The sequence below is a fragment of the Juglans microcarpa x Juglans regia genome, chromosome 6D, assembly GCF_004785595.1.
Source record: "Juglans microcarpa x Juglans regia isolate MS1-56 chromosome 6D, Jm3101_v1.0, whole genome shotgun sequence".
In the NCBI taxonomy this organism is placed as follows: domain Eukaryota; kingdom Viridiplantae; phylum Streptophyta; class Magnoliopsida; order Fagales; family Juglandaceae; genus Juglans; species Juglans microcarpa x Juglans regia.
Window position 1 is genome coordinate 18,588,252 of NC_054604.1, and position 136,177 is coordinate 18,724,428.

A 136,177-nucleotide genomic window follows, 5' to 3' on the forward strand; every position below is an offset into this window, starting at 1 on the left:
CCTGAGGAAGAAAAGAATAAGTGGTGGACAATGCTTTAATGAGATTGGATAATCATTTTGTGAAGAAAAAATTTGAAAGCTTTCTTGGAGAGCGAGAGGAAGGAGAAGATGTCCAGGTCCATAATAATCCCACCATAATAAAAATCATTTTGGGATAGTTTTGATTTCTTGTAATTTGTCAAAGTGAAAGAACCACGAATGACACAAATTTTTGTTTTGTTATAAAAATTTTATTGTCCATGCCTGTTGATAATCATAATAATCATAATATGGTGGATCATAAGGATGAGAAAACTTTCTTGTTAAATGGAAATTTTTCTCTCATTGTTCCAAAGTGAGAACCTGTTCAATGATAATTTTATAAAAGACAATAATTGGAGATGCAGGTGGAAAATGTTGAGTTTGAAGAAAACAAGAGATCTCGGAGAGAATAATTGAATCAGTGTTTACTAATATAAATTCATAAAAATGTTGAGTTTTCTCAATGTTTTGTGAAACATAATGCCAATCTGGCAAAAGAAATGTATCAAGTAATTTTTGGAGGTCATACAGGTGTTGAATTTCAGACTCGATAGGGAAGTCTGGGTGCCAGTGAGATTTAATGATAATAGAAGATGTAGAAGACTGAGATAGTAATTGAGGATTAACAATTTGAGAAGGAGAAGAGGAAGAAGTGGAAATCGTTTTGGAGTATGTTGGTAGTTTTGGAGAAGCTAATGGTGAGAATGAATTGTAAGATGGTATAATATTTTGTGGTAATGAGCCCAATACCGTATATGGTCTTGGAGTTGCAGAAGGATAAGGTGAATGATAGGGTGGAGATGGTGGTCGTGTATAAGAAGATTTAGACTTTACTTTTAACTTTGAGGATGACATGATTTTTCCTATAAAAATTTTTGGGATAGAAAATCAAGAAGAGAATTAGATTCTCATTTAATATGTCAATATCAAAATAAAAAATACTTAATATAGCTTGTCATCTAGCAAATATTTACTTAACAATCAGGTTTTTCACATCTTTAATTAAAATTTCCTCGGCTGATTTACAATATATTCTAAGTAAAAACTTTTGATTCAACAAGTCATCCTGAAATTTAGAAATACATAATACAATAGCTAAAATTTCATTTTTAATATTACTATAATTCTTTTGGGCAGGATTCCAACATCCTGAATGGAATTGAACAATCTATTCTTGTAACACTCCGCTCATTCTTTCTGACGTAAGAAAATTTTAAGGACGAAATTTGGGGAGAATGTAACACCCCACTCCTTCCATTAGACGTAAGCAAATTCCGAGAACGGAAATTTTGTAACACTCTGCCGTTCTCTCTCTAGCGACTACGAACTTCATTATGCGTGCCGTATCTTGATGGCGTGATCCAAAAGTTATTATGTGACTTCTAAAGTACGCCAGTATTTTAAATGCATTGGAAATATTTATATGGGGTATTTCCAGTGTTATTGAACTAAGCTTGATTTTAAATAAAACAATTATAATATTTTTGAAGAGCGAAATCATTTTAATATCATTTTATTAAAATGATTTCAGTTATTTAAAATATTATGATATTTAAATTATGTTGAAAGCTCTAATTAATTAAATGGTTTTATTCTTTTGAAGATATTAATGATGAAAGAATATTATTTTATAAACTAAAATTTAGTTTAAATAATATTCTACCTGAATTCTTCTTAGTGTTTTTAATTAAGTTAATGTTTACGAATTTTAAATCAGTGTTTTAATTCCGCATCGTAAGATTGTCTTGTAGATCCCAAGATGAAGGGCCTAGATTAAATACCCAAACCCCTCTCTTTCTCCCTCACTTTTCCCTTCCCTCTCTCTCTCTCCTCCCTCTCCTTCACTCGTACGCCTCCCCCTAGTCGAATCCCTCCTCCAAAAGCCCAGCTCCACCGCCGGCCACCACTGGGCACCACCTCACGCCGCACCACCACCGCAGATCCACCACCTCACCGGCGATCTCCAGCCACCGCCAGAACATCCCATGACAGCCCTCTCCCTCTTCTTCGCATGGGGCAACACACAGGTTTATCACCCTTGCGCCACCGTACGCGGCCACCCAGGCCACAGCATGGCCACCAACGGCCTCCCCTCTCACCAGTGAACCCGTCCATGGAATCCAAGCCACGACAATCTCCATTTCTCTCCCTCTTGCCCCTTTCCCAAAATGAGTCTCACGTGGTTCTACCGCCATCGACGGCCCTAGCACCGCCGTGCGTCAGTCCTAGCCCCACCGAGCACCACCATGAGCTTCCCTTCCCTCCCTGTTCCTCCTCCCTTGACCCGAAGCCCATAGTCCTCCCTCACAGGCACGGGCTTTTCCCCCCTCACACACAGGTTTATCAACCTTGCGCCACTGTAATCGGCTACCTGGGCTACCACACCACCACCAAAGCCTCATCTGGCCATCGACGACCTTCCCTAGCCACCCCCATGTCCAGCCAAGCCACCTAGCTCCCCCACTCTCTCACACTCTCCCACGGCTCCTCTCTACCTCATGCTATAGTGGTAATGTGGCATAGCATGTATCAAGGGATTACACATGAAATGTACTCCATGTGATGGAGTGATGTACCATATGGCGTGTACGCCATAGTGGTGATATGACGTATCGTGTGTGAAGGGAGTACACGTGAAGTGTACTCCATTAGGTGAAGCGACACCCCGTGTGGCGTGTGGCAGAAATAAAGATGGTTGTGTGGCTGATGGGTGTAGAGCGTGGTGAGTAGTATCGGGAACTGTGGAACAGTGTCCGAAGTAGCTGTGATATGGCCTGTAGTCTGAGGTGACAAATGTCACCGTAATTGACTTATGGCTGGGAGTATGTGTGAAATGACATAACAAGTGTAAGAGTACGCAGCAGAAGCATGACTGGGGAATGTCACGAAGTGACATGGTTACTGATAGTCGTACTTGTGATGGGTGAGGAGTTAGTGTATGAGTGACGTAGCAGGAACATGACAAGATGTCATGATGTGACAAGAGTACGTGAGGGACCGTACTCATGATGAGTTAAGAGTTGACATAGAAATGACGTAGTAGGATATCAAGTGACGTGATAAGATCACGGTATAGCTTGGGAGTAGTCTCTAGCTATATGACGTGACATAAGATGTAATTGTGAATAGAGCCTTGTTGTGTTAAGTCTTGGGATGAACTGTCAAAAGGGACGGGTAGCATGAAGAGTCATGCTAGCTGCGTTAAGAGAAGGTTGGTATCGGAGTATGGCACTTGTCCCTACCAGCATGTGATCAACGTATTATATGTTGGTCTTAGGGGATAAAGGGGTAAGGTGCATGTGTAATCTGGTGAGACACATGTACCGGATGGATTCACCATATGTAATGGGTAATCTATCCTAAGCACGGTCACACGGAGCTTAAGCCTCAGAATTAGCTTAGAGCCTTGTGGCGTATATGGATGGGAATGATGATTAGTGTGAGCTCATATGCATGAAGGTAGTAACGGGTGTATTGTCTAGGATTGGGATGCGTAACTCTGTCGGTCAGAATCCTGCGTCGAAATGTGGTCAATAGGAAGAGTAAGATGAACGTCTTAGTGTCTTAATTTTAAGGTGAATCATGGGTTCACTTTAGTGGATGGGCATCGAGGTAAGACCTTGAGTTTGCAAGATGTAGAGACCATAAGTGGATCCCAAAAATTTTATCATAGTAAAAGGCACGTAAGAGCACGAGATAGAAGGAGAGTGTTCCAAGTGAATTATAGTTTATGTCTTCTAAATTTAGTTGCTTATGCATTATATAAAGAATGACGTCGAGGTTATGTGTATGCATGTAGGTTGTTATCTGACACGCACATGAATGGACTGCATGATATGAAAGTAGCATGGAGTCCAGATAAGTATTACTTTCATACTCTTCTAGAGTTTTCTAAAATATAAGAAATGAAAACGAAATGTTTTTCCTTTATGATGCCTTACAAAATGACACGAAAAATGTTTTACGAAAGCATGCTAAGTGTTCAAAGGTATACGTATGTAATAGCCCTCCTTGGCAGCCCCTTTTTTATGCAGCCAAAGTATTAATTGTGCGCATGTGAATGGATGACTATACGCAGTATCTATTGTATGTATTTTCCACGAAAAGAAATGTTGAGGCTTATGTATGATGTTTTAACTGATGCTTTGAACGACGCGAAGAAAGTATAGTGTTTTAAAATGTCCCTATGAACTGATGCTTTAAATAATGCCATGAAAGACGAGGTTTGAGCCCATGCTTTTAAATGACGTTTTTCATGAATAAACTGTTAAATGAAAGATAGAACTGAAATGAACTGATTGAAAGGACTTAAAGGACTAAACTGAAAGAAATGACTGAACGTTTAATATATGAAAATACATAACGACTACATGAATGAACGAAAAGGGTGATAAAGGACTAGACAGATTGTAATGCCAGGTAAGTAGTATTGGTAGTGCACCCAGTGCTGCCCCTGACTAAAAAGGGATTCTCAACCTGTAGTCACAGGTAGAGTCTGGGTCCAAAGGAAGACCAATAACCTCCAACACACGGGGCGTAACAGTGTGTACAGGCCAATGAAAGTGATAAGAAAGAATATATGAATGCATCAAATTCTTAAGAAATGAAGGTACAGATGGGGGACATATTTGATGAAAAAAAGCCCATTTTAAAGAAAAATCCCGTCCAGTGATGTTTTCAAACTAATGCACGTATGTATGTACGTATAGTTTGTACGGAATGATGAATGCATGAATGAAAATCTATATTATTATATTTTAATTGTATGAAGTAATGCTTACGAATCATCGACTCATTTTAATTTTTATGTATGCCCCTCCTCTCACAGGAACTGAATGAGCAGTATGCGTCAGGACGGACACAGTCCAAGGGGAAGAGCACGAAAGTCTAGGCATGAGTATTTAAATGTATGAGAGGCATTTTTATTGTTAAAATTGATGTTTTCCGTTGCAAACATATTTTATTCTCAAAGCACATTTTATTTTATAACGTAGAGTCTTGCACCCTGGGTACGGAAGTAAAAAATTTTAAATTGAACAGTAGTTTTCGTCATCTTTTCTAAAATCATTTTATAAAAAGTCTCACCACAAGGACGGGCGTTACAGTTTCATATCAATTGATAATTTTTGTTTCATAATTCCTCCATTACCAAGCTCAAAGACATCTATTTCAACAATTTTAAAAGTACGAGAAGATGAGAGTCTTAAGCATGGTAATTTCTTGATGTGAGCCTTAATTTGTTTTATAATATTTGTATGTTTTTGTATCCATGGAGGTGGATTCTTTTTTAGTCTTTTAAATAATGGCTTCCATAATGGCATGAGAGATTAATAAAAATCAGAAACATAATTGAGACTTCCTAAAAATTTTTGTAGTTGTTGCTTATCTTTTATTTCATCCGAAAATTTATCAACAAATTCTATTACTTTGCTAATTGGTGTAATAGCTCACTGATAGATATTATGTCCAAGAAATCTACTTTTGTTATAAAATAATTTTATTTTTGGTGATGAAACAACTAATCCATTTTGTTTAATAATTTAGATAAAAGTATTTAGATGTTTCTAATGTTGTTCAGTAGAAGAGGAAAATATTAATACGTCATCTATGTAAACCATCGAAAAATGAATGAAATGAGTAATATTTCATTCATTAGGAGCATTTTTTAACCTAAATGGCATAATATTCCATTCATAATATCCAAATTGAACTGTGAATGTTGTTTTATAATGGTCTTTTTTAGCAATTTGGATTTGCCAAAATTCACCCTTCATGTCAAATTTTGACAATACCGTAGCATTATATAACGGGGATAATAAATCTTTTTTATTAGGAATTGGATATCTAATCTATTGTAATACCTTATTTAAAGGTTTATAATTGATGACTAGTCGAGGGACTACTCTTTTAAATTCTGCCTATTTTTTAACGTAAAAGGCAATACAACTCCATTGTGACTTAATTTTCCTAATTAATCTTTTTTCTTAATAGATCATTAATTTTTTTTTACAAAATTCTAATAATTCATTATTCACTTGAATTGGTCTGTTTTTAGTTAGAATATTCTTTTTGGAAATTTTTTTTTCATAAGGTAATTCGACTATATGTTATTTTCTATTCTAAAAAGCATTAGGCAGGTTAGAGCATACTTCATTTTCAATTATAGTTTTAAAATCATCAATTTTTTGAGTTAGTAACGGATCTTTTAATTGTTCTTGAATTCTTTTATATTTTAATTCTTGTTTTAAGAAGCTTATATGTTTTTCCTTTCTTTTAATTTTGCTAAAAAGTTAATTTATCTGGTTAATGAAATTTCTTTTAAGGAGTTAATTTCTTTTGATACAGGAGGGAATAAGAATTTAAATTGAATTTCTTGTCCAAGTATTTTTGTAGAGATTTCTTCTGCAATTACAGAGAAATGGTAAATTAAGGTAAAAAATGGGTTTCCTAATATTACTTTGGTGTTAATATTTTTTACTAAAATAAATGTTGTTTTATAATAAATTACATTATTATAAATATGTGCATTAGATAATTTTTAATTTATGTTTAATTTTGTTCCATTGGTTTGGGATAATGTCTCTTTTATTTTTTTCAAAATATTTAGAACGTATTAGTCCCTCTTTTATACAATTTAAATCTGCTCCTATGTCTAATAGGACAATTGTGGTAAAAGAAAATTATTGATTAACAGAAACTGTTACTTCAGTATATAATTTCTGAAAATTTATTCTATCAAGGATATTAATGAAATTGTCTGTTTCATCTTTTAGAACTATTGTTGAACAGTCTCCTTTTTCTTTACTATGAGAATTATTTATGTTTTTATCTATTTTTATTAAAAAAATTTCTTGAAATAATTGTTCATTTGAAACTTCTAACTTAAGGTTAGATGCTTTTAAATTTTTAACCTCTTGTTTTATTTCATTAATTTCTTTTTGTAGATCTTGTATACTAATTTTTTTTTTTTTTTTAAATCTTCCTACTATCTCTGAAAAATTATAAAGTGCTAGAGAGGTTACTGAAGTGATTTGATTATTACAAGTATCTTTTAGTTTTTTAAAGTAATATTTTCATTCCTAGGGATCACTAATTTTGTCTATTAATTTTAATATAATATCTTCTTATTTTGAAAGTACATTAATGGTTTTATCACAAATATAATTATTTTTATCTAAACGGTTGCAGACCTATATCTCATCCTCTTCAGATTCACTATCAGAAGATTGCTGTGAAAATCTTGATTCTTTTAATTGATAGATTTCTTCTTCTTATGAAAAGCTTTCTTCCTCTTCACTTGAATGTATTATAAAAATGTTTAATAATTTTTCTTATAGTGTTTCAGATATATCTAATTCATTAATCTGGTGTTTGACTTTACAATTTGATTTATAATGTCCAACTTTTCTACATTTATAACAAACAATTTGTTTTTTCTTTTTATTAGTTTTTTTCAGATTTTTCATTGGTTTATTATATATCTGTTTATTTTTGTTCTTTTATAAGGTTGTTTATATCTTCTATTTTTGTTAGAATAATTCTTATAATTTCTTTGTCCATTTTTGTGTTTTCTTGAATGGACTAATAATAGAGTATAACCAAACTGTTCACAAAAGGTACATAATCATTTTTTAGCAAATTTCTTTTATTTATCCATTTGCTTTTTTAATTTTAAATAATTACACATAATTAACCCAATTCTATTAATAGTAGTTATTATATCACCATATGTAAGATTATTAAAATCAATAGTACTATATGATTTTACTAATGATTCTTGTACCTTTTGGGCGAAGTAATATGAAAGTTTGGCTATAAAATTTTCCTTCTAGTATAGTTGTTGGCAATCATTTCTGATCATAATTTTAGTTAGAAATACATCTTTATAGCAATGAAAATCAGATAATTGAGAACATCTTAAATTAATCAACAAATCACTGGTTCTTTCTTTGAATTGAACATGATCACCAATAAAGTGTTTGATTAATACATATATTAAAGTATTTACAGCATCTTCTAACAGTAAACCATTTTCTGTTTTAATCATTTGCATGTTTTCATCATATTTGTATGTAGTTAATATTTGTGTCTTTTGTTCATTTAAAATGTAATGATTCCACCAGCCATTTAATTGGCCAGTAAAACCTGTAACAATAATATGTGCTACTTGGTGATCAGTTTTTCTATTATTTTTATAGAAATTAACTACTATAATCATTTCTTAGAAATGGTTTAATATTTCATATTCAGATAATCCATATATATTTCATTCATTTAATACATCTGGTGCAAAAGCAGATCTTACTATATGTTTTTTTTTTCAAATTGCATATCAAGTGGAGTAGGTCTCGGATATCAATTATGAGTAATAGAAACATGATGTTTAGATTTTAGAATCCTTAACTGAAAATCTATTAACATGATCTCCTCTAATCTTATTTATTTGTAAATCTAATTTTTTAAATTGATTTTCAATATTACTAATTTCATAATCAGATAATATAGGTGAGTCTGTCTTACTTAATATATTAATATGGGGTTGTTTTAAGGTAGATGAGGTATTGCTAATAGTTAATTTTTCTAATTTATTAGAGATTTTTTTCTTATAAATCATTTTTGTTTTTAGAAAAAATAGTTTTTAACTAAGATGAGATTTCATGGGGAACAAATAAAGGGGTTTCTTTTGCTTCTTAGTAGAATTAATAGAAGATATTTGGATTTCAATTCTTTTTAATTGTTTACTCTTAGTTTTTAGATATAAATTGGTGTAACAGTTTTGTTGGATTATATTATCAGCGTTTTTAATTTGTATTGTATTATTATGTTTTTTGATTGGTGAAATCAATATTTGAGTATTTCTTTTATTGAACTTGATGGCTTCAAAAGGGGGTATTCTTCATAAACAATCTAATTATTTTCTTCTTTAATCCATTGATTAATAGTCATGTTGATGGTAGACAATTGATTTGATTTATAGATTTCAAACCACGTAAAGAAATGTATATTAATCTGTATTTTTTCTAGATACTCATAATATTTCTCCTGAATAGAATTTCTTTCTATTTTTGTAAAAGTTGAGAAAAATATTAATCTTTTGTGACTATTTTCTTATTTCATATAATCTTATTTGAGATATTCTTTATTAATTTTAAATTCTTCTTTACTCAAGGTGTATATTTGGGCATCATCTTCAATCACTTGTGAATATGTTAGAGAAGAATGTTCATTTTCAGGATTATGAGAGGTGGATGCCTTATCCGGATGATTAACAGTATATACTGGTGTATCAATAATATTTCCGAGAATAATTTTCCAAATATGTGTGTCTAGACTCTGGGATTTGGTGTTAAAATTTTGAGATCTATTCCGAGAAATTGATATAAGAACAGATTTGGGTGTATGATAACTAGAAGGTACTGGAGAAAAATAATGTGATAAAGATCTTCTAAAAGGTTAAAAAGCTATTTGAATTGTTCCGTCCACTTTTTGATCTATATATTCAAGATCATCTTTAGAATTATTTTCTATCTTAGGTAATGGAGTAATGTTCTCTAATTGTCATTCATTAGAAAGAGTAATTTGATTCCAATTAATCTGTTTAGGAATTTGTACACTAGAGTTTTGTATACTAGATTGTAATAATAATATATATCATTTTGGACTGGTAATAAGAGCAAGTGGTTTTAATGTTGTTTTCATCAATTTATAATAGATCTTATATACTATTGTTAAAGGATGTAATCCTTTCACTATTTTATGACCGTTTGTTTTAATATTTAATGTTAAAGCATATAATATATTAGTATCGAATAATAAAAGAGAATAATTGGAATAAAAATTAAAATAAATTGATTATTGGAACAAGCTTGATTCTGCCATTCCAAGTAATGAGTCATGAAAATTATAGTGTCTTTCATCTCTTAAACAGAGTAATACTGAGATGTTTAATCTATTTCTAGTCAGTGATTTTATAGCTATTTGTACTAGTCAAATATGTATGAAAGAATATTTCTGTTCTTTGTAATGTTTGATAGCTTCTTTTGTTAATAGTTATAACGATTTATAATCATTATTTAAAATAATAGTTTTCTTTACTGTTTTAATACTATAGTTAGTAAGAAATGATAATTTAGAAGAAAAAGTAGAATATTTACATTTTTGATTTTTTGGAACATTAGGAATTATCCAATCTTGTAAATTTCTTTTTATATCTATTACATTGTAATCTTTTTGGTTGATGTATCAAAATAAAATAACAAAATAAAATAGCAATATAGCAATAAAATATCAATATAACAATAATATATATATCATAGTATACTATGTATATATATTATTATATCATATTATTACATAAGTATTAAAAGAACAGCCCAGGAAGCCAAAAACACAACCTAGCGGGCCAAAACCCACCCCAGCGGGCCATAAAGCCCAAAACTGGATTGAAGCCCAGTTGCCCAAGATGCCAAAGACATTGTTTGCCCAGGAAAAATGAAAAGAAAAGAACAAACCCTCTTTTAACTAAAATAGAGTCGTTTCATTCAGGAGCTTAGGTTTTCTCCTAAGTCCTCTCCCATTTCGTCGATCCCATTCTCCTCAGCAACCACAGCCCTCTTAGTCTCAACCCTTCCCTTAGCAACCGCAACCCTCTCTCACGCAGCGGCGCCGACAACCCTCTCCCAGCCTTCTCTCAACCCTCCCCTCACGCAACCATCCTGATTCCCCTCTCTCACGCAACCCTTTACTGTCAACAGTCTATTTTCATCTTTCCCCTTTCAACGATGTAAATTTTTAAATTGTAATAATATTTTTAGTGTTTAGGCTATATTGTATATTTGTATGCAACGTCCAATTTTCCATCGATGAGCCGCATATAGTGAGTCCCGCTCGATGATCAGTACTCCATACATGCAGGATTGTCTCGTTTTCATAACAAATACTGATTACTACAAATAAAAGGAACTTAAAGGTGTTTTCTGGGTTTGAAAATTCCTAATCTTGGACTTAAGGGGCAAAAAGGATCTAAAACAAAAGATGACATGTTTATGGAATGCATTTGGGCATGTATGTCATCCTCAATTTCAATATCTCCATGTCTTTAGAATTTCTTGATAAAATGTCTTTAGAATATTGTTATGCCTTTGTGTTAGTTTGTTAAAACCATCCTAAAATACAATGGTGGCTTGGTACATAGATATTTGTTCTACTTGTAAAGTTTCTTATTGGATGTTCATATAATTTGGACTTGTAATTTGGATTTGTAATTTGAACTTGTCATTTGGACTTATAATTTGGACTTTTGGACTTGTAATTTGTTAGACTTTTAGACTTGTAATTTAGACTTTTGGACTTATTTTATTTCATACCAAAATTTCTTTTTTATTGCAGATATTTTGTTTTCAGTTTTGTAGCAGCTATATATATTTACAATCTTATAGAAGATTTTTGTAAATAGTTATTAGTAATAGATTTTTAATAAAACATATTTTTTAAAGAAGTTTTTTTTTCTCTTTTTATAAAAAGATTTTTTTATGACAAATTTGCATTTTATTAAAATTGAAAAACCAGACCAAACTGGATTGGAACTGTTAAAACCAAAAGCACCTGTTTAGGTGAGTAACCTGTGCGTAATCGATTTTTGAAAATGCAAAACCGGCGCATAATAGTTTGGTCCCAAATTTTATCCAAAACCGGACTGGTTACACCCATAATCATCATAAACAAGTTGAGGAGTCCCCAGGCCATTCTTACGGCATGTTGCCATAAGTTTCGTACGGTTATATTGAATCCCCATGATGATCGAGGTGGACGTCTTCATATTGGTCTCACTTGATAAACGGGTAGAGAGATTCCCCGTATTGATCCTGTGTGTTGTCTTCGAGTCCGTTGACCGAGTAAAGAGATTCCATGGGTTGATCTTGTGTGTTGCATTCAAGCATGTTGACCAGGTTGAGTGATTTTCCATGTTGGATGATTTGAAAGTTGTGAATCAACTTGCACATTGACTGGGTATAGTGATTCTCCACTTGGTACTTATATGATAAGATATGATAGATTTTATGCATTTTGATAATAGGGTGATTCCTCGTCTAGATAATAACTATGCATAGATGAGATTTGCTCATGTATAATAAGTATGCATGCATGAGATTTGGCTCATACCTCGCCATACTTATATTCAAATGGTGGTTCCTCATTATAACTATGAATACATGTGTTTCTGCTTGGAGGATAATTCTTCATCATTCATAAATATATGCGTTCACTGAAACAGTGCATGAATATTCATCATTATTTTCTCTCATTAGTAATATCGTCATAGGTGTTTAACGTACTGGAATTTCTTAAAAGTCTGACTGTGGTAGTAAGCAAATTTTTCTGAGGAAGAATGACTGATCCCACCCAAATTGTATAAACGGAGGTCTGCCTCTATTTTTAGTTATTTGTATTTTATTAAGATGTACTTTTTAGTCCGATGGCAAACCATGCTCGGTTCATTCTATTTGGAGTTAAGCGATTAACAACTTATGGTGTATAATATTATTCGAGAATAAAAATGACATATGTATATTATTATTATTAATAGACGAACTTCTTATAGGTTTAGACCTCTAGTAAAATTTGCAATTAGTCTCTAACTAAGCCTTTACTTATTCCGCTACGACTTATTTACTTACCACATATTCGATCCATGATTACGCACCTAGACCCCATAGTAACAACATGGGTATTGTTGATCGGTTGGCATCCTTGGTATAGGGATCCTTACCGGGCTATTTACAGAAGAACGGGGTGGCACAAAATCCTAATGTTTATCATAACTTTGAGAATACTTCATACATCAATGCATCTATTAATTTATGCTATCAATTCATAAAATATTATATGATTGGGATGGATTGCTCATTTTCTTTTTCCTTTTAAACAACCAATTCATAATAGAAATATAAAAAATACATGGGGGAAGCCCAACAATCACTTCGAATGCTACAAATACAATGAATGAAGAGATAATGACTACAAAATTGGGTCGAAGACTAATAAATTGGTTCCCAACCATCTCCATTATTTTTTTATCAAGTCAAGGGGGAGTTGCTATGAATGGAGGTGACTACTACACATACAACACATGAAGAGCTAATGACTACAAAATCGGGTCTAAGACTAATAAATTGGTTCCTAACCATCTCCATTATTTTTTATCAAGTCAAGGGGGAGTTGCTATGAATGAAGGTTTTACTTAGGAATGTTCATCCGGGTTCCAGCCTAGGAACCCGAGTATACCTAGACCGGAACCTGGGTTTCAAAATCGGGTCAGAACCGAGATGAATCCTGGATTTTAAAAACTCAGATTCCGGGTTCCGAGTTGAACCTGGTTTTTTTTTAATTAAACCTGGATTTTTAAAGACGAAAGGAAAGTGAAAAGAATTGAATCCCAAGATTGAGATTCATTCATTAGCTCCCCACACTTTCTAAACAATACTGTGAATATGATATGGCTTGGCTTCATTCCCGTCAGCATGAACTCGTAAAATAGTGTTGCAATTTCTCTTGCATCCCCTTCCAGAGTGAAGTCGCCAAATACAGTATTCCATGATATGACGTCTTTGTTTTGCATGCCATCGAAAACTTTTAGAGCTGAGTCATTTTTATCATTCTTCTTGAAATACATATCCATGAGAGCATTCGCTGCTGGCGAGCTAAATAACATCTCACTCCTGATGATAAAACCATGAAGCTGTTTACCATATCCATATTTCCCATAATCAAACACCCTTTAAAAGCATTAACCCAAGTTTTAAACATGAAAAAAAAAAAAAACCGGGTTCTGAGTTTAAAACCCTGTACCGGGACAGGGTGTACCCGGGTTTTAGAACTCGGGTTCCAGCCCAGATTTGTTCTTGGCCGGAACCCAGAACCAGAATCTGGTTTCCCAGGTTCTAGATCGAGCCAGGAAAAAACCTAACCTGGATGAACAGTACTAGTTTTACTACAGTCCTACTAGTCGATTGTAGGGCCATAATTAGTTGAAATGAGCTGCACTTTGTTGTTTTGAACTAGCCAATGGACATGTTAACCGTACAAGCGTGAGAATGAAGAACTAAAAAATTAATAGTTTTGAAAAAGGATGGCTCGTTGTACGAGGGCAAGCAACGGTCAAAGAAAAGACCAATTTGGACGTGAGAGCTCTCCAAGACAACACAAAGATGCTTAGAGGCAGCATGTATCTTACATAGAGGCCCACACTCCAAAAGAGTTGTCACGTCTGGAGTGAGCCCACAATTTAAAGATTACGAACTTGCAGACCATATTGTCTTATTGTAAAGGTATGGTTTAGCGCCATGTGGAAGACCCTCATTAGAAGGCAGACTGCGAGACTTGACCGAAGGCAAATTGCAAAAGATGTCACACCTTGCTCCCGTCAGTTTTTGCCACTCCATAAGGCCGCCATAGGGAAAATGGAGGAACGAGGTTAAATGTCTCTTATTTAAGCATGTTTGGAATCATTCGGACATTAGAAGTACGACTGACAGTCCCCCAATTTAAAATGCATTGGATAAAAATCAAAATCTCACTTTTGTGACTGTTAAGTGTTTACTCATGCATCTGGTCAGAGTCTTCAAGAAAGCAAGTGACTTCAAAGGGTGTGATGGAAGGAGCAGCGCTAGTGTTACCATAGTGTTAAAAATATTATTCAGATAGGTTAGCTCCTACGACCATAGTGGGAATGTTAGGTAAAGTTTGTGAGTATGTTGAAAGATTAGGCTTTGCATATTCTGTAAGTCCTCCATTTTTCTACATGAAAATTAATACGTATTCTTCATTATGTTTACGAATTATCTTTATCTTGTGATTTTAGATGATGAGTTTGAATTATTTGAATTGGCGATAATTGTGATTTTTCAATGTGTGGAGTCTTACCATGTGTCGATCCTCATGGACAGGTTAAGGTGTCCTTGCACTATTATTACGATACATTGCCACAAGTTTCATATGGGTAGAGCGATTCCCCATGATGATCAGGGTCAAAGTCTTCATATTGACCTCACTTGATAAACAGGTAGAGAGATTCCTTCAGCTGATCATGTGTGGTGTCTTCAAGTCACTTAACTGGGTAGAGAGATTCCCTGGGTTGATCTTGTGTGTAATCTTCGGGAGTGTTGACTGGATTCAATGATTCCCCATGTCAAATAATTTGAAATTGGTGAATCAGCTTCCACGTTGGTCGGGAGAGTGATTTCCTACTTGGTACTTATATGATGAGATATGATGAATTTTATGTGTTTTGATAATAAGATGGTTTCTCACTGGGATAATAACTATGCATACATGAGATTTGCTCAGATGATGATTCTTCGCCATACTTATATACTTGTATTTTATTCAGAGGGTGATGATTCCTTACCATAACTATGAACTCATGTGTTTCTACCTGGAGGGTGATTCCTCACCATGAATAAATATATGCGTTCACAAATCAATTTACATGGAACAGTGCATGCATATTTATTGTCATTGTCTTTCATTAGTAGGCTTGTCATGGGTGTTTAACCTACTGGGATTTTGTAGAAGTCTCATTGTGGTGGTCCTACCTGCAGTTTCATTTACTGGAGCTACAAATCTTGATGCAAATATAAAGAAGGACCGATCCCACCCGAATCGTACAAACGGAGGCCAGTCTCTGTTATTAGTTATTTGTATTTAGTTAATATGTACTTTTTAGTCAAGCGACAAACCATGTTCGATTTGTTGTACCTGAATGTAAGCGATGAACTGTTTGTGGTATATAATATTATTTGGGAAAAATGACATACGAATATTATTATTATTATTAATGGATGAACCTCTTATAGGTATAGACCTCTAATACAATTAGCAATTAGTCTTTGACTAAACCTTTACTTATTTCACTGTGACTTATTTTACTTACCGTGTATTCGATCCATAATTACGTGCCTAGACCTGGTAGTAACAACTAGGTGTTGCGACCGGTTAGCATCCTTGGCACCACGGACCTTGCCAGGCTATATACCGAGGAACGAAGAGCCACAAAATCCTCATGTCTATCATAACTTTGAGAATTCTTGGTACATTAATGCACCTAATAATTTATGCTATCAATTCATAAATATTATATGATTGAGATGGATTGCTTGTTTTCTTTTCCTTCTAAACAACCAATTCATAACATAAATATAAAAAAAATACATGGGGAGCCCAACAATCACTTGACTATTGTAAATACAATGCATAAAAAGATAATGACTACAAAATGGGATCTAAGATTAATAAATTGGTTTCTAATCATCCCCATTATTTTTTATCAATCCAAGGGGGAGTTGCTACGAATGGAGGTTTTACTACGGTCCAACTAGTAGATTGTAGGGCCATAATTAGAGACCATGATGAGTTGAAATGAGTTGCATTTTGTTGTTTTGAACTAGTCACTAGGTAGGCTCATTTCCTCTTCCTAATGATCTTTTAATTACAGAAAGTGGTAAAATATATAGATGAATAGCTAGTATCGAGCAGTATGAGTTACTAGTGATAAAAAATACTCGCGGTTACACTTTAGTATAGATCTATATAAAAATAGAATAAACAATTCAACTTTTCTAGATCTCAAAATAATAATAATAATAATATTAAAAAATAACATTCTAACAATATTTTATTCAACTTTTAATTTTCATCTCAACTCAATCCGTTATCCAAATCTCCCATAAATCTAGTGGATTTGAAAATTTTTTTGATACTATGCGTATTGTGTCTCTAAAAATGTTAAATTTTCGGATACTATGCATATAGTCTTGTTGTGCTTTTGGGTGGCATCCAGGGATCGATGATCGGAGCGTCGCATGGGACGGCCGACGGTGTGTGTGAGAATACAGGCAATGAAAAGTAGTAGAAATTGTACTTAGAAAAAAAACATGTTCCACTACAACTTACAAATATCGTTCACCTCTCAAAATTCTTCCAGCGCCGGCTCAATGGATTCCGGGCCTAAGGCTTAAATTTTGATTAAAGGTTTTTTGTAATAAAAAAAGTAAAATTAAATAATTTTCTTTTTCTTTTTATTTTACATTACATTTTTATTTAAAAATAAATCCTATCTTTTTGCAAAATAAAATTCATGATTAAGATTTTATACCACATTTTCAACTAATAATTGACTTAATTTTTATTAGAAAATTTTCAATTTAGAGAGGATTTGATCAAATCTAGTTTTACAAGACGTACTTTACACTCTTAGGGCCCGTTTAGGAACATAATTGTTCTCAAGTATTTTCAACTATTCTCAAATTTAATTTTTTCTCTCTCATTTCTCAAAACTTAATAAAATATCTTAACTCAAACTATTTCACTACTATTAACATATATTCTGACATATTTTTAATATCCAAACGAGCCCTAGAAGAAACTATAATCATTATTGTCAATAAAGTTCTATAAACAACCTATACATTTGAAAAGAGGAAGACTCTTGCCTCTTCAAAGGATTATACAAAATTTTTTTATGAACACTCGAAAATCAGATTTTGCTATCTATACTTTTCACTTTATATATTAACTAATAATGACAAAAGAGAAGTGTATTTTTAGAAGAATAGTACCTGAAATAATTATTGTGTGGGATACTTTTAAAATTAATAATGAGATAATATCTAATTAATACTTTTGATGTTCTTTCATTGAGTTAATTAATTTTTTTTAATTATTATTATTATTATTATTATTTTACTTTTTAAAAATTCTATTTAGATTTTGTTTTTAGGCCTTCTTCCACTAGGGGGTCGTAGGCAATTGTCTAAGTTGCTTAATGGAAGAGCCATCCTCAATTCTTCTCCAAATTGACACAGGCTAAGACCGACCCTTGTGGTTAGCTATTGAACTTGGTCAGCTGATCTTTGGGACAAACAAAAATTAATAATCTCAAGGCTCAACCACTCATCGGAAAAAATTAAAAACTCAAGTAAACCATTAAGAACTCGAAATCTAAGAAGGTTTTTCTCTCTTCATAGAGGAGAGTCTCTTAGGCTGGGTATCCTTGTCTAAAGAGGTGATGGTGGCTGAAGAATTAACAAAGCGACGGGAAGGCTTTAGCCTTACAAAGAAGGAGAGTGCAGAATTCAAGGTGGAGTCATCCGCCCTCAACAAGGTTAAGGAAAGAGGAAGGTCATGCTTATTTGCCATGATCATTGCAGACAAATTAGTTAACCGAGAAGCATTCAAGATGACTATGTCAAAGATCTGGAACACATTAGGATGGATAGACTTCTCTGATATGGGGGAGAACAAGTTTTTGATAGAGTTTCAAAAGGAAGAGGATAGACAGAAGATCATTCAAGGGAGGCCTTGGTCCTTCGATAGAAGGTTGGTGTGCCTCTAGGAGTTTGAGGGAGATGTATCTCTGGATGACACTCCTTTTAACAAGGAAGTTTTCTAGCTGCAAGTGCATAACATGCCTCTAGCATGCATGACAAAAGAAATTAGAATGCAGGTTGGGAAATGTGCAGGGAAAGTTTTATATGTCATACCTGATCAATGAGGGATTGGATGGGGGAAGTTCATGAGAATTAAAATAGAAGTGGATATCACCAATGCTTTGGCGAGAGGTACTTTTTTAAATTTTGATGGCAAACAAATTTGGCTGCAGTTTAAGTATGAGAGGCTAGCAACTTTCTGCTCTAAGTGTGGTGTTATTAAACATGTTAAAAAACTTTACCCCATTTTGACTCCTACCAATAGTGTTGAACTAGATGCACATCAGTATGGGCCATGGTTGCGTGCTGCTGCAGTTTCTCATAATAAAAACTGTCAAACGAGGTTTGGTGGTGGAGGAGATAGAGCATAGAAGTTCCCTAAAAATCCATGGTAGAAAGGGCAAGATGCCCCAAAAGGAAGGACCTCTATGCAGGAGCAATTTTAGGAAGTGAATAAGGGGAGTAGTACTCATATGGTAAGTGCTATTAATTTGTCAGAGGAGCATAATGTGGAGGAGGGGGAGGAAATTAAGAGAGGATATGAGACAGGAATGGGAGGTCTAGGAAAGGAAACTATTTCCAAACTTGAGGAGATACCTATCAATAGTTAGGTCAATATTTCCCAATTAGAAGCTGCTATTGAAAAGGAAAGTGTCAAAATTTTGGCACCAGTTTCTACTCGAGATCAACAGAAGACTAAAGATGGTGCCACATCAGTAGTTTCCACGTTGTCATCACACATTAATGATCTGGATCAGCTTTTGACAGATCAAGCCCTCATTTTGGAACTTTCAAAAAAATGAGTTGCTTGGAAAAGAAGTGCTAGAGACAGATTCTTTTATGAGCACATATATGAGAATAAGGATCAAATGGGTAAATGTGATGAAAGAAAAAGGAAATTTGGAGATGCAAAGGATGAGATCTCTGATCTTAATGGTCACAAGAAACAAAAAGGCAGAAGAATTGGAGGCTATGGAAACTAATGTTATTGATCTGGTGGAGGCTGTTAGTTAGCCCCACCAACAATAATGAGTTGCTTAAGTTAGAACTTCCGGGGACTTGAGAACCCCCAGACAGTTAGAGAACTTCACCTTTTGGTAAAGAATAAGGCCCAAAATTTTGTTTTCTTGATGGAGATAAAATGTAGAAGAAACAAGGTTAAGAGAATCAAGAAGTTATTGAAAATGGAAAACAGTTTTATAGTAGATTGTAATGGTTTGAGTGGAGGCTTGGCATTCTTATGGAAGGAAGAAATTGATGCAGTCTTGGAATCCTATACTCAGTATCACATCTCTTTAAAAATTAAGAATTCACTGGATGGGAAGACATGGATTTTAACTGGGTTCTATGGTGATCCAATTACTGCTAAGAGGCAAGGAAGCTGGCAGCTGCTTAGAAGGTTGAAGGCAGCTAATGACTTGTGGTGGCTCTGTGTTGGGGATTTTAATGAAATTGTCTCTACTAATGAGAAATCTGGAGGAATGATGAGACCTTATAGGCAGATGGAAAGTTTCAGAGAGGCTTTGGAGGAATGTGAACTAAGTGACATGGGCTTTGTGGGGAACAAGTATACCTGGTCTAACAATCGATATGGGGCTGAGTTCACTAAAAAGAGGCTAGACAGAGGCTTATGCAATGCAATGTAGGCTGAATGGAATCCTAGAGCAATGGTCCTTTCTTTAACTGCTCTTAATTCTGATCATTGTCCACTACTTATCTCTAAGGATAACCCCTAGCAGGATATCAGTAGTCATACCAAACCTTTCAGGTATGAGGTGAGTCGGGCTCAAAGAGAAGCTTGTAACAAGTTGATTGCTGAAGAATGGTCAAGGCCAAGACTAACTTCTACTAAGCTAAATTATGTTAATGAAGGATTGAAGAGATGTAAGTTTAGGTTGCAACAGTGGAGCTAAAAAGTAATGAGTGGCTCTAAGAAGGAAGTTAAGCACAAATTGGCCCAAATCAATATTCTACAGAAGTGCAATTAGGGACATATGAATGATAGAATAAAAGTTTTGAAGAAAGAAGTTGATAAGCTGTTGAAAGAGAGCCTTAAATGGAAGCAGAGGGCAAAGCAGAAATGGCTTAAAGATGGTGATAGGAATACCAAGTATTTTCACCAATGTGCTTCTCAGAGGAGGAAAGTTAATAGAGTCAGCAAACTTTTTGATGACACTAGCCAAGAAATAACCAATGCAGCTGCAATTTGCCAACAATTTCAAGATTTCTTCCTGAGGAGATGAATCAAGATCTAAAGAGGCCATACACTACTCAGGAGATTGAAGAAGCTTTGTTCCAAATGGATGGCTTGAGCTCACCTGGACCTGATGGCTATCCAGTAGCCTTCTTTCAGCAACACTGGAATATAGTTGGCAGGCAGGTCAGTGAATCAGCCCTATTTGTGCTTAATTCTAAAGGCAGCATGGATGATATTAATAGCACTTTTATTGCCCTCATTCCCAAAAGAAGAATAGTACTAAAGTTGCTGATTTCAGGCCTATATCTCTTTGTAATGTCTTATATAAGCTTATCTCCAAAGTCATAGCTAACAGGTCGAAAAAGATTTTACCTAGCATTATTTCTCAGTACCAATTAGCTTTTATTCCTGGAAGGCTTATCTCGGATAATGTTATTGTTGCTTTTGAGGCTTTGCATACTATGAACTATAAAATGTTAGGTAGAGAAGGATATATGGCTCTAAACTTTGATATGAGTAAGGCTTATGATAGGGTTGGATGGCCCTTTCTCAGATTTGCCCTTTGCAAAAGGGGATTTGACACTTCATGGGTTGAACTGGTGATGAGGTGTGTTGAATCAGTGTCATATTCTATTTTAGCCAATGGAGTCCCTCAAAGTAGTTTTAGGCCTTCAAGAGACATAAGACAAGGTGATTCACTATCACCTTACCTTTCCATATTGTGTGCAGAAATTTTTGAGTTCTATGATCAGTAGGGGGAAGAGGAAGGAATCATCATAGTTGTGCCTTTTGCTAGGGGTAGAATCAGACTCTCTCACGTATTTTTTGTAGATGATAGCTTGTTATTTTGCAAAGCTAATGCAATAGAATGGGGCAATCTTTATAACATCCTGAATATTTATGAGGAAGCCTCGGGTCAAAGATTGAATCTGGACAAAACCTCTATCTAGTTCAGCAAGAATACTGCAAAGGAAACACAAGAATTCATCCTTCACATTGCAAGTGTGAGGTCTACTATGGCTTATGAAAAGTATCCTGGTTTACCAACTATAGTTGGAAAAGCAAGAGAAAAATATTTCAGTGGCATTCTTGATAAAGTCAGAATAAGGATCAGCAATCAAAGGGTGAAATCTTTGTCTCAGGCAGGGAAGGAAATTTTCATCAAGGCTGTTGTGCAATCACTTCCCACATATAGCATGTTTGTGTTTAAGCTTCCTGCTAAGCTCCTTCTAAATATCAATAGTGTTATGCACAACTTCTGGTGGGGACAAAAAGAGGTAGAAAGGAAGATACATTGGGTAGCATGGAGCAAGATGGGAAGATCAAAGGAAGAAGGAGGAATGGGCTTTCGAGACTTGGAGGGTTTTAATCTTGCATTGCTTGCCAAACAAGGATGGAGGTTGATTCAATACCCTTCCTCCTTAGTTTCACAAGTTCAATAGCCAAGCATTTTCAGGCATCTTCTTTCTTGAAAGCTAGGCTAGGACAGAAACCATCATATATATGCAGAAGTATTTTACAAGCAAGACCATTGATTGAGGCTAGTACTTTTTGGAGAATTGGCACTGGTGAAGAGGTGAGAATATGGGGAGATAAATGGCTTCCAAAAGCAATTCCATCAGCAGTTCACAGCCTAGTTACTCAGCTTAATGCTAATGCCAAAGTTCAGGAACTTATAGAGCCAGATGAGAAGAGATGGGACAAGGAGCTTGTTGAACAACTTTTTGACAAAGATGAAGCAGACATCATTACTCAAATACCTATCAGCTCATCTTCTAGCTCTGATAAGATGATATGGAAAGGAACCTCTTCAGGCATATTCATAGTCAGAAGTGCATATTATATGCATCAAGAGATGAGTCAAGCTATCAAAGGACAAGCCTCGAGTAGTCACAACTTCAAGAAGACTTGGAAAATGCTTTGGCATCTACAAGTCACACCAAGTGACAGAGTTTTTATATGGAGGGCATGTTTAAATGCTCAATGTAATCTTTTTAAGAGGAAGATTGTAGATCATCCAAAGTGCACCATCTGTAATCTTGAAGAAGAGACAACAACACATGCTTTATGGGAATGTGAATCAGCAAGGGATGTTTGAAGTCAATGTTCAAAGAGTTTATAGAAAAGCCATTTCTCACAGATAAATATGTTGGAAATTTTTGAGGGTATTGCAGGAACTATGGACACATATTGTCTTTAGGAATTTACCATGGTAGCAAAGCATATTTGGTGGAGGAGGAATGTGTTTATTTTTTAACCAAGTGTTTAGACATCCAACTGCAGTAGTCAGTGCAACCTATCAGAATTTGAAAATGTTGAAAGAACTGGAGGTGCAGAGAAGTGCTTCTTCAATACCTACCAATAGCAGCATTACTGAATGGCAGGCTCCTCCCATGCACTTTCACAAGCTGAATTGGGATGCAGCAGTGACAGAACAAGGGCTAGAGTGGGTATTGGCATAGTGGTCAGAAACTTTGCAGGGCAAATACTTGCTATGATGAGAAGGAACCAATGCATGTTTCCTCTTCCTTCTCTGGCTGAAGCATATGGGGCACTGCAAGCAGTTAGTTTTGCATTGGACTTGGGACTAACCAAGGTTATTGTTGAAGGGGACTCTTTACAAATAGTCCAAGCTTTGAAAACAGAAGAGGATCAACTAATCTGTTTTGGCATGTTTCTCTCTGAAGCAAAGATGAAACTTAGGAGTTTTATTAATTGGAATGTTACACATGTTAAAAGGAGTGGCAATGTGGTAGCTCATGTTTTGGCAAAAGATGCCTTAGTCATTTCTGATGTAATGATTACAATGGAGGAAATTCCTTCATGTATTTCAAATTTGATATAATGGTATAAGCTTTAAAGCTTTCTTTAAAAAAAAAAAAAAAAACATCTAAGAAGGGAATAAGAGTTACAATGTGAGAATGAGACTTCCCTAACAACTACGCAGCAAGAGAGAAATTGAATTCGTAACAGAAATTGAATGAGAGGGTAACAATTATTAATGATAATTGATATATATATATATATATATAGAGAGAGATAGAGAGACCAAAGAAAATGGTAGAGTGAGAGAGAGAATGTGAGAGAGGATGAAAGAATTGACAAGAAATGATTATGAAACCCTAGTTTAGTAAATAAAAGGGAAAACTCTGTAAGCAGTCAATTTTGGGGACCCTTGAAACGGTGTATTACAAAAAAAAAATGAAATGGTACATAATAGAAAATTGAAACAGTGTGTTTCCTTCCCTCCATTCTCCTTCTCCATTGCCCCATCCATTCTCCTTCTCTCCTTCATCTCCTCCATCTCGCCCATTTTTTTTGTTCTGAACCCTAACCCTAACCTTAGCCAGAGTGCACAAATCAGTTTATCCCTTCTCCTTCTCTTCCTTACCCTAAACCACTTCTTTATTTTCCCCTTCTACAAATCCCATATTCACTCTCCCTCTTCTCTGTAATTTGTCATCCACTTCATATCATCAATCGTTTCTTCATTCTCACCACCTCTCTCTCTCTCTCTCTCTCTTTCTGAGATTTCCAATAAACTTAGATTGATTAAGTTTGCATTTTGGATATGTTTTGATTTTGTTGTTTGTATCTGGGAAGTAAAAGTTAAGTTTTTAATTTCTAGTTTTGAGATGAATTTTTGATAAAAATTTGCTTATTTCGGTGCAAGGATAGTAACGTGATTAGTTTATAGCTATGGACTGAAATGTTTTGATATTTTCTCTTGTTGTTTCCAGCATTAGTTTATCTTTGGTTTGAGCTAGTCTTAATCCTGCAACGTGTCCCTTTGTTTACTAGATGATGTTGCAATGTTGTTTACATTATATTAGTTCTTCTTTCTCTGTCATATTTTCTCATGCTACATTCTTTTCTGCTCGCGGCATGTTTTGGTGTTGTTTAATATTTCTTCTTTTGATTTTGAAAAGTTACTTTTGAGAGTTTTATTACATATGCTTGTTAGTTTTGCTTGTTTCCATGTTGCAGTTTTTGGAATGTTCTACATAATAGTATAGAAAAGATGAAATTCTACTTGGGCTATGCCTACTTTTCTCATTAATAAAATTCTTCTGAATGATAAAAGAAAAACAGAAGAAAAGATAAAATATCTATTTTGATGTACTTTCAAATTACTGGCTTAGTATTTTATTCTCTTCTCATATGTCTATGTAATACTCCAAACAACATTAGTCATGAATATAAGGAGTGGGATGTTAAGAATCCTTAATTAGCAACACGCAACAAAGATGTAGAAGGAATACCTTGAAAACTGCATTTATGTTTCCATCATTCTGATTTATCTTTGTTACCACGGGGAGAGCAGACTATTTAGGGAGGGTCATTGAATTAGCCTATTTATATCTTTTTATATTTTAAACAAGATAATATTACTATTACTGGAAAGAGATACGAGAGTGGGATGAGTGATAAATAAATAAATAAGAGAACAAAGTCGGAATTTGTACCAAATAATTAGTATAGTCCAACCTTATGTCACAATGTATTTTCCTTAGTTTAACCTACATTTTCCCCTTCAACTGATGGACATGGATAAGGCCAATAAGGGTGGTGGAAAGTGGTTATTGTGATTTATATCAAGGGTTGGTCTATTACGGAGGGAAAATAGTGGTAAAGGGTGGAAGCTTTCAGCTTTGTGTGAACTCCTAGACATCAGAAGGTTAGGGGAGGTATCGATGGAAGTGTTGTCAAAGTGGAAAGTGAAAGGTTAGGAATTGAGTGCAAGGGAACTCCCAACGTAGCATTTAGAGAAGAACTGAAGCTCACCGTTTCAGAGCCAACAAGCAACGGTATTGTTTGTTTACAATTTAGTTACTACTTTACATGTGTTGCACTATTATTAGATGAGTTGGTTATCCCTGCGTGAATATGTAGACCAAAAAGGCATTGAAAGAATCATCTGAAACATTTTAAGAATTGGCATTGTTTGGAGGTTAAAGGATTCCTTCGAAGAACCCTAATGGAATTCTGATTTCATCCCTACCATTTTATCTAGCAATTACCATTACTTCCGTCCCTTACTATACATTGCAATCACCTTTCACATTTCCTTACAGTTTACACAAACAAAAGAGAACCCTTACAATTGATATCCAGAGCCCATGATTCTAATAGCTGAAAATACAAGGTCCAACAAACAACAACAATAAATGCTTGCTCACCACAATCAAAGTATTCAGGAGTTTCAAGATCAAATGTGCCAGATGAATGATATGACGCGCACCACGATGGCTACCCAAAATCAAATCCAGAATCAACTTGTTACTAGAGATCCCCAGTTGGACGTAGAACAGGAACATCTTGATAATCATAGACCACTACTTAGAGGAATTAAGTTGGATTTTCCTCACTTTGATGGAGAGGACCCGACTGGATGGATCTTCAAGGCTTCGCACTACTTTGACTTTCATCAAACACCTGCTCCTCAAAGGCTCCTCATGGCTTCCTATCACATGAATGGTGAGGCCCTCGTTTGGTATTAGGACGCTACTGATATTGGCTAGTTCACATGCTGGCAGACTTTCACACAAACCCTTCAATTGAGATTTAGCCCCACAGCATATGATGATCCTATGGAGGCCATCACAAGGCTGAAACAGATCACTATAGTAGCAGATTACAAAGACAAGTTTGAAGCTCTATCCAACAGGTTGAAAAGACTTCCAAACTCCCACAAGTTGAGATGTTTCCTCAGTGGCCTCAGTGATGAGATTAGGCTTCCTTTTCGCATGTTCAATCCTGTAAACTTGAATGCAGCATTTGAACTCACAAGGATTCAAGAAGAATACATGATTAGCTCTAGAAGGGCAGCGAGAACATGCGGGGACAAGGGCATTACATCAACATTCAGTGGTGGTCAAGGGGGAACCTCGAGTGAACATATAACAGAGTAAATAAACTAGCAATACCTACCAAAAAAACTTACTCTATGCAAATGGATGAAAAAATAGAAGAAGTGGTTGTGTTACCACTGTCATGAACGTAAATCTCCTAAGATCTATTTCCTCTAGGGTACAAAGGATAAATCTGAAGAGATGGCAGAGGATATTTTTTATGATACAAATGATTTAGAAGACAAGGGATCTAACCATGTGCTAGAGAACAACCCATAAATTTCAATTAATGCCTTAACTGGTAATCCCTGCCTGAATACAATAAGGCCATGGGGAAATATTGGCACTTCTATGGTGGTCATTCTGGTGGATTCAGGAAGTACTCACAACTTCCTAGGTCATTCTATTGTGTCAAAACACAACTTACCTATGGATGGGTCTAGACAACTCAAGGTATTCACAACTTCCTAGATCTTTCTATTGTGTCAAAAAACAACTTACCTATGGATTGGTCTGGACCACTCAAGGTCAGGGTGGCAAACTGGGAGATCTTGCAAAGTAAGGGCAGTTGCAGTAGTGTTGTAACAACCATACAAGGTTCCAATTTCTCACCCTCATTTCATGTGTTATTATTAGCTAGTTGTGATGCAGTATTGGGAGTACAATGACTGAAGGGATTAGGACCCATTACCTAGGACTTTTCAAGTCTAAATATGAAATTTCAGTGGAAGAGTAAAATGGTAGGGTTGAGGGGAATGCGGCAAAGTGAAACTACTTTTGCTAATGAAGGAGATAAGATTTTGTTGAATACATTTCACAAGGGGAAGGGACTCATTTTACAATTAGTAGATACTGAGGTTTATGAGCCTAAATGGTCTTGTTGCCTAGAAATGCTGGAACAATTTCACCTAGTATTTCAGGAGCCTGTGGGGCTGCCTCCTACAATGTCTCATGACCATAAAATAGTGCTGAAGGAAGGCACTAGCCTAATTTCTACCAGACCCTATAGGTACCCTCACTACCAAAAGATAGAAATAGAGAAAATTGTCACTGAATCACTCACATCTAGAGTTATTCGGCCTAGCTCCAGTCCTTTCTCATCCCTCATGTTGTTAGTAAGAAAACATGATGAAAGTTGGTGTCTGTGTGTAGATTACAGGGCTCTCAACCAAGAAACTGTGAAGGACAGATTTTCCATTCCAGTAATAGATGAATTATTGGGTGAGTTATATAGCTCAGTAGTTTTTTCTAAGTTGGACCTACGGTCTGGCTACCATCAAATTAGAGTAGTGCCTAAAGATATTCATAAGACAGCCTTCCGAACCCATGAAAGCCATTACCAGTTTATGGTAATGCTCTTTGGGCTTACCAATGCGCCCTCAACATTCTAAGGGTTGACAGAACCTCAAGCTCTCACCAAGGTTTTATGGACCCTTTAGAGTGATCCAACGACTGGGAAAGGTGGCCTTATAGGCTGGATCTGCCAGCAACCTCAGGGATCCACCCAGTTTTCCACGTCTCTTGCTTGAAACAAAAACTGGGTGACCAGATCAGTCCCTTACCAAAGCTGCCACCAGTGAACGCCAAAGGATAACTCTTGCCAGGGCCATAAGCCATCATTGACCAGTGTCTCAAAACATTAGGCCATCGGGCAACCATCGAAGTACTAATCAAATGGGCCGGCACCACCACCGAGAACAATAGCTGGGAATCTCTTTGGAAGTTACGAGACCTTTACCCTCACCTTGCTGGCAAGGTGCTTTAAGGGAGGGAGATTGTTAGGGCCTCTCACAGGGATGGGGGAAGGATGGAGATGAAGGCAAATCAGAAGGTTAGGGGAGGTATGGGGGAAGTGTTGTCGAAGTGGGAGGTGAAATGTTAGGGATTAAGTGTAAAGGAACTTGCAATGCAGCGTTTGGAGAAGAACTGAAGCTCACCATTTTAGAGCTAGTAAGCAACAACGTCATTTGGGGACCCAAGCTTAAATAAAGTCCCGTCGTTTAGAATCTGTCGTTTTACTACTTTACTTTATTTACGGTTTGTTTACAATTCAGTTACTACTTTACACGTGTTGCATTGTTATTAGATGAGTTGGTTATCCCTACGTGGATATGTAGACCAGAAAGGCACTAGAAGAATCATCTGGAACATTTTAAGAATTGACACTATTTGGAGGTTAAGGGATTCCCTCGAAAAACCCTAATAGGATTCTGATTTCAACTATACCATTTTATCTAGCAATTATCATTACTTCTGTCCCTTACTATACACTGCAATCACCTTTCACATTTCCTTATTTTACACAAATAAGAGAACCCTTACAAGGCTTCCAAAGACAAAGCATGCCTCTTTGCTACAAGTTTTGAATACAGAGACTGTAACACCCAGCTTAATTAACCCTTGATTAACCCTTAAATACTCTAGATTAGGCTTTTAATTATAGATTAATCACTTTCATTAAGGTTGATAGTGAGATTAATATTAATGTTGGTACTTAATGTTAATAAGCAAAGGATTAGGGAGTGTTAAGCCCATTAGTAATTTAGGTGAGACTTTTTAGGACCCAAGTACATTCATTGGCCTAGCTCGAGAAAAGCCTTAAACCAAGCCCTTAGGAAATCAAGGCAAGTCTAGTATAGGAAGGCATAAGGCTTTTGGTGTAGATTGGACCCTTGACCATTTTCAAGCTCATATGGCCCAAAGCCATGTTTGGACTCATTTTGCCATTCAAAGACCAAAGGCCCAAAACACCATACTATTGGTTTCTTAAGCCCAAATCACACTCAAAGTACTCAAATTAAGTTTTGAAAATTGGCTAAGGCCATTAACCATCATACTTAAGGCTAGTGCACTTTAAGTTATGCTTTGAAGCTTAATCATGCTTAATCTTTTCTTAAACTTTTTAATTCAAATTTTCTTGAATTAATACTCCCTTAAACCATGATTATACCATGTTAATACCCTAGCTAAACCATTCCACATGTCATTAAGAAAAATGACATAACAAGCCCAAACCAAGCATCAATCGTTTTGTGCATTGCCCTTTATAATGCTTGGACTGTTTTGACCTTGGGCCCAACATTTTTGTGGTTTGTACTCAAGGGTAATATGGTCCTTAAATACCTCATAAGAACCTCCCTAACTCAGTTTGAGCCTTGGACAAAATTGGTTGCATCAACCAACTCAAAGAACCAAATCGGGTGCACTTTGGTCCAGTTTGTATAAGAACCATTTGGATTGAATTTGAACCAGCCTCCTGCCATGGTTTGCACCACCATCCCATGCCACCTCTTTCTCCACCTAATCACCAAGAAGTCCCATGACCATCATGAAAGATTTTGACTCATTTTTGCTGCTCAAAAACATCCAAAACTGAACTGATTTTCTGCCACCACAAAACCACCTCCATCCACCTATTTTCAAGGGTAGTTTGGGTGATCTTCTGCCATCCAAATGATGCTCCATGACCTGGAGTCATCTATTAAACCTTTGCAGCTACTGTGGAGAGGAAATGATGGTGGTTTAGGGCACTATTTCATTCTGCACAAGTGGCCTAAGCTCATGCAAGCAAATCTGGAAATTTTCTAGATTTGAGCACCTCCCACTTCACCCAATCACCAAGCAACCAAGCCAACGTCCCTCACCCCTTGGCCACCTATAAATACTTCCCTCCCCTTCTTATTCATCCACACCACAGCTCCAAGCATCCTATTGAGCCTTGAGAGCATTTCCCCCTCTTAGAGATCAAAAGAGTGCAAACCAAGTGAGTTTTGGTGAGTTCTTGAGTGTTCTTGTGTAAGGCAGTATAGAGAGCTTGGAAGGCCACAAAATTTGTAATTTTTCTTCCTTTTGATCTTAGCTAGCATTTCAAGGTTTGTTTCAAGTGTTGGTATAAAATTTGGTTGAGTTTTGAGAAGGTTATGATGCTTAATGCAAAACCAGGCCAATTAAAGGAAGGTTGGAATGATTGAATGTTTTTAATCGAAAATTTAGCTATGGCATGTCCTAATCATGATTTGATATGATCTATCATTATCCTAACATGATTATGGAAGGTTAAATTTGTTATTAGAAGCATGTCATGATAAGTTCTAAATCTATCTTGTTTTGATTATCAAGCATGAATCGGTTTTAAGCATATTCATGATTAATGATTTCTTAGTTTTGATTAAGTGTCGGGATGAACTTGATTACTCAAGGATTAGACTTCATAATTTCCCTAAAGACGTTAGTGATCATTAGTGATTAAAGAAAATCTCATATGCATGCATTCATAGGGATCAATAGTTGAAAATATACATAGGCATCAACTAGGATGCATGCCACGGGTTGGGACTAATTGGACAAGTTTCACTTTGAATTTTGAAAATCTAAAGACATAGATGGTTTTATAATGCCAAAAATATGAAGTCTATGAAATTTGGTTAAATTTGGAGTTCATTTGCAATTAGTGAAAATTTAGGGCCTAAATGGCAATTTTTAAAAGTTTAGGGGTATTTTTGTAAATACTCAATTTTTTTGAAGACTTTGATTTTAAACCTATCCATAAGAGTATTAAATATAACTTAGTATACACATGATTTACGCAGCTACGACGCTAATTTCGAATTTTTCCGGAATTTTGTAAGTTAATCTCTAACTTACACATTGATAAATTATTTATGAATTATTGATAAATGTTCATCCATATTTCAATTATTATTTTAAGCATAAAATATCATATTATATGATACACTGACTGTATACTTACTAGATATGTGATATTTTTACCATTTGTAGTATATTGCATGTAAATGTTGTTTTTCATGAAACTTGCTACATATACACATGTCATGAAAAATATTTTCAAAACATTGTATGAAAATCATTTTATCACAATCCGAAAGGCTAGGATGGGAAAATTATCCTAATGGAACTCCTATGTCCATTCTGGAGTGTTTAATAATGGAGTGGTGACCCCTACGTTGACGAAGAATAGTCAACAGGCTTCGAATGGATTCGTTTTAAAGAACGTCGTAGCGAAGTCAACATGTTATGACACCTAACGCAGGTGGGTGTACACGTTATGAATTTTCATGATGATATGTTATATTTACCAATGCATTGAGAATGAGTCGATAGACAACATAGTTTCAACGTAAGTTATACTACTGTCACCTGCAGGTACTCACAGTGCATATGGGGAACTGTGACATTATCACACGATATGTTATTAATTAAGATAATGATGTAAGTCTATGATGATGATGAAGGTTTATGATGAAATTTTTATGAAGAAGTTATGCCTTTTCAAAAATGATAACGAAATTACTTACTGAGTAAAAACCCGTGTCTCCATATTTTTAAAAGATGTTGAGGAATCTAGATGGGAGATATGTATACTGATTTTATGCATTTCATACATTGCATATTTATTATTTTTCATGATTGATTTATTTTTGTCTCAGTTAGTTGTTTAACTTACTGAGATTTCGAATAAATCCCACATTTTTATAGGACCACTATCATTCCACTCGGAATGATAGAAGTTGTGTCGGGAATCGACCAGGTTGAGATTGATGGAGCACTGGATTCACATGATTGAGGAGGAGTCAGATTTGGAGAGGAAGCTGGACTTAATTTTGATGTTCATAGCCTAAGTCATTTATGCTTTAGATCACATGAAGAGAATGATATGATTTTGTATATTAGTCTATGCTACTTCAGTATTTTGAATATGATGATTATCTAATGAAGTTAGGATGTTTTAGTTATTCTGGCATATTTTTCACCTTAACCTTTTATTTCCGCTGCGATTATTGCATACTGCTAGTTGCATACTAGGATGCATTGCATATTAACTGTCATTAACGGGGGTATGTAACCTTGTGTTGCATGTTCAGACACTCTAAGTCTCTGTTCCATCCCAAGCGGGGATTGGGGGCATCATAGAGACTCAAGGGGCAAAGCATCAAATCAAAATTAACTTGTTAACTCTTTCAATAACAAAGTGAATTTTACCCAGTTTGTAACTATTTCAAGAACAAAAAACTTGGAGTTTTCATTTGTATAACCCAAGAAAACCAAACAATCTGGCCAACCAAAAACATCAATGGGGGAAATGTGCTATCCAACTAGAGATGACGCCGACGAGTGGAGAGCTTTTGGCGGATTTGATGACAGAAGAGTGCAGCGGACCTTCACGATCTGAGAGAGAGACATGGGTTGCGGAGGATTTAAGCTAATATGCAAGCGGAGGAACGAGAGAGCGTCACACACAAACGGTGAAAATGGCACCCACAAACGGCAAAATTGTACCCACAAACGGCGAATACTCGCAATGAGAAAATGGGACTTGGGGAGATGAATGGGATTTGGGGAGGAATGGGATTTGAGCAACTTGTAATGAAAATGGGCCACTCTACTTTGGATAAAAATTTTCTTTAACTTTTTAGATTAATGGTAGGGCAAATGGACCTAATAGGCTAATAGCTGAGATAGACAATGAGATTTCTTTTGAGTTTTGATTTGGGCCTAGGCCTCGTAATATAAATAATATTTGATAATATTATTGTATACTGATTCGGTCATTTTAGGTGAATAGAAATTGAACATACTACTAAACCAATTATCTCGATTCTAAACCTTTTTGGTATTGATGATTGATCCATTCTAGTATAAAATTGATGTTTTTTGTACAATCCTAATTGTATTGTTTATTTTAATTATTTTTTTTTAGGACCCAAAAAAAAAAAATGAACTAAAACTGTTAAGGCAAGTTTTGTAGTCGTCGCTGTAACTACTCTCTAACACCTACAAAAGAAGGAAGGAAATGATGGCTGGGGCCGAGTAGCCTCTGATGATGGGCACCAACATAGACCTAGTCTTAAAGATCCTTTGCAAGTTTCAGATGAGCCAATTACAATGTCAAGAGCCAAGAAGATCAAGCAGGCAATGCAAGGGTTGATGCAATCCACTTGGGACGAGTTTAGCAAGAGCCCAACATTCAAAATGGGCTTGAAGGATGAAGATCTAGTTTTGATTCATTTGATAAAACTATGGAAAAGGGCAACAACATGACTTAAAGATTTTGGGTACTTGAAGGCTTTCAACTTGTTTAATTTATTTAAAGGATTTATTTTATTAGTTTAGAATAATTGAGTTTATTATGGGAAGGACTTAAGGTGGGCCTATGCAAGGGCATGTTGGAAAAGTTATTATTTTATTGAACTAGGGTTTCAAGAAGTTACTATAGCGAGTACTGTAGCCGCAATGTAGATGCGGCACTATTCACTCAAGGGGCACTTTTGGAAGATAGAGATTTATTTTGGTTAGAGTTTAATTAGGTTTTGTTTTAAATACTCTTTGTAGTCTCATGTTAAGAAGTTTCATGAAATTTTAATGAATTTATTCATTGTAAGTTGAGTTTATCTCCTCTTGTTCTTGATTGAACTTATCAAAGGCAAATCATAACATTGGTGGCGTTCCTCTTTGTAATCTGGTCTTGAAACAGGTTTTTCAACGAGTCTAAATTTTAATATAATCTAGGTTCTTGAAACGAGTTCTCATCAGATCTAGATTCTCCATCCATTGACTTGATTTTAACTTTATTGGGTGAGTTTTCAAATTGATTATGGGTTTAAGAGATTCCATCCCCACGGGTTCATATCATCTGATGTCAAAATAAGTTATCGTTAGAGTTTAACCTCTAAAAACGGAGAGGATGAATCTTACCCATCAAATACCTGTGTTTCCTTCGTGTCACGAAGCTGCTTCTATTTGTGCCCCGTTTCTCGTAAAACTCATCCATCATGGTTGTCATTCTCCTTGCCAAGACGGCAGGACGTGGCGTTTAATACGGCCACTCACGCCAGGTATCGAGGTTCGACCTTGGGGGAGGTTACTCTCGAACACATTTAATGCGTCTAATTCTTTGGGAGATAGGATCCTAAGTGGTTCTGGATCCATTAATACACCAAGACAGGAATTGGGGGCAGGTCACTAGCTGAGCTTCTTGGCCGCAAGCTTGCTAGGGCCCTTCTCCTTGAGTTTTTCTTGCCCATTCCCCTTACGGCTTGTGGGCTCTACCAAGCAGTGCGGGCCCAGCCCGAACGTGCACAAATCATCATTCCATAAACCTTATTCCAAATATTATTTTTCTACCAGAGGTGTTGGTTTCAGTTAGGAATCATTAGGCTGGTTATTATTAAAAGAATTTAGACTTTGCCTACCCATTCCAAAAATCTTTTAAGAATTAATAAAACGTGCGTGGATAAGAGACAGGGTAAGATGAAGGATTCAACTAAAATAAGCGGCCCAATTCTAATTGCATGTGTGCATGTTTGGAATTGTGGTTGTAATATATAGCTCTAGTTTTGCTGATTTTAGTTGTAGAGTTTAGGTAATAAAATCTATTATTAAGAATTTATTTACTATTTGATAATTATATGTTTAAGGCATTTTTAAACATGTTACACTTGTTTAGAAACAATATATATATATATATATAAGTACTTTTTGAAGTAGAAATGAGATAAAACATCAATTGATTTGTTAAAGATTATGACCAATTCATTGATAGAAGTCAGATCTTTTTTATCAAATAACATTGAAAATAGTCTAATAGGATTTTCAAATAAGTATAATGAAATGATTCTATTCAATGATGTATAAGTGAAATAATAATACAATTATGCTCAATATTCATATGGTAAAAGGCAAATATGTAATTATATGAAAATTATATGAGTATTTTTGTCTATTTACAGTTTTCTTTAAAATTAAAACTAGACTATGCATAATTGGAAAAAGTAGACGAAAATTTTATTTTCCTGAAACTTAATTTTTAATTCCTTTTAAAATTAAAAGATATTTTAATATAGAGGAATGATATGCATCAATATAACGCCCCGACTCCTAGGGTCCGGAGAGTTAACTCATATAACTTGAAAATCAACTCCAACAATACTCATGTATTTCCAAATCCAAGAATATATACTTCCAAAACTTCAAATCAAACGCACATACTTTAAATTAATAAATCATACATACTCACATATCAAATCCTCAATCCAACAATCCAAATAAAATATCAATTTTTCTCCATGTTTCAAATAACAAACCAGAATAAAATAAAATTGACATAAGTCTCCATAAACCGTCTAAATCCGTTGAAATCAACTTAATAAATAAATAACATCCAACAGCAGCACTAATACAGCGAGATACCCAATAACTATTCACAGCTATTCTTGTCCACAAACTCTAATATTGATCCTCAGCTGAACCATCAATGTCATCTGAAAATATTATGAAGATTAAGGGGTGAGTTATCAACAACTCAGCAAGCAGAGAGCATATACTAGCATATAAACATGAGCATTTATAACGTTGATATGTAGAACAAAACATTTTCTTTCAGAATGTAGAAACAACATATTTTACTTTCGAAATTCATAATTCAAAACTTGATACAAAACATCAGAGCTAAATTTCTAGAAAGGTAAACTTATTCTCCAAAAAGAAAATGCATTGGCATATCCAAACTGAAATATTATATTTATATCATCTTATAACATTACATCAGGACTAATATCATGTTTAACCCCCGTGGTAGGGTTATAAACTACCATTATACCCGTGGCTGAGCCATATACCATGTTTCACCCTCGTGGTAGGGTTATAAACCACCATTATATCCGTGGCTAGGCCGTATTCCATGTTTCACCCCCTTGGTAGGTTTATAAACCACCATTATACCATGGCTGGGCCTTTACAGAAACAGAACGAAACATCATCGGAATCAGATCACATTCATATACAGAATCAGAACTTCATGCCAAGGTTTTCAAATGACACATCATATCAAAACAAAGTACTGAATAGTTTTAGATCATTTCACATATTCGAAATAAACAGAATCAAAATAGTTTCATTTATTCATAACAAAAACTTTTAGATTTTCATATTCACTTTTTTTCATAGTTCAGAAACAAAATGTACAAAATTAGCTCATGTCTACACTAGTCATGACAGAAAATATTTTCTCTTATATAGAATTTGTGCATATGCAGAATAAACATCTGAGGTCGTTTTCAGATTTCTTTTCAAAACAAACATACTTATTTTCAAGTCAACCTCATTTTATTTCTTTTATACAAAACTAATATATGAATCCCGTTTACCTGACTTCCGTGTATTATTTACATCTTGAGTCGGAACTTTAGTAGTAACACCACCTAAACAAAACATATACCTAGCATTTAATAAACCAATCCAGTAAGCTACTATTTATTGAGTAATAATTCAAAACAGCCCATTTTTAACTCAATAACTATCATAAATTTAAACCCGAATTGTCTCCTCCTCAAACCATTAGCATTTAAACCCCATCATGGCCACTAAAATCTCCACGCAACAGCCAAATACAACTCATGCAGCTTACCTCTTACCAACATGCCTTTAATCAAAGACAATCAACCACAAAACACCACTCTACCCTTGATCACTGCTATTCCACACCAACACTATATCAATAACACCTATCCACATTTCACAACCAACCATGTAATTTCTAAAAAAAAATACTACATTCACTATACAATCAAGACATAAAAGCTTTCAGATTAGGAATAGAAAATACAGATCATAATATTAAGTATATAAGTAAAACGATATTATCACTATAGATTAACTTACTTAAATTCTCAAGTTTAGTACGATGAAAACGAAAGCGAACGGACGCTGCCTAAAGATTATATCAATGCCCTGCGACACAACAGCAATGTTACTTGTGATTTACACTTGCAATTAACGAACATCACTCTCAAAAGTTTCGGAAGAGCATTACCTAATAGAGTTACCAATGGCTTGGCACAACCTCAAATCAAAGTAACCCATGGAATTCTAAGCCCAAGACTCATTGAAATCTAGTGAAAGAAAAATGATTCTATACAAAGGAAAAAATTGAGTGGTCTGAAAGTGTACACGATGAGTTCAAACAGAGAGAAGATGTGTGTGAAAATTAAATAGAGGGTAAAATAAAAATAATGAGACTGAAATTGGATGGTGGGAGAAGAGATTTTACCACGACTAGCATTTCCGATGCGAGGCTCGACAACAACACTACAAACTTGAGATGCACAAGCCGACTGTACAGAATAATCACCCAACGAACAGTCACGAAGCAGTCGGAGGGGCAAAGAGAAACAGAGAGAGGGAGAGCGAGAGAGAGATGACTCACCGTCGTAGAACCCAGCTAACGGCGACGAGCTTTTGAGGACACACAGAGATTGTAGTGCCAGCCAAGGATGAACAAAAAACTGTGTAAAAGGGAGGGTTTTGAGTAGTTCAAATGTGGTGAGGGAAATTTCCAGGTGAGAAATTGAAAATAACCGTAGAAACGTGAGGAGAAGTTAGAATCAAAAGAGGAAAAAAATCAGGAGAGGGAAAATCAATGGAAAGAAAACTAGGTGTGAGAAAGCGGAGGTTACATAAACAAAGGAAATGAATATGGGGGAAAAGAAAAAAAAATAGATTTACCTGGAACGATGCCGTGTAGAGTCTCCAGAATTGAAAACAAATAAAAACAAAATAACTTCGTGGGCCTAGGCCCTGGGCCGAGTATTATAATCAGCTACTATTCACTCTCACAGTCTACACCTATAATCTTTTTATAAAATGTTTGAGTCTTTTTCATAAGTGGTCAGGTATGAAATAATAAATAGTGATTGATGAGAAAAATATTTATTTAATATAATTTACCTATTAATTATCCCTAACGCAACACCAACACATGCCCCAAGTCCGTCCCACTCCGACCTTTCAAAGCCTGGAGAAATGAACGGCCCGGATTAAAGTCCATCCCACTTCATGTTTATAAAGCCCCGTTAAACAGCGAAAACCTAACACTGCTGAAACCTACACCGTGACTACGCCTCGCGGCTCATCTCGAATCCATGGGTACTCTCTCTCTCTCTCTCTGTGGAATTCAGTTCCTAGAAATTTTAACTCTTTTATCAGAATCTGTTTTTATTTATTTATTTATTTATTTATGTGTTCTTGTTTACCCAGGCGTTTTGTTTTTGTGGTTTTGTCAGTCATTACTGGGAAGCTTTGTGGTTCTTTTCTTCTCTAGAATATTTATTTTGCTTTGGCTCTGTGTTTGGTTTCTTTGAAAATGGAGTAATATAGCTGAGATTGACGTTATGGGTCATGCGGTTTATGTTGTTTCGTTTCTTGGTATATGTTAAAAGTAGTTCGTGTTGAGTGAGGTATCCAATAGCTGTATATTACTGGGCTTGTGAGAGGCTCTTTTTGGACAATTCTCTGGGACAGTTCTCTGGGACAGTTCTTTAAGTGACTGCATAAAGGGCTTTGAAAGCGACATAGTGTGTTTATGTCATGTGATTTGTTTTTCTAGAAAAAAAATGCGTTTCTTCTTTTTTGGTTAACTGATCCTTTTACAAAATAAAAACCAGTTTTTTCAAAAAAACATTGTGGCTTTATTGCTATTCAGAAGCATTATGTGTGGTATGTTATTATCTTGATTTTGTATTCTATTTTTAGGCCTAGTCATGGGGCATTTTCTTATTTTATCTTTCATGGTTTCGGGATAATAGGGGCTTACAAGTATGTGTCGGAGCTATGGAGAAAGAAGCAATCCGATGTGATGAGGTTCCTGCAGAGGGTGAGGTGTTGGGAGTACCGCCAGCACCCTTCCATTGTTCGTGTTACCCACCCGACTCGCCCTGACAAGGCTCGCCGCTTGGGTTACAAGGCAAAGCAGGTAACAGTGGCTTTAGATACCATGGACATTCTATGCCGATGCTTGAAATATTATTTATATAACAGTTTGTAGAGGTATTTTCCGTTGAGTTTGATATGAGGTTTTATCCAATTTGTTATAATTGCCTGGTTCTTTTCCTCCTTAGCACTCCTCTGGACTATGGAGCTCGTAGTGCACCCTTATATAGTTGCATGCATGTGAAACTTATCTGTCTATTTTTTACAGTTTGCAATTTAGACTAGTTTAATGCTAGTTGGGCGACATCTTGATGGGTTTGCATTTCTCTTTTGGAGATAAATTACTTTGACAGATGCTCCCTTAGACCAGCTACATTCAATTTACAGTCTATTATCTGACTATGCAAGATCTCTTTTTTGATCTTGCTTGTGTCTCGATACAATAAATTCCCGGCCTCTGCTTAGGGAGTTGTGAGCTCAAATATGGCTTGCCAGTTACTTTCTTTTGGTAAGTACTTTTGGAATAAGCACTGAAAAATGTGAAAATAAGAACCCCTTTCATTTGTTTCCTGTACATGTAATGTTGGTAAAGCACACTTGAGCTCAAAGTGCCAAGGCGAAAGTGCTAATATGCTCTGTCTCCCATTCTCTTTTAGCTATTATTGTTTATCTCTCAAAAAATAAAACTGAAGTTCTAGAAAATCAAAATTTTGGGCGCAGTAGTAGTTAAATTTTTTTAAAATTCTTTTGTTGGCTTATAAGGAACCCAATCATGAATAGCATACCAATTATACAATAACATAGTTCAGAATTCAGTTTATGGAAAAATAGATTACTATCTCGTTTTTAACCCTGTCATTGTATTGTATTGATATTTTGCTATCCCACATTACTACTCAAAACTCATTAAAATAAATACATTATTTTTCAAAATCTGCAACTTGCTTCAATCAAGCATGTGCTCTGCACCTAAGCTATGTTTAAGTGCATCTGGTGCTTTTACCAACACTATGACGTGCCATGCTTTTGTGTTTCTTTTTTAACCTTGTTGATATTTCTAGACACAAATTCACTGTATGATTTGTTCGCCTTTATCTGAATTGTACCATGTGATCAATCATAATTGTTTTCATTTATAAATCTTTCTCGTTGATGAATTATTTTTTGCAGGGTTATGTGGTCTATCGTGTTCGTGTTAGGCGTGGTGGTCGGAAGAGGCCTGTTCCCAAAGGTATTGTGTATGGAAAGCCCACAAACCAGGGTGTTACTCAACTGAAGTTTCAGCGCAGCAAGAGGTCAGTTGCAGAGGAACGTGCTGGTCGGAAGTTGGGAGGTCTCAGGGTTCTGAACTCGTACTGGCTTAACGAGGTTTGCTGCTCAATCTATTAATTCTCCACATTGATATCTGTTGCTTAGAGTGATGTATGGCTTGTTCTGATATTGCTTGTCTGATACAGGATTCTACTTACAAGTACTATGAGGTGATTCTGGTTGATGTTGCTCATAATGCAGTCCGAAATGACCCAAGAATCAACTGGATCTGCAATCCTGTTCACAAGCACAGGGAGCTTCGTGGTCTTACTTCTGCTGGGAAGAAATACAGGGGATTGCGTGGAAAGGGACACCGCCACCACAAGCAACGTCCTTCTCGCAGGGCAAACTGGAAGAGAAACAACACTCTTTCACTTCGTCGCTATCGTTGATTTTGGCTATGTCACATTATGTTTATCATTTTATGGTCATTCGTACGGAGGGAACATTAGTGGTTATTTGGAATTGAAATTTTGGAGATCCTGATACTTATTATGTTTTACTTTAAAAATTTTCCAAGATGATGTCTTTGAGCCGCTTGGGTTTTGCACTGAGATGTTTGATATATGGTTGCTTGTGCATTGCATGATTCTCAAGCTCTTGGCTTAGTCCTCTGGGTTAGAAATCTGGCGTTCTAACTATGTGCTTACTTTACAACCGTTATTATTACTACAATCTGTTTTTACAATCGTTAAAATATGAAAGTATTTTAATAAAATGATGTTATTTTATGAATTATTTTATAAAAATGTTTCATTTAAAACATGGTTGTGTAAAAGACTGTATAGTGTATTTGTATTATTTTATCATCCAATAAAATATCGAACCAACTTGTGACAAAGCTATCACAGGTTTCTAGTAGAAACTGAAGATTGCTCATCATCTCTGGTTCATATGTGTGGAGCTGATGCTCCTGAATAAAAGGTGGGAACGATACACTACATGCTTAGACAGTGGAAGCCACTGTATTTAGCAATCCTTATTAACCGACAGGCAACAGCTGTTAATTTTATCCATCCTTCCTCTAGGTTCCTTTTTTCATCTACTTTCCTCTTTTTGGTTTAGGGTAGAGAGTGAGGAAGGTACTTTGTAATAGTGCCCCTGTCTGCATCAACTCATTTGGTCTTGTCTGGCTCTTTGTAATGGTGCCCCTTCGTATGCAGCAAACTCATACTGGTCTTCGTCTCTCACTGAACATCTTTTTATTTTTTATTTTTTCCAGTTTTTTTTCCTCTCATTCTTTTTCTTTTCAAGGAGGCAGGGAGGAAGGCTCTTTGAAATGGTGCTCCTCCATGTTTGCAGCAAACTCATATTCGGTCTTTTCCTAACTCTTTGTAATAGGGAGTGATGATGTACACTTAATACCTTTCAGTGTCATTTTTACAAGCATGTTTTAAAATGACTGAGGTTTTCTTTTTCTCAGCAAATGATAAAACTTCATTAATAAAGAGTCCTTAATACATAGAGACCGAAATACAGATCATGCAGAAAACTAAACAGGTGGATTCTTTCTACCATGAAATTCCAGTAGATATTGTGGGATTTTAATCAAGGGGGTGCATCTATACAAATTGTTAGAGGCTTTTCATTGCGCAATGGAATGCGCACATCAATTATGAGAACGATGTAATTTCACTGCCTGCCAGCTCTCAAAGTTTTGAAGTTAGAATCTTGTGTCTCTAGTTGTTCCTTCTGATATTCAATCTGAGAATTGCTGACGTTGCATTAAGGCTGTAATAACTACTTGGGAATCCCCTTCTATGATAATCTTCGTGAGATGTTTTTAAGTGTGCTTTCTGTACACCTATGAATGCTGCCATGGCTTCACCTTGATTGAGAAAGCTTTGGAGGAAGAGGGGGGGGGGGGGGGGGGGGGGGGGGGGGGGGGGGGGGGGGGTGGGTGGGGGCTGCTATTCAAGAAATTTCCATTTCCAGAGGCATTACAATGATCTCTATATTTTTTGAGAACTTTGGGGACAAATTGTTCAATGGCCTTATTAGAGGACTCATGAATAATTTGATTTCTATAAAACCAAAGGTTATCCATAGCTAGCACAACAAACAATTGGAATTTACGAATGTCCTTGGCCCTAATATTCAGGTTGGTTGCAGGATTAAGGATTAACAAAAAAGCTTTGCTACTCATCATCCACACACACCGCACACCACACATATATTTATTTTTTGTTGTTTATTCTTCCTAAACTAATTGAATTATTCTACTTATCATCTATATACTAGACATTTGGTAAGAGAAAAAAATTAAAAAATTATGTGTGGTGTATGGTGTAAGAATGATGAGTATAGTTTTTCTTAACAAAATCCAGCTACTAAGTGAGATGGTGTTTCCTCTTCCATTTGACAAATGGGACAGGGAGCTTGGTCCTCATTTAGGGAGATGCAGATTCTTTGAAGGGATTTTAATCAATTTCAATAGGAAAAGTTTAAGACAATCTTGCATTTTTAGGGACCATAACTTTTTCCAAATTGGAGAGGGATGTGAGGAATTAAGAGCATTAGACTGAGCTGATATTGCTACATATGCATATTTGACATAGAATTTCCAAGAAGAATGATGTAGCCATTTAAGACTGTCTATGATATTGTAGATTTGAAACTGGGCTAGTGGGATTTTTTCAATTTTATTGGTAGTGCGTTGAGAAAATAAAGTTTGAAAGAGGAGAGTGTTTCTTCTAGGTTCCTCTAAAGTTAACTCATAGACTCTAAACTGTGGGTCTTGGATAATGGTGGATGAGGAAGGAATTGGGATAGGAGGGGATATTGTGGGTATCTAAGGATCCATCCAGACTTTTGTACTGGCGCCATTGTTGATTTGCAGGCAAAAGCTAGTAGCTAGGAAATCTCTTTGTTTTAATAACCCTTTCCAAAATCTAGAGTCTGATTGTTTTACAGGAGTGGTTAGCCACGAAGAGTTTTTTAAATATTTATTAGCAAACAAAGATTTCCAAATACTGGTGTCCTCACTGAGGAGATGCCAACCTTGTTTACTCAACAGAGCTCTATTAAAGAGTGAAGTTATCCTAAGCCCAAGTCCTCCCATAGATTTAGGCTTACAGATCAGTACTTAAGAGTGAAGTTGTGGGACTTTTTGGGATCAAACCCCCACCAAAACTTCATGAAAGCTTTATCAATGTTTCTTGATATGTTCTTTGGAATCCATATACTAGAAATTGTGTAAGCAGGGATGGAGCTAGCTACTAACCTAATCAATGTTATTCTGTTTGCTTGGGATAATAGCTTGAGCTTCCACCCCATTAATTTTCCCATTATGTCATTGAAGACACTGTTGTTGGGGCATCAAAACTAAGGGGAAGACCTACTAGGTATTTGATTCTAGTGTTGGAAGCTTTAAAGTTTAAGATCTCTTTAACAGCTCTGATTGTGGAGATAGAAGAATTCTTGCTGAATTGGATGGAGGATTCTCCTGAGTTAATCTTTTGCCTTGACCAGGAGGAGTATAAGCTAAGACACCTAAGGAAGGATTGCGCATTCAGAACAAAAAGGATTAAATCATCTGCAAAAAGAAGGTAAGTGAGATTAGGACCATTTTTGCTGATGTTAATACCGCTAATTTTTTCGAGTCATTCCCCCTAGTAATTAGTCTAGAAAGTACTTCACTACCAATTATGAACAGAAAGATAGATAGAAGATCCCTTCGTCTTAAACCTCTAGAGGGGTTAAAGAACTCACAAGGCTCCCCATTGATTACCACTGAGAATGAAACAGTGATTATACATTCTTTTATCCAATTGAAGGTATTTAAGGGAAGTGAAGTTATTTTGATAAATTATTTTATAAAAATGCCCATACTTTAAAAATAGTTATATAAAGAGTTATAAAAAGTATGGTGTCTCTCTCATTTTCCTTGTAATAACACTCCTCTATCTGCATCAAACTTTTATCTGGTCTTGTCCAATAAGGACATATGATCGTGTCTCTATCATTTCTCTCTTGTTTGTCACTCACTCAACAACTCCTTTCCCTACTCACATCTCTCGGTAGCCCATCACCGCCACACTACCACCATGTACTTTGCTTTTCCTGCTCGACTAAAGGTTCTCATAGAGATCTTTTAGAGTTTTTAATCAAATTCTAAGACCTAGAATGAGAGAGATAGACACGTAAAATAGAGCTTATAATATTTATTAGGTATTTAATACTATCTAATAAATTTACTTTGATAGTTATAAATGTTGTATGGTCTATTATATGTTTATCTTTTTCGTACTCTAGACCATAGTGTTCGATTAAGAACTCTAGGTAATTCAAATTCGAAAATTAGGAGCATTTCATGACCATTGAAATATGTTGGTTTGGAAGTTTAAATGTTAAAACTTTATGATTCAAACATCTAATACTAGTTAATTTGGTGTGATTAAATATGTTCTCTAAATTTCTTATTTCGCAATTGAGTCGAAAACGTTAATTAAGCTGGCCTTCCCAAGCCAGGGGTGTTATGCTACGGGACTATGTCGTTGACCACATGGGTTGGTAAAGAGCCTTGCTATATATAATTATATGGGCGCTGCTAGTCTACCTTCTTACACATCCTGCTCAAAGTTATCGTTAGTGCATTTATTTATTTTTTAAAATATAAAAAAAATACACAAATGCACTAGTAATAACTTTGAACAGTACGTTTAGGAAGACAACATACCATTTTCCTAATTATATATACGGATCAAAACACTGAAATAGAACACAGGTAGGCAAAAGAATCTCGTGTTCTGTCTCCATGTTAAAAATGCGATTTAAGAGGAAATGTTTCAGCTAGGTATGTGTTTGTGTACCTGAAGTAGTGATAAGCTTGTAATCTAACCATCTCTCTCTCTCTCTCTCTCTTTCTCTCTAAAAACCCTCCAAAACCCAGATCTGGTTTTTTAGCCAGAGAGGAGGGGGACGACTCGGCTTCCTCCTCATTCTCTTCTTTCTCCATCTACCCACTTTGTTTATAAAGTTAATTCTCATTTCTTAGTTGTTTTGTTTCCTCCAAGGACAAAAAAGACAGATCTGTAATTTTTCAGCAACATCTGAGAGACACACACGGCACGAGAAGGCTCTTAGGATGCAAATCGTTCGGAGAGAAGTGACGGTTCAATGAAAATCGCGGCGCGTAAGCCTCACGCGCCACCCTCTTCGGGAGCTTTTCTAGCCACACGGGTTGGACCAACAGACTCGTCACTATCAGATCCTTCAAATCTGATTGTTGTAGTTGCAAAGAGGGCACGTGGCCCTCACCCGCCGCCATAGATTTCAAAGTCTACTGGAGTTGATCAAAACTATAATCCGTCTATTTTTACATCTATCTTATTGCTTTCCTTACTTTTTTTTTTTCCAAATTTTGCTAGAATACTCTTATATGTAAGGAGTTTAGTAAAATATTCGAGCCGTTGGCACTCAACGATCACCACCTCCTCTTTGGTCCTTTGGCGGTCTCTCTCTGCCCCAACCCACAAGCCCCACTTTTTTTACTTTTGCCCTTGGCACAAGAATCACATATATTCCTTCGGGAGACTGTGGAGTTTTGCGACAACGTATAACGCGATGAATTTCATATTTTTTTTTACTGGCTTTTTATTATAAGAGTTGTCCTATTTGGCCATAGGATTGAAAAGACAAGGCAGTGGACTTCCCCAACAGTCGGTTTAAGACAAAATGCAATCACTACAATCACCATGACCGTAGGAACTACAATCCTACTCCGGGATTGTATAAAAACCGCCACTTTGTGCAGCTCCCTCCTAGCAGGGAAGGGCATGAAACATTTATTTGTTTCTAGGACCTATTTTTTTTTCCTTTTTATGTAGTACTGCATTTGTTAAGAAAGAGTGTTTGTCGGGGTTTCCCTACCCCTTACTCATGTATTTCTCTGTCCCTTAATTATAATATATTACACAAGGAACGAAGAGTATGGGGGTGTTGGGAAGGTTTCGAGGTGAATGAGTCCTGATGTAATAAACTGTGGATGCGATTTCTCATAGCTGAATGTGTCCAGATATAATAAACCGTGGATGCAATTTCTCTTAACAAATGTTAAAGGAATAAGAGACCCTTTGGATATATAATTAACACCTACCCTTATTTTCCTTGAAATGCAAACCAATACAAAATTTAAAATCCCTACGTAAATGGAAAATACCAATGTGAGATAATGTGTCTACCTACATCGGCATTTTTTTGTCTTCATCAACATTTGCCGTCGCTTATTTAATGAAAGGAGTTATGGAGTCCTGAATTTAACATGTCCAAAAGTATCTATTTTTTTAGTTTTCCCATACAAATAATATCGAAATGGCAAGGGATGCTTATGCTGCTGCTACTTAATGTTTGATAAAGATTTTCATTTCCAAGTTCTTCTAGTTCTGACCACCAAATAATGCTCGACAGATCACCCATAAAATCTAACGATTATATACATTATCTATCGGAGATTTTTGTTTCGTGCATCTATTATTCAAAGTGGAATCTAAAGCATAAACACGAAATCTCAATTTTTTTATTTATTTATTTTTTTAATCAATCATGGTGGCACCATTGCCACTTCAAATTGTGCCAAAATTCAGTCAGGCACGTAAGAGAAGCAAATTAAGAACACAGACTTCCTTGTCGCTTTGTTGCATCCACTAATAGCCACGGGAAAACTTGAATCAGCATGCATGTACGTTTAACTTTCTGTTATTTCATGGAAATCATGACCCTTCTGCAAGATCATGGGGATTCACTTCCCGGTAAAACAGTAGAACTAGTTACATTTATTCTTCAAATCACTCTGGCTTTCAATTATAACCCAGTAAATACCATAACACGGAATTGTGCTTTATAGCAAGCGCTATAGACTTCCATCAGCATACTGCTCTTTAAGATCCTGCAATGCTTGTCGAATTGAGTCCTCGTCTTGGCTGGAGTACTTCAAGCATATCAGCCGTTGAGCAACACGGTAAGCCATCTGGATTGGATGATACTGCATGTAGTTTATTTCCATCCTCTTCACTTCCTAGACATTGGAAGTTGTTTTATATAACAGGTTACTGAAGTTCATGAAGATCATTCTATACTTGCAATCACAAAAGATCATGCGGTAAATCTTATCAAGTGAAAAGAAGATCGGCAGTGAAATGATTTCAATTTCAACATCAAAAGGAAAATGGTTCCTACTTGCCTCATATGGTGTATTTGGTGGAAAGGAACAATAGAGGTTGTGAGGACCATTAAGGGGTGACGAAGGAGATAAAAAATTATTATTATTATTATTTTTTATAGTCTCTTACTGATCTGGACAACTTCCATAGACTTTAATGGGCTTAATTTTAATTTTTCATGTTTTTCTTTTATCTTGTTCTCTTTCTAGACTAGATATATAAAAAATGTACAAATCTGAAAGCCAATATTGATGATAAATAATTACCAAATAAGTATCTAATACACTGCCTTTGTTAATGTTATATATAGCTAAAATTTACCAAATCTCCATTTCTGTTTAAGAAATCTGAGCTGCTTTGCGTAAATAGTAGATTTTTTAAATTTGAACTCATGATTAAGGCTTAAGAAAGTTGAACATTACAGACTACACGTGATAAATTCAGTCAAGGAGCACGTGTACTTTACAAAGATCTTGTGATTTAGATGAAAAAATCAGGATGCTTTTGGCCTCAATGTTCACACTGGCTGGTTTCACAAGTGAGATGAGATAAAAATTTTGTGAATAATAGTAATATAGTTTGTGAATAGTAGTGAAATAGTTTGAATTTAGTATTTTTTGGATTTTGGAAAATGAGAGAGAAAAAGTTAAATAAAAAAATTATAAAGTTAAAATAATTTTAGAATATAGTTTTATAATATTATTTTTGTTTGGGAATTTAAAAAAATTGAATTGTTTTTTATTTTTTATTTAAAAGTTTGGGAAAGTTGTAATAATTAGTTTGAAAATTTTGTATTTGAATTATATTTGGGAATGAGATGTGATGAGATAAGATGAAATAAAAATTTTGAGATGAAATCTATTTACAAACAAGCTCTACGACCCTTATAAGAACTTGAGATTTTGCATAATATCCGTCCGTAGAGCTTTTATAAAGGAAACGCTTCAGCGCAGTTGATTCCTTTCGTTTAGGACCTTCATGGACAAACCAGGACTAGAGATGGATCAATAGACTGCACATTTTCCTAAAAAATGTATGCTGAACCAACAGATGGATTCAGATTAGTAGCTGTTCTTCCTTCTTTCAACCTATTACTTGTCTGCATGTTATCTACCTTGGACTCTTCTAAAAGTTTTCAGGCTTGAGTTTCACTAAATTCTTCATGTTTTTAAAAGCATTAATGTAAAGAAAGAAGTTTGGACTTTAGAAAAAAATATTATCCTTATCGGGATTCGGGTTCACCTTTTCAGCGATCCGGGATGTGATGCTTCTGGCTGTTTCAATAACCGAGCTTGGTAAACCTGCCACTTCTGCCAACAATAGGCCATAGTGTGGTACACGTCTTGGACCGTCCTTGAGTTGATGCTGAGTAAGTAAATAAGATATTTTATTCAGGGAAAAAAAAAGTTAAAACAAGCAAATATTAAAGCAAAAGAAATTTGATACTCAACCTGGAAATCTAGACGGTTGTTTCTAATGTCAACCTGAAAGTGAAGAATTTTCACATTTGGATAGATGGTTGCTAATTCTGATAGATTCTCCATATGAGTAGCAAATATAGTATACCTAAATGCGAGAAAGACAACACTTTAATTCAAATTGTTAATGAGTGCAGGAGGAGAAGATAAATATGCATTATCTTTACAAATGTTAAGGCTGAACACATTCTCGCCAGTATCAATTTTTCCTGCCCTAACAGCTTCTAATGTTCTCTACTATTTAATCTGACTACATTTTTTATACACGCCATGTCCAATAGACTAGCTATGTAATCCTTGATTGCATAAACTACATTTTGGCATTTTTAATAGTGGAAACTAGATACTACTTATTTCTAATTTTCAAAATTCATACAAAAACATGGTAATTGGAGAAGCAGAAAACAGTTTACGCTTTCAGTGGTAATAGATACTCGCAGCAGCTCCATGCAATTGCAAATCCATCAGAGGAAGAAGTAGCCCTCCCAAGCTCATCCATTACAATCAGACTCCTGTCCCCAATAAAAAGATGTTCACAGAAACTATTGCACATTCTAATGGTATAAACATCATATAGGATATAACCTTTCAGAGACATTCTGTGTTACAAAAGCTGTCTCTTTCATCTCTGTCATGAACTGTTAACACTCAAATAGAACAAGACATGATTTTACTCTCTATGATCCTTAGTTAAAAATATTAACTTATATGCCACTAGTTCACAATATATAATAAAATATAGGGCTCTTGACACTGTAAATGAAATCATACTGTACTGGAGTTCGATTCAAGATTATCCACTGCACCCATCCTTGTAAATATACGATCGACCACCCTTAAAGTTGAGAAGTGAGCAGGAACATAACAACCAATCTGAGCAAGAATAACTATAAGACACACTTGTTGAAGATAAGTGCTCTTTCCACTCCTGAAGGAAATAATGCATATTAAACTTGAGATATATATAAGAACACATTATTTGGGGGCGTTGGAACTCAGAAAATGAAATCATAATAATACAATCAAAGATGAAAGGACTACATGCAGAAGAAAAGTTTAAAATGTGCATCTATATGGATTACACTCTGAATAGGTGTTTAAGATATTAGCCTTCTCTGAAACAAGCACATTCACCTCCCTTATTACAAGTGCGGTTATATTAGGTTATCCAAAACATATTTGCAATAAAGTATCTTATGCATTTGACAACGTAGATTTGACAATTCATAACCATCTGTGTCTTCCAAAAGGCAACAAATTGATGCCAACTACCATATAATTGCTACAAAATGCATGCTCTAAGCTTTTTAAACTCAAATGCTCCATAAGCAAATTACAAGGGTACATATCTCAAGACAAAACATATTTTTGGGGATTCTTAGGTAATTTTTTATTTCGTTGCTTGGTTAATCTTGTTTCCCATACCTGAGGTACAGCTATTAGCATGTAGGTAGTTGGTACACATTTAGTTTCATTGGTGTCTGATGTTATAGATTCAGCATGTGTAATTAACCATCCTGGGATTTAAACCTGCATCCACGCTGTTGAAAACTCATGTCCTCTACTGGTAACCAAATAATGAAGTTGGGATTTTTTTACAGTTTTTTATTTCTTTATTTTATTTGAGGGTTTCCCCATTCTTTAAAAAGGACATGTAAAAATATTCTCAAGGAAAAAACGTGATGCATGAAAAATTCTGTATCTGTGCAAGGAACAACTTTAATGAGACCTTTTTCTTACATGTTTGGGCCCATTATAATCACCATATTTGATGCTTCTGAGAGAAAGAGATTGTTGGGCTGAAAATAAATAAACAATGATAGTAAATAATTTCAATAGAAATTGAGATTGGAAAAAGAACAGGACTTCCTACAGATGACAAAGAGTATGATACAAGCAATCAAATCACCAAAGATGGAAAAGAACATACGATGAAGTCATTGTGTATGCTTTCCAGGATAGGATGCCTTCCAGCATCAATTGCCATTGGGCCATTGTCTGGCAGAAGATTGACATGATTAGGCATATTCCTAATTGCTCTTTTAAGAGTCACCAGAGAATATGCCAGATCATACCAAATAACTTACTTGTGAATTCTGGTCTAGTATATCGATCAACAGGCTTAGTGGATATTGTATGAGCAAATGAGTTGACAATCATATCTAACAGGCATAATACCTCTGCAAGTAGAGTGAGCAAAGAGACATCCTCCCGTATGGCATCTAAAAGTGCTGCATGTCATACAATATTACCATAAACTAAACGTGTAGCTACAAAGCATAAAAACACCTGAAACATATAGTAATGTACCAAGGGCATAATGAACTTAAAAAAAAAAAAGGTAAATACATCTAAATATTTTGCATAGTCATTTACCCAAATCTTTAAATCTTTTGGATCCATAAATGCCAACGGTTAAATTTTTATTCTACGTTTTCACAGATCAATGGATCCAAGAATCAGCATTTAATAGTACTAAGCCTTCTTAGGCATCCGCAATGCAAATGCAATATTTTGTATAATAAGTGGAACTTTATTAAGGATCAAAGAACATGTTGCCCGATTACAATGGGCATATACTGAGAAACACATAGCAAGAAGAAGAAAATAGAGTAAGCAATGAAAATCAGAAAAAGAAAAGTAAGCAAACATCAATGATACAAGGTTTTGAAAAGGAAATCCTTGAGTCGCCAACATCTTCTTCTTATTCACGAGAAACACCTAGCAGAAAATGTATGATGCTAATGGCATTGATTTCAAAGCGTTAACACAATTTTTTTGATAGGTAAAAAGATGTTAACACAAAAAATTCATACAATATAACATTATAAATAAGAAAAGTAACAAGTATATGAATTTATGCATCAGACATTTTTTTATAGGTTTTTTTTTTAATTTTTTATAGGTGAATTTATGCATCAGATATGAAAACAGGTAAGAACTATAATCTAATAATTTCCTGCATATGAGAGAATGGTATCCATAAGTTGCCCGGGCTAAGGCTTATGAAAATTTAGCTATGAAAAGCTTTGGAAAACTTATAACACAATCAATCTAGAGATATGCATTAAATCTATCATGGCCTTCAATAATGTTACATTAAAATGAGAAAACCCTAATGCAATTGATGGTTTTAGAGAGCTTATGATTATCTCTAACCTTTAAACACTAACACCTTTCCCCTTCAACCCAAGGCACCTGTACACTGAATGACAAGTTTGCAGCTAAATCTGATTACAGTTCATTCCCATATCTTAAGTCACTCAGCAAATGGTTATTACTTAGTTGTAATATGAAAATTCAGGCTTCATGATTTCAATTTTTAAACACTTTCATATATGATTCACAATAGAAAGAAAATGGAAAAAAGTCAACTCATGAACCTTAAAATACAGAAGATGTACTAAACTGATCAGCATTTTTTTTTATTTTTTATAAAAGTAATAGGAACTTTTGTTGAAGAGTGCAAAGGCTTAGCTCAAGTACACAGTAGGTATATAAGAGAAACACCTAATTTGGGAGGGAAAAGAGATACAAGGAAATCATGAAAACACAAAAAATCTATAGAAGCAGTCAACAAATTTAGGACAACCTTCCAGGCAAACTTCTGTTCGTATATAGCACTCTGCAGCTGCAGACTTATTTCTAACATTCAACTGCAAATTTCATTGAATAGACCAAAGTATGAATATTTATCAAAAGCCATCCAGGTTCATCAATTTATGACCGATTTATAACATAGTGACATAGTAACAATACACTCCCTATCACGCGCAAATAGCATAATACAGTTAATTTACCATGTTGATCACAACGACGATAAGTAGGCCAACAGTGTAATATTCCAGATTAAGAATAGGAAGATAGTGAATGGGGATCTCACATTACTTGGAAAGGAGAAGTTCTTGCCCCTTGTAATGCTTTTAAGCGACTCAAATTGTAACATTGACTAATCCTTTTGGAGTATGGGCTCAAGTATGCCTTGAGCTTTCGTTGGGTCGTTACAAATGGTATCAAAGGCAATACAACCAGAAGTGTGGGACTTGAATTATGTCACCTATAATGGAATAGCTTGACGAGGATGTCGGGGATTTAAGGAGGGAGATTGGAATACAACGGATTGAGTATGGGAAGGTTGTGAACAGGATCCCACATGGCTTGGGAAGGAAAAGTTTTTCCTTTTATAAAGATTCAAATGGCCCCAATTGTAACCTTGACTATTTCTTTTGGAATATGGGCTTGGTGTGGCTTTAGCTTTCCTTGGATTGTTACAAATAATGATGCTCAAATTTCATTATATTCAATACCTATTTTTAATTTATTCTGCATTAGCTAATACTAACCAACCTATCAACAGAAGTATAAAATGGAACATCTTCTAGGTTACTATCAATATAAAAGTGCCCAAGATCAAATATCAATGACATGCTACAATGTGAAAGGGCATGTTTCTGTCATTTGGCTGGTCTGTAATGATCATCCTATCGAGAAGTTATTTTCTTTTCCAATATCTATCCCCAAGAAATTGTTGTGGTTGTATCTCGAATTGTTTTATGAAAGATTGCAACTACCAATTTAAGTTCAAGGTCAAGGTTAGGAACCCATAGCGAATTTGAACATATCATTATCAACTACAAGCTAATATCACCTGACTTTCACTAAAGATTAATACACAACACTAGAATCATATAAAATTTGCCTATGGCATGAGTTGTGAGACCAATCAAATATTACAAAAACTTCACACTCAACAACTGTTGATGAATCATTACATTATTTATATTATTTGCTTGAAGGTCTTCCTGTAATTCAATTTCATGAGACTAGTACAAATAATACATCGGTGGAGTGAGAACCCAAAGCCAGGGTTTCGCTTCCTTGACGGCTATACTATTCTTCTCCTTTATTCTCATTATCATCTTATATCTTGCACTCAGCATCCACTACTGAACTTTGTTTTCTGTCAATATCTTTGACCCTTGTATCATTTCTTTACATCTCAATTATCATCTACATCTATTCCTAAAATTTTTCAAGATGCACTTACTGATCCAAAATGGAGGTAAGCAATACAAAAGGAGATGAAGGCACTCTATAAAAGTAAGTTGACACAAGGCTAGAATGGTGGCCAAGGACTTTACAACAACTTGTGGAATTGACCATAAGGAGGCATTTTCCCCTTTGTAAAACCGAAATCAATTTGAGCTCTATTCTCTTAGAGCAAAGTTGGGTTGGCCACTTCATCAATTTGATGTAAAGAATGCATTTTACATGTAAACGGAACAGAGACTTAGAGAGGAAACTAAACATGGATGTTCTGCCTGTCGAGTTTAACTTGGCAAATGGTAAGGTATGTGGGTTAAAGAAGACATTGTCCAGATGTTTATCTCACACTTTTAGGAGGACTAATCTATTTATCTCACACTTGTCTAGAAACTGCCAATGCACCAAGTATGGTGAGTCTCATTGGGTAAAAGTTAATTGGATTCTTCATTATCTGAAGTCCTCACCTGGTAAAGGATTGTTGTTTTTTAACATAATTACATGTGAGTAGGATTTTATGTAGGTGCTGATTGGGCTGGATCAATTTTAGATAAAAGGTCTACTTTAGGATATTAAACTTTAGTAGGCGGGAAATCTAGTGACCTGGGGAAGTGAAAAACAGAACATTGTAGCTAGATCAAGTGAGAAAACTGAATTTAGAGCTTTGCAAATAGAGTAAGCAAATTATTATAGTTGATAATGTAGTTGAAAGAAATTGGGTGCAACAATAAATACTTTGTGATATTCACTATAATAACAAAGCAGAGATTAATAGTGCTTATTTCAACATGATAGAACCAACCATATTGAGATTACCTGGCATTTTATCAAGGAGAAATTGCATTCTGGCTTAATTTGTACACCTTATGTGAGACAACAGGACAGCTGGGGACGTTCTGACAAAGGGAGTATCAATGGTGACACAACCTTGAGCAAGCTTGGCATGTGAGGTATCTTTGCCATAGCTTGATGGGGAGTGTTAAGAGTTAATACATTATATGTTGTTTTCTTTTATTAGAATGGAGGAATTTTTGTAATTGTATTTCGAAAGACAACAGTGGAGTGAGAACCAGGAGCTTGGGTTTTTCTTTGGATTCCCTTAATAGGGTCATGAAAAGGAAAGTTTCCTCTTCCCATGTCTTGACCTAACTAAAGAAGTTACTGATGATGGTAGATATATTTCTCTTTTATTTTCTTCTCCTAATTTCGATTTTCTACTTTTATCTTCTCTTTCTCCGTTTTACCTTTTCAACTGAAACAGCATTACATATAGAAGTCTAATGAATATTTGGGAGGTGTTATTAAGATTATTTGTAACTCTAATGAATAAGTGGGTGGTGTTATTAAGATCACATCAGATGGCTTGAAAAATAGTAAAATTGTCATGTGAGGCACTGATAGATTATTCCTACAATCTCAGACCACTAAATCAATATAAGGAATAAATTAAAGTTAGAATACAGTAATGCTGAAATGATCATAATACTCACAGAAGCAAGTTCCAGAGTTGAGCAATGTATATTGTTGCCATGTTTCAAGACCTGATTTAAGTCTCACCATTATATAATGTTCAGAAATAAGGAGAATCCTCATAAATAATAAAGTACCTGAGCTAATATCCTATTCCCAACCTGAATGAACTTGTTAGGAAGCTTTCCTTGAACATCCTTCTGTGGAATGCTAAAGTAAAACCCTTGCCTATTGTTAAAGGGAAGTTTCAAATTGGGCAATTTGAAATCTTCACGATACTTGTTTGCAAGATTATGAATAGCTGTCAATTCAATATTAAATAGGTTTTAAGTTGCGTTACACTGCAGTGACACACAAAAGAAGGAAGACAAAGAAACTGAATTCTATATGTCGTACGAAACCTTCACTAGTATCACAAAAGGACCTCCTTGCTAAATCCAAAAGTCCATCAATTCCAGCCTTGACAGCAAAACACTGCTGTGTGCGAGCAACAAATGGAACCCGTGCATGAAGCACATCTTCATCAATAACCTCTCCAATCCTGAAATAATACAGCTAATTGAGAATATTTGAACATGGGTATTTATGGGGTATCATAAACATAATAAAACTGGTGGCATTATTGAAACAAATATCAAGTTTCTTTCACACCCCAGGTCCCCAACTCCATCACCACCACTACTTTCATTATTATGTAAGTTTGGTCCGAGTAATCAAGGCTGAGTCCGCTCACACCTCGTCCTGTAAACTGGCAGTGCTGACTGCTGAGCCAAAGTAAGGCTTTGTCAAAGTTCAGCCCACAATATTAAAACAATAAACTTATTACAGCCTGAGCATAGCCCCTAGCGTTCTGGTTGGCCTATTACTGGAAATGGCAGATAGAAGAGAGGATATTCAATTCTAAAAAACCAAGAAATTTGCTTACGTACAGAGTTGGGTCAAGGGCCATTAAGTTGAAAGTTAAATAAAAGTTAGTACATATACAGATATATATATATATATATATATATATATACACATACATATATCATTGAATATTATTTCCACTTTGTCCAAATGCAATGTTTGATCCACATACACCATTTCTCTCCAAAACAATATCTCCCAAGCAAATACAAGAAAAAATCCAAACTAACATGGTCATATGCTTTTCCATGTCCAATTTAATCAGAATTCCAGATTCATTCGAATTAATTCTGCTGTCCACGTACTCATTAACAACTAAGACCGAGTCAAGAATTTGTCGCCCTCTTATAAAGGCATTTTGAGATTTCGATACAATATTTCCGAACACCACACTCATACAATTAGCTAACACCTTAGAGATTATCTTGTATACCCCATTCAACAAACTAATAGGCTGAAAATCCCGCATCTCCACAGCCCCTACCTTTTTGGGAAGAAGTGCGATAAATGTAGCATTGAAACTTTTCTCAAATTTCATAAATGTATACAACTCAAAAAAATACATTCATAATATCATCCCGCACTATATCCCAACAAGATTGAAAGAAAGCCACTGAGAAACCATATAGACCCGGAGCCTTATCCCTTGCCATTCCTCTAACCACATCAAGAATTTCATCCTCTTCAAAAGCTCTCTAACCAATCTGCACTTGCCTGATCAATGGAGTAAAAAAACAGTCCATCAAGCTTTGGTCTCCAAGAGTATTCTTCACTGAACAACTTCTCATAGAAAGCTCCCCGTGTCCCCAAACTCCTCAACATTCCACTTCTTCAAATCTCTCTTTAATGCCTTAAGTTTACCAGCCAGTACAAAGCTCGGAGTACTAGAAAAAGAGTACGAAGACCGCCACGACCTCACCCTATCCACAAAACCCTCAGCCTCCAACCACATATTTTCAAATTTAAAATACCTTAGCCCTCTAAAAGTGCCCCACTCTCCAGCATAATAGGATAATGGTCAGAACACATTCTCGGTAACCTTTTTTGCCTCAAATCAGGAAAACGAATCTCCAAAGAAGCTGAAACTAGAAATCTGTCCAGCCTAGACCATGCCCTTCCATTGGACCACATAAAGTCCCCACCAACCATCGGTAGATCGATCAAACCAAGCTCAAAAATCAGATCTGAAAAAGCATTCATGGCATGAGAGAAATAATTATCCCCCCCTCCCTCACTAGGGAACCGTGTAATGTTGAAATCCCCTCCAAAACACCAAGGAACATCCCAACAGCAGCAAACACCTATCATTTCATCCCATAAAATACTCCTACTATTATCCACATTAGGACCATAAATCCCCACAAAAACCCATTCAAATCCATTATCCACACTTTTGAATCGGCAAGCAACCATAACCTCTCCCACATAATGATCTACCATCTCCACTAACCTCCTATCCCACATAAGAATAATACCACCCGAAGCCCCATTCGAAACTAATTCAACCCATCCCACACATTGACAGCTCCATGAACTGTTCACAATTGTTTGATTAACCAACTTCAGCTTGGTTTCTTGGAAGCAAATAACATCAGCACTCCACTTTCGAATCATATTCTTTACCCGAAGACATTTTCTATAGTCGTTCAGCCCCCTCACATTCCAAGACATGATTGTTGATTTCATTGATGACTATGAACAACCCTCTCCTTACCTTTATCTCTAACGGCACTTCCTCCCTTTGAGTTATAATTAATGAAGCACGATAACCTCTTTAATTCCCTCTCCTTCTTTAGAGCGGATCTAGCCAATGAAGGTTGACCAGCCTATATAGCTATTAGAAGTGCTCTAAATTGTTCCTCAAATCCGACATGAGATTCCCACACAATCCTTGATTTCATCCACTTTCCTCATCACCCAATCAGATGAAAAATTGGGCCAATCAATTTTAGGAAAGATAAAACACAACGGATCAAGGTCCATTTCTTCATCAGACTCCCTCTGTTCTCCTGACTCACTTGCCTCTGCTTCCTCCTCCCCTCCAAGAACCATCTGCAGCTCAGAGTTAAACCTGTGGGTGCAAGGGACCCCAGAAACAAACTCATCAAAGGACCCAGTGACAACACCACTCAACTCCACATCTTCCTCCACCACTTTCACCACCTCTGAAAGCCTTTCGGTGCCTCCAAAACATAGCTTAGTAGGAGCCATTAATGGCTGAGAAGAGAACCTCCCAACCCTGAGATGAGAATCTCCCATTAGAACCTCGACCTCAAAGGAGGGCAACAAACTCCCCTTTGCCGGAGTTGAACTCACCACCTGAGTACCCTCAGAGGGATCGACTACCACTGCCATCCTTTTCTATGAAGAAATCACAACCTTCTGTGCCGTCGAGGATTTATTATGGGGCTCCTCAGAGTTCCGATTCCCAGATTTGTTTCCCAAATTTGGAGGGCAAAACCCTTACACGAAGACTCACCTTCCACCATCGACCCTGTCTGTGATGTCGAAGTGCCTGTCGGAGCCACTGACCCCTTGGGCTGGGCCTCCTCCCTTCGAGCTTTTGGAGCCCTGTATTTCGTGTAAGGGCTTTGCCCTCTAGAGACCAGGCTTGTTTGCTGGGCTTCGATCCGGCCCATTTGCTGGGTCTCGATCTGGCCCATCTGCTATCTTAACATTAAAACCCTCATGCCCATTCCGCAGTTCCACTATCCTTTTTCCTTCTTCCTTATCCACTAAATTTAGGCCCAAACCCATAAACAAACCCAACTCATCGTCTACCTTCTTCAACAAAGACTCCAACCTCTCCTTCCAACCAAATAACTATGCCTTTATGTGCCACAGAGACCCTTCGACTTCTCCAACTTTCTGCCTGTCCTGCCTTGGATTCGTTAAGGCTGACAAGTAAGAAACTTCACAATGATGATTAACACCTTTCGAAGATGAATTATAAATCACCTTCTTATTTCTGGAATCCCGTTCACCACCACCATTCATAGGAGCAACATTGTTTTCAGAAACTAAAACAGAGTTCCTAAAATCAACCATCTCTCTTAATCTCACAAAACCTGCCCAACCACCCCCTTTCCTTCTGGAATCACTATGATTTCATTCCCTGTACCAGTGCCAAACTCAATCAGCTTCACAAATCTGCCAAACGCATTTTGACACTTTTGGAGCATAAAAACTCTATTACCTTCCCTTTCTGTCTGAAAAGAATCTTTATTGCCCGATAACCTCAGACAATCCTCTACCACCTTTTCCATCCAAATAACCATTCCTCCACTGAGATGAAGGGATTTAGACATCTTTCTGCTCCTCTCAAGAAAAAGTTACCACCTTTCCTACTAAACACAAACCTCTTAGCTTCAATCCAAAACAACGATCCATCTTCAACAAACTAAAGATAAACTAAAAGAAGAAAAAACAGAGGGAACACGAATCCGGGAAGCAAAGAAATATTAAGGACTATCCCCAGCTAGAAGCGCCAGTGAGATCTGCTATTTTGGTGAATGGCAACCTAGTTATGTTTTTTAGTAGTACACATGGTTTGAGACAATGAGATCTGCTATCTCTTTTTCCTTTTGTTCTTGTCATGGATGAGTTGAGTAGAATGTTGTAAGCGGCGGTTGAAGGAAGGTACTCATCGGGTTTTGAGGTGGTAAATGAGGAATGGAATAATAGCAGTAAATTATCTCATCTTCTTTTTGCCGATGACACTTTGATTTTCAGTGAGCCCAACCAAGAACATATTCATACTTTGAGAGCCTTGTTGTTATGTTTTGAACCTGTCTTGGGTCTCAAGATTAACCTAAACAAGTCTGAAATTGTACCAGTGGGTGCAGTAGGCAATATTTCAGATTTGGCTAATATTTTGAAGTGTAAGATTTCTTCAATGCCGCTGAAGTATCTTGGTCTTCCCTTGGGGGCTTCTCACAAATTTGTTTTGATATGGGATGGGGTGATTGAGAAAATCAAGAGAAGGTTGGCTGGATGGAAAAGGTTAAATTTGTCTAAAGGGGGAAGAATTACTTTGATAAAGAGTACGTTGTCTAATCTTCCTACGTATCTTCTTTCACTTTTCCCTTTGCCGGCTGGGGTTGCTAGAAGAATTGAGAAAACTTATCGTCATTTCTTATGGGGAGGAATAGGAGAGGAAAAGAAGTTTCATTTGGTTAGTTGGAACAAGATTTGTCAATTGGTCTTTTGTGGAAGATTGGGGGTGAGAAATTTGAGGTTGTTTAATAAAGCACTCCTTGGAAAATGGCTTTGGAGATGTCATGAAGAGAGAGATGCTTTATGGAAGAATGTTGTTGCTGTTAAATATGGGAGTTGGTGGGGGGATTGGTGTTCTAATGAAGTTAGAGGAGCATATGGGGTGAGTTTGTGGAAGTTTATTAGGAAAGGTTGGGGGAAGTTTTCTAAACACATTAAGTTTAAGGTGGGGGAAGGGAAGAGGATTCTCTTTTAGCATGACATTTGGTGTGGGGAATCAGCTCTTAAATCAGATTTTCTATCTCTTTATAGATTTGCAAGGGAAACAAATGTTGCCGTAGCAGATTACCTTCAATGTACAGATAATAATATTCTATGGAATGTTGACTTTATTAGATATGCAAATGACTGGGAGGTGAATGTTGTTTCAGATTTTTTGGGAAGAATTTATAACTCAAAAGTGATGCAGGGAAGAGAGGATAGGCTACTGTGGGACCATGCTGGAAATTTCAGGTTTTCAGTTAGTTCTTTTTATAAGGTGATTATTTTCATTCTGGTTGTGTATTCATTCCCCTGGAAAAGCATTTGGAGGGTGAAGGTTCCTACAAAGGTGGCATTCTTCAGTTGGGTGGATGCTCTAGGGAAAGTATTGACCATGGATAACCTTAGAAAATGTGGTTTGTGTATAGCTGAATGGTGTGTCATGTGCAAGAAGGACGGTGAATCTGTAAATAATCTTTTCTTACTTTGTGAGGTGGCAAAGTCTTTGTGGAACGAGGTTATTGGTCGGACAGGTTTATATTGGGTGATGTCTAAGGAAGTTGTGGATCTTCTTGCATGTTGGCGTGGTTTTGAGGCAAGTAAATGTGTAGCTGCCAAATGGAGAATGATTCCTTTGTGTTTAATGTGGTGTCTATGGCTAGAAAGGAATGGGAGACGTTTTGAAGACAAAGAGTGTTCTTTTGAAGATCGTTGGAATTTTTTTTTCTACTTTGAGTTTGTGGGCTAAGATCTTTTTAAGGAATGATGATAATGTACTGAATCTGTTTCTGTTTCAGTTTTCCTGCTTTCTAGAGTGTAGTAGGTATTTCCTTTGTAAACATCCTGTGTACTTGGGCTGTGCCTATTCTTGATAATAAAATTTCTTATTAATTATCAAAAAAAAAAATTCATTTTGTCTAAGCTAGATTTGGGCTCAGACAAGCACAGCCTGAGCTTGGCACAAAGTTCATTCTAGAAATCTGGACCACGCTCGGACCAAATGAATCTAGGCCAAGCAAGCATCTTCAAGCTAGCCTGGGTGAGATGACCGTTCCACTTATCCTTCATCATTTTCAACATCCAATTAAACGGTAGTCCAGTTTCAGCAGAAAACATGAAATCAGAAATTATATCAAGAAATTAAGCAAAAGTTCTTGAACAGGTTTGAGCCTTGAGCAAATTCCTCCAACATTTGTATGAAAAAAACGCAACACAAGAGTTTGACAATAATAGAGACACCATCATGTTTCTTCTATGAACTAATAGATGAGTCAATGTTCAGAAAGGGGAAAAAAAGCTTAGTTAGTATCAGTTGTATATCACTGCTAGCTGAAAAGAATGTCGACTGCAAAAGAAATCAGGAGATAGTTACAGCCGAAAGAGACAAAAAGATGCCAGGGAAAGGAAGGCAATATATAACGTTGGAAGGGCAGAATGAAAGAATTTTGTATGGCGTATAGAAGGAACCAAAACCAATGTAGTTTTACTTCTCAATAGAAGTTACATGATGTTTGAGAAATAAGCTTTTCATGCAGAAGCAAAAATGCATCATTCTGAATTTTTTTCTAACATATATGATTGAGAATAATTGCTGGTTGTTCAAATCCCTCAGCCTAAACTTGGAATATTCTGCTCTGCAATTTTTTAACAAATGAAACTGAAACCAAGAAATTCATGGTGTCCTATCCATTTCAAAACAAGAGCAGCAGGAAATCTTCAACATACCTCTTTTTAATTGATGCATATTTTTCATTTTCACATACAGACTTGTAAATGTTTGCAAGAAGAAAACTTTTCGCATCCTTAAGCACCTGATTTATGAAACAAACTGACATTTCAAGACATATTCAAGTCCAGTAAAAATCACATGGCATATTGCAACCAAGCATATTTACCTTTGAGAGTAAAGGTAGCGCATCCAAAGCAGTTTTAAGGAGAATAATGCTTGAAATTAGCATTTGGCTCTTTCTAGCAGAATCAACACCCAAGACCTCATTTGTAATTTTCTTAGGCTTAAAGCAGAAGTGACATAGTACTCTATCTGAATGAAGGGAAGAACATATTTAATAGGAAGAGATGTATTAACTTCCTGATGAATGACTTCACTAAAAAGAGTTATGGAATGCCTTGCTTTATAATTTGCTCACCAGTTTCTTTTGGAAATTTACGCAGAACCTGAGAGAGTCCAAAAAATAGCTGTTCATTGCTCATCAGCTCATCCTAAAATCAAACAATTGATTAGACATATGATGGATCGAAAAAAATAATGTTGTCAACTGCATTTCTAACTCACAAAATTAAATAGATGATCGTGAGATGGTTGCATACCTAACAAAAATAAAATTTAGAAACTTTCAAGACTATAAAAATCTTCAATAGATCATGGATATGTGATTTTTGTACTGGCTAATTTAAAAGCAACTAACGAAATTGAATGAGGGCAATGGAATGACACTGCCAATGTTAGGTAGCTTAAACACAAAATCAAATTAGAGAACGATGTGGATAAAACACAATATTTTACAACAGCTCTCAAAGTGCAAGCCTAAAATAAACCTGTTTATGGTGTATGTGCTTTCATGGGTCTAGATAAGTATACAGCAGCTCCAAACAGAGCTAGATGTCAGTAAGGATTTTACAGCCAGCCCCAAGTGGTTCAAACAACTGCTTTGTCAAGTAAGCTGACTTCATGGAAGATATATATTTCATAAGCCCAACTGAGTGGATGTGTAAAAAAATCCAAAAGAAAGAATACCGAGATGGTTTAAGTAATCAAACATGATCTAAAACATAAATAACAAAGAATAGGTCCTCGTGAAAAGATTGGAGATTATTATCAAAATAAACTTTTATTAACCTAAAAGTGATGAATTTGAACTAGGTGAACTTCAGCCAGCGTATACAAGCCATTTTAAAAACTGCCTGGGACAAATGTGCTGCAAGCTTTGCAATTCTTCTGTTCATATTTTAATATAATGTTAACATCTTGTCCTCATCTCAATGTCTACCTAAAAATATCCAAACGTGGTCTCTGCCAACCCCAACGTTCAGTTAAATTTAGCATGTCTCCTTGCATGCTACAAAGTTGAAGTAGAACTTCATGTTTCAAGCAAGCAATCAGCATTCCATGTAGAAATTGAATCCATAGCCAAGGTCTTACCTTTGAGTTAAAAGATTAAAATCGCAAGCTATATTTAAAACCTCAACAATGCTATTTTGAAATGCACGCTTAAAAGCTACTGAATTCTGAGATGCATCTGCTTTAAAGTCATGCAAAAGCAGTGGATAAATTTCTCAGGCTTGAATGTTCCTATTCAAAACCATTACAAAACAATTTTATATGGCATGTCCACCTAATACCCAAGCTTAGCCTTGAGCCTTGTTACTGTCAAAGCTCTCCACCCGTACATTTCCATGTATTGTACGAAAAATAACAAAAACTAAACCATAATAGGTACAGAACTATAAAACACAGAATTTCTCAAATATTTATATATATATATTTATATACATACATACATACATATATATATATATATATATAACACAGAAAAAGTCTTACCTAATTATTTAGGAACATAATTGACAATAACCTAATTTAAAATTAGATGATAGTTGGAAAGAAGTAGCACTGTTTAATTCGAATACACACACCTTTATCAAAATGTAACAAATACAGAGTACATGGAAATTTGTGATAGATACCAAAGGATGATATATTGGAGATCTTACAAAAAAGAAGAAGAAAAGAGAACCCTAACAGAAAGGATCATAAAAGAATTTTGAGGGTTCATAAGTTTGAGGAGAATTTGATGGACCAAAATTAAAATAGTTTCAACAAAGATATTTGAGAATTCTGCATTTGAAGCTAACCAGACAATCAAGGCGAGCATTGATAGTTTCAATATCTTTTAAAGGCTGCAAAATATTGGCACGAAGAAGTCTAGTCCTGGAGAAGAAAGCCAAACAATATGAAATTACAAACTTACATTGATAACAAAAAAGGACAAAAAAAAAAAAAAAAAAAAACAAGAAGAAGCATAAACCCCCTTTTCCTTGCACAAGTTCCTACTTCACTATATCACACCCCCTGCCGAAAAAAAAATATTCACTCTTCTTTTCTATAATTTAGTCCCTACCCTCCAATTGTTTTTGTTGTCTTTAGCATGTGGAATAGACTTTGCTTTTTGTTGCTTGTGCCCCAAAGGCTCGAGTAAAGTGGCTCAATAATTTCCAAATTTTGGACACTGCCACAAAAATTCAGCTGTAAGATTTCGTGACTATATACTGTAGGATAAATCTGATTCGTATTTACACTAAACAAATGTAACGTTGATGGGAGTTACCACTATCTAAACCTGATTAAATATGTAGGACAGGATATAAGCATCCGACTTCATTAAGAACGAAATTAATGGTACCTGGTAGCGTCAATGTTCATGTGGTCAAATGATCCATTAAAGGTAACCTGGGAAAGAGATAATTGTGTAATAAAAATTAAAGATTAGGATCCTCCATAAAACTAAAAACAGCTCAAACTATAAAAGCAAACGGATGAAAGTTTTGTAGAAGGAAAACAGAATTTATGCATTTGAGCTATATTAGGGGGCCACAATTACATATCAAATGAGTAGAAAGTTCCCGAGGGTAATAACCTTTTAAGGGAGCCATTTCCACGTGCAGGAAAAATTACAAAGAGTACAAGAAGCAGGTAATTATCATCAGTTTTTCTTGGACTCCTTAAACAACCATAGCGTATCAATATGATATATATTAGCAGGTGTCAACATAATGAAAACACAGCAACTGTGACTGTCAATGGATTAATCTTCAACATAGCAAGGGCAAAATAAAACAAGCAATTTTATTGAAGTGACATTATAACTTAAAAGAAAAAACAGCCCCTAGTGCTCTCTTTCAGACTCTCCCAGGCCCCCGGTGCCTAAAGGCAGTCCTCATATTCTGGCATCTAGTCTATATAATTCTTTAGTAGAAGCCAGGGATATGCTGGTGGTAGAGAAAGCAAATATTGCAACTTATAATTATACCAGGAAGATACAGAACATGCATCATTAAAAACATACCGATAATGAGCGGTTTGTAATAATAAGTCCCTTTTCTGCTTCTATCCTGTGGATGAGGTAGTTGAAATATTTTTTTTATAAGTAAAATACATATCAAGGTAGAAAATATCATAACAGTAAAAGTACATGTTACTGTTCAAATATTCAAGCAAACTTCAGATACCTAACAATAGATCACATCGAGAAACTTAGTATATGAAAAGTCGTACCAAACTATGGGATGCACAAGTTAAAAATTGGAACTAGCATATGAAAAGATCAAATTTCAAAAGAAACTAATTGTAAAGAGAGAGTGAATTAATGAAATCAAAGGATGATAACTCTAAAGAGCCCCCATGGAGGAGGAACAGAACATGACTATAAAAGATGTTACCCAATGAGAAACAGAAATAAAACAAACAATATGGAGGCCCAGCTTAATATCTCAAAGTTAAATCTCCTCTCTTGTCTATGCAATTGAACTAAAAATAGATCTTATTTAGACTGCAGTTTACTAATACTCCATATTTAAATAGAAATATTTTTTGTTTCTCCAAGACCCTCCACATCATAGCACTAGCATGTAAATGACTTTACTGGACCATTGAGATAGTCATCAAACCTCTGGTCTCAAGTTACTCAGGGAATTAGCTCTATTCACGATTAAAATATCCTCCTTCATGTTTTAACTTTTGCAAAAATTATACTAGTCTCAAGTCATGAAAGTACCACTTAATAGTAGCGGCAGCAGCAGCCAAACAGAGATAATACTGCTTGTAATAACTATCCAAACCAAGTGCAGAAGGCTCCTTGGCAGCTAGATTTTTAATCAGCACAGCACCCTGGAGCAAAAAACCACAATGGTATTTACCACCAAATAGATGCAAGTATCAGCACCTCAAATTTTAAAAATCGGTGAAGAGCAAGTATCTAGGATAACCTTGGTATCATCAAAGCAACCACGGGCCATTACAACCTAAAAAGGCAGTGCATGGTATTAATTTGTGAACAAATGAAAATCACAAAAAAAAAGCCAGATATGGAGCTCATTGTCCAAGTGAGCGTGCACACACCACACACACACACACACACACAGCTGTCATTGTAAACATTAGGGACAATAACCTTCTTGACTGTAGCATAAAATCTATCCACCAACTCTGAAACTCCAACCATACCATCTGGTGCCAGCTTGTTTGGAGTAACAATGATAACCAATGGATCATAGAAATGCAGCAAAGTTTTTGTATTCTGATAGGAGCTGCTAGTTTCAATATATTGAGAAAGATGCAGTGAAGCCAACCTCAAGTCGAAAGCAGCAACTCCAACCTGTCCGCACAATTGGTGTCAGTTACACATTATGAATATTATTATTCATCAAAACCAACCTTCAGCTGACACAATTATAACATTTGTAGAGTAATGTTAATTTGGGATCAACAATGAACTCAAGCCCACAGAAATAAGTGTTAATGACTCTTTTCATAACCATATTAGTAGCAAAACCATGATTCCATTTCCTTTCGCAATCCATAATATTTGGAGGAGACTTCCTTTAGAAGTATAAACCCAAGGTCCTGCAGCATGTTTCACTGTGGTATACTCAATACAATTAAACACACAATCCACCGCCTTCTCTAGAATACAATTAAACACACAACACACACAATCCAATGTTAGAAGACTTAAATAGCAGGTTAAATTCATAACTGTTAAGGTTTATTAGTTCTTCTTGCTAAGCCAATTGATGCATCGGATAGCCTTTTCCAACAAATCGCAGAACGTGAAGTGAAAAAAAAACATATCCAAGAAATTTAATCAGCTTTCCAACACAACAAGTCATTAAAAGAGAAGAAAGAAAAAATAGCACACTCTTCTTCAAGTTTCAGTCCTCAACTTCAAACAGGGGATTCCATCTGACAACACATTTATGTCCCTAGAGTATTCACAAAAAATATAAGTTGTGAATTTCAGGACTAAAAACATATTTCTCGGAAGCAGTTAGCCAGGGTTGTCATCAACCACACTTCATGACAACCTCTTTAAGATTGAGTTGTGACCTTTCGACCAACAATTAAAAGTACAAGCTCAAATCTAATCCATGGAGCCGCAGGAACTTGAAGTATAAAATGTTGAAAAAAATTTGAACATCGAATTATCCGTAATTTCATAAATGTGTAATTTCAAGCGGCAGTAAAAGTGACTGTTTAGTCCTGAGAAAGATGAAGAAAAGAAATATAAAACATAATTTTTAAATATTATATTAGATAAATTCAAATATGGCGCAGACGTTATTTTTATCAACTAGGACAAAATACTGGTATTGGAATGAATTTTGAGAAAGTGTTTGGACTTTCGGTCGCCAAAAAACATTGCTGCATTTTCTCGGGGAAAAAAGGAACTCAGATAATCAGACAGGCCAATGACTATAGCATACTTCTTTAGCTCTGTTCTCGATCAGACCGACCACAAAGCTCGATCTCTCTCCTCCGTCGTCCTCCATTGCTATACCAAAGCTTCACCGAGGTTTTGTAATTGCGCGCCAGAATTGAGTGAATGTTATCTTAGTAAACTGTTCCCGCGGGGCCGCGAGGCCCGGGCTGCAATTTGTTATTGGCGGCCCAATGACAAATGAGATTAGAGCCGCCCAAAGATAAATATATTTAGTTGGAGATTTACTAAAATATAATTCATAAACTAACGTGACTGGTTAAATTTATAATTTTTATAATCTAATATACTAAAACTGATGTAAAACTTAAGAAAATTAGTAAAAGAATATAAAGATTGCAATGTAAGAGTATCTCTTCATGAGCTTAATATTATTTACTTTGAATTTATTGTGTTATACAAATAATACTCAATACACCATTTTCTAGGGATTAGGGGATGAGGAATTTGAAAGAGCGATACATGAATTAATTAGATACATTATTGAATTTAGGAATTCCAAGAGTTGATACACATTATTCTAAAAGGTGGAATCATGGTCATCCACCCAGTTCATGTATATATTTATAACACCCCTCTTGGATGGCCACACACAAAGAATATATCTTGTTAAAACCTTTTTTAAGAAAAATTTTGATGGGAAAAAATCAATGACAAAGGAAAAATGTACAATATTTGTATATACCTTTGAATGTTGTAAAATTGTCTCATTAAAACCTTGCAAAAGAAAACTCAATAGGACAAAACTTTAGCAAAAGAAAAAGAGTACAATCTGTTTGATCATTTTCTCCCCCTCAAAAGTATGCAGAGCTTCAATCATTTATGATAAAATATCCTTAAGTCGACACATTTCGATTTTGTGGATCTTCTTAAGTGTTGCAGTTGATAATGTTTTAGTAAATAAATCTGTCAAATTATCACTTAATCGTATTTTCTTAACATCAATATTACTGCTCATGTGTATAAAAGAAATTTGGTGAGATATGATTGGTTCTATTACTTTTGATATAGCCTCTCCTGATTTGTGTAATACAAGCATTATTATCTTCATATAATGTTGTTGGACTATATTTGACTGTGGATAAACTATACTTTTCTCGAATGTGTTGAATTACTGATATTAACTAAATGCATTCTCGGCTTACTTCATAAATTGCAATAAACTTTGGGTAGTTGGAAGAAATAACAACTAATGTTTACATGACAGATCTCCATGAAATATATCATCACAAGTGAATAGGTGTCATGTTTGTGGTCTTCCTTTATGCGAATTGAAAATGCAACCTAAGTCTCCATAATCAATTAATTGAGGATTCGATCATTTTGGACTGAACAATCTCATGTCAACTATTTCATGAAAGTAGTATAGAATATGTTTGACCTCATTCCAATACCTTCTAGTTGGTGTAGAACTATATCTTGCTAGTAAGTTAATTGAAAATACAATATCTAATTGTGTGCAATTTGCAAGATACATCAAAACACCAATTGCACTTAGACATGGTACTTCTGGACCAAGAATTTCTTCATCGTATTCTTGAGAGTGAAATAGGTCTTTTTTCACATCAAGTGATTGGACATTTAATGGAGTACTCAAATGAAGAGTTTGTCCATGTAAAGTGTTTCAAGACTTTTTCTGTATATGTTGACTGATGGACAAGAACTCCATTTGAAAAGTGCTCAATTTGTAGACCAAGAATTTTTTTTGTTTTCAAAATCTTTCATTTCAAATTCATTTTTTAATAAATTTGTAGCTTTCATGAGCTATTCTAGAGTTCCAACAAGATTTAAATCATCTATATAAACCGCAACAATAGCAAATCCAGAATTTGACTTTTTTAAGAAAACATATGGGCAAATTGGATTATTTTCAAATCCTTCTTTTATTAAACATTCATTGAGACGATTGTACCACATGCATCTGGATTACTTTAATCCATATAAAGGATCTTTGTAGCTTAATAGAATACTTCATAATTTTGAATTACATGATTCAGGCATTTTATATTTTTCAGGGATTTTCATATAAATATCATATCCAGTGATCCATATAAATATACAGTAACCACATCCACTAAACGCAAATCCTAACTTTCTGTGGCTACGAAGCTAATAAAAAATTTGAATGTAATTGCATCTACAAGTGAATCTGTTTCTTCATAATTAATATCAGGTTTCTGCAAAAAACCTTGTGCAACAAGTCGTGCTTTGAATCTCATGATTTCATCTTTCTCGTTATGTTTATGTACAAATACCCACATATATCCAACAGGCATCACAAATTTAGATGTTTGGATTATAGGTCCAAATACTTCATGCTTTGCTAGTGACATCAATATGCATAAATTGTTTTTTTTTTTTTTTTTCATTTTGGCCAATCATTTCTACGTCGACATTCTTCTATAGTTTTTGGTTTATTTTCTTCACCACTTCTGGTGATATCAAGAGCAACTTTAAATGAAAATATGCTGTCAACAATAATTTTATTTCTATCAATTAATTGACTCGTACTGTATCGAGATCTTGTTATTTTCATGTATCTTTTCTTCTTCAGGAGATAACTCTTTAGGGGATTCTATTCTGTGAGAACTTTGAACAGAAATTTTGGATGGATCTATAGCTCTTGTTGCCTGTTTTGTGGGTACGACCTCTTTAGGAGCATCGATTTATTTTATTTGTGCTTTTCTCTTCCGAAAAGTCTTATCATTTTCACCAATAGGTCTCCATGCTTCAGGTGTGTCTTAGATTCATTAGTTGCTACATTATTTGGTTGCCCTACAGGGACATCGATCTTTGCTGGAGTATTAGCAGTCGGAATGTGAGACTTCACTATTTTCTTATTGTCAGTAGAGGCATCTGGTAATTGATTTGTACAAGGATCAATATGAGATAGCGTCAAAGTGTTCCATATTATTTGCTTTTGTGCTTCTAGCAATTTTTTCCCCTCTAATGGTGGGAGGACTATTTCATCAAAATGATCATCTTCAAAACGAGTTTTAAAAATATCCTCAGTTAAAGGCTTGATATATCTAATGATAAATAGAGAATCAAAACCATCATAAATCCAAGTCTACATTGAAGACCCATCTTATTGTGTTTGGAGGTGCAATTGGAACATACATAACACAACCGAAAGTACGAAGATAAATATTTGGTGGTTGGTCAAATGCAAGTTACAATGGAGAATATTTATTATAAGCAATTGGTATTATTCGAACCAATGATGCATCATGCAAAATTGCATGTCCCCAAGTAGAGAGAGGTAGTTTTGTTTTCAAAAGTAATTGTTTAATAATTAATTGCAAACATTTAATAAATGACTTAATTAAAGCATTCTGAATATGTGTAAGGGCAACAGGATGTTCGACATTAATCTCAACTAACATATAATAATTATAAAAAACCTTAGATGTAAATTCTCCTATATTATCTAATTGAATAGACTAAATTAGATAATCAGGAAATTGGGTTTGCAATCCAATAATTTGTATGCAAAAAATCTAGCAAATGCAACATTTTGAGTAGAGAGCAAACAAACATGTAACCATCTAGTTGATGCATCTATTAAAACCATAAAATATCTAAATGACCCACATGGTGGATGTATAGGTTTACATATATCTTCATGGATTCTTTGTAAAAATGATGGAAATTCAATAATTACCTTGGAAGGGGATGGTCTGACAATTAGCTTTTTCTTGGAACATGCTACACACGAATAATCACTTAGTAAAAGAATCTTATGGTTCTTTAAGGGATGTCCATATGAATTTAAGGGATGTCCATATGAATTCTTAATTATTCGATGCATTATGATTGATCCCGGATGACCAAGATAATCATGTCAAAACATAAAGATCTTTGAATCATAGCACTTCAGGTACTTTACAACATGTGATTAAATTATTTTCAATGTTTTATTACATAACCCTGAAGAGAAAGCTGACAGTTTTTCTAATATGAGCTTCTGGCCCAAATTTATTGTTATAATGTAAAGATTTTTATCATTGCCTTTATTGGTGGTTTCAACATGATAACTATTAAGACAAATATTTTTAAAATTGAGAAAATTTCTTCTAGACTTCAAATAATACAAAACATCATCAATACAAAATTTTGTTTCTTTTGGAAACATGACATCGGTTGCTCTAGAGCATTCAATTAGGTTTGATGACCCACATATTGAATTGACGTTGGCTCTACATAATGTTAAATGTTGAGAATATTTCTTATTCTTAAGAATTGTGTGTTTTACAATTGTCTACCAGACACATTTTCACCAATCATTTTGAAATTTGCCAATACATCAATAGAATTCATGTCTCTTTATAAACAAAAATATGTATAAAACATTATTAATGCCAAAGAAAGCTTAACTGGATGTATTAAAAAATAACAACTTAAACATAATATAATTATAATAAAGAAATAAAATTAATTGTTATGGTCACATGCATCATTAATAAAATATCATTATCATAGTTTAGATTTATAAAGAAACCAGAAATATCGAGATGAGTTAGGACCATCATATTTGGATTATCAAAATTAATTAGATGATCTTCTAGATCATTGTGGTCGAGATAATTCATTTCGACCAATCTTTCTTTTTCTTTAATAGATACTTGATACAAGTCCACAAAATGTTTGCACGTACTACAAATACGTGACCAATACCCTTTCATACCGTACTTGTGATATTTATATTAATATTTCTCTACAAGCTTATTCAGCATGCCTTTGTTTTTCATCTTACTTTATCTCAGTATGATTCCACTTCTTGTGGTGTCTAGTATTTCTTTTTGAAAAACTTTGAGTACGTTTTTCTTGATTTTGATAGTTTTTTTTCCTACCACGTCTACGTCCATGACCACAGCTTCCTTTATTATAACAAAATGAGATTTCATTACTTCAGGAAATGGAGTAGAACCAATTGGACGAGACATGTGATTTTTTATTAACAACTTGTTATTTTGTTTAGCCACTAGTAAACAAGATATTAGTTCAAAATACTTAGTGAACTTTTACACTCAATATTGTTGTTGCAAGAGCACATTCGAGGCATAAATATGTTTTATATTTCATTTCAAACATATCCTAATTTTTTTTTCTCTACACCATTTCAATTATGTAACTTTAGGTACATCCAATCATAGCAAGCTTTTGGGGGGGTCACGGTCTTCTGGTACACGTATCACTCCCTTAAACTATCCCATGGAATCAATGGATCTTATATTGTGAGGTACTCAATTTTCAATAAAATTGTTGCTTTAGAACGATCCTTCAAAGATGCTCCATTTCCTTCCTTAATAGTATTTCCAAAATTCATTCATCAAGATGAATTTCAACATCAATGATCCATGATAATTAATTGTTGCCTGAACATCGATGGCAACAAATTTGAGTTTTGTAAGATTTGAAATGGTTTATAACAAATTTATTAAGTATGAGAAAGAAATATTTAAAATTGAACTCACACATAGAAGACAAGAATATTCATCCCATTGATATGATAACATTATACTCTATATAATAGATCACATAGATCATGTCAAGATTTTATAAAATGATTTATCTTGCAATACGCATATATCAATATTTATGAAAGAGAAACTTATAGTGGTTTGGAAAATGTTACGCAAATATCTTGTCAAAGAGCAAAAGAACACAACGATTCGCTATAGTCTCATGCTGATAACGAGTTCTAAAACTTGAGAGAAATAGTAAGAGAATAAAAAGATTGCAACATAAGAGTAGCTCTTCAAGAGCTTAATATTATTTACTTTGAATTTTTTGTATTATACAAATTATCCTTAAGACACACTCTCATAGGGGTTAGGGATGATGAATATGAAAGGGTGGTACATGAATTAATGAGATACATTCATGAATTTAGGAATCCCAAGAGTTGATACATGAATGTGGTAAAATTATAAAAAGTGGAATCATGGTCATCCACTAAGTTCATGTATCAACTTAGTTTGAATCAATAAATTCATGAATGTGGTAGAATTTATCAACTTACTTTGAACTGATAAATTCATATATCAATTTAGGACCAGAAGCTTTATGCCAAACTTAGTAAGTGCAAGTTCTGGCTTGAAGAAGTGAAGTTTTTAGGTCACATGATCTCTAGTGGAGGAGTAGCACTGGACTCGAGTAAGATTGAAGCCGTAAAGACTGGCAAAGACTGACTAATGTGCATGAGATTCAAAGTTTCTTAGGACTGGCTGGTTACTATAGGTGGTTTGCGGAAGGATTCTCTAGTTTGTCTGGATCACTCACCGCCTTGACTAAGAAGAACAAGAAGTTCGCTTGGAGCAATAAGTGCGAAATAAGTTTTCTTGAGTTGAAGAAAAGACTTATGACTGCTGTGACGCCCACAGATTCCGCTTGGGATCGGACAGACATCTGAAGCGTCGGGACATGCAACACAAGGTTACCTGCCCTCATTCATGACATATAAGATGCAATGTTCCTAACATGCGTCTAGCATTATGCAATATTCGCAGCGGGTAAATTTTTTTTTCTTTTGGCAATACCATGCACCAAACTTATAATATCCCAAATACTTAAAACATACTTCATACATAAAGGCATACTAACAACCGAGATCACAATACTAGTCCAAAATGATTGTGAACAAAAGAGTGCTGGAGATTTAACTCCACAAAATACAAGTAGTAATCTAGGGTAACTACATCTAAGTCACACCGTCGCTTAGTCGACCGTTTCCAGCTGGTCGATCCCTAGTTCTCCTTCAGATCCTATAATAAAATCTACCATTCGGGGGGAATGGTAGTTGGGACTACCACAGTGAGATTTGATTACAAATCTCAGCAAGTTAACAAAAAACCTTCACACAAGTTAATTATGCATGCATGGCAATAAAGGCATAAATGCACAATCAAAGTCAATAGTAAACATAACATATCTTGACATAGCATGGTATGAAATTATAAGCATAGCATGACTTGACATAACATGGCATGAGCTGACATAACTTGAACTGAAACTGAAACTTAGCTTGACGTGACATAAACTTGAAACTTGACATGAACGTAAACTTGAACATAACATAACGTGAAACATGACTTGAACGTGAAATACATGAACTTGGAATCTTATTCAGTAGACTTAGTCATTAAAGTGACTATACGGGTGCTACACAGGTCCCCTTGAGCCGTGTGTCCCTGCCTATTACCGCATCACAATACAGGTGTCTATACCAGCTGTGAGTGCGTTAATACGTACTCCACAGTTGTTGTGGCCCCACGTATCCTACGTGTCACAATTGCTGTGTCTCACGTAGTGTATACTCCACAGTTGTTGTGGCCCCATACTTCATGCTCCACAGTTGTTGTGGCCTCATGAATTGTTTGTGCCACACTTGCTGTGGACACACGTAAAATAAAGTTTGGCTCCATCGGCGTTAGTGTCTGGCGCGCTCCGGTGACCAGCTAATTAGGCCCCATTCGCAACCTGTTGACTGTAATTCGTCAACTCAGGGAATTTCACACCTATTTAGACACTCCAGCGTGAACAAATGAATTTCACTAGGATATTACCTCATCCTAGCACTTAGGGTCGTGATTGACATGAATAACTTAACAAGACTGTTCTCGAGATACACAAACTGTATTCAAGACGGAATGACATGAATATGAAAAGACAGAAGTCCTGACGTAGCATAACGTGACGTGAACAGAAGATGACATACATGACTTACTTTGAAACTTACTTGTAACAGAAAATATTTTATAACATGGCATACATGTAACATATATTATTCCTTAACATGGCATAACATATAACAGACAATATTCCGTAACATGGCATAACATATGACAGTGAATATTACGTGAAATGAAATACATGTAACATATGGCATACTTAACTTAACATGACATACTTGCAATGCATAGCAATGTATAGAAATACGTGACAGAATATCTTATGTAACAGATGAATAATTCGTGATAGAATAAATTCTGTGTAACAGATAAATATGTAATGACTTGGCATGAAACATATGATAACATGTATACATACACTTTAGTTCCCTTACTTATCACTCATACACATTAAACTGATAGTAAGTTAAAAGCTAACTTACCTCGATAGTCGCGTTCTACGAGAATAAGTGTGAAACACGAGTAACTGTAAGAGGGTAAGTTAGAAATTAATTACTAACAATTAGAAATGTGAAAAGAGGCAACTTAGAGTAAAATTACCATTTTACCCTTTACAAGTGGGAAAATGACTATTTTACCCCTAACTTAAGGATTTCATATCCTATCTCCAAAAATTACCAAAATTTACATTCCTCTTGTAAATTTTGTCCTAAACTCAAATATCAACTCAGAAAAATTTAAAACCATTAACAACTATGGAAAACTCACTATTGCCGAAACCTACTTAGGCCATTTCTCTTGATTTTGGTTCAATTCTTTCAAAATTCAAAACTCATAATTAAACCAAAATTTTGTAACCAAGATCTTCCTATCCTAAGTTTAAAAACACACTTAAAATATCCATTAGGAAAAATCTATTCATCAACACCAAACTTTTTGTAAAAAGACCCAAACTTTTTAACAAAAAGTAAGCCCTTTAAATCACAAGTTTTGACCTTAATAAAAACATCTCCAAGAATTCCAAAAAATCAAATCTTACCTCTAACATATTCATAACATCATTCTAAGATCAACCATGCTTTAAATCATCAAACAAAAGTCACCAAAAATCACAAAACAACACTTGGAGTTTTTGGTTTTAAACATAGTCCAAAACAGAAACTTTTCTCTCAACTACATTTGATCAATCTCTTGATCCATGGCTTAAAGACATGTGATCTTCAAAATAAAACATCACATGGTCTAACAATGCGTCCTAAAGAAGATCTAACCATCAAACTTAAAATCACATGGCTAAAATTCAACAAAACATGGATCTAACCCAAAAACATCAAATCTTAGGCCAAACCGAAATCCTCTTACATAGAAAACTCATATCTTTAAAAATAATACTAAATATCTTCGAAATAACATCCTAAAATGTATATAAGAGGCTTAGGATCATCATATAAAAATATCAAAGCCTTTGGAATAAGATTATACCACGAAATATTTAAACTTTCACAAAACAAAAACTGTTTTCCTACCTCCAGTTTTCAAGTTTCTAAATCTAAGGAAATATATCATCAAAAGCTTTAGTCATGCAATAAAACCTCAATTAACATTCATAAAAACATGTTAACAATACTCCATAAAAGTTTCGGACCAAGATATGTCCATTAGCTTGGTCAAAAATTCCAAAACATATCATACTCTCCAGTTTCACACCCAGAATGACCTTTGCATGGTTAAAAATACTTTTTACTAATCAAATGAGCATGGATTGAGACGAATAAGATATATACGGAAACTAGACTCAAAGAAGAACAACTTAGATGAAGGAAAAATCGTGCGAAAATACTTACAAAGGGTCGAAAATGGCCACACAAAAATACACAGAAATCTGCCCGAGAGAGCGCTTTTGGGTTTCTCTCTAAGAACGGGGGAAAGAAGTGATGAAATGGAGAGAAGTGTGTCTTGCACGACTTTAGACTCCTGGAAGGGGAAGTTATGGACTTGAAAGACCCTTGATTGGAGTTGGCTATGTGACATAAAGTAGAGAATAGTGAGAGGCATGGACTGCCTGCAGCAGCTGTGAGAGATGGAGGTTGATGGAGTGGATTTCTCCTTCACATCAAGGCACTATTGGGTGCAGCCAATGGCAGTGGATGGTCTGCCATGTAGGGGAGGAAACTTCTCCAAGAAGCTTTGCCAAGGTGGCCAATTTCGTGGGCCTTGGTGGGCCCCACCAAGTGGGCTTCAATTTGGGGTTTAAAGGGGGTTTGGTTAGGGTTTGAGATGCTATCAAGCCCAAAATCAATTTTTCTTGGCCCAATCAAATTCCCAAGGTTTAAAAGGTTGAATAATGATGTCATAACAAGGATTTGATTAATTAATAGCATGTGGAAGTGATTTAATCAAGTGATTAAACACAATGCTAGAAATCGGGTTAAAAAGGGTTTGGAGACCAACTTTAGGGTTTGGGAATACCATTTAGGGTTTTGGTTTCAACCAAGCTTTTGGGGTTTCAATTGGATTCCAACCATTTAAGGTTTTGCTAGGGTTGAAACCGTCTTTGGTCTAGCACAATTTGGTTGAACAGATGAAACACAGTTTTGCTTAGGTGGCATGATCTCACACCTTGATTCCTTCACAAATCTATCTAATGGTTTTTCTTTGTGCCAAGTGTCTAATACTATTCTCTATGTGTGGCTAAGATCTTGCCGAGTGTCCAAATAAAACTTCCCTAACCTAATATGGGCATTCCACACTGTGATTTTAAAAACACTGCACTAGGTGCGCTTATCGAGATTACTATTCACTCCAAAAAATTGCATAATAAAATTAGCACTGAAAAATTCTAAATATTCATATTAACCTATAGTGAAAATCGTTTACCGAAATTCAACCTCGAAGTGCCCCTAAAAATAATTTCACAATTTTCAACAGACATTTCGTCTGGAATTATGAAAATAGGCTATTGCGCCATAAAATCCTAAATAATCCACTGAGTCTAATGGCGTAGACCATAATGCATTCTTACACTTCTAACTACCTCAAATAATTAAACTCGTAAATTTAGCACCATAGTGAGTGATAACACTGATTATGATGACAGACTAAAACCTGAGCGATTGGTCGATTCGTAAAAACGTATGGGTTTTCACGAGGTTCCTAAGGTCAAAAGAAATTCTACCAGTGAATTTCTTGTGGGCTGTTACAACTGCACCGGTACTTACACTGTCAGAGCCTCTAACCTTTTGTAGTGTATAGCGATGCATCTAAAGCAGGACTCGGATGTGTGCTGATACAAGAAGGGAAAGTATTTGCATATGCTTCACGTCAACTGAAGGATCATGAGCAGAATTATCCTACTCATGATTTGAAGCTAGCTGCAATAGTTTTTGCTCTTAAGATTTGGAGACACTACTTATACGGCGAGAAGTGTGAAGTTTTCACGGATTACAAAAGCCTCAAGTATCTGTTTGAGCAGAAGAACCTTAATATGAGGTAAAGAAGATGGTTGGAATTAATCAGCAACTATCAGTGTGACATCAAGTACCATCTCGGAAAGGCCAACGTGGTAGCTGATGCTTTAAGTCGCAAGAGCAGATCAAAAGTTTCATTTGTTCCGTCGTCAGATGTAAGTTCTCTCTTTTGCAATATGAGGAAATTGTTGATCGGGAACCGTAGTCAAGAAACTGTGCTGACCGCAGTCCCACTGTTCATTCCATTGGATTAGGAAGAACTAAAAGACCATCAGAAGAAAGACAGTAAACTTGCAGAAGTCATTAGGAAAATCGAGAAGTCACAAGAACCGATGGACTTTAGTCTTAGAAAGGATGGGACTTTGTATTACAAGAACTGAAGGGTCATCCCAGCAGATCAAGAGTTAAAGGAAAAGGTGTTGAAGGAAGCTCATAACACACCTTACACTGCTCATCCCGGTAGTACAAAGATGTATCAGGATTTGAAGCAGCAATTCTGGTGGGAAGGAATGAAGAAGGACGTAGCAGAGTTTGTGAATAAGTGTTCTGTCTGCAGATTAGTTAAAGCAGAACACCAGAAGCCAGCATGTGAATTGCAGTCGCTGCTAATCCCAGAATGGAAATGAGAGGATATCTTGATGGATTTTGTATTGGGTTTTTCAAGGTCCTCAATCGGAAATAATACTATCTAGGTGATAGTTCATCGTCTGACGAAAAGTTCTCAATTCATACCCATCAAGAATACAAATTCTCTAGAAAGATTGACGAGAACTTATATTACAGAAATTGTTAGATTGTATGGAGTGCCTAAGACGATTGTGTTAGATAGAAACCCTCATTTTACGTCACAATTCTGGCGAAGTTTGAAGATTTGATGGACTCTAGTTTGAAGTTCAGTAGTGCATACCATCCACAAATAGAAAAGGACGATTCAGACTTTGGAAGATTTGCTAAGAGCCTATGTTTTGGATCATTAAAGGAATTGGGAGAAGCAACTATCTCTGGTAGAGTTTGCTTACAACAATAGTTTCCAGGCCACCATTTAAATGGCACCATATGAAGCCTTGTATAGTAGAAAGTGTAGATCGTCGTTGTATTGAGACGAAGTAGGGGAAAGTAAAGTGGTTGGACCAGAACTCTTGCAAGAGATAAAGGACCAAGTCCACTTGATTAGAGAAAGGATGAAAACAACACAAAGTCGACAGAAGAGCTATGCTGATAATCGAAGGAGTATAGATTTTGAAGTTGGAGATTGGGTCTATGTGAAGGTATCTCCTATGAGAGGAGTAAGCCGTTTCGAAGTGAAAGACAAGTTAAGTTCGAGATACGTGGGACCCTATAAGATAGTGGAGAAAGTGGGAGTAGTTACATATCGTTTGGAGTTGCCAATTGAGTTAACGGAATTCACAATATTTTCCACGTGTCTTCTTTTGAAGAAGGGTTTTGAGAATCAGACACCAGTAGTGGTGGATCCAGATAGTATACATTTGCAATCCAACCTGACCTATGAGGAAAAGCCGATGCAAATCATTCACTAGAAAGATAAAGAGTTGCGGAGCCATAAGATCCCATTGGTCAAGCCAAGTACCCTAAGTTATTTGACACTTAAATTCAGTCTTGTAGAGTTGTTTTGATTTCGACTTAGCCAATATTTTGTGGTTCACTTGTACGGGACTGACTAGACCAGATGTTGTACTTCATTGTTTGGATATAAATAAAGTATATGTGTCCATTTTAGAATGTTGTAGACCATCTTTTGCAGTTCCATGGCACGACAACGCAAGGCCACTAAAAAATCTACCATTTCCGCACAACGAGTGCACAAAATGCAGGAGGAATGTCATAGGATACGACTTGCTCAATTGAATAAGGAACTAGATGCATATTGGCAAGAAATGGAATGCTTAGAGCACCACCGTACGCACATTTTAGATATTGATAGTAATGGAATGGGTTACAGGAGAAGAGCATTACCTCATGATGAGCGTTACCCGCCACTTCACCTAACTACATGGTTGGATAGGGATAACTTCAGAGCTCAGATGGCACAGGACCATGCAGAGTCCAGTAGGGCAGCAGAAGAGCGTGCTGAATCTACCAACACTGAGCCCGCGACATCAAACTCATCCATGTCATCCACTCACCAAGGACGTTTACTGGTTGAAGGTCAGGAACCCGAGAGCGACGACAAAGAAGTCATGCAGCTTCCCAACCCAGGGTACTACGACAATATGGCGTACAATTTAGAGGACGATGCGTTCTACTACTTACCGCTGCACGAAATGCCGATGGACATCGATGCACCACCACCAGATCTGACCAGTGACGAGGCGTCCAGTGATGGACAGTAGGTTGGTAAGCAACATCTCTTCCTTAACTTGATGTTTGTCACTTGCGTCGATTTTGAGGATGAAATCTTTTTTTTAGGGGAGGTTGTAACAGTCAGTTAGAAATTCACTGGTGGAATTTCTATTGGCTTTAGGAACCTCATGAAAAAAATCCTATAAGTTTTCACGAATCGACCAATCGCATAGGTTTTAATCTGTCAACATAGTCAGTGCTATCACTCACTATGATGCCAAAAATGCGATTTTAATTATTTGAGGTAGTTTGAAGTATCAGAATGTATTATGGTTTGTGCCATTAGACTTAATTGATCATTTAGGATTTTATGGTGCAATAAGTCCATTTTTATATTTTCAGACGAAACGCCTGTTCAAAACTATGAAATTATTTTTGGGAGAATTTCAGGGTTGAATTTCGGTAAATGGTTTTCAATGTAGGTTAATATGAATATTTAGAATTTTTCAGTACTAAGTTTATTATGCACGTTTTTTAAGTGAATAGTAACCTCGATAAGCACACCGACTACAGTGTTTTCAAAATCACAGTGTGGAATGTCTAAATTAGGTTAAAGAAGTTTTATTTAGATATTTGGTAAGATCTTAGCCACACATAATGAATAGTATTAGACACTTGGCACCATGAGGAACATTTGATGGATTTAAAAGAATCAAGGTGTGAGATCATGCCATCTAAACCCTATTCCATCTGACCAATCAAATTGTGTCAACCAAAGAGGATTTATAACCTAGTAAAACCCTATATGGTTGGAATCCAATTGAAAACCCAAAAGCATGGTTGAAACTGAAATCCTAAACAATTTTATCCTAACCCTAAAGTTGACCTCCAAACCCTAATTGAATAGGTTTCTAGCATTATACTTAATCACTTGATTAAATTTCTTTCACATGCTATTAATCCTTCAAATTTATGTTATAATATCATTATCCAACATTTTTAACCTTGGGTATTTGATTGGACAAAAAGAAATTGGATTTGGACTTGATAGCAACCCAAACCCTCTTAAAATCCGAAATTGAGGCCTATTCGGCTTAGGCTCATTATGGCCCACGGATTTGGCCACCTTAGCATTGCTTCTTGGCTAAGTAATTGCACCCTGAGATGGATGATCAGATTTGCTCAAGAAAACCTAGAGGGTACATGAAGTGAAGGGCTACAAGGCCACCTCACTCTTTCCATTCTACACTTCACCTAGAAGAAATATCTTGGACTGGTTTTTGTATATTGTATTGGGTAGAAAAGACCAACACTCAAGCTTCATTTCAACCTTATCATCTTCCATAACTTGTTTAAGAAGCCGTCCAGCCCACTTACCAAGCAAATCATCTCTTCTTTACACTTTTCTTTGAAAGAATACAAAAGACACTCTCGGGCAGCTTTTCTAAGCACTTTTGCACGCCTAATTCAAAACTCTTATAAGTGTTTTCTCACACAAGTTTCTCATGAAAGTTGTTCCTTTGTGAGTCTAATTTACATGGATGCCTTATTTGTTCCATTTGAAAATTTTTGGTTGGTCAAATGTTGTTTAAACCTCAGAAAGGTCATTCTGGATGATAAACTGTAGAGTGTGTTATATTTTGGAGTTTTTGACCAAGCTAATGGATAGATCTTGGTCCAAAATTTTTATGGAGTACTATTAACATGTGTATATGATTATTGGTTGAGAATTTTTTTATGATTAAAGGTTTTGATGAAAGAGTTTCTTAGATCTAGAAACTTACAAACCGAAAGAGAAAAAATAGTTTATGTTTTAAGAAAGTTTGGATCTTTTGTGATTTAAACCTATTCCAATGACTTTGATAATTTTATTGGAGGATCCTAAGCCTCTTATATACATGTTGGAATATTAGTTTGAAGCCATTTGATGTTATATTCAAATATATGAATTTTTATGCAAGGAGATATTCGAATAGATCAAAGAATTGATGTCCTTAGCTAAATCCATGTTTTGGTTGATTTTTAACAATGTGATATTGAGTTTAAAGTTTAGATCTGTTTTAGGACACCTTTTTAAACCATGTGATGTTTTGATTTGAAGATCACATCTTTATAAGTCATAGATTAAAAGGTTGATCAAAACTATTTTAGAAACAAAAATATGTTTTTGAACTTAGAAAGATACCGAAAATTTCAAGTATTGTTTTAAGTGATTTTGATGAATTTTGTTCATGATTCAAAACATTATTATTCTTAGGAATATGTTATGAGTATATTAGAATATTTTTTTTGGTTTAATCATGAGTTTTAAAATTTGAAAGAATTGCAACAAAAATCAAAGGAAATAGCCTATGTAAGTTTTGGCCCCTATAGAGTTTTCATAGTTGTGTTTAGTTTTAAATTTTTCTGAATTGACATTTGAGTTTAGTACAAAAGTTACATATCTCATGTAAATTTTGGTATTTTTTTAGTTAGAAAAAATGGTCATTTTTTCACATGTAAAGGGTGAAATGGTAATTTTACTCTAAGTTAATATTTTTCAATAATTCTAATTGTTAGTGATTAAGTTCTAATTTTTAGAAATCATTAGTTTCAGCTCCTCGTGATCGCGCTTGAGTTTTGCTTAGAAACACAAAGACTGAGGTAAGTTAGCTTTTAACTTACTATTAGTTTAATGTGTATGTGTGACGAATAAAGGAGCTACAATGTATGTATGTATGTTATCATATGTGTCATGCAAAGTCATTACATATTCATCTGTTACACAAAATTTATTCTGTCATGAATTGTTCATCTGTTATGCAAAATATTATGTCACGTATTGCTATACATTACAAGTACGTCATGTTAAGTATGACATCTGTTACATGTATGTCATGTCATGTAATACTCACTGTTTTAAGTATGCCATGTTACAAAATATTGTCTGTTATATGTTATGTCATGTTACGAAATGTTTCTATCTCAAGTAAGTCATGTCTTTCGACTTATGTTCAAGTCATGTTGTGTTACATCAGGGCTTCTGTGCTTTCGTATTCCAGTCATGTTTTGTCTCGAATACAGTTTGTGTATTTTGAGAACAGTCATATCAAGTTACTCATGTTAATCATGACCCTAAGTGTTAGGATGAGGCAATATTCTAGTGAAACTCATTTGTTCAAGCTGAAGTGTCTAAATAGGTGTGAAATTTCCTGAGTTGACGAAATATTGTCAAAGGGTAGCGAGCGGGGCCTAACTAGTTGGTCACCAGAGCGCACTAGGTACTAATGCCAATGGAGCCACATTTCAATTCTCGTGGGGCCCACAGTTAGTGTGGCACATGAAGTATGTGGTTGACAGTGAGTGTGGCACATACAATGCACTCACAGTTGGTGCAGATAACTATATTGTGATGCGGTAATCGGTAGGAACACATGGCTCTAGGGGATCCATGTAGCACCCATAAAGTTAAGTTTAATCAGTTAAAGAACAAGATTCCAAGTTCATGTTAAGTCAAATCTCAAATCAAGTTCATGTTAAGTCAAATCTTAGATCAAGTTCATGTTAAGTCAAGATTCCAAGTTCAAGTTCATGTCAAGTCAAGTCTAAGATCAAGTCCATGTCAAGCAAGTCAAATTCAGTTCATGCTTCAGTTTAAGTTATGTCAATTATGCTATGTTGTATGTCAAGTTATATTATGTTTACTTATGACTTTAATTATGCATTCATACTTTTACTGTCATACATGCATCATTAACTTGTGTGGAAGTTTTTTGTTAACTTACTGAGATTTGTAATCAAATCTCACTGTGGTAGTCTCAATTATCATTCCCCACGAATGATAGATCTTCTTATAGTATCTGGAGGAGAGCCGGGAATCGACCAACTAGAAATGGTCGACTAAGCGACGGTGCGACGTCGATGATAATATAGTAGTTAATTTAAATTACTACTTGTACTATGGAGTTGAATCTCCAGTACTCTTTTGTTCATAGCCATTTTGGACTACTGTTGTGAACTCAGTTATTTAGTATGTCATTATGTATGAAGTATGTTTTAAGTGTTTGAGATATTTTCAGTTTGGTGCATAGTATTGCTAAACAAAAAATATCCACTACGAATATTACATAATGCTAGATGCGTGTTAGGAATATTGTATCTTATATGTCATGAACGGGGGCAAGTAACCTTATGTTGTATGTCTTGATGCTTCAAATGTTCGTCCAATCCCAAACGAAATTTGGGGGCATCACATGGGCAACATCCTTGCCCGCAACATCCTCAAAATTTTCCTTCTTTGGGGTGGAAAAACATTTAAAACAACTAGGGGTGAAAATTGAAATAATCAGTTCGGTTTTTCCCAAAAAACAAACCGACCGACTTGCAATTTCTGTGGTGGGGATACCAACCAAACCAGTCAAATGTGGGAAGGGATATCGGCCGGTTCATTGATCTATTGTCGGTTTGGGCTATTTTTTTGGGCTTATTTTTTATACACTATTTGATCTAGATCACTTTGGGCCTTTTTGGGATTAGTTTAAACACTTAATTTACTTTAAACTATTTCTAGATCACTATTTCTATATTTACGTTTTATTTTTATTTTAATATCATTTGTAATGTTATGTATAAAAAAATAAAAAAAATTAACAATAGATGTTACTTACTATAACTATAATATTAATACTATAACTATAATACTAATACTAACTATATTACTTACTACTTACTACATAATTAAAAAAAATAAAAATAACTTGACTCGATGTTTACTGTTTAGTATTGTATATTACAAATAAAGAAAAATTTTCTTAAGCATAGCAACAATGCAAGTAAAAAACATTACATAAATAAATAAATAAAAATTGTCTTAAGCATAGCAGCAATGCAAAAACAAATTGTCCAATTTTTATTATTGAAGTGTTCTTTCAAGAAGGCAAAACTGGAGGGCAGATGCGAGAGCCAAATACTTCATCAACCAATTTTAAAAAAGAACATCAGTTTTATTCTTTTTCTTTTTAATTTCATTATGAACTAAATCTATTTTCTAGAGTTTTGATGTAGCCTAGCACTAAATACACAGTTTATATTCCAAATTATTTTATTTTCAATATTTCCATGATTGAGAGTTTATTCATTGTTCTTAATGCTTTAATGCTTGCAATTTTCTAGTTAATTATTATTCAATCTATTGAATCACAATGAGACGAGATGTGATTTGTGATTAAAGCTCTATAATTAAATACTATTCGTTGAGCGAAAGCAGAGATGCTTTACCATGACTAGTGTGATTTTCAAGAAAGATCCAAAAAACTTAATGAGTCTCCAATTAGTTAAATTTACATAGAGATATGGAATTATTAGTTGGAAATATTTTTGGTATTATTCGAGAGAAAATATTAAATAGTTAAGGGATTTTTATCATCAATTTGGGATAATTGGGATTTTATAACAAAGAAGAATAAATTGTGTGGAATTTGCTAAGTGAAGTCAAACGCTCTATATCTATTCTCATTATTTTTAAAATCTTAATTTTAATATTTTTTTCTTTAGTTTAATTTAGATAAACCATTCTTCAAATTTCAGTTTTCCAAATAGTAATTAATTTAGTCAATTTCAATACTCAGTAGAATAATTATTCCTTGTGGGTACGATAAACGTTTTCTTTAAAATACTTTACTACTTATTACAATTTTGTGCAGTTGCAAATTATATTTTTAGGTGAACAAGTTTTTGGCACCGTTGCTAGGGAAGAATTATTGATATTGATACCAGTTAGATTTTTACTACTTTGGATTTTATTTTATTATATTTTATATAAAAAAAATTAATTTGATCTCAGTTTGATCTTTTTATTTTCAAGAATCAGAAGTGCATGCGCCAATCTAAATCGTTAGAGCATACGCTTTTCGATCTCGAGGTTGAAAGGACCTTATGTTGGATCAATAAAGAGAAAAAGAAAGAAGTCGCCGCCTGTAAAGTTAATATGGTCAACCAGGAGCACAAGGCGTAAGAGACTATGCAATGTCCTCGGTCAATGGGGCGACGTCTAGTATAAGGTGACCAGTTATACAAGCCAATAACTTCGAGATCAAGCCGACCATCATTCAAATTATCCAACAAACCATCTAGTTTGGGAGGCTGTCACAAGAGGATCCTAATGTCCATATTGTAAATTTTTTAAAAATTTATGATACTTTTAAACACAACAGAGTGACAGATGATGCAATCCGATTGAGATTTTTTCCTTTTTCACTTAGGGAAAAAGCAAAAGCTTGGTTGAATTCTCTCCTGCCTGGCATCATCACCACCAGGGAGGAATTAACACAAATATTTTTAGCAAAGTATTTTCCTCCGGCCGAGACAGCAAAATTAAGGAATGATATTATTACCTTCACCCAATTTGAGAGTGAATCAGTGTATGAGGCGTGGGAGAGATACAAAGACTTATTGGCAAGTGTCCACATCATGACCTCCCCGCCTGGCTTCAAGTACAGACATTCTACAATGGTTTGGAACCCACAAATCGATCTATGGTTAATAAGGCCGCTGGAGGAGCATTAATGAGTAAGACCCATAAAGCCACCTATGGACTTCTGCAAGAATTGGCATCCAACAATTATCAATGGTCTACAGAGAGAGGAATGCCTAGAAAGGCAGCTGGAGCTTTTGAACTTGATTCTATTACCACACAGGCGGTGCAGATGGCAAATCTTTCACAATAACTAGGTAAGATGAACGTTAATGCTATTCAAACTAATGTTGTTTGTGATCATTGCACATTCAAGTGTAGATTGCCAAGTGGGAAACTCTTTTGTCCAATCAAGTCAAGAACAAGCCCGCTACGTGTCCAATTTCTAACGTCAAAACAATCATTATTCAAACACGTTCAATCCCGGATGGAGAAATCACCCTAACTTTTCATGGAGTAATAACCAATGGCCGGTTATACCACCTCAATAGTTTCCACAGTAGGAGAAGAAGCTGGCACTTGAGAATATGGTCATGCAGTACATGCAAAGGACTGATATGGTGATCTAAAACAACTCGGCATCCATCCACAATCTTGAGACGTAAATCAGTCAGCTCTCCAACATGCTTACTGGGAGGATAGTAGGGACTTTACCAAGCAACATTATGACCAATCCGAATGGGTGGACATATGACCAGCCACAAATAGTAAGTACCGAGTGAGATGCATAAGCTAAAAATGTGAAGACTAAGAAGAAGGAAACCGAGGACGAGGTGAAAGAAACCGATCGGGAGGTGACCAACCAGCAAGCTGAGAAGACTAGAGAGAATAAAGGGGATGCAAAATCCAAGAAATCCAGGGAGTTTACTTCTGAAACTTATTCTCCTTCAATTTATGATCCACCAATTCCTTTTCCGCAAAGATTAAAGAAAAATAAAATTTATAATTAGTTCTCTAAATTTTTGAGTATATTTAAGCAATTGCATATTAATATTCCTCTCATTGAAGCCTTAGAGCAAATGCCTAAATATGCAAAATTTTTGAAGTATATATTATCAAACAAGCGGAAGTTGTAAGAGCACGAGACTATGATGCTGATCGAGGAGAGCAGTGCAATTTCACAAAAGAAGTTTCTGCCTAAGTTGAAAGATCCGAGGAGTTTCACGATCCCTTGCACTATAGGAAATTCCTATTGTGAAAAAGGTTTATGTGACTTAGGGGCAAGTATTAATCTAATGCCTCTCTCCATTTTCAGGAAACTGGATCTTGGAGAAGTAAAGCCGACCACCATCCCTATACAGTTGGTGGACAGATCTATCAAATACCCGAGAGGACTCATTGAGGACGTACTGGTGAAAGTTGATAAGTTCATCTTTCCCACTGACTTCATTGTACTTGATATGGAGGAGGACAAGGAGATCCTTTTGATACTGGGCCGACCTTTCCTGGCGATAGAGAGAACTTTAATTGATGTCCAATAAAGGAAACTCGTTTTGAGGGTTAGTGAGGAGTAGGTCACTTTTGATGTATTTAAATCTATGTAATTCCTTTCCGAGATACATTCCTGCTTTCAAATAAGCGACCGAGGCATGGTCAAGGATGACGAAACTTTTGGAGTTGAATTTCCAAAACTACCACTAGAGGTATGTCTTACTCACTCTACATCTATTGAATCCAAAGATGAAGAGGTTAGGAAGTGTGATAAATATCTGGAAGCTACACCATTCCTAAGATTTTAATGGAGGATAATTTTAAACCGATTTTCCAACCCCATAGGAGATTGAATCCATCAATGCAATAAGTGGTGCATAAAGAAGTATTGAAGCTTTTAGATGTCGGGATCATTTATCCAATCTCAGATAGTGCATAGGTAAGTCCAGTGCAAGTCATTCCAAAGAAATGAGGGATAACCGTGATAAAAAAAAAAATGGCAACAATGAACTCATACTGACGAGGACGGTCACAGGATTACAAGTATGCATAGACTATCGAAGACTGAATGATGCAACTCGGAAAGACCATTTTCCCTTACCGTTTATTGATCAAATGCTAGAAAGACTTGCCATCCACGCCTACTACTATTTTCTAGATGGATATTTAGGGTACAATCAAATAGCCATTGAACTCAAGGATCAAGGAAAGACCACTTTCACCTGTCATTGAGGCACTTTTGCATATAGGTGCATGCCTTTTGGTTTTTGCAATGCACTAGCCACTTTTCAAAGATGCATGATGTCCATTTTCTCGGATATGGTGGAAATTTTTTTAAAAGTCTTCATAGATGACTTCTTGGTTTTATGTCACTCTTTCGATAACTGCTTATATAATTTATCTTTAGTTTTGCAGAGATGCAAATAGTCAAATCTTGTTTTAAATTGAGAAAAATGTCACTTCATGGTCGAGAATGGAATAGTGCTTGGCCACCGCATTTCCTTCAAGGGATTTGAGGTCGACTGAGCAAAGATAGAAGTTATTGAGAAACTCCCACCACCGACCAATGAGAAAGGCTTGAGGAGTTTCTTGGGTCACACCAGGTTCTATAGCCGGTTTATCAAGATTTTTTCCAAATTACTAAACCTCTCTGTACTGTGTTGATTAAAGATACTCGGTTTGAATTTTCTGTTGAATACTTGTATGGTTTTGAAACATTGAAAAAGAAATTAATTTCAGCACCTATCATTGTATCACCAGATTGGAATTTACTTTTTGAATTAATGTGTGATGCTAACGATTATACTATAGGAGCTGTTTTGGGGCAGAGAAAAGATAAAAATTTTCATGTTATTTATTATGCAAGTCGGACCTTAACAGAAGCTCAACTGAATTATGCTACTACTGAAAAAGAATTGTTCGCAATTGTGTTTGCCATTGACAAATTTCGTTCTTATTTGATAGGTTCAAAGGAGGTCGGTTACCGATCACTCAGTTCTTAAATACTTGTTGTCAAAGAGGGATGCCAAACCAAGACTGTTACGATGGATTCTACTACTACAAGAGTTTGCTTTGGAAATAAGAGATAAGAAATGTATCGAGAATATAGTGGTCAACCACTTATCTCACCTTGAGCTTAAAGAGGCGGCTGGCGAGAAGAATTTTCCAATTAATCAGACATTCTCGGATGAGCAATTAATGGCTATACAAGTTGTTCCATGGTATGCTGGCATGGTAAATTATTTGGTGTCCACAATTCTCCTGACCGAGATGACATATCAACAAAAGAAGAAGTTCTTCTCCGACTTAAAATACTATTTTTGGGAGGAACCATTTCTATACCGGCACTATGCAGATTAGATAATCAAAAGATGTGTGCCCGAGGAAGAGATGGAGAGCATACTCAGACACTACCACTCTTTGGAAGTGGGCTGCCACTTTGGTGGAGCAAAAATAGTAGCAAAAATTTTACAATGTGGCTTTTATTGGCGAACTAATTTTAAAGACTCTTTTAATTTTGTTACTTTATGTGATCATTGTCAAAGGGTTCGCAACATTTCTAGAAAACATGAGATGCCTTTAAACAATATTTTGGTAATTGAATTATTTGATGTTTGGGTATAGATTTCATGGGTCTTTTTCCATCCTCATATTCTAATAAATTTATTCTAGTGGCTATAGGTTATGTCTCCAAATGGGTGAAAGCGGTCGCCTTGCCAACCAATGATGCGAGGGTCATGGTAAATTTCCTGCGGAAGAATATCTTTTCCCGATTTGGCACTCTAATGGCCATAATCAGTGATGGCGGAAAGCATTTTTGCAATCACCAATTTGAAGCGCTACTGACGAAGTATGGAGTTACCCATCATATGACGAAAACATACCATCCTCAAACGAGCGGCTAGGTCGATGTGTCTAATCGAGAGCTGAAGCGCATACTGGAGAAGATCGTGAGTGTCTCTCAGACAGACAAGGCGAGAAGGTTAGATGATGCACTATGGGCCTATTAGAAAGCATTCAAAACACCGATTGGGATGTCACCTTATCGGCTCGTTTATGGAAAAGCTTGCCATCTACTCGTGGAGCTAGAACACAGAGCCTATTGGGCAACGAGGACACTGAACTTTGATTTACAAGCGACTGCGAGAAGAGAATACTGCAGATCAACGAGATGGATGAGTTCTGCAATGATGCTTATGAGAATGCTTGAATTTACAAAGATAAAACTAAAAGATGGCACGATAAGCATATTCTAAGAAGGAAATTCGAAGTCAGGCTGAAAGTTCTATTATTTAACTCAATACTTCGACTCTTCCCAAGAAAGCTATGCTTTTGGTGGTCGGGACTGTTTGTGGTGACCCGTGTTTTTCCCTATGGGGCAGTTGAAGTCCATCACGAGACAAAAGGTACATTTAAAGTAAATGGACAGAGATTAAAACCCTATATGGATGGAGACTTTAACTTGGAAAAGTATTCCATCAATCTCACCAGTAATAAATGATGAGAGGACAATGTCTAGCTATAAACTTTAAATAAAGCGTTTTTGAGAGGCAACCCAATCTTTTTTTATTAATTTTATTAATTTTTATTTTTACTTAATATTATTCATTTTCTTTCATTTTTCAGGAACAAAGAGGCGAGGAGATCTCCAAGAAGTACACAACTGCGCCTTCAAGGAAAATATTCAAATGACAGAACTGGACAAAATCAGGGGAGCATCTCTTACCTTCTCTCATTCTCTACTTTAGTTTCTCTTCCTTTTTCCCATTGAGGACAATGTGATATTTAAGTTTGGGGGTAAATGATATTATTTTCTAAAAATAATAATAATAATAATAATAATGATGATGATAATGATAAAAACAGTATGGTTCGATGAATAAAAAGCCTATAATAAGAATATGATTGAAATTTATTATAATTTTTAGGAAAAATTCTCATTGCTTAAGTTTAGTTGTTAATTCTTTACTTGATCTTACTTAATTTGATATTTTCTATGTTTAATGAATGCTTCTTATGATCATTAATTGTTTTGAGTACCTAGAGAAATTTTATTTGAATTTATATGGTCTCAACTTACTCTAGAACTTGTTTGATTACACTCGATGTGAAATCCTAGACAAAATATTACTGGAAAAATGATTAAGGCATTCTTTAGACCAATTGAGTCTTTAAAACTTACCTGTTTATTCTCTTTATCTCTAGTCGCCCTTTTGAGTTTTATTGAAATATATTTGGCCTTATATTTTTTTTCTTCTAAACCTCATATTCCCTACCTTAATTGAACTTAAACACCTATTTCCTCACTTTTCAAGAGAACTAGGTTTACACAAATTAACAGATTTACAAGAGCAAGAGAGGGAGAAGGTCTACAAGTAAAGTAATTATAACAATATTATCAAAATCATAAGTTTGGGGGTGTGAAAAGTTAACTCATCTACTATGTGGCCAACAAGAAAAGGCCAATGAGAGTCATCCAAAAAGGCAGTTGAAAAAGTATGGAATATTTCCACAAAAAAAAAAAAAGAAACAGAAAAAAAAAAGATGTCTGGCCTACCAAATAGAGGGGTAAAAAGAGAGATACTTGAAAGTACAATAAATAGAGGTATGTTGAAGGATTTACAATGATTGAGAAGAGATATTTGTGAGAATGCTCTATTTATTATGTTAGTGTTCAAACTTAAGTTCTCTTGCTTTACTTGAATCTTATCTTTTCTTTGTAGCCCTCACCCTAGCCTTACATTACAAGTTTAAAGACCTATTGATCCCTTGTGATAGTTTATGTTCTACATTAGTGAATAGTGATTTGAAAAGCAAGCCTATAGAGTTTTTAGAGATCTATTATTGATTTACTTGTCTGCATAAAACTATTTGGGGAGCTAATGATGAAGTGAGAATGATGGGTATGCATGAATATAATGTGGTGGAATTGAGTTTTGAATGAACTTTTGGACTTGATTGATCTTGAATGATTCATTTGAATTATAGAATTTAGACAATTTTTGAGGCAATAAATTTTGTGAATCAAACCAATACTTGTTTTGATTATCTTTTCTTTTCTTCTTTGCTCGAGGGAGAGCAAAGCTTAAGTTTGGAGATATTTTATAAGTGTTATTTTTATGTGATTTTTATCACTCTTTTATTTATGAAAAGTGTCATTTTCCCTTCAATACTATTGAATTTATTTTATTTCTAAATATTTTTATTTATTTTCTTGGATTTGAAGGAATTAGAAGATTTAGTGCAAAGGTACAAAAGAAGAGACTATAGATCTAAATAAAAGACCAACCTAAACAATATCGTGGACAACAACTAAAAAAGGCGAGATGAGTCTTTCATCCCGGTCAGGAGTCTTTCTACTCGGTAGGTGAGGAGAGGGTCGTGTGGTCTTTGTGACCTCCACGTCCGTTTATTTGTGATCTCCACACCAATTATATTCAGCGCACACATCATCTACTTGGTGGGATAATTCCTCCCTATTGGGATCAATCTGCTGCTAACCACTAAATCCGAGTTCCGAAATCAATTTATTGGTGATCAAATCCTCTCGAACTCCGCAATTCAAGCCGCATATCATTGAATCTTCCATTTTAGATAATCTCATTATTCTTTGGATAATTTCCTTTTATGTTAACATTTATCTTTAAAATTATTTTCCAGATATTTAGTCTAGATTGTAGTCGTAGTTATCTTGCTTCCAGATTTGAATTTCGACATCTATTTAATCTCGACTTGTGGGATGAATAGGGTGTTTTTTGGGAGTTCTGAATGAGAGTTGAGAGTTTTTATGTTTTAGAGTCTGAGTCTAAGTTTAGAGTTCCAATTTTTATTATTGAAATGTTCTTTCGAGAAGGCAGAACTGGAAGGCAGAGGTGAGAGTCGAATGCTTCATCAACTGACTTCAACAAAAAACATCAGTTTTATTCTTTTTCTTTTTAATTTCATTATGAACTAAATCTATTTTCTAGAACTTTGATGTAGCCTAGCACTAACACATAGTTTATATTCCAAGTTATTTTATTTCAATATTTCCATGATTGAGTGTTTATTCCTTGTTCTTAATGCTTACAATTTTCTAGCTAACTATTATTCGATCTATTGAATCACAATGAGACTCATAATGAGACCGAGAGGTGATTTGTGATTAAAGTTCTAGGATTAAATACTATTAGTCGAGCGAAAGCAGAGATGCTTTACCACGACTAGTGTAATTTTCAAGAAAACTCCAAAAAACTTAATGAGTCTCCAATTAGCTAAATTTACATAGAGACATGGAGTTATTAGTTGGAGATATTTTTGATATTGTTCGAGAGAAAATATTAAATAGTTAAGAGATTTTTATCATCAATTTGGGATAATTGGGATTATATAACAAGTAAGAATAAATTGTGTGAGATTTGCTAGGTGAAGTCAAGCGCTCTAGATCTCTTCTGATTATTTTTAAAATCTTAATTTAATGTTTTTTTTCTTTAGTTTAATTTAGATAAAACCATTCTTCAAATTTCAGTTTTCTAAATAGTAATTAATTTAGTTAATTTCAGTATTCAATAGTATAATTATTCCCTATGGATACGATAACCGTTTTCTTTAAAACACTTTACTACTTGTTAAGATTCTATGCACTTACAGATTATATTTTTATGCGAACATGATACAACAGTGGAAATAGGCATGGCTAACAAAATCTCGTGTAATCGTTGCAAGTATAAGATAGTTAGGCTCACTAATTTTTCACCAAGTCAACAAGTCAAACAATGGGCTGAATGCCTCGTAACCATTTGATAAATACCAATCCACTTCTGATTTGGCAATAGTAGATCCCATGGCGGAAGACGCTTTCTACCACTTGTAGAACCATTTTGTCTCACATTTTCCATCAACATCATTCATGGTTCTAGATGTCGGAGGGGGCTCATGTGCTTAGGTACTCGTGGTGGAACCGAATATAGCATTATTCTTCGCTTACAAATATGCTAATACATGTATCATATTCGACACCAACTCCTCAACACGGAACTTATCATGAATTTTCTTCAAGTGGAAAGTAAGAAGGCCTAACTTGTTTTGTGGATCAAGCATAACTGTAATCAACATAAACAAGTTCATCCTGTCTAATGACCCCCAATACTTATCATATTTTGATTTGATGTTTATGGCCATGCTCCTCAAACAACTATTAGTACTCTCACTTTGCATAATCAACTCATTTTGGAGATTATAAATCTCCAGAAAACTGGTGTTGACTATCACATATAAAGACCCAGAAGATGTATTAGTGGCATCATAAAACATTTCTGAAAACTTAACAAACACCCACACTGTCTCCCACTCCTTAGCTTTAGGAGGCCCCATGTGCCCATCATCAAAGTAAGAGAGGAAATTATAATCCCCACTCTCTATTCACCTGAAAGCCTCTAAAACTTCTTAGCCGCCTCCAACATCATGTAGGTTGAGTTCCATCATGTTTTTACATCAAGACACAATATTTTCTTACAATCAATTTTTTCTTTTTCTGCATATCACTTAAATTTGTCTAATCTTGTGGGGGATAAGCGCACATATCTAATTGCATTTTTAACCATTTTGATGGTGTCATTGCACTCCTTCAAACCCTCATTAATAAGGTTCAAGATATGAGTACAATATCTCATGTGCATATACTTTCCTCCCAACACATTCCCCATAAAAAACTATTTCAAATATGAAATTGTAGTATTATTTGAACTTGCATTATCAATAGTTACAGTAAATATTCTATCAATGCTTCAATCAAACAAACACCACTCAACATATCTCCCAATAGTATCTCCTCGATGATTAGGGATTAAACAAAAATTAATGATTTTTGTACAACTTCCAATCCTTATCAATGAAGTGTGTAGTTAGACACATATAATTCAAATTCTGTACAGATGTACATGTATCGGTCGTCAACAAAATCCTTATGCCACCATCTTTAAACACTTTTTTAAGTTTCCCCTTTTCTAATTCATACAATTTCATATAATATCTTACAACGGTGACACGACATGACACATTAAACCGAGGTGCAAGAGACCAATACACTTTCTTAAATCTCTGTCCTTCAACATCTCTAAATGGCAACTCATCAATAATTACTATCTCTGCAATCACCAACCTCATAGCCTCTTCAGTATATTTGTGGGTTACAAGATTCCTTAATATACTACCATCACTTTCTCTAACCCCCTCCTTAGGTGTTGCCTTATTTGTCAATATTTTTTTGTACCTATCAAAAAGCTCACGTTTATAAGGATTTTTAGGACATGAAGGCAAATGGTTTTGCATTGTTGAAGTTTTGTTTCTCTTTGAGTGGCAAGCGTACGTCTTAGGTAATGGACAAGTACTACTAGTAGGGGCACTAGGGGGTTTTGATGTTTGGGTCTCTCTCAAATCATCTTCCTAGTTAATTGGTTCATTTGAATCAACATCAATTGGAGTCGACGAAGAATCCATCTAAATTATAAAACAAAATATAAATGTTACATGTACATTATTATAGTGCATAACACAAATTATAATTACAAGTTAGAATATCATAATTTAACAATAACAAATTTGTTATCATGCAAAACATATTAAGAACTATAAGTAAGAAGTAAGAACACTCATAGTGACAATAGAATTGTTCTCAAATTACCATCCATAGCCCCAAGAATGTGCTCCAAAAATTTTATACCGTCTATAAATACACAAATAATAATTTAGTAAATTAGGGAACTAATTCAACAAAAATCCCATATGACAATTTTAGACTAGATTTACTTGTTTACATACACACAGTGACACAAATTTAGACTTCAATGTACACATAGATTTACACTATCTAGACTTCAATTCTATATTAGTGAGCGTAAATCATGAAAATAATTATTTTGGGCATGAAATTAGTGAACATAAATCACAAATCACAACTACCTCCGTCGATGGACAACTAATAACTGAACCTCAGGAATGGGTCATCACTAGGTGCATTGCCAATGACGTATTCTGACATTGTCATCCATCCCAACCTCATGGTATCATTATCATCCTCATATGGCCAGTTCATTAACTTCATCAAACACATAAAGCATTAATCATTGTATTTTCTTTCTTCTCTTTAACTTTGCCTTACCTTTCATTCTTTAAATAGTCATACTATATATATTTAGTCACACATTAGTCACGCATTTCTAAAATCACAAGACATATTTCATCATAAATAAGTTTTGTAAAAAGAGACTATCAATGAAGGGGCTCAATATATACCTTTGAAAACATTTACTACATATATACATTTGAAAAAGAGACTTTATAGTTTACTATAAATCAATGTATATAAAAACATGATCCTTATAAATTTGAGTTTATCATGTGTGTCTCCAAACCTTTCAACTGAACCTATTATATTTTAAGTAATAGCATAAAATTTATTTATCGGTAAACATTATGCGTGCTATGCTTCATGCATGGGTTTCTCGGAATATCTAAGTCTCTTGGTTGTCATTATTCCTCGCCTACCTTGCTCACCTATTACTATGTCTACTCGATACAGTGCTCACCATTTACTGTCTTGCTTGGTGTAGTGTTTATGTCATGCGTGGTGTAGTGCTTGTGATATGTTTATTTAGTGCTTTCCGAGCAATACTTGCTTAGTTTCGTGCTTGTTGAGCAATACTTGCTCGGTTTCATGCCCATGTATCTCTCTCTCTCTCTCTCTCTCTCTCTCTCTCTCTCTCCTGTTTATATTAATATGTCATGACATGCTTAGGATTTTCATGCACCTAGTGAGGGGGTGTTTAACTAAGTCAATCAAGACATACAGGGGAAGGGAGGCCAAGAGTGTTAGTGTTTGTAACCCTAATAATGCATGGCTTGTTGGTAGTTTAAGAGGTACTCCAATGAGCCTCATTGGCTAGGACATACAGTGGATGTGGTTGAAGGTCATGGTGCCATGATGGTGGTGGGTGGTGGTGTGCTCAGCGTGTGAATGAGTACTCAGGTCAGGTATGTAGTGGTTCAACCCATTGCAGTGTGCATGAGAATGTGTAAAAGAAAACAAGAGGACTTACCGATGGTAGTAGGGGAGGCTAGGTTGTCGTGACTGACTTAGTGACTAGTAGAGAGTGCAAGTGTATGGCGCAACTTGGGTAGCAAGAGTGGGTATATTGACTTCTAGGGTTCTATAAATAGGGTTTTGTAAGGGTGAAAGTCCAAGTGGGACAAAACTTTTGGTGTTGTGACCTAGGAGTATCCGAAATGGGCTAGGGATCTTGGTCATCCTAAGGTTTTCAGCTAGGTTAGGGGATGTGGTTGCCTTAAGAGTTGTGATTGGGTTAGGAGTTGTGATTAAGTTAGAAGTAATGATTGGTGTAGATCTTTATCCTGACCTAGATGGCTTACTTCTGTGGGTAATTCATGGGCTTGGGCAAGAATGGTGTTTGGGCTTACTTGCCCTCCCTTGGTCTTAGTAGGCTCGAACCTAGTGAGCTTGGGCCTAGTTGTTGGATTAAATTCAAATTTTGCTTTCTAAAGATAGACACTCTAACTAAGGCATAACCTTGACTTTCCTAGATTAGAAAATTGAAGGCTCGGGGTATTACAAATTCCTTATTGCCAAATTGCACTTTAATACCCAATGACACGTACAACTCTCTTCTAGTCTCATACTCTATAGTGCTTCTCACTAGAAGCTGCAAAAACATGCTCAGCCTGATGCCATGCTAACCCATGCCACTCTTGCCTCTCAGGCACATGCCATGTAGACTCGTTCTCGAAGTCACTCTTTAAGCCCAAGGTGCCAATGGATGCACTATTCAGTACCCCCTTCCTCCGTCTCTTCTAGCTAAGATCACCACGAACCAACATGCTACATAAAGGCTATTAAGGTTCCCAATTGGCGATCGGCTATGAATATGGAATTTGATGCACTTCTTTAGAATGACACTTGGTCTTTAGTGCCTCAGTCGCCCTATCAAAATATAGTTGGTTGTAAATGTGTCTTTCGCATCAAAAGTTGTCCAAATGGTTCGACTAAAAGCTACAAGGCCCGCCTCATTACTAAAGGCTATCATCAACGGCTATCATCAACAACTTGGCTTAGATTTCTCTGAAACTTTTAATCCAGTTGTCAAGCCAATGACTATCCAAATTGTTTTATCAATTGCTATCTCCTCCAACTGGTGATTACATCAAATTGAAATTTAAAAGGCTTTCCTTCATAGTTCTACTGAAGAAGTTTACATGGTTGAATCTTCTGGATTTTGGCATTCACAACTTCCCGATCATGTCATGTGTCATCTACATCACTTTATGGGATTAAACAAGCACCTCATGGATGGTTCTCGAAACTCAACATTCCTCTATTGGAACTTAATTTTCATGGCTCCAAAGTGGACTCCTCTCTCTTCATCCTCCATCAAGGCTCATTGATAATATTTTTTCTTATTTACCTTGATGACATTCTTGTTACCGAATTAAGTTCCTTGACGATTAAGTTCATTATCAAGCTCATTCATGTCAATTTCACCGTTAAGGACCTTGGTACACTTAATTATTTTTGTGGCGTCGATGTTTCATTTGATCTCGAAGGTTTGTTTCTGACTTTGCCGAAGTACACTCTTGGTCTACTCAAATGTAGCAAAATGGACATTGCCAAGCCTACCTTCATGACCATGGCCTCCACATGTTTTCTGTTTGCCCATGAAGGCAAACTTTTTTATGATCGAAATTTATATCATAGTATCGTTGATGGCTTGCAATCTTATCCTTCACACGTCCCGGTATTACATTTTTCATGAATCATGCATAGGTCGTTACTTCCTCATTGGCAAGCTATTAAACGTATTCTTTGCTATTTGAAGCATACTATTTCTCATGGTCTTTTCATGTCTCACTCCTAACCAATGTATCTTTCTAGTTATTTTAATTTTGGTTGGGCAGATGAGCACAATGATAGACGATGTACAAGTGCATATTGTATTTTTCTTGACAATAATCTAAAGGCATAGAACGCATGTAAGCAACAAACTATTGCCTGAAGTAGTATCAAAGCTAAATACAAGGCATTAGCCAATGTTGCCGCCAAACTTACAATAGTTGGGATCTCTACTCAGTGAACTTGGTTATCCTCTCTCTCACCTGCCTATATTTTGGTGTGATAATATTGGTACCGCTTATTTCTCATCTAATCCGGTCTTTCATGCCAAGACCAAACATATAGAGATTAGCTTTCATTTTATACATGACTAGGTTGCAACTAAGAAGTTGATGGTTCAATTTCTCGAGTAAAGATGAAAAAAAAAAAAAAAAAAATCCAATGCATTAACCAAGCCACTATCCCATGTCCGTTTCACTTTGTTGTGTGACAATCTCAACATCTGTCCCCCTCCGTTGATTGTAGGTGAGCATTGAAGATCTCTGATTATGGACTAACCCAATATCCCACGGATAAGGAAAACCCAACAAGGAAGAACCACCAATAAAAGGAAATCAAATATCTACATTGACCACCGAATAACTAAAGATCTCAAGACAATATGCGACAGCAAATTGTACAGCCTTTAATGCATATCTTTCTTGCCCATATTGTACACATAGTTTCACGTGTATATAAAATAGATGACAAGCGTATAAATCTTGCAATGAATAATAATACTTTCATCACCTCTATTTACTGATGATCTTTCATTTATGCACGTCTGTCTATATAACTTTTCATTTCTCATCTCAAGCCAGTCAGTTACGCAACAAGCTTTGGATCTTCTTATACATAAATACACAGCTATACAGATTAAGATACACAACTTTTGAATACAAGAAAAGTTTTCAGAATATTCTTGTCTTCTTATTATTGAATTTGTATAGCATAATTTATTTCCTCAAAGTCCATGGAGTTCTTTACACCTTGTACTATACCTAGCCTATTCGTGAAGGATTAATAAGTCTAAACATTAGAGTCAAGGAAAGTACGAGAGTCGAATGGTGGTATGCACTGATCTCTTTTATTATTTATCAGTAAATAGGAATTTTATTAAAATTAGGCGAAGCCAAGTACACGAGACATATTCAAGAACCACACCTACGCATGACTGTCTAAAAATACAAGAAAATCATGTACATTCATACCATTAAAGTCTATTACAATCAACTAATGAAATAATGTATGAAGAAAAAAAGTTATAATCTTGTCCATTGTCCGTTCACGATCCTCAAAACTCCGACCATTCCTCTCCATCCATATGCACTACCATAGGCAAATCGGTATTATCTTCCACATCACTACAATTTGAGAATTACCTCGAATGCCTTGCCAGCTAGCCAAAAAGTCAACAACCTTTACTGGCATTACCCAAACGAGTCCCACTCTAGCAAATATATCATTCCATAAGCTCATGGCTACATCCCAATGCAATAATAGGTAATCCATTGACTCCGCACTTTTCTTACACATAGCACAAATCCAATAAAATCAATCGGTTTTTTCTAAGATTATCTAAGTTAAGAATCTTCCCTTGTGAAGTTGTCTGTACAAAAAAAGAAGCTTTTAGAGGGGGCCTTAGTCTTCCATATGTTCTTCCATGGGAATGTTCTTGTAGAGTGTCATGACGGACTTGTAGTATGACTGTATAGTAAAATTACCCTTCTTGGATTGTGACCACATAATCTTATCCGCTCCTCTAGTCACTCTACAAGTATACACAAGGTTGAAGAAATCTATTAATGTGTCAATTTCCCAATCTTAGGCAGCTCTAAGGAAAGTGATATTCCACTTAAGAGAGCCACTAGAGAGATCCTTGAGCTTTGCTACGAAACCCTCCTTACTTCGGGCGATGCCGTATAGTGTTGGGTAGCCATCTTTGAGGATTCGATCTCCACACCATAGGTCATTCCAGAATTTAATTCTGGAATTATCCCCAATTGCAAAACGTGTATAGATGAAGATTGATCTAGCCTCTTCTTATTTTTTTTTCCAAAGTCCCACCCTATGTGATCCGTTCACCTCATTTGAACACCATCCTCCCCACAGTTCACCATATTTTAACCTTATAATCACTCTCCATAAAGCTCCCCTCTCTTTGTGATATCTCCACAACCATTTACCCAATATAGTTTTGTTGAAAACCAACAAATTCCCAATTCCCAGCCCGCCATCTCGCAACAAATTCTGACTTGGAGAGATTCCTATTTCCCAACTAATTCTGACTAATTCCCAATAATTCTGACTTGAAAACCAAAAAATTCCCAATTACCAACTAATTCTGACTTGAAGAGATTCACTTTCAAACTCGAAACAGCTTCAAAACAAATTAAAAGAGCTCGCAAGGTTTGAATATGATTATGACTAGCCCCGCAAAAGACGAGAGTATCACAATATCATCTTTAAATAAGAGGTGAGTCATCTCAAGTGTGCTGATTCTTGTTGCCCCTACGACAAATCCAGATAAAAATCCACCTTCCACAAGACCTGCAATCATTTTACTAAAAGTTTCTATTATGAAAACAAAGAGTAAGGGAGATAGGAGATCACCTTACCTCAAACCCCTCGAACTTCCAAAGAAACCCATTCGGGTACCATTCACCAAGATAGAGAAACGTACGGTGGAGATGCAAAATTTGATCCAAGAGCACCATCTCACTCCAAGTCCACACCTCTTGAGCATGTATAACAAAAAATTCTAGTTTACACAATCATATGCCTTATCCATGTCAAGTTTGCATAATAACCAGGGTTCACTCGACTTGATTTGACTCTCCAAGTGTTCATTGGCAATGAGAACCAAGTCAAGGATTTGCCGACCTCGGATGAATGCATTTTGGGGCTTGGATATGATCTTCTCCAATACCGTATGCACCAATCTCCAATTGTGCTCTTTCTTTTTCTTAAAAAATTTGGATATGGCTGTATAATTAGCTATTGTCATCAAGGTGTGCTACAAGGGAGTTCAAGAATTCCCTACTGTCTTGCCCTCTAAAGCTTGGGTTATCAGTTGATGAGGACCACCAAAGCTCACACCTCTGTGTAAACAAAGCGCAAGTTATTTGAAGAGTCAACTAGGTCAGCTACATAGTTACTCGATTAGCTCATTGGAAAAATTATGATATTAGACAAGGACCCTATCAATTTCAAGCGAAATTGGGATGTTTTGATATTTCACTTGTTAATATAATGTGAAATGATCAAAATGCCCCATGTTTTACACTAAATGGATATTATCCATTTCACTTAAAATGAAGAGGATCCTATTCTCATTATATTACGGCCTTAGCATTGCACTGATGGTATAAGCATGACAGAGAGATGTGAAGCTTCACAAAATAAGGAAAACTGGAAAAGTATATTTTGTGGATTATATGGCAGGTGTTATTCTAATGTAAAATCCATTTTATAGCAGGCCTTCTTTTGTATACCGAACTAAGGGGATGGGATGACCGAATAACAATAACAGCTTCCACTGCCACCAAAGATAAACAGTCATGCAGAAGCATTGCTACAAGGCTCATCCATGACTTCATCAATCATTACAAAACGGCCTTTCTCTATGGACAGCTGTGCTGCAACGCCGATAGCAACTGAAACTAGACCATCTTGCAAGCCCACAGCAGGAAGTTGCCCACCTTTAGCTTGAATAGCAGACAAGAAGTTAAGGTGTTCCAAGTAGCTAGACCATGATGCAGTCCGTCATATCTGAAAACGAATTGATTGGGAATTTTGTTGAAAAACTTTTCAAGCATAAAAGGCTTTCCTTGTAGAGATGAAAAATGGAATGAATGTTCCAGTTTAATCCATCGAATATATAAGAGAAAGCAACTCACTTTATTCTATTATCCTCAGCCTTTAAAGTTTGGACACCATCTCTCCCTGCCACTCGGGTACCAAAATGTAGAATACTCTCAGGAACAAATGCCTCCCCTGTAACAAACTTGTAATTTGAATCAAACTGAGGAAAAACACATGCATTTTGCCGGCACTAATGCACAAAATGAAACCGAAAACAGGAAAGCTTGCAGGTAACATCATAAATGGTTGAATAGCACAATGGATGGGACAGGCTTTCCACTTGAATTTCAGGGGATTCAAGGTAATTACCCTTGACAGAGCCCCATAGTCAGTTGTGCATAGATTGCAAGTGATCAGAACGGGAGAGTGAGAGTTTTACCTTCCCATTGTCACCAACAACACAAATTTCTTGCTCATTTTTACTGCCTTCAGCAAACATGCAAAGGTCAAGCATCCCTCGAGAGCCATTGTCAAATTCAACAATAACATATGCATTATCAATAATATCTGGTACCTGAATGCAAAGAAAATTTGTGAATAAACAAGAGGGTAAAAACATATAGAAGGGCTCAGATGTTTGGCAGAACTGAGATTTTAGAAAAAATGAAGATTAAGCTTTGCACAGCTTGTGTTCAGGTACGATAATCTCCATTTAAAAGCTAAGCTTCCAGATTACAATATATTACCTGTTTATTCAAATGGTACAAAATAAGTCTTGAAGTTTCTTTTACAATCTCCAAGTGGTTTAGTTTTAAGTACCCACATCTTATATAACTAGGGTATTTAATCTCATTTTGCAAGCAGGAGGCTGGTTTCAACTAGCTAGGAAACGATGGTACGGTTTGAAAGCACATTTCAAATTAAGTTGGGTATATGACTTTCTAATTTCTGCAGGAACACAACCCCTTACAAAATATTAATAGATTGCTGAATGTGTAACCTAAGTTTCTTACAGCATATCATGTGTTTATAACATCTTTGCCAATTTTTGTGCCAAATTGAAGTTACCTTTCCATCATATCTTTCATCCTTGTGATTAATATCAATAGCTCCTGAAGCCATCACACGCACAGGATTTGCCCCTGCAAACAGCCTCATCAGATCAAAGAAATGGCAGCACTTCTCTACCAATGTTCCTCCTGTGTTGGCATTGAACCGATTCCAATTGTTCACCTACGAAAACCATAGGTCTATCAGAAAGATTGCAAAGCTGTAAACATGGAAAGATTTGCCTTACATACCTTGACCAAAAAAGGAAAGCGATGCTCCCGGATTGCCACCATTTTAACCCGTCCAAGATTTCCACCCTTAACTATTTCTATCAGTTTAGCAACAGGTGGCATGTACCTGTACTCCAAACCAACTTGTACAAGCATATCCTGTCTCTTTCTAGCAGCATTTACAACCTAATTCCAGACAAACTATATGACATACATCAAGAGAGAGAGAGAGAGCACATAATCAGGCTGTTTACTACCATATCCAGAGGAACATTATTAGCGAATTCAGTAAAATATATCTGTATGTACAATAACATGTAAGCGGTAGAGCCATAGGATTTTAATAAGAAAAATACCTCTTTCATATTTGGTAAGAATGCACAAATCAGTTTTGGGTTCTAACATACAAGGGAAACAAATCATTTTTGCGTGCGTGTGCATATTAAATTTTAAGCATCTTTCCTACATTCTCTCAACTATTTAGGGAAAGTTCGTCCACAATTAATCTTTCAGTGAGTTTTTTGAGACCTCAAGTATAGGCAATCGGCCATATGACAGGATAAGTGATGTAGGGGGATCTGAGTCCGAATCCGAGGCCGACGAGGCTCAGCTGATAGATGTGACGTTAAAAGCACTGGACTACAGCGAGAAGGTAGACTAGCGTAAAACTGGGGAGAAGAGATAAAGAATTGGGCGAGGAGCGGCAGATTTGGGCGAGGAGACTTATCCCTCGGATGGGCAAGGAGACTTATCTCCCTCGGATGGGCGAGGAGACTTATCTCTTGGTTGGTTGGGCAAGGAGAAGTGGCGGCATCCGTATTTTAACTATAACTTTGGCTACAGGTGTCAGAATTGCCCATATGACTCCAATCCGGAAAGCTCTCTTCGGCGCGCACGTCATGGTCACCATGCCTCGCCTGGTGGGACCCTTTTTGACCCCAAAATCAGCCATTTTTACCTCCGAAATGTAAACTTTAGTCAACTCTTTCATTTTTGGTTAATTTTCTTTTATGGTAATGTGTATCTTTAGTAACGATTTTATTTCGGATTCTTAAGCTAGAGCTTAGTCATAATTATCTTATTCCGTATTTTATTGTTTGGCCTTAATTACTAATTTTCCATTTTTCGTTAGCTATTTAAGCCCGACTAGTGGGGCTTCAGAGAGGATGATTAATTTATTTTATATTAAAACCTTTATCTCTGGGTTTCTCTCTATTTGCGATTTTTCACAATCTCAATCTCTAGCTTCCGTTGTTTAGCTAGTCGTCAAAATAATCTTCTATTCTGATCTGGCGTCAATAAGTCATCAATTGTATAATTGGTATAATAAGATGAAGAATTAGATAGCTCAATACATGCACACAGAGAAGCATACAACTTATTACCATCAGCAAGATACAAATAATAGTTGAAGGCAATCAACTACCTACTGTACCGTTCTGGTCAATGATTCATAATTCTCTCTGGTTAACTTCTAACACATTTCATATATTTTTTTATAATTCTTTAAATTTTCATATATTTTTTAAAATTATTTAATCACATTTAAAATGAAAGTTGTGATAAAGTTCTTCCCCTAATTTTGGCCCAAACAAGTTGTACCATATTATCAATCCAAGTGAAAGGAAAAAAGAAATCATTGCCCTTTTTTGCTTCTATGTCGTGGATGTGGCTCATTAGGATTGAACCATTTCATATTCTTCCTTTTTATTTTTTATTTTTTGGTAATATTTCAAAATTTAACAAAGCTCATCTCAGCAGGTATTGTCACTGAATATTTCCCATTCAGTTTTCATGTGAATCCCACCAACCCTATATCATTTGGAAGTGGACATACTATTTTAATCATAGTACAAATTGCTTTCACTTTGTGAAATTTTGCTTTATATGTCATACTGGTTTCATGACTTGTTCAGTATATGTTTATCATCCCATTAATCCCTGAACTCACAAATCATTGACCTAAACCAAACTCCAAAATCGCTGCCCTCAAAACATAGCAACCAGAAAACAGAAGAGATTGTGATAATGATTGAATATTCAGTTAAACATAATTTGGTTCTTTGACGTTGTCCATCAAAATGAGGCTGCATCATGTTCAGATGCTGCTTGTCTAACATATATACAGAGTGATTGATTTATTTTACTATCCATAAATTTCTAACCCATGACAAGTTACAAGCTCTATGTGGGCAATAATCGTGGGTTGAAGAAAGACTAGTATCAAAAGACTGAGTGGAGTTAACGATGGTACAAATGACTGACCTCTTTGCAGTGAGAGACTGTGGTGCACAATGGCTTCTCCACTAGCACATGGTGGGGTTTCCGGTGATTGATTATGTCCATAAGGATTTCATAATGAGTCATGTTTGGAGATGACACAACCAGTGCATCACAGAGACCGCTGTCTAATAGCATCCGGTGTCCTGAAAAAACCTTCACAGCTCTTAAAGGTCAATAATACTTTTTGCAAGGGCTGTAATTCTCAAATAAGCACAAAGATAAGATCCCCACAGTTCAGAATGTCTTGAATTTTTTCATGATCGAGGATTGACAAACCGAAGAAGTTCAAGCTCTGAGCGAGAAAATATAAAGATAACTGTTAAACTTCGACCACAACATAACAGTCTCAGGCTTCAGGAAACTATCAAAGTTCATTACGGTTGCAATCCCAAAGTTCCTATATCCATAATTGATACCAATGAAGTAGACGAAAGATTACAAATCAGCCTAATGAAGAGCCATATAACGTTTGATACCAAAAGTTCTAGATATGATAAATAATTTAAGCAGTCGAGAAGCAAAATACCTCGAGTGTCCAATTGAAGGATTGAGCTAATTCTAAGGCAAGCTTTTGGGAAGGGACATGGGGGTCAGCTACGGCGACAACGGCCACGCCTTCGCTGCGAAGATGGTACAGATTGATGAGGTGCTCTCTGCCCATCATTCCCACCCCAATGATCCCGTACTTCACTGTAGCCATGGTCGATAGAAATCTCCCGAAACTCCACTCTCTACAGTGTAGGGGCACTATATGCTTTTGTAGCTTCGGATAAAAGCTAAAACTGAGTGACTTGGCCACAAATTACCTATCCCATCTGATTATTATAATATTTTAAATTTTTATATAAAATATAATAAATAATTTTAAATTTTAAAATAAAATTAATATTAAAAATTAATATCTTAATAATATTTTATTCAACTTTCATATTTAATATCAACCCATCACATCTTAACTCATTATCCAAATCTAACCTAAATATTCGTTTAGTTATTTAAAATAAAATATTATTAAAATATTATTTTTTAATATTATTATTATTTTAAAATTTAAAAAATTTGAATTATTTATTATATTTTTTGTGATAATTTGTTAAAATTGTAATGATAAGATGAGATGAAATGAGTTGAGAGCCTCTGTCAATCCAAACCTAACCACTTTGAATAGTGAGTTGATATGAGAGTTAAAATTTAAATAAAAAATTACTAGAATATTATTTTTTAAATATTATTATTGTTTTAAAATTTAAAAAAATTGAATTATTTATTATATTTTATATAAAAAATTTTAAAAAATTATAATAATTAAATAAAATAAGTTGGAGACCTTTTACATCCAAACCGGGCCTCGACTGCCGGAAATCTTCTTCACATAATTTCCTTTCCTTCAGCTGTTTTACCGTTAGTTTAGAGTAATTGTAGTGGCGGCTTTTCAAGTTATTAACACGTTAAGTTCGTCACCAAAATATTTTCTAAGGCAATTTTTTGACGTTAGGCGACTGCCATCGACACAATAAGGTTATGTTCGGATATTGAATTGAGTTGAAATGATAAAATATTGTTAGAATATTATTTTTTAATATTATTATTATTTTAAAATTTAAAAAAATTGAATTGTTTATTATATTTTATGTTAAAATTTAAAAAAATTATAATGATGAGTTGAGATAAGTTGAGAGGAGTTAAAGATACAAACGAGGTCTAAATCTTGAAGGAATGTCGAAGTCAACCTTTAAAAACTGTATTAAGTTGTCATCCTCCTTTTGGAATGAATTTTTGTACTTTATTTATACGTAAATTATTGGCACCCTAAAGTACGTGTGAAAATAGAGAACAATAATTCACAAAAAATATAAACTTAAAATCTCAACACAACCTTTAATTCCCATATTCTAATTTTAAGATTTTATTTTATTTTGCATTTTTTTTTTTACCTTTTCAATTAAAATGTATCGTACATCCAGCTTTAGAACCTCAAAAATATTAGATTGGTGTTGCAATTAGACCATTAGATGAGGGACACCTCATACATTTCAACCTTGTTTTCTTCTTTTTATTATTACATTAAAAGTTATCCATAAGGGATCGTCTTTGAACGTGATCATGATATAAACAGGGAGAGGAAAAGTAAAACCCAACAATAAACAAGCCTTAAAATAAACCCTAAAAACCACATTAGCTCCATAAACTGGTCTTCTAATATTTCCCACGCAAATAGCTATTGTCCATGCAAAGACTTGATCTTGGCCCATAAAACACACATACTAAGTCCATAATATCCAACCAATAAACATGAATTGACCAACTATACTATACACATACGTATGGCATATTTATACTACACTACATAAGAATGTCACTTTAACTGTGAGGACAGCGCCAAACAGAGGGAAGAGATCCCTTCCCCTAGATAAAATACTAACAAAAAGAAGGCAGCCGGGTGGGCAACATTCAATTGGTCAAGGAGTAAGGCGAGCAACACATTGTAGAGAGCATGGCAAATGCAGAATAGCATAGGGCGAAGAAGGAAGGTTTGTCTAACACTAGGTGAGCAAAGTAGGTGCTGATCGTACAAAGGCGAACAATGGGTGAGGACAAGCTTGATGCAGAGAAGGGAGCTTTCCGAGATAGCGCCGATGTGCTCAGCGGGCAACATGTGTTGTACCTAAAGCCCATGCTCCATCAGAGACGTCATATCTAGAGTATGTTTGGGGAAGTCAGATTACGATCATTGCAGGCCATATCGTCTAACCTCAAAAGTATGGCACAACGCCACATGGCATACCTTCACTAAGTGAAGAACTACGAGATAGGATTGAAGGTAATGTTGCAAGGACATGCACGCCCTATCCCATTAGTCATTCCATCTCTATAGTTCTTCAAGTACAGAGGACAAATGGATGGTCAAGATCAAAAGTCTCTCATTCAAGTAAGATAGAGGTTAGAAGAACGCCAGGACTATAGCTGGCAGTCCCATCGTATAAAATGCATTGGATAAGAGTCAATGTCTTACTTGTGAGATCATAAAGTTTTCTCTTTGAAGTCTTCAAGGAAGCATGGAAGTCAAGAACTCCACGATGGAAGGATAGGTGTCAATGCAGCTTTAGTATAGCAATACTTTTCAAGTAGGTTCGCTCCTATGACTGTACTGGGAATGTGGGATAAATGTTTGTGGGTATGTTTCAGGATTTGCATATCTGTATCTCATCCCTCTTCTTACATGAAAGTGCATATTTTCTTCATTATATTTATTAGTTATGTTTACACTATGATTTCAAGACAATGTGATTTTAAGATGTGATTTGAGATGATGTGGTTCAAAGTGATGTGTCTTTATGAGGATTTGAAAATCATGTTATTGGGTTGAGGAGTCCCTGCATCATTCCAGCGGCACTTCACCATGAGCTTCATATGGGTAGAGGAATTTCTAATGATGATCGTGGTGGAATGGTTTTGTATTGGCCTCACTTGATATCACAGTTAAAGAGAGTCCCCATGTTGATGATGCATGGTGTCCGTTGTCATGTTTGGGTGGAGGTGTTCCACGTGTTGACGAGGAATCACTCGGACTGGTGGAGTGATTCCCATAGGGTTTTAGTGAATGAGTTCACAGATTGGCCGAGTTGAGAGATTCTCCATATCAAATATGTGGAGTGATTCCTCATTGGTAATATTATGATGAGTACTTGTTTATATATGTGTTTTGCTCAGCGAGTGATTTCTCGCCATGCTTATATATGTGTGTGATTTTCTCAAAGAGTGATTCCTCACCATCCCTGGGATTACATGTGTTTCGTTCAAAGGGCGATTCATCGCCATACGCAAAATATGTATCTTTAACTATATTTACATAAACTGGTACATGCATTTTCATTGCCATTATCTCTCATTATTAGTACTATCATGGATTTTAACTTAAAAGATTTCTTAGTAATCTCACTCTGGTGGTTGTCCCACTTAAGGTTTCATTCATTGAAGTCGTAGACCTTGATGGAGATATAGCCCAGGAGAATTATTTCGAGGAAGGACCAAACTAACCAGAAGAGTAGTGACAGATAGGGGTGTAACCGGTCCAGTCCGGTCCGGTCCGGTTTTAGACAAAATCTAGGATCGAATCGGTATATACCGGTTTTGTATTTTCCAAAACCGATTACGCACTGGTTACCTTCCTAAACCTGTACTTCCGGTTTTACCAGTTTCCGGTCCTGTCCGGTCCGGTTTTTCGGTTTTTTAAAATGTTTATAAAAAAAAAAAAAAAAAAAAAAAAAAAAAAAAAACTGATTTAACTAGTTTGTTTATAAAAAAATTTGTTCACAGCCAGATTTGGTGCTGTTCACAGGCAGGTTCTATTCGTTCATCTAACTAGTTTTGTTTAGTGGATTGGATTTTTTATTCTGTAATGCATTTGTAACTTTGCTATATGTTTGACAAATTCTAGACTTTTCCACAAGTCTGTACCTTAATTTCTAGAAAGATAATTAGTAAGATCTATTTCTTTTACTGACTGAATGCACAAATTTTTCCACAAACCTAGCAGTCACAAGAAATTCAAGAATGGACATCAACAAGCCTATGAGCCAATGGAATAAAATAAGTTCAAAAATCTAAACTAGAAGTCCAAAAGTCCAAATTACAAGTCCAAACACTTAAAAGTCTGAATAACAAGTCTAAAAATCCAACAAATTACAAGTCCAAATTACAATAACTTAGAAGTTAGAACATCCAACAAGAAACTTCAATAGCTATGCACCAAGCCACCAACTCCAATAGTCCATTCAACAATCATTGCAATTGTATGAAAATAAATCAAGTGATTAATTCTAATAAAAAGTTAGTAATTACATTAAATAATAAAAAAAATTAAGGAAAGATGTTATACAAGTTTACTTACCTTAAATTTAATTATCTCCAGTCAAAGAAGTAGGTCTTGAAGAACTCCCTAGTTCTTCCATGAGCTCTACAAAAAAGGGAAAAAAAATAAGCATAATAATTAAAACAAATTACTAATATGATTTACACTTTAGATATAGTTAAAAGAAAATGTGAATGATGCTACATACCTGTATCAATTTTCTTAAACTCCTCAACATCATCCATTAATGTAACACCCCGTATTTTAGTGTATTTTTATTGAATGATTATTTTAATAATTCAAAAATTTATTCTCTTGTTTTAAAATTATCGGATATTTTAAATGGTTTATTTTATGATCTTTAAATTATGAAAATTAAATTGTTATTTTTCTTAATATTTATTTATTGTTGTACATTTAAATTGTTCTTCTTTTTAAATTAATTGATTGTGAGATTTAATTATTTTATTTTCATTGTATCATTACGTTTAATTTATTTTAATGGATTTGCTGTTTTAAAATCATTTTCGTTGGATCACTTTCAGTGATCCAAGATGTGAGGATTGGATCTCATTTCTTTCCCTTCATTTTTCTTTTTTCTTTTTTTCTTTTCTTTCCTCTATCTTTTTTTTTTCTTTTTCTTTCCCCTAGCTCTCCCCCGTGCGACAGCCCTTCCCCTTCCCTTTCTCGTGCGTCCGCGTCTTCCTCACCCAACCCACCACCGTCGCGCTGCCGTGGGCGACACCGCCCCTCCCGTTCGCTCCTCCACCGGTCGGCGACCACTCCCCGTCAATTCCAGCCCCTATCTCGCCGGCGTTCTCCTCCACGCATAGCTTGAAGCTGCGGCGTTCCTTGAGCTCGCGCGCCGCCGTCGCGCCACCTCCGGCCACCATTTCTTCACCACTTCATCCTCGACCTCATAGCAATCCAATGGACCCAACCCCGACTCTGATCCGTCACCGGTGAAGCCTATCTATCTCCATTTCCGATTTGGACATCTTTGGCCTAAAACCACCCTTTGCGCCGCCACCCACGGCAAACCACCACCACCACTAGCTTCACCGACATTCCTAAGCCCTACCCTGTTAATTTCGAATCTTAGTTTGTCTTCATTCAAAAGTGAGTTTTTGAGACCCACGGCCACAATGTATTTTACATAGTTACGTTGCTGTGTCGCCACCTTTTGCAGCTCCATGATCCTTCGAAAATTATTATATAGCACTGTAAGTATTTTTCCAAAGAACTATCGTGATTTAAATATATTTTTGCACTAACTCATATTATTGTGATCTGGTTGGACATGCCGGACTGAGTCTGAGGAGTTCGGGGGTCGGATTGATTGTGGATGGAGTTGTGTGTTTGGTTGGTATTGTGAAATGTTGGTTATTGGTATGGTGTTGTTCATGTACATGGCATATTGCACGCATGATCATGTTTGTAAAGGAAACTGGATTTTCGTGTACATGCATTCATGTTCATGTATTTCATGAAAACTGGGTTTTCATGTGTTAAAGGATTTTAGGTGCATGTGTATCACGACCCCAAGCCGAGATGAGGTATTATCTCAGTGGAGCTCCTCTGGTCACTCGGGAGCAGAATATACTGAGTGACGTCCCCTGGGTTGTCGCTGGGCGACAACGGGATCGGACGAGATGGTCTCGTGCCGACTATGTGGCCCCTCTGCTGGCGGGAGCTAGAGGATGCTTGGCCACGAACGCGCTGGGTGCGGAACTGAGCATCGATACGAAACCAGGACGTGCGGATGATCCCTAGGGGAGATCATGATGCATTGGTTAATGGAATAATGGGCTGTTTTCTGGAAAAATAGTGTGTGTTGATTAAAAGGATTTTATGTGATTCATTTTCTGGGAAAATGAGGTTTTATTGATTTGGGTCATTTTCTGGGAAAATGACGGAGTATTATTTTTGGGCCAAAATGAGATTTTGGCTTGTGTTAAAAATATCTATTTTCGAATAAAATAGTATTTTTGGATCTAATGCATAATTCATCATATGCATGCATGTTGGTCGCATTAATGTATTTTTATCTCGTAATTGTTTGGTCTATACTTACCTACGGTACCATTTTGTGGTAACGCAGATTTCGATGCAGATGAGGCTGAGGGTGAGCCTGAGGATTCGGCTCCGCCCGAGGAGTGATCTGGGATCACTAGTTTTGGTTTGAGACTTGTAAAATATTTATTTTGGATAACTGTATAATTTTTAAACATTTTTACTGATTGTTTAAATTGTATTAACCATTTTGGTACTTAGTTGACTTAATTATCCGTTGCGTTGTTTATTGTATACTGTTGCATGTACACACACTTGGCACTATCGTTGGGATGTGTGACCATGTTGTCACCATCCTGGCATCTCGATTCCCGTATCTCCTTACATGGGGGTCGGGGGCGCCACAGGTGGTATCAGAACAGTTCGACTCTGAGTAAAACCACATGTCCCATAGGTGGAGTACCGGAAAGTTTTAAAGTTGTGATTTGAAATTATTTGGTTTGAAGTATATTATTTTAATGGTTTTAATTTATTTATGTTTTCATATTTTGTTGGTTTTATTTATTTTATTGTATACTACTTGTTTGTTTATTTTATATTATTTGTTTTATTTTATAGCAGGTTATTTTATTTTATTTTATTTATTTAATTATTTTATTGTGCACTACTTCATTTGTTTTATTCATTTTATCTTATGATATTTTATTGTTGATTTTATTCATTTTGTTGTATATTATTTATTTATGAAATTTTATTTTATTTTGTTTTGTTTGGAGTTGAAAAGCGGGTTAAGAGTTGTGCTATGGCAAGAAGATGGTACGATTGTGAATGTCATTGTTAGACTTGAACACTTAGTGTAGTAGGCCTGAACTCTTGGCAACTAGTTTGTTTTAATATCGAGGCTTGAAGGGAACGGCATGATCTGGGTGAACTCTTTGGAGTAGGAACTCAAGTCGCAACTGAGGAGGGAAATAGTTTTAAATCGCTTAGGTTAATTGAGGCCGTAGCCTCCGTAGAAATTATGTAGTGAGTTTATGGAGTAGGAGGTTGTAAGTTCAACGAATTCTAAAGTTAGATTTTTGAGAAGATCACCTAAGGTTTGAGGCCTCATAGTTTTTAGGAAATAAGTTTATTGGATTTAAGGTGATAGGTTCAACAAGCATTTGAAGGATTAGTTAGATTAGAAGTTTTCGATTTTGCCGACTTTGATAAGCAGTTTGATAACATTCGGGATTTTAGAATTTACAAGTTTTATAAGGTGAATGTTTTAGATTTAAGGTCATGGATCTTCAAGATTTTGGGAAATGATATTTTATCTGGTTTAAGGTTTTAAAATTGCAGAGTTGAAGGGTTGAATTATAATAGAATTTGAGTTCTTAGTTTTGTAGACTTGGTACGCTAACTTGGTCTATTCTATCAATTGATTAGTTGGTAACCATTAAATTGGAATTGATCAGAGTTGAGTTACTGATATGAGAATTTTTAGGAGAGAACTTCCTTGGAGATGGAAGGTAATGATCTAGTTTGTATATTTTCCGAGGATTGAAGATGTTGATCTAGTTCAGATAATTATTGTTTTTAGCTCGAGGTTAGTGACAGGTTGAGGATTTAATCCATATCAATTTTAAGGAATAATAGATGGTGTGGACTTAGGAAATGATTCTTGTTGATTTCGAGGATATAGGCCCAGATGATGGAAATGGTAGTGACAGATCACTTGCACGTTTTGAGGATTATTGGTTCTGGCTAAGTATGCATGAGATCGATGCATAGTAGTGGTGAGTGTGTATGCATTTCGGAGAGTACAGGGGTCCTTGTCTCATTTTTTGCTTGGAAGAAGTGTCTTGGGTAGGTGTTGAAGATGAATAATATGATCAAGTATGTGAGTTAATCAAGCATTAGGATCCTTGGGTGATTTGCATTGGCTTTTGGTGGATTGATGATTTGAGCAATATGGTTGGCCTTGAGGTTTAATAGTGATGTGTTATTGAAGGAACTAGTCGTACTAATACTAGTTTATAGGAGTAGAAGTAGGCGGGCGAGTTATCAAATAGGTTTTGATAATGTTTTGGTGAAGTCAATGATGGTTCGTAATGAGTTTAGTCACCGCTAGAGTAGATGTTATTTTGAATGTCGGTGATGAGATTTTGGGTTTAGATTATTGGATAAAAGTTTATAGGTGCTCTTTTTGGTTGGTCGGGTTGGAATCGAATCTTTTTAAGGTATGTTCCTTATCGTAGATGAGACGGATATATTTTGGATTGAGGTTGCTTATTTTCAATTTGGGATGCTGAGGTTGGTTTTCTGTCTATGATCATAGATGTATTTTGCGGAATATTGATTTTGATCAAGGCAGCAGAAGTTAATTGAAGAATATGAGTGATAACTCCTGGTTTTGGAAAAAAGAGTATTTTCTACCAAAAGGTGGTAAGAGTTTTCTGGTTAGTAGGTATGGAGCCACCTTGTACTCGATGGTGCTAGTTTTTATGAGGACATAAATTTTATGCATGTGGCGAATTATCAGAGTGTGCAACAGAGGCGTGATATTTGTGGTTGTAGTTAGGAGTTCAGATTTTGTGCTGATCTTGAGGAATTAGTGGTGACTTGAATTTTTAGATGATGCTTGTAGTTGAAGATTAATCTTTTGGTTGTGCAATTTGTTATTGATGGTTAACTTTGGAAGTAGCCATTAGGTTACCAAAGGTAGAATTCAATGGAGGTTTAGAAGTTGTAGCATAGGAGCTGATTGAGGTTAGCATGGATTATTGTATGGAGCTATTAATCATTGGAATTTTCTAGATATTGTATTAAGGTTCTTGTGGAAAATAAGATTTTGGTTGGCATAGTCATCTAGGAATACTGGTCGTGATGTGCCACTGGAGGACTAATACGAGTATGTTGGATATCGCCATATTTTTTTTTTAGAAATGTGCCACGTGCCGTCAAGTTAAGGCTGAGCTTTAAGGACCTACTAGTAGACTTCAACCTCTCCCTATTCCTAAGTGGAAGTGGGATCATATTTTTATAGATTTTGTTGTGGCTTTGCTGAGGACTCCTAGTGGAAAGAACTCAGTTCGGGTGATAGTTGATCGGTTGACCAAGAGTGCCCATTTCTTGCCTATCAATAATACTGACTATTTGGGTAAGATGACTCGGTTGTATGTCAAAGAGATAGTGTGTTTGCACGGAGTACCCAAGAGTATCGTGTCGGATCGGGACCCGCGGTTCACGTCCCATTTTTGGAAGAGTTTGCAAGCAGATTTAGGCACTAAGTTGAAGTTTAGTACTGTATATCATCCTCAAACAGACGGTCAATCAGAGCGTACTATTCAGACTCTTGAGGTTATGTTGCGGTCTTGTGTCATGGAATTTCAAGGGAGTTGGGAGAATCATCTGCCGCTATTTGAGTTTACTTATAATAACAGTTTTCATTCCTCTATTCAAATGGCCCCGTATGAAGCTTTGTATGGGAGAAAGTGTAGATCACTATTGTGTTGGGATGAAGTTGGCGAAAGTAAATTGATTGGGCCTGAGATAATTCAAGAAATGAAGGATCAAGTTCAATTTATAAGGACTAAAATGGCGGAAACCCAAAGTCGCCAAAAGAGTTATGCAGATACAAGGAGAAGAGACTTATCATTTGAAATAGGTGATTGGGTTTACCTTAAAGTTTCTCCGATGATGGGGGTTAAACGTTTTGGCAAGAAGGGAAAGTTTAGTCCGAGGTATGTTGGTCCTTTCCAGATTATAGAGAAAGTTGGGCTAGTTGCTTATAGAGTTGCCCTGCCGGATTATTTTGGGGATGTCCATGATGTATTCCATGTGTCGTCTTTGAAGAATAGTTTTGGACAGCTAGAGTCGCGTTTTGTCGACCATAAACGTATTGAACTTCGGCCTAATCTTTCTTATGAAGTTGCCCCGACTCAGATTGTGGATGGGAAAAAGCAAAGGTTAAGATCTAAGACAATACTTTTGGTGAAGGTGTCATGGGGCGATCCGTTGGCTCAGGATTTCTCTTGGGAGAGAGAAGCTGTTATGAGAGAGGTATCCGTATTTATTTGATTGACTGGTGGTATGTTTCTTAAGTCTGCTATTGGTTGAATGTTATTCCTGTTTTAGCATTAATGTTTCACCTTACTAATTTGGAGGACGAAATTTTTTTTTTTTTAAGGGGGGGAGGATGTAACACCCCGTATTTTAGTGTATTTTTATTGAATGATTATTTTAATAATTCAAAAATTTATTCTCTTGTTTTAAAATTATCGGATATTTTAAATAGTTTATTTTATGATCTTTAAATTGTGAAAATTAAATTATTATGTTTTCTTAATATTTATTTATTGTTGTACATTTAAATTGTTCTTCTTTTTAAATTAATTGATTGTGAGATTTAATTATTTTATTTTCATTGTATCATTACGTTTAATTTATTTTAACGGATTTGCTGTTTTAAAATTATTTTCGTTGGATCATTTTCTGTAACCCAAGATGTGAGGATTGAACCTCATTTCTTTCCCTTCATTTTTCTTTTTCCTTTTTTCTTTTCTTTCCTCTTTCTTTTTTTTTTTCTTTTTCTTTCCCCCAGCTCTCCCCCGCGCGACAGCCCTTCCCCTTCCCTTTCCCGTGCATCCGCGTCTTCCTCACCCAACCCACCGCCGTCGCGCCGCCATACGCGACACCGCCCCTCCCGTTCGCTCCCCCACCGGCCGGTGACCACTCCCCGTCAATCCCAGCCCCTATCTCGCCGGCGTTCTCCTCCACGCACAGCTTGAAGCCACGGCGTTCCTTGAGCCCGCGCGCCGCCGTCGCGCCACCTCCGGCCACCATTTCTTCACCACTTCATCATCGACCTCATAGCAACCCAATGGACCCAACCCCGGCTCCGATCCGTCACCGGTGAAGCCTATCTATCTCTATTTCCGATTTGGACATCTTTGGCCTAAAACCACCCTTTGCACCGCCAACCACGGCAAACCACCACCACCACTAGCTTCACCGACATTCCTAAGCCCTACCCTGTTAATTTCGAATCTTAGTTTGTCTTCATTCAAAAGTGGGTTTTTGAGACCCACGGCCACAATGTATTTTACACTGTTACGTTGCTGTGTCGCCACCTTTTGCAGCTCCATGATCCTTCGAAAATTATTATATAGCACTGTAAGTATTTTTCCAAAGAACTATCGTGATTTAAATATATTTTTGCACTAACTCATATTATTGTGATCTGGTTGGACATGCCGGACTGAGTCTGAGGAGTTCGGGGGTCGGATTGATTGTGGATGGAATTGTGTGTTTGGTTGGTATTGTGAAATGTTGGTTATTGGTATGGTGTTGTTCATGTACATGGCATATTGCACGCATGATCATGTTTGTAAAGGAAACTAGGTTTTCGTGTACATGTATTCATGTTCATGTGTTTCATGAAAACTGGGTTTTCATGTGTTAAAGGATTTTAGGTGCATGTGTATCACGACCCCAAGCCGAGATGAGGTATTATCTCGGTGGAGCTCCTCCGGTCACTCGGGAGCGGAATATACTGAGTGACGTCCCCTGGATTGTCGCTGGGCGACAACGGGATCGGACGAGATGGTCTCGTGCCGACTCTGTGGCCCCTCTGCTGGCGGGGGCTAGAGGATGCTTGGCCACGAACGTGCTGGGCGCGGAACTGGGCATCCCTCGTTGCGTAGTGGGTGCTTGGCCACGAACGCGCTGGGCGCGGAACTGAGCATCGATACGAAACCAGGACATGCGGATGATCCCTAGGGGAGATCATGGTACATTGGTTAATGGAATAATGGGCTGTTTTCTGGAAAAATAGCGTGTGTTGATTAAAAGGATTTTATGTGATTCATTTTCTGAGAAAATGAGGTTTTATTGATTTGGGTCATTTTTTGGAAAAATGACGGAGTATTATTTTTGGGCCAAAATGGGATTTTGGCGTGTGTTAAAAATATCTATTTTCGGAGAAAATAGTATTTTTGGATCTAATGCATAATTCATCATATGCATGCATGTTGGTCGCATTAATGTATTTTTATCTCGTAGTTGTTTGGTCTATACTTACCTGCGGTACCATTTTGTGGTAACTCAGATTTCGATGCAAATGAGGCTGAGGGTGAGCCTGAGGATTCGGCTCCCCCCGAGGAGTGATCTGGGATCACTCGTTTTGGTTTGAGACTTGTAAAATATTTATTTTGGATGACTGTATAATTTTTAAACCTTTTTACTGATTGTTTAAATTGTATTAACTATTTTGGTACTTAGTTGACTTAATTATCCGTTGCGTTGTTTATTGTACACTGTTGCATGTACACACACTTGGCACTATCGTTGGGATGTGTGACCCTGTTGTCACCATCCTTGCGTCTCGATTCCCGTATCTCCTTACATGGGGGTCGGGGGCACCACAATTAAAGTACGAATGTTAATCGGGGTAGAAGAACGGAGCCAATTTTGTGTACAAATAAGAGCTTCTACCATAAGTGGAGATAGGCTACTGTGGAAAGGATCAAGTACTTGACCTGCTGTGCTAAAAGCTGACTCAGAGGCCACTGTAGATATCAGAACTGCAAGAACATCCTGCGCAACTCTTGAAAGCACGCGGTAACTAATGGAGTTGACTCTCCACCAAGTCAACAAGTCGAATTTCACATCATCTCCTTCACATTTTTCAAATAAATATCTCTCCAATTTAGATTTAGTCGCCAAAGAGTTATCCGACTCCAAACGCTTCTTAATTTGTGCATGGATTATGATCTGAAATCACCTTGACCTACCCCAGCGGTTGAACTTGTACTACTAGCCCCTCTCTCGCTTGATTGGCTTATAGTTTGATCTTGTGCCCCAACATTATTTTCATCATTTTCACAATAACTATCATATAAACGAGTCAAGGCATCTTGAACCCGATCCACCAACATAATAACTTTTGAACTATTATCCTGATATATTCCTTCAAAAATATATGTTAGACCACGCATTTTATACCGAGGATCAAAAACCAACCCAACATACAACAAAAGATTCATTTTTTCAATATTTCCCCAATACTTCTCACATTTAGATTTCATACTAAATGACATTGTCCTCAAATTATGAGGCCCTTCCACACACTCCAAATTAATTGCAGTTTGAATTGTTGCTAGCTCAAACAAAAAACTATTGCAAGTGACATAATTGGTCCCTGAGAAACGCAAGGTTGAATCGTAAAAAAGTTTCAAAAATTTTGCAAACAACCTACTCTTATCCCAATCATCCATGGTTGGAGGTCCTAACTTGGATGCCCCTCCCTTACCCAACTCACTAACATCATCGCCATTCTCACTATCATCCTCCCCAACACTCTTAAGATATCCCGGATCTTCATCCTCTAATAGTTGAAATGTTTTTTGAAACTTTTATACCCTATCCAACATCATATAAGTGAAATTCCAACAGGTGACTACATCTAAGCATACACCACTTTTACAAGTAATGTCTTCACTGTCACAACATTGCTTAAATGTGTTCCACCTTTATGGAGATGATTTTACATACTTCACAGCTCCTCTAATTCTTGCAATTAATTGATCATATTCTTTCAACCCATCCCGAACAATCAAGTTCAAGATATGAGCACAACATCTCATATGCAAGAACTCATGTTCCAAAATAGTATCCCTTCTATTCCTTGTCTTTCTTTTGAGATACGAAACTACCCCATTATTTGAACTTGCATTATCAAGTGTATTTTTGGCCTTCCCTATTCTAGCAAACACATTTCAATTTGTTTACCTAGTGTCTCACCCTTATAGTTTTCAACCTTGCAAAAATTGATAATTTTTTTGTGCATGTTCCAATCTTCATCAATAAAATGTGCAGTGAGACACATGTAGTTAAAATTTTACACGGATGTCCATGTATCCGTGGTTAGACAAATGTGCTGTCCCTTAAGAGCACTTTTCAAATTGTCTTTTTCTCTCAAATAAATTTTATAAATATCTTTTGCAACCATTACACGTGATGGAATCGCATTCTATCTAGGTTGCACAACAAGCATGAATTTCTTAAATCTCTCCCCTTCCACATGTTTAAAAGGAAGCTCATCAAGAACCAACATTTCTGCTAAAGCTTCTCTACGCGCCTCAACACTAAAAGAAATAGGTACAAGCCCCCCACTGCTTGATCCCGACTGAAAACCCAATATAGATTGGTTTCTATATACTTTCTTAAGTGGAGACTTCTTACATGTTTTTTTCAAGTGCCCCAACATTGATTTTGTGCCATTTATATTAGGATCACAAGCATAAGTCATCTCACAAAGGTTACATGAAGCCCTAGGTTTCGACTTATCCTCAGTACAAATCTTTGTAAAATAATCTCAAACTACTAATCTTTTCCTACCAATAGATGGCTTACTTACATTGGATTTGGAAGAAAGCGGATCATTAGTCGCCATTAATTCCACAGTCCTTTGACTCCTTTCCATTGTAGGTTGAATATTGTCGTGTGTTTCTGTTTCATTTGAAAGATCCATATGTGATTCTATAGTAATAAAAATAAACATTAATTGTTGATCATAGTGAAAAAATAACAATAGAATATTAAATAGTAGTGAATAATAAAAAAAATACGTAAAATGTAATAATAAAATAATAAATAATAATAAAATATTTTGAAATATCCTCAATATCCAAACTAGTAAACCAAAGCCACAATATATACTCTGTACATGGCACATCATACATCCATTAATATATTTGATAGAAGATAAATTTGCAACTTATTTGAATTTCCGGGCATGTCCATTTAAGACCTTCAAATTTAGATAGGAATTCGAATAAAATCATTCCAATCAAAATTACAAAATTGATGAAGCCTGCCTAATTTGCAGAACATTATCTGAACCAGATTTGTTGTTTGCACTGCAACAGCATAACATTATATACTTTAAAACATAATTAAAAGTAATCACCATGCAAAAGTCTTTAATTAACAAAAACTTTATTTACCAAAGGCCTATGGCCTGATGGCATAACAATCAGGCAAAATGATAAATTGGAAGCCCTAGCACTAGCAAGGCATGCCACATGTTGGAACTCACGAGACACGCTTTATTGAAGAGTAGGCTGGACATGTCATAGTAGGCAAATAGGGAAAAGAAAAAGCACATGTACAGCCTTTGGTGGTTCACAATGAAAGCTTACTCGCAACAACAAAACCCAATCGGTTGTTAACATTAAATACCACACATACATGGATTGACTTTTACCAACAACAAAACCCAATCGGCCACAAGTTCCACAACCAATTCAACGACAAAGCCTATGCCACAACCAACAACAACCCAATCGGCAATAACAAACACTAATAAATTTCGGATTAAAAAAAATACCCTAATATCACAAAACCCAATCGGCAATCAAGATTCACAAAAATCTCAAAATCACAAAACCTAATCACAAAAATCCTAATATGTAATTTAAAAAAAAAAAAAAAAAAAAACTTACTGTGGGCTGGGGGCAGATCGGCAGAGAGTTGAGAGAAGAGAGATTGTGAGCGACGAGGTCACGAACTTATGAGAGAGTTGAGAGACGAGAGAATGAGATACGGGAGAGTTGAGAGTGAGAGACTATTACGAAAGAGTTGAGAGACGAGAGAGTGAGAAGCAGGAGAGTTGAGAACTTGAGAGTGAGAGACGGAAAGAGAGAGAGCTGCGAGTCTGCGACTGCGAGAGAGTGAGCCACCGAGCGGCGACGGAGAGAGCTTGCTGCAAGAGGTGAGAGCAGAGTGAGTGACTGAGAAGTGAGAGATGAAAGAGATGAAGGGCGCCGTTGCTGCTGAGTTCAGAACTCTGCGAAGGACGGAAGGAGATGAGTGTCGAGTGATAGTGATGAGTTCACTTTAGGTTTTTCAAACATATTAAAATGGCGCCGTTTGACATTTGCCCTTTACTATTTAATTAAAATTTAATTCTTTGAATCTTTTTAATGTGTTTTTTTTTTAAATGATAATTAAAATTTTTATATATTTCTAATACATTTAATAGACTATAGACTATAGTGATTATAGTGATTTAATATAACTATTATTTATTAACTATATATATTTGTAATACATTTAATATACTAAAGTCAAATATTTTATATATTAGACTATATAATATATATATATATATATTTGTAATACATTTAATATACCATAGTCTAATAGTATTAATATTAGCCTATTAGTCTAGTTATATATTAGTATTAGTTATAACGATTTAGTATAACTATATTAGTATAAGTATAACTATATACTAAAGTCAAATATTTTATATATTAGACTATATAATATATATATATATATATATTTGTAATACATCTAATATACCATAGTCTAATAGTATTAATATTAGCCTATTAGTATTAGTTATAGTGATTTAGTATAACTATATTAGTATAACTATAACTATAGTCTATAGTCTATATTAAACTATTAGTATTAGACTATTAGTTAAATAGTTATAGACTTGTATATTAGTATATCTATATAACATATTAAACTATATAATAGTATTAATATTAGCCTATTAGTATAGTTATATATTAGTATTAGTTATAAACTTTTTGTAAAAACTTTTAGTATTAATTATAAGTATAACTATAATCTATAGTTTATATTAGACTATTACTATTAGTATTAGTTAAATAGTTAAATAGTCTATAACTATTAGTTATAGACTTATATATTAGTAATTTAGTATAGCTAAATAATATATTAGACTATATAATAGTATTAATAGTCTAATACAAGCTTCTTAATATACATTATTCTCTTTAGTTATGGGTTATCTTTGTAAAATTTGTTTCAATGATTCTTTACTCTTTTTTTTTTTTTTTTTTTTATAAAGCAAGTATCTTCAAATGGTTTCTTATGCTATTAATTTCTTTTCTTAGGAAAGTGCAGTCAGCTTCATAGTATTCTATCGCAGATTGTCTACTTTGATATACATGATATTTAGACATCATTAATGTATAATTTTACCTTATTAATTGTTGTTGTCTTTTAAGATCCTTTATATTATCCATCAAGATTTGTAATTTCATTCTTAAATTATATTCTGTGCATTTTAACTCATACAAATCTCGAAAGCCAGTACTATGAGCATAATAGAAATCCATTGAATTGAAAATAGCAGGAAAATAAGATAGAAATAACAATAAGATAAAATAGCAATAACAATAGAATAGCAATAAGATAAAATAGCAATAACAATAGAATAGCAATAAGATAAAATAGCAATAACAATACTATCACCAATGGCTCTGATACCAAAGGCGTATATCCCAGGTAGAATAATATCCCAGGTAGAATAAAGTAGAATAAAATAAGATTATGTTTAGAATAATATAATATAGGCAGTAAGACCGGCCATATGCATGATAGCAAGGAAGGCAGGCGGTATAACCGACCATATGCATGAAGAAATAAAAATTGAAGAAAAGAGATATGAAATAAACTTCTTCATTAAGAACATAATACTTACAAGGAGATTAATTCTCAAAAGAGTTGGAAGCTGAATACATGAGGGAATGACGATTGAAAGATTTACAAAGAGAGGAGGACAGGACTAGAATGGAGAGGTTTGGACGAGAGAGGAAGGGATTTCAAATTAGAAATTCTGAATCCCCTTCTTGCCTCGTGAACCCCTTTATATAGACACTAAAACAGTAACTCTAATAATACATGAACAGTACCGGCAATTATAAGAACAGTATCAGCCGACGCTAAAGACAAACACAGCACCGGCCGACATTAGAGACAAGAACAGTGTCAACCGATACTAAAAACAAATATAGTACAGAACACTTAATCTTGTACAGAATTATTTGTCGCTTTGCTGGGCAATGATCTGTCATGAGTAACTTTCTAGAGGGATAATATTTTGATAATTTCTTCATGTCATGCTGGTTAATCAGATAATAATTTTTTGGAGTCACATATTCTGAGGAGGCTGAAAAGCCATTTGAACTGTCACATCCGGTTTTTGATCTATATATTCGAGATTATCTTTAGAATTATTTTCTATCTTGGGTGTTGGGGTAATATTCTCTAATTGCCATTCATTAGGAAGTGTGACTTGATTCCAATTGATTTGTTTAGGAATTTGTATACTAAAATTTTGTGTACTAGATTGTAATAATAATGTATATCCTTTAGGGCTAGTAATTAGAGCTTGTGGTTCTAATGTTGTTTTCATTAATTTATAATGAATCCTATAAACTACTGTTAAAGCATGTGACCCTTTCATCATTTGATAGCCATTTGTTTTAATATTTAGTGTCAAGGCGTGTAAAATATTACCATCAAATAATGATAAAGAATAATTGGGATAACAGTTAAAATAGACCGGTCCTTGGAACAGGCTGGATTCTACCATTCCAAGTAATGAATCATGAAAGTTATAATGTCTCCATCTCTTAAACAAAGTAATACTAAGGTATTTAAGCCATTTCGAGTGAGTGGCTTTATAGCTACTTGTACTAGTCCAATATGAATAAAAGAATAATTTTATTTTTTATGATGATCAATAGCCTTTTTTGTTAAGAGTTGTAATGATTCATAGTCATTATTTAAACTAATAGTTTTCTCTACTGTTTTAATTGTATAATTTGTAAGGAATGATAATTTACAAGAAAAAGTAGAGATTTCTATAAAATAGTATTAATATTAGCCTATTAGTATAGTTATATATTAGTATTAGTTATAAACTTTTAGTAAAAACTTTTAGTATTAATTATAAGTATAACTATAATCTATAGTTTATATTAGACTATTACTATTAGTATTAGTTAAATAGTTAAATAGTCTATAACTATTAGTTATAGACTTATATATTAGTAATTTAGTATAGCTAAATAATATGTTAGACTATATAATAGTATTAATATTAGACTATTGGTATAGTTATAAGTTATAAATTATATATTAGTATTAGTTATAAACTATATATTTAATATTAGTATTAGTTATAAACTTTTAGTAAAAACTTGTAGTATTAATTAGAAGTATAACTATAGTCATTAGTCTATATTAAACTATTAGTATTAGTTAATAGTTATAAACTTTTAGTGATTTAATATTAAAATTTTATGTAATAATTTATAAATTATAATAAGAAATTATTTCATATATGATATTATAAATATATATAATTATATATATTATATATAAAAATTTCACGGTAAAATTTATAATTATACATAATATATAAAACTTATATATACAATAATATAAATATTATTTTTTTATATATAATTTTAATAAACCGGTCCGGTCCGGTCCGGAAAATCCCAAAATCGGAACCGGACCGAAACCGACCGGTTTTCCCATTATAAGAACCGGTCCCGGACCGGACTGGTTTAAAACCGGTCCAGACCGATTTTCCGGTTTGAAATTACACCCCTAGTGACAAAGGCTTGTCTCCATTAGTGTCATCTTGTATTTAAGATGTTTGTTAAAAGGGTAGTACTACTATGCCCCCTCAATTTGCCCACTTGGGGTGCCCTCTACTGCAAATTGCACTTTTTGTTTCTTTTTTGCTTTTTATTTTAAATATTTTTTAAACATGTTTAAATATTTTTTTAAAAAAATACCAATATACTAAAAGTCACTTCCTTAATCAACAAGCAAATAAAATTTAAAAAAAATTAAAAGCATGAGGGGACATACTTGCATTATTCTTGTTAAAATTAGGAGATGAACCCTTTACGGTTCTATATATGTTATGTTAATGAGGAACTTATGATGGTCTATAACTATATTTGGGACAAAGTGACAATGACTTATGTCTATTACTATTATTGAATATTTATTTAGTACATCTTTGGTATTGATTAGATTTGTCTTTGACTAATCCCCCTCTTTTTTAATTTTGTTGCGAACCACTGCGACTCGCATGCGTGTAACCCTTGAGCGCATTTGTTCTAGGAAACAGAGCATCAAACCGACCGGTTACCATCTCGGGTACCGTGGTTTCCTCACTGGGAGACTACCGAGGGGAAGGGGACCACATAAATCATGCATGGACCCATTACATATGCTTGTAATCCCCTTACCAACTCAACCCATATGGCTAACTCATATCCTACAAGACCCGAGGCTTACAAGCATTAATTTCAACCTTACCAACCCATAAGATGTGTGCATGAGAGAGAGAGAGAGAGAGAGAGACAGAGGTGGTCCCAAGAGTTTAGGTTCTTTGTTGAGCTTCGGGTGCTTTGGCTTTCATGAAGGAGTTGGTTTCATAGATCCTAGGCAACAGGGCAGTGCATGGCATCGGTTGGGCAAATGGGTGGTTTGTAGGCTGGGCTATGGTTAGGACTCGAAGCATGTTCGTGAACGGAGTGACTCGTGGCTGGTGCAAGGCTTCACGTGTACCACCAAGTCCCTCTAGAGTTTGTAAAGCTAGAGGAACCGAATGTCACAAACCTTAAAACATTACACTTTTGCACCAAGTATAAAAGATTCCATAATATTTAATAACAAAAACATAATACTTGATTAAAAATTAAATCTCTCAAAACAACCTTCTTCAGTAGCATTTTTTAAATGAAAAATAAAATGACACAAGATACAAATTCAATGGAACTATAAAATAAAGATCAAATTTTCTTTCTAGGTGCCTCAAGCCTCAACATCGTTGTCATCCCTTGACCAACATCCTGACCCACAACATGCTCATAATCTTCCTCACTTGGGGTGGGAAATACATAATTAAAAAAAAGAAAAAACTAAGGAATGGGTCATCACTAGGATTACCACCAATGATGCATTCCGACATTGTAATAAGTCCTAACCTCATGGTACAGTCTTCACTTTCATACAATCTTTTCATTATCCTCATCAAACACATGCAGTTATACATTTTTAATTTCTTTTCTTTCTTTAATCTTACCTTACCTTGCCTTTCATTCTTTAAAATATATAGTCATACTATAGAATATTCGGCCACATCTTCATTCATGCATTTCTAAAATCATATGAAATTTCCTTCATCAATGAAGACTCATACATACATATATTCCTTTGAAAACATTTGTTATATATATATATATATATATATATATATAGTTGCAAAAGAGACCTCACAGTTTACATAGAGTGATGTTCGGAAGAACATGATCACAGTTACTTACCTAGGTCCTCATGTAAATTAAGCTAACAATGCGTATCTTCAAGCGTTAAACAGGACCTATAAATATTTAGGTGATAGGAATCAATATCTTTTACGTTAAACAGTACAGAAAATATGCATCAAGTAACTAAGTCTAAAGGTAACTTGTGACATCTAAGTTCCTCGAATTACATCTCTTTCCTTGCCTACTTTGCTCACTTAACACTTTACTCCTCTTGAACTTGATCACTTAACACTTTGCTCACCTGACATCTTGCTCACTTTTCACTATTATCTCATTTCCTCACTTAACTCTCTCTTTGCCTTTCCTCTCTCAACTCTTACACAGTTTTAACAGGAACTTATCCATCACTTAATAAAAACATAAACCTCGGTCTCCTACCCGTGATGTTTGAAGGATGGATGATGGTAGTTTGGTGATGAGGTGCTCGGTTTGGGGTATGATGATAAGCCTTGAGAGTTTATGAAGATATGTTGAGTAGTCTTTAAAAATTCGACCCTATGGTGTATTGCTTTTATTTTTATACAAGTTCTTGGTTGGATTTATGACATATGAGATTTTAATAAAATAGATTTGCATGATCTTCAAAGTGTTAGAATGAGATTGTTTGGTTTAGTTTGTCATTCTAGCTTTAGAAACTTAAATGGATGGTTTTGATTTTATAAACCCTTGTTCTTAAAGCTTTGATTTATGGTTTAAATTGGATTTTAAAGCTTTAAAACTTGGGTTTTAGGTGGCATTTTGATGAACATGCAAAGAAGTTTGTTTTAATGCAAAGAAGTTTGTTTTATTGCAAAGTTTGGAGGATCTTGACTATTTGGTTTTAGGGATGTCGTGATTTGCTAAGATATGTTGAATATGGTACTTAGAAAAATTTAGGACAGGTATATGGAATGTATGGATGTGTTATTTCAAGAATATATGCATGCAAATCAAGGACTTAGCTGTGTTTGGGTAACAAACACTTCTCAACACTTTCCAAATATTGTCGTACGGATGAGGAGACTTCATATGCCAAACACGTTTAAAGTAGTTTGAACAAAGTCTCTTGCTACTGTGTTTCACTATGAGCTGAGAGTTCACTGCTCGTGTGCGAATGCCAGTGTGCGACTAAAAGAGAGAGGGAGGTTCGTGGTGGCTAGGTCTACGAGAGGTGGTGGAGGTGCGGTGGCCTGGGTGGCTGCGTATGGCGGTGAAAGTGGACAGAAATGGGTGAAACCCATTTTGGTTGGGTTACCGCAGGGGAGAGAGAGCTGTGCTTGGGGGAGATCGGTGATGGTTGGCTTGGTCGCTGGCATGAGGGGGAGTCGCCGATGGTGGCGGTGAGTCTGGGTGGCCACATACGGCGGTGCAAGTGGAGAGAAATGGGTGAAACCTATTTCGATTGGGTTACCACATGAGAGAGAGAGAGCTGCGCGTGGGGAGATCAGTGGTGGCTAGCTTGGTCACCGGTGTGAGGGGGAGTCGCCGGTGGTGGCAGTGAGGCTGGGCAACGCACGGCAGCGCCAGGCTGGGCTAAAGGAGAATCAGGCATGGGGGCCCGAGAGAGAGAAAGTGAGGAAAGAAAAAATAAATAAAATCACTATAATATTTATCACTATTATATATTAAAAATAAATAAAATTACTAAAATATTTATCACTATTATCTATAAATAAATAAATAAAATCACTAAAATATTTATCACTATTATATATAAATAAAATCATCATTAAAAAAAAAATTAATCATTGATGGGACCCACATCTTTTTCAACTATCTATCCAAAAGTCAACAACTCAACATACTTCATACATCCAAACAATTCAAAATACTCTCAATGGGACCCACAAACTCACTTCAATCTCTACTCATAATTATTCACAAATATTCTCAACACTTCTCAGGTATTCAAAGCCAAGCATGTTATATTTTAGGTTCTATGGTATAAGTGCAAGTCGATTTTCAATTAGTGAACAAAGTGATTTTTGTTGCTTAGTGTGTTGCCCCCAAATTTTGCTTGGGATCGACAAATTTTAAAGTGTCGGGACATGCAATACAAGATTAAAAGTGCAATACACCTAGCATGCATTTAACAATATGCAATATACGTAATGGATAATTTTTTACTTAAATAATAACATTGTACCAAAGACTATATCCCAAAAAACAAATTGATTCATAACTTCATAATAGATTGATAATTGTAATTTGACAATACTTGTCCATCGTGAATGTAGCATAAATAGGTATTGGAAGCGGTGCTCCATAAGTACAGTACTAAATAACATAACTATGGTGCCACTTCACTGAGCCACTCGCTTAACTTGGCCTAGATAGCCAAAATCTTATTTATAAACTGGAGAACTGAAGCAATAATCTCCTCGTCGTCACGTTGGGGCCTAATCAACCTTATCCAGTCTGTCCTTAGTTGGCTCTCCAAATCCTGACTCGTAGTCCAGTGGACTAGGTTTCTACAACCAACAAACATCACAACGTCAAAACAGAAATTTCTTTATGTGCTCTAGTTTCAACCTCAAATAAAAGGTATATAACTCTTTAATAAAAATGCTAACATGCTTTGGATCAACTCATAACACGTATATTAATGTGTTAGCATTTCATCATATCAATATCTACCCCTAAATTCAACAAAAACTTCATCAAAATATCAAGATTTCACACCATCATCCAAATTGTGGCCCTACATGACCTTTACATGTTAAAATCAAAATTTCACCGACCAATACTCCACCAAAAATTACACAAGATATATCAATGGAAACTAACTCAAAGAGGAACAATCATGTGAAGGATGTTTTATGAAAATCGACTTACAAAGGGTTAGAAAATGCAATGCAAGAATGGCCAGGAAAACTGTCTGAAACTCTCACCCGAGTTTTCTCCAAATAAGTGAATAAAAACCAACCAAAGGATGAGGGAAATGCAAGGGGCACCCTTTATAGAATGAGAGGGTTGATTTGGGATGGCTAAGTGACCTCTTGATGGTGGGTTTTGGAACCAAAACAATGGGTAAAACCATGGGCCACTTCGCCCATGGTATCAGGTGCTGTCGCCGAAAGGGGTAGGGCGGTTTTGGGTGGTTGTTTCTCCTCCCATCCATGTACTATTTGGGCTTGCATGTAAGCCATAGGTCTTTCTTGCGTGGTGGGGGAAACTTCCTCAAGAATATTTGCATTGGTGGTGGTTTTTGATGGGCCTAACCGAATAGGCCTTATTTTAGGGTTTAAAAGGGGTTTGGTTTAGGGTTTCAGTTTTGATCAAACTCAATTACAATGTTTCTTAGCCCAATGAAATTACCAAAGTATAAAGAATAAATGAAGGTGTAATAACATGAATTTGAGTGGTTAATAGTGTGTGAGATTAATTTAATCAAGTGATTAATCACTTAAGTAAAAACTGAGTGGTATAGGGTTTCGGTTCCCTCCATGGATTTTGGGGTTTCAAATGGATCTCAATGGTTTGAAGTTTCACTAAAGTTGAAACTCTCGTTTGGTTGACCACAAAGTGTTTGGTTGGATGTAATAGTGTTTGGCTTAGGTGACATGATCACATGGCTTGATTTGCCTTTCATTCCTTCACATTTCTATCTCATGGTTCTTCATTGTGCCAAATTTCCTGCACTATTCACCAAGTGTGGCTAAGATCTTGCCAAATGTCTACTAAAAACTCCTCAATGCTGTTTTGGACAATCCACACGACGATTTGAAAATCGTCTGAACTAGGTGCCACATGGCGCTATCCCGGGTAATATTATTCATCCAAAATTTTGCGAAAATTAATATTACACCATAAAATCTTAATTAATCATACGAGTCTAGTGGTGCAATTCGTTTGGCAAAATTCGACTTCTAAATGCTTCAAATAAATAAAAAGGCATTCCCAAGAACTTTTTATCCGAAAAGTGGGAAATGTATTGTTGCACCGTAAAATTCTAAATAATCATTTGAGACTAATGATGCAATTTGTTTCTCAAAATCATATTCATAAGTGCTCAAATAATTAAAAATGCACTTCTATCACCATAGTGGATAGCAAATCGACTATGCTGACAAACTAAAACCTAAGCGGTCGCTCGATTTGTGAAATCTTTCAGTGAATTTTTGACCAGTTGTTAAACTTACACATGCCTAGTATCATCAATGATTGAGTGATTAGCATGTTATAGGTTAGGATTTGTGAACTTTTGGAGTCTTTGGTATCAAAATGCAAGAGAAAGGCCAAAGACACAAAGATTAGGTTCGATTTGACCTAATCTTGATGTTTGTGTGATTATTTGATATGTCAAGTTTATTGCCTTGAAAAAAGCATAACTTAGTGTCTTGACACGTAGTTAGAACTAGGGTTTTGATATTAATGAGTTGCCAAATTCAGACTAGGCATGATGGTGTGCTTAAAGGCCAAAAGCAAGCCATGTGTGATTTTTAACCTAGTAAGGTTTGGCCATGATGGTTTTATTGTATTAGGTGTGAGTTTTTGTAAATTCTAAGTCCAAGGACTTAGAATGGAATTTACATGACGTATGTAGATTTTGATAAATTTTGGGATCCATTTGTAATTTTTGAAAGTCTAAAGGTTAATTTGCAATTTTCCAAGAGTTAAGGGGTAATTTTGTAAATTAAGCTCTAAGTTAGTAAATTATGTTTTTATGAGGTTAAGTGAGAATTTATAAGCTTAGAAGTTCTTAGCAGTTATAACAAGTAAACTACTTAGCGGTTATAACCTACTGCGTGATCACTACCTAATGCGTGATCACTACCAACTACTTAGCATTTATAACAAATAAACTACTTACTAAAGAGGGGCACTTACTAGTAAGAGGTCCTGATAGCTTGGAGAATCCTTTCACAAAATGTCGATAGTAGCCAGCTAATCGTAGGAAACTCCAGATCTCATGCACTCTAGTCGGACGCTTCCAATCTATCACAGCTTCGACCTTGCTGGGATCAACTAATACTCCTAGACTTGAGATTACGTGCTCTAAAAATTTCACCTCATTAAGCCAAAATTCACACTTGCTAAATTTGGCATACAACCTATGTTCTTTTAGCCTTTTGAAAGCCAAACAAAGATGCCATTTCTGCTCTCCTTCGCTCTTAGATTAGATCAATATGTCACCAATGAATACAACTACAAAACTATCTAGATAGGGGGTTTGAACACTCGGTTCGTCGTATCCATAAATGCAGCAGGGGCATTAGTTGACCAAAGGGCATGACAAAAAATTCGTAGTGCCCATATCTAGTTTGAAACGTTGTTTTAGGAATATCTTGATCCCAAATCTTGAGCTGATGATACCGAGACATTAAGTCTATCTTTGAGAATACCGATGCTCCTTGCAATTGATCTAATAGGTTATCAATACGTGGTAACGGGTACTTGTTCTTAACCATTACTTTGTTTAATTCCCTATAATCAATGCACATCCTTAAAGACCCATCATTC

The 136,177-nt window shown here is 35.6% G+C and overlaps 3 protein-coding genes and 1 non-coding gene across 7 annotated transcripts; 1 reads left to right on the forward strand and 3 right to left on the reverse strand.

Moving 5' to 3' along the window:
• Nucleotides 1-38,366: 38,366 nt before the first annotated feature.
• Nucleotides 38,367-41,124, forward strand: LOC121234984 (60S ribosomal protein L15-1-like). The gene is made up of 4 exons (XM_041131160.1): nucleotides 38,367-38,495; nucleotides 39,155-39,321; nucleotides 40,449-40,646; nucleotides 40,736-41,124. The coding sequence occupies exons 1-4, from the start codon at nucleotides 38,492-38,494 to the stop codon at nucleotides 40,979-40,981; spliced, it is 615 nt and encodes a 204-aa protein (XP_040987094.1). The 5' UTR covers nucleotides 38,367-38,491; the 3' UTR covers nucleotides 40,982-41,124.
• Nucleotides 41,125-47,271: 6,147 nt separating this feature from the next.
• LOC121235902 (DNA mismatch repair protein MSH4) lies at nucleotides 47,272-68,797 on the reverse strand. 4 transcript variants are annotated; one of them, XM_041132335.1, is made up of 24 exons: nucleotides 68,623-68,797; nucleotides 67,311-67,514; nucleotides 67,126-67,161; nucleotides 66,915-67,027; nucleotides 66,207-66,252; nucleotides 65,544-65,590; nucleotides 65,262-65,369; nucleotides 64,996-65,071; nucleotides 63,270-63,342; nucleotides 63,018-63,163; nucleotides 62,848-62,933; nucleotides 56,142-56,281; nucleotides 55,902-56,041; nucleotides 55,761-55,811; nucleotides 52,820-52,883; nucleotides 51,315-51,458; nucleotides 51,158-51,225; nucleotides 50,968-51,026; nucleotides 49,999-50,155; nucleotides 49,813-49,865; nucleotides 49,641-49,739; nucleotides 49,201-49,315; nucleotides 48,992-49,114; nucleotides 47,272-47,604 (listed from the first exon to the last, which is right to left on the reverse strand). In XM_041132335.1, exons 1-24 carry the CDS (start codon nucleotides 68,686-68,688, stop codon nucleotides 47,440-47,442), a joined length of 2,379 nt encoding a protein of 792 aa, XP_040988269.1. In that variant the 5' UTR covers nucleotides 68,689-68,797; the 3' UTR covers nucleotides 47,272-47,439. The 4 variants fall into 4 exon arrangements, with proteins under 4 accessions (XP_040988269.1, XP_040988270.1, XP_040988272.1 ...); XM_041132336.1 differs by lacking the exon at nucleotides 55,761-55,811; XM_041132338.1 differs by lacking the exons at nucleotides 52,820-52,883; nucleotides 55,761-55,811; nucleotides 55,902-56,041; nucleotides 56,142-56,281 and having other exon boundaries at nucleotides 51,315-51,323; nucleotides 51,406-51,458.
• A 19,589-nt stretch (nucleotides 68,798-88,386) lies between these two features.
• Nucleotides 88,387-88,492, reverse strand: LOC121236258. The gene has a single exon (XR_005934699.1). It is a non-coding gene; the product is annotated as a small nucleolar RNA R71 (small nucleolar RNA).
• A 16,249-nt stretch (nucleotides 88,493-104,741) lies between these two features.
• LOC121235057 (inositol 2-dehydrogenase 2) lies at nucleotides 104,742-109,496 on the reverse strand. The gene is given in 8 exon segments (XM_041131273.1): nucleotides 104,742-105,088; nucleotides 105,091-105,110; nucleotides 105,239-105,336; nucleotides 105,583-105,717; nucleotides 106,212-106,376; nucleotides 106,445-106,609; nucleotides 108,689-108,859; nucleotides 109,233-109,496. Coding segments are annotated over 8 exon segments (1,119 nt in total). The 5' UTR covers nucleotides 109,407-109,496; the 3' UTR covers nucleotides 104,742-104,897.
• Between the last annotated feature and the right edge of the window lie 26,681 nt (nucleotides 109,497-136,177).

Bases quoted from the DNA above. Each gene is read 5' to 3' on its own strand.
- LOC121234984 (XM_041131160.1), top strand. The intron at 39,322-40,448 runs GTAACAGTGGCT...TATTTTTTGCAG, and splicing joins TGGGTTACAAGGCAAAGCAG to GGTTATGTGGTCTATCGTGT. The intron at 40,647-40,735 runs GTTTGCTGCTCA...TGTCTGATACAG, and splicing joins ACTCGTACTGGCTTAACGAG to GATTCTACTTACAAGTACTA.
- LOC121235902 (XM_041132335.1), bottom strand. From the start codon at position 68,688: ATGGAGGACGACGGAGGAGAGAGATCGAGCTTTGTGGTCGGTCTGATC. The intron at 50,156-50,967 runs GTAAGAAAAAGG...TATTTCCTTCAG, and splicing joins ATTATAATGGGCCCAAACAT to GAGTGGAAAGAGCACTTATC. The intron at 49,740-49,812 runs GTTATATCCTAT...TATTGGGGACAG, and splicing joins ACACAGAATGTCTCTGAAAG to GAGTCTGATTGTAATGGATG.